The following is a 144,179-nucleotide window of genomic DNA, read 5'->3' on the forward strand; positions in this document are numbered from 1 at the left end:
CCCTGGAGAAAGGTTTTTACCACCTGCCCCGATGAGCCCCTTCCCCAGGAGCAGCAGGAAGCCCGAAAGAGCAGAAAAAAACCTCGATTTCTCCCTCCAAAAGGGAGATCCGAACGGCAGCTCCATGACGGAGCCCGGGATGCCGGGAGGAGCTGGGAGGATGCTACCACCTAGTGGGTACCAGGGAGGAGGCCATCGGTATAAAACCTCAGCCAGGAGGGAAAAAACACCACAAAAATCAAAACCAAACGGGCTACAGGACGGCATTCTCCCCGTATCTGCTCTTTTCCCCAGTAAGATTTCAGGGAAAACGTTTTCTTTGAGCAAAAAGCAGGTCAGGGCTAATTTAAAAGCAGGCAGGGTTCTCAGCTGCACTGCTAGCAAAGGATGGGCTGCTGAGAAACAGCCTCAAATCTGGAAATTAATATTCAGTATTTCTTAGTGTTGAAGCTGCCACTAAAATTTAGAAACGTTTTTGCTGTGATTGAGAGTATAAATTCAACTTGCTGCCTTGAAATCTGATTTTAAAATAAATAAACAAATAATGTTTGTGTGTGTATATATATATAAATATATGTATTTAAATCCTGACCTTCAGGAGTAATAGTGTTCTGGAAGAAATATCTTCAGTCTTCCCAGTCCCTCACAACACTGGGATTTAGCACAAGGGGGAGAAGATATTTTTAGGAGCAAAAAATGCACACACAATATTTCACTGATGGGGACCTTCTTCCTCAGAAACATCTGTCTAAAGTGGCCACTCCAAGCTATAAATGCAGAAAGATGTCACTGCTCCTCACAGTGGTGTATAATGAAAGCATTGAAACTAGAGAAAAATGATACAGGTATATAAGGGAAGATATAAACCACTCACTCTTTTTACTACCAATGCTACACAATGCCCACAACTTTTTTTTACCTGTTTTTCCTCAGTTTTTCTTTATATATAATGGAAACAGAAATTTCTTGTAGGTAGTAGTATTCAGTTATGTAGTATTGGTAGCCTGAATACTCTGATTTTATTTCTCCTTCAAGGGAACTGATTTTTTAAAATCCAGACTTTGGCACACGTGTATAATAAGTTCATATTCCTTTGAATAAATAAAAACCCCAAAAAGTAAACTAACTACCTATTAAAATGATTTCTCATTAAAATGATTAAAAATCTCATTAAAATGATTAAAAGGATTTCTCTCTGACAGGATGAAAACTCTTCCAAGGAACTCAGCTCTTCACACATACAGGAATTTTGCAGCTGGTATGACACACATTCAACAATTTAAGTGGAAAAACCACTGCAAAAACCAAAGGCCAAAGAATTATTTTGTGTATATCTGTGTATCAGAGTCCTCAAATCTTTTTGCATCTTTTGTGCTGTTGCCTCGTCTTTTCTTCTGGCTGTTTGTTTGGGTTTTGTTATTATTTCTGTATTTATTGTCACACAAGTGTATCATGTTTATTACCCAGAGCTGTATTTTCAGCCCACAATAATATATCCAACTTGTATTTAGATCTTTTGATACAGACTCTTGCTTTTTTGTTGTTGTTTTTGTTGTGTTACTTCCACAATGTCTTCTTTACACCATTAGGCTTAAAAAGAAGCCACCATCTCACTTTTAGAAATACATAATCTTTACATTTTGATGGGTGCATGAGCCCCATAGAATATTCTTCTTCCATTCCAGGAGTGCTAAGAAGCCTGTGGTTTGCTTTCTCAGAGTTTTATGCAAAGTATTCCTTCAGCCCTAATGTGAATGGATGGGACATATTTGAATTTTACTGTTCCCTATATATACTATATATACTATTTATATATATAATATATATATTATATATAAATATACATATATTTATATATAATATATGTATTTTTATATATAATATATATTTTATATACACTATTTACATAAGGGATCTGATCCTAAGTGAAATTCTACCTGAACTTGAGCTTAATCTGAATTCCCATCACCCTTATCCAAGCTCCTTTTATTTTTTTTTTCTTTCAGATATAACAGTCCAAATTTTAAACAAGTCAAACTCAGCTCCCACCCAACCTAACAAAGTAGTTCCCAGTAATCTGAAGTGTTTTTAAAGTCCTTCTAGGTGTGAAACAAGCACAGCCGTGTGAAACAAGCACAGCCTCCCTGATACCTATGAACTGTATGACCTGACCAGTATAAGGCCCATTCCTCTGGGCCTTATTTACTCCCCAAAACTGAACCACCACTGCAATCTGCAGCTTTCCATCTGGTTGCAAATCCATCACATCACTTTTTTATTAAAGCAACCCAGGTGTGTGAACACAAACATGGCAACTTGAAGGGCCTGGAATCCCTGCTTGTGAAAATCACTCGATGCCGATGGGATGGGTTAATTTTCACTGTTTAACCATCTGTCCCTCTGGCATTTTCTATCAAATCCAGTTAGAGTAACAGCTGAATAGCTCAGCACAAATTAGCAGAGAGTGAACGTATGCAAAACTGTTGTCCAATTTGTAATTGGAAAGGAAGAATGAGATTTTGCAGATGAGACTTAGCTCTGTCTGGCACTGGAGGTGCCTTCACCTGAAACTGAGATGCTGAAAATACTGAGCTGTAATCTGCCCATGGCAATAGAACTGTTGCAGCTGGACACACACAGACCACCCAGCATCTCTGCTGTGCCAGACCCCTGGAGCACTGGCCAGGGACCTTTCCCTGCCTTTCTCCTTCTGATGTGCCTCTGCTTGGAAAAGCTGATTCCATACTGAAGTAATGAGGAACCCCAGCCCTGCACTCAGGGAGTTGGCATCTCTCTTTGGAGTGGTAGAAACCAAAATCCTTTTGAGCCCTTGGAAAGCTTGGAGTAACATGTTGGACTTCCATGTTCATTGGATTTTTCTGTTCCTTTTGTTTGTTTGGAGTTTCTGAGGAAACATCTAAAGCCTTCTCCTTGCTGCTGCCTTTCAACAGGTCCCTACTCACCATGCTGCCCTTTACAAACCCTCAGTTTAGTACTTTAAGATGTAATTATGAAGCTGGGCTTATTTACCTCTTGATGTGGCAGTAGGAAAACTGCAATTTTTGCTCTCTTTTGGGGATCTGAATCCAGACATAAAACCCTTCCTCATCCTTCTACCACCCCCTAAAAATCTCTTCCCTGTGTTTGCTGCAGCTGTGGCTGCTTCAGCAATCACACCAAAATAACACAGGTTTTGCCCAAATTCCAGCTTCTGCCACCTTCTCAGTAAGAAAAAAAAAAAAAAAAAAAGGATCTTTGATCTGAGCTGGTTATTCATCCTGCCCCACACCTACTTATAGTGTTACAAACATAGCCCACTGGAGGGAGATTGTGCTGTATTGCATGAACATTCATTGCTGGCACTAAGGGACATACCCATCTGTTATTTGCTCTCAGCTTTGCTTACTGATAAAACAGGAAAGACAGCTTGCTGATGGGTTTTTTGAAGCAAAAGGCTTCTCAGTTTTTTTACAATTAAGGTCTATAAATTATTTTTTCAGTAGATGGTATGCAGCCTGCCTCCAATCAAAATAACTTCTGCTAAATAAAGATCCTTTACATTTTTTATTTTTTTTTTTTAAACCGTGTGATTTTGAGTGATGAAGCCTTACAGCACTGTGACTCCCTTTAAAATATGTTGAATTGGACTTCTTCCCAGCACAATCTGGCTTTCTGTTAGCTGAGTTTCAAACATGCACTCCTCTGGTGTGGTTTTCAGCTCTGCTGTTACATATAAAAATGTGATGGAATCAGAGTGTTCTGGCTCAGGAACCTGAGAGAGAATTTAAGAGCAGAGGGCAAGAGGGAGGATGTGGTTTCCTGGAGGGAAGAGGCTATGGCAGGTAGTGGGCTGTGCCTTTTTAGGGGTTCTCTCTGCTCATTTTTATGCCCACCACAGATCCAAGAAATCCCAATACTGAAGACTGGCTGCTAGCACCCTGGGGGCAATCTTAGCCATGAAACGTGCCCCACAAATCCCCTCCAATGGTTACTCCAATGGTTACTCCATCCAGCAGAAGGGTTGGAAGTCATCCACCAATTTGGGGCTCACTCAGTGCAACTGGGGGCACCAGAACAGAGAAAATCCTATTAATCAGAGCACAGGAGTCCTGTCTACACAGGGACTTCAGTCTTCCTGGGATGAGCTGATACTCCTATACTCCTATCAGTTAATTTCTAGGCATTTTTCTGACCTTTTCCACATTAGGTTTTCTGCTCTAGAGAGAACACGTCCACTGTGCAAAGAACAAATAAAAAGGGAGAAAGTTGATGCCAGGAATAGACCTACCAAAAAAAACCAAATAAAAACCACCCTTGTTTTTGTTGTGCTTCTACTCTGCATGGGTTCAGACACTTCAGTTACCTCACACTTTTTTCAAAAAGGCAATATCTGGAAAAAAACAACATCTACACAAGGATGGTTTTCACCTCCAGGAACATGTCATCAGGGATCAAGCAGGACTTGTGTTTCCAGAGGGAGAAGTGTTTCCTCCTTTTTGTTACTCAGAATAATCAGTGCATTGCCAACCACCTCCAATCAGTGCATCAGCTCAGATCTAACACCAAAAAATATTAAAAGCCCCCTAGAAAGATTTCAGTGTTGCCAAACAAACCTGTAACCTGGCAGCAACCCACCTATGGTTGTGTCTGTGCCACCTTCAGGCTCCATCAGTGGATCTCCGACCAGGGATTTGGATTCCTCTTCATTCAGCACAGGAACAGGAGCATAAGCAGCAATTCTGAGGAATGGGAGGAATTCAATGCAAAGGGACACCAGTGACAGATGATACACCATTTCTTTTGATATACAGTTCAGAGCAACATTTAAAGTTTTGTGATGGAAAGTGAATTTTCTGACATGGTAATGCCAGGAATGTGTTACACCACCAGGAAAGCATAGGAAGAGTGATCCTCTGGGATTCACAGCCCATGAGTTCTGAGCTTTCCAGATTCAGCTGCACTATCTAATGAAGTGCAACAGTGAGCAAGATCCTCTGTGCACTTCTCAAGGTATTTGAGAACAGCTCCTCATTATGGAAAGGTCATTTCTGCTACTTGGACCAATTAAACTTCTCAAAGAAAAAAAAAATTAGATTGCCTCTTAGGACAGAAGGTTCAGCTGTAGATTCAAGATACTTCAAAGTGCCTTGTAATACTGGAACAAGTGTGCTAACACAAACATCTTTGCACAATTATTTTCATTTTGCTAAATATGATTGCTACACAGAAAGCCTAGAGTGGAATCCTAGGGGTTTGCAACCTCTATGTACAGGATATCCAAAGAACTAGACCAGCAATCTTTCCCAACTCTTCTTATCCATGTATCCCCCACTGTTCACAGCCACAGGGACTGGAGAGAAGCTGGGTCAGCATTCCATAGGTGTTGTCTTAAAATACCCTATGAAAACATTCAGGGAAGGGCATCAAGGTCTCTGGTTGTATTATTTATTTTTTTTTCCTGCAGTGACAGGCCCTCAGAGAAGGCTGATGAATACTATTTTACTAACACCTAATTTTTTTTAAGATTCTCAATGCATTGCAGAAGTGCAATTCTCACAAGTGGTCAAGAGGTTTGAGCCATTAGAAGTTGCCCACCAAAGCAGTGGCTCCATGGAGGAGTCACAGCTGCAGCCTGAAGGTTCAGCTGATGCTTCAAAACTGATTTAAGATGGAAAGCAAATGCAGAAAAATGCCTTTTGAGGTGCAATCACCTCCTTGTGCTAAAGAAATTGGTCGTTCTGGTGCATCACCTGGGCTCAAGCAGGCTGCAGAGCAAGGCATCTGGAGGTACAAAGTCAGGGCCACCTCACAGTGGAAAAATCTCACCTGGGCTACTGCTTTGCCTGCAGCAATCATTGTTATCTCTCCTCTAAGCAGATCTGTCACTGCTGCAGCTGAACATAATTGCAGCAAACTTGTCTGCACTTTGAAAACAAAAATATGTGTAGTTTGCACATGGTGTGACCTTGCTGTCACAGTCTGCCTTGGTGCCTTTGTTGTCCTCCATGCAGTATGCTTGCCACATATTCATCTTGGGTTTTTTTTCCCTCTTGGGCAGAATAAACAAAAAAAAACACATAGCAAAACCTCTGCCAGTTCTGAGGCCATTAATCTTTACCCAGGCAAACATGAGATTAAAGTTCAACTGATACCTACCTGGGTTCAGAGGGACTGGACCCAAATGGGCAGGTCTGGTTTCTTTCCATGGACTTCCCCATTCAGGCCAGCCCTGGACACTGGCTTCACCTTGGAGCACTGGAAAAAAGAAATACAGGCAGAACTTCTCATGAAGAAGACTGTAACCACTGAGCAGGAGATGTCCCTTCCTGCTCCCTTTGTCTGGAGAACTTCTGGGGCCACTTCTCTCTTGCAGTCCTGCAGCACTTCCAAGGCACCAAAACAGAAAAAAGCCTTAGGTTACATCTGGTCATGAAACCTCGTGTCATGTGGAAAGGGCAATATCCTGTGCCTTTTTTCCTTGCTTAAGAGAATTAAAGAAGGAAAAAGTAAAGAAGATACGTGCATGCACAACAGAAATGGAAAAATGTGGATAGAACTTAGGCAAAAGTACCCATGCTTGTGCATTAATAATGTAAGGATATATTAACAAATCATCTCAGGTCATCTAATACATCCAGTCCTTGAAATATACTTACATGTGTATAAATACATATTTATATTTATTGCTATCATCGGTTCATTTATTAGCCTGGTTTTATGATGCTGAGAACCTGGGAGAGATACCAGGGGTTCCATGGATAGTCTGAACTTCCGATTCCTTCCTTTCAAATGAGGTCTATGGGTTATTTATCTGTTCTCTTCAAGTGTGAACACATTCTGTCAAACATTATTACATCAACCTCCTTAGGGACTACACAGTGCAATTAGATCCCCTTCTGTCACCTTCTTTCTAGGCCTGGAGATATTGTGCTCTCTAAGCCTCTTGTCATACATAACACATTCATTCAATTCCCCACAGGACACTTTTTGCCCTTCTCTCCATTTCCTCCAGTATTTAAGTACCAAATTCAATTTTTTTTTTTTTTTTTTTGTGATGAGATGAGCCCACAAAACAGCACACAGGAATTACTCCAATTTTTTGAGATGTTGTAGAGATGTTTTCTTTTCTTTGACTCCCAGCAGTACATTTCCTGGTCTTCTGGCAGCTGAGTCCTTTGAGAAAAGGAGCCTCAAAAGCAAAAAAGAGAAGCTTGTTGCTTTCTCTGGTGCACTTCAGTCATTTTCAGGGCTGTACTGAGTGTATCCTGGGTTATCTGGATTTCCTTTTGCTCAGGAATATCATCAGCATCTCCATTCTGTTCTGCTGGTGTTACTGGCAGCACACAAACAGGGCAAGCAATGAATTTCAGAAGAGCTGTGCTGGGAGCTAAAGGGCATTTTCTTCAAAGTGGTGCCACAAAGTGCTAAAACCTTGAATATCTATCCAAAAGATTGAAACATCTGCTTAGGAAAGGAAGGTTATAATTTGTAACAGCATGGGTTTCTAGTCTAAAAATAAATAGAAAAATAAAAGAAAACTGAAGGAACAAAATACCAGCCCCTCATCCAGCAACCCTCTGGAGAAATCAGCTCTCTCCTTACAGGCAATATCACTTACAAGTGATGCATTCTCCACTTCTCTTTCTCAAATGAATTTTCTGCTCAATAAAAGCATGGATGTGTGATGACATTATGCTCCTTACACCTCCCAGTGCCAAACTAGATTTCAGTCCACTTCCAGACCTTGTCAAGTTTAGCAGTAGGGAAAATGTAAATAGATTATTTTGTGCAGTTTGTTTCTTCTGCACAATATTAGAGCAGACTGGGGGGTGTCACTCCTGCACTGGCATTAACAGTGGACTGGAAGGAGGCCATGGAGCAAAGCCAGAGCAGAGAAGTGTCTTTAAAAATGGCAAAGTTTGTCTGAGAGGATACCCCAAACAGTGAGCCAAAACGTTTCCAGCAAAATCAGCTCTCACTGGAATGCATCAGAAACCACTATTGAGGAACAGTGAGAAGAGCCCTCGGAGGTGTGATTGCTTTCCAGCCAGGAGGAACAACCCTCAGGAACCCAGAGTTTGTCCGAACAATTGTTCCCTGATTCCCAGCCCAGGGGCAGATCTCAGCACAGGCTGCCCCAGGCAAAGGCTCCATCAATTTCCTAAGGAGTTTTCTTCCCTAGCTTTTTCATCGGAAGTTTCACACACATTCTTGCCCCCAAACTTAGTATAAAATAGTAATAATAATAATAATAATAATAGTAATAATAATAATAATGAAAATATATACCAAGTTCTAAATTCCTCCAGACTGTGAAAATAGATCATTGCTTTCCATCAGCCCTCTTCTCCAATATATAGACTTCTCCAGAGAGCTCATAGGAAGTTTGAAATGCAACACTTGGGATGAGCCTATGCTTTAAAATGCATTTCCTTTGCTTTCCCTACAGGTGGGGGGAAACCACACCAATATTTCTCATATTTCCTTCTCTTTGGGTGAAATACACTATATTTCACTTTTCCCTCTGGAGTCACCAGCATCACTGGACAGCCTTTTACTACAGGAATTAGACTCCCTGAGGAATTAGTTGGGATTTAATCATGGGTTTAATGGTCTAGCTAGTGTGCTTCTCCTCTTAAACAGTGTCACTGCAGCTCACTGTGTGAAATGCCACAAAGATCCCAACCAGATGGATGAGTACAGCTGCAAAATGAGCACAGGGCTGAACTCCATCTCCTCACAGCACAACTGTAGAGATGACTTATGAGGCAATCCCTCCACAGTATTTTAGATGACATGCTCACCCCCTACAAAATAACTCAGGCATTCTGCTGCCCATGCCACGAGCACATTCTGCTGAGTCAGCCTTTAGCAAACTCTTTATTTCAGTGCCAGAAATTTCAACAACTAGTGATAAATTATACACCTTTTCTTCCTTAGGAGGGAGCACCAGAAGTTTAAGGTCTCCATTTTTTCTACCCCCAGAGCTGGGTTAGGTTCTTACAGTGATGCCTTGGGGTAAAAGGAATTCCTTCTTCCTGACCAACACTTCTCCATACAAACAATTCACATTTGTATACATAAGCATCCATGTGTCTGGGTTGGAAAACAAGCTCTTAAATGAACAAAAAAATTCAAGGGATGTGAAAATTTCCCAAAAAGTTGGGGGCAGAAGGCTGAGAGCTGTATTTACAAATGAAATCCCATTCTCTTTCAGTTTCAAGAGCCAGACTTGCCTTAAGTATTCCATCAGCAGTAGCACCCAGGAGGGGAGCCAAAGAGTGGAGCAGGTTGACCAGAAAGGTTTTGCCATTTCCACCCTTAGAGGCATTCAAACCTTCACTGGGCATGGCCCTGAGCAGCCTGGTCCAGAGAAGTTTCCTGACTTAGATAAGGAGGCTGAACCAAACCATCACTGCAAAAGTCCCTTCCAGCACAAATTTTGCTATAAATCTAAAAGGAGTGGAGCAACATGTGAATCAACAGGCAGAGTTATAGAGAAAGGGAAGAAACCAAGGGAATTGTAATCCTGAGGTGAAATCCTCTGCCTTTGGAGATGGTGAATTATTTCATAAGCAGAACTAGGAAAATGTCCAGCTCCTGAGGCCCATTTATAAAACCCACTGACATTGAAAGAAGTCTTCCAGAACAGCATCCTTCAGCCTCTCACAAAATGTGCTGGGTTTTTTATGACATTTCACAGAGGGACAAGGCAGCCTGGAGAGAGTTGATTAATTCCTCTCCCTATTCAGCAGGGGTAGGTTAAAAGCTGGAATGCAGGCATCTAGCCTAGCAATACCAATTATGATAGTAAGATGACTAATGAGATGAGTAATGGAGGATATCAAGGCTTAAAATTTCACCTTTCCCAGAGATGAAAGGTTGAGGGAGATAGTTGCATTTATACTCTAATTCCTCCCATATAGGGACCAGATGGCTTTTAGAATTGATTCCATTGATTTTCTTTCTTTTTTTTTTTTTTTTTTTTTTTTAATTTATTTGACATTCCAGCAAGAGAGCTCCTATTTCATAGCAGCTGTGTGCCTTCTCTTTGCATAGCCTGAAAAAGGTTCTTTCTTCCCTTTCCTTTTCCTAACCTGTGCTTTTTTCTTTGGAAAACCAAAAAGCCAGTTTTGTAAAGCTTAAGTAGCATCAGTGCCAGATGGAACCATTATTCTTTTGCTTGTTATTCACCTGGTTGGTCACTTATGCTAAACAAAAAATTCTGCCCACAAAAAATGAGGTTCCACAGAAGAGAGAGAAATGATGGCTAACTGTACAGCATGCTAAAATGTTTTGCCTTCTCATAGAATCATAGATTTGGCTGGGTTGGAAGGGACCTCAGAGATCATCGAGTCCAACCCTTTTACCACCATTGCGGTTCCCAGCCCATGGCACTGAGTGCCACCTCCAGTCTCTTTTGAAATATCTCCAGACACGGAGAATCCACTACTTCCCTGGGCAGCCCATTCCAATGCCTGATCACTCTCTCCGTAAAGAAATTCTTTCTAATATCCAACCTAAACCTCCCCTGGCACAACTTGAGACCCTGCCCTCTTGTCTTGTTGAAAGTCGTCTGGCAAAAGAGACCAACGTCCACCCGGTTACAACCTCCTTTCAGGGAGTTGTAGAGAGCGATGAGGTCTCCCCTGAGCCTCCTCTTCTCCAGGCTGAACAGCCCCAGCTCTCTCAGCCTCTCCTCATAGGGTCTGTGCTCGAGTCCCTTCACCAGCCTGGTTGCCCTTCTCTGGACCTGCTCCAGCACCTCAATCTCCTTCCTGAACTGGGGGGCCCAGAACTGGACACAGGACTCAAGCTGTGGCCTCACCAGGGCTGAGCACAGGGGCATGCTATGCCCACCCTCTCCAACATTCTATGCCTAAGTCACACTTGGAAAAGCACTCAAGCACATACCTGGTAAGAGGTGATAGAAGTAGCCTGCTAACTAGGAATGGGCTACCCAGCTGAGGACTGCTTTGCCATTTGCACATTTAACAGCAAATCTGAGTAGGTATTATAAGAGGAATTATCTGGATAGCACATGCATGATGCACCAGAAAGGAAATATACAGTGTGGTAGTGATAGTTACTACTACAGGTATTTTAATCAATGGAAATGATGAGTAACTTAGTGATAACTTTCCCAGTGTTTTGATTTGAAAGGGTTTTTTCTGAGATGAGAAGTTTCAGCAAAGTTTGCTCTCTAAAGAGCAATATTTCAAGAAAGAAGAGAGGCTTATGCTGTGTTCTAAAGCTTTCTGAACATCATGCTAAATCAGTGGCTCCAAGCCTGATTTTTCAGGGTGTCATGAGATGGCACCATCAGATTCCATGTCAGGAGGATTCCTGCTCCCTCTGAATCCCTGACTAGTCCTTGTACCAGTGCTAATGGTGCTCAGGTTTGTACTAAGGGTCTGTCCAAATGGGATGAGGGTGTTGGAAACACAAGATAGCTCATGCTCTGTCTTAGACTCTTCATCTATTGACAGCTATTGAGGTGAATAAGAAGCTTCCAAAGAATTCAGCATCTTTTCAGGCACTCCTGAAAAGGAAGGTTTCTGTACTCTGTTTTACAAGCTTTGCAGCAGAAACATTAGCAGTAAACAAGTCTGTTTCACAAGAAATCTCTGGCCTTTTTATCCCAAACAATTCCCCTCTGATGAGAAGACAGCTTGCAATATGGTAACATCTGTTGCCTCTTAGAAACAGGTCAATAGTATCAGCTCAGCTGGATTGCAGGATTCCTGCAGCCATGGAAATGTTGAGATCTGACCATGGGGAGGACACTGATCTCCCAAGTCACATAAAAACATTTAAGAGTTTTGCACATCAGGTCAGATCCTCCCTTCCTTCCAGTCTTCTTTTGCATCAGTAGAAACCATGTCAAATATTTTCACTATTTTTACTTCACAGTGCATGCAGAGTTCTGGTTGTCTTGGCTTGGTGAGTGAAAGTCTTCAAAATCTCTGGTCAAGAGGAGTTCCAACCAGTTTGGAATGGTTTTATTATGGTTTCCACTTACTACCCTGAGTTACATTTGGTTGAATGGGAGTTACTGAGTTTAATGAGTTGAATTTATAGGCCTTCTGGTAATAACTTCATCTGACTATGGAGTGCAAACAACAATGGTGAAGATGTAAATTACAGCAGAATAGCTTTTGAAAAATTGAAGTTGAATTTATGTTAATACAGCTATAAATAAATGGAACAAGTATATGACATGTCTATAGAGAAAATAAAGCAGCAGGGATACTTCTTACAGCTTCTCTTGCACCTCTTTTTCTTTTAATTATTCAATGACTTCAACTTCATAAGCTTCAGAGAAAAGCCAAGTTGCCACAGAAGTACTAAGAAACTGTTTCAAACCCACCATGAGTGTACATTTTTTTTTTCCTCTGGTACTGGTGGCCACAAGAGGCACAGTCCTGATCCATGCATTCCAATGGGAAGTGGGGAGTATTTGCCCTGCTTGAGTGCAGGACTTCAGCCCTCATATGGGCCAAGATTTCTATTCTGTACCTTCAAGAGACATTTGTATCCACTGGTGTAAGGCAGATTGAAAAGCACCAGCAGATACCTTGGAAAAAGATTTTCTCTCTGCTCACCTCTACTGGTGGACATTGCTGAACATACCTGATAAAAATAGAATCACAGAATGGTTTGGGTTGGAAGGAACGTTTAAAAGTCACCAAGTCCAACCTTCCAGCAATAATCAGGGACATATCTAACAAGATCCAGTTGCTCAGAGCCCCTTCCAACCTGACTTGAATGTTTCCAAGGAGGGGGTTCCTACCACCTCTCAGGGCATCCTCTGCCAGTGTTTAACCACCCTCATTGTAAAACATGTCTTCCTTGTATCCAGTCTAAAGCTACCCTCATTTTTTAAAGAACCATTACCCCTTGTCCTGTTGCAACAGGCCTTGCTAAAAAGTCCATCCTCATCTTTCTTCTATGCCCCTTCAGGAAATGGAAGGCCACAATAAAGTGTCTCTCAAGCTTCATCCAGGCTGAACAACCCCAACTCTCTCAGCCTTTCCTCATAAGAGAGGTGCTCCAGCCCTCTGATTTTTTTTATTTTATTTTATTTTTTTTTTTGTATAGAGAAGAAAGCATCCTCCTTCCTGACAGCACCAACTTTATTTGCAGTTGACACTTATCCAGGGTTTTGGCATCACACCAACCTGTCTCTTTTGAGAACATAAAACCTCTCCCTTGTACTGCCCTTTCTAGATGGGGTTTTGACTTTAAAAATCCTGTGTTACCTGTTACCCATTAACTTTTTCTTTCCACAGCTGTATCACAGTCCAGCCACCAAAGTCTGGTCCAACTACAGCATCAGAAGCTCGAGAAGCAGGAGGGCAATTTTCAAGGTTCTGCTACATAATCTTGTGTGTGTGTGAGCCTGTGTGTGCACAGGAGAGAATCCATACACACACTGACTGCTAAATTACACTTTTTTCATAACTTCAGTCTCAGACACATGAAATTGCAACCCCTCCCCCTGAAAAAAATAATGAAAGTCAAATTGATCTCCTAAGTGGATCAATAGGAGCCTAACTGAAATAGATAGGGGAGTTTATCAGACCTGATGTAGTAAAACACTAATAAGATCACTTCCAATTCACACATATAGGACTAAATTTTCAACACAAATTGATTTTATTGCCAAGGATGAATGGGAACCCTTAGCAATGGATTAGGGCTGTAAAGAATTTTTTTTCCCTGTACAAACAGTAGATTTGCCTCTTATCCTCACTGATTACATGTTTTTAGTGCTGCCTTTCTTCTGCTCAAAACACAAGATTTCTCTCTGAAGTTCTGATTTGTTTCAGAAAACAAAACACTGGGTCATCAGCTGCACCATTTTGCACTGAGTGGTACCTGAGAGAAAAACATATGGGAGCAAAAGTCACTTAATGCTCCTGAATGTCAAAGAATTCCTCCCAAAACCCCAATTGCTACCCCTGCCTGCAGGGACCAGCTCAGGGCAAGCAGAGCAGCCTCAGGAGAAGGGATGGAGAAGGTCCCCAGAAGCACTGGGGAAAGAAAAGAAAAGGAAAGAACTGAACTGGAGGCTCCTGATCCTGACCACTGGATATCTGGGACAGTTTCTTTGAAAATTTTTGGGTTTGAGGTTGTTGTCAAGAAAGAAAAAACTACTTCTCCTATAACTGTTTGAGTAAGAAGTCTGCAAAAGGCAGGGCACTCTCTGCCCTGGGGACAGGCATGGAGTCACCTTTGGGAGTGAGGCTAAAGCTTCTCTTCCTCTGGATTTCCTCCCTCAGGACATTATCCTGGCTGTTTACATCCAACACTGCTAGCTGGATAGATAATCTCACTGGCTTTACCATTACTACTTCAAAGTGGGGGATTTACCTCATCTGCTTTCAGCTGCCCTAAAGCCCAAGGTGTAGCTTATGTTCTTCTATAGCCTCAGCTTACTCTCCATGGTCAGTGGTGAAAACCAGATTTTCTCCAGAAAACCCCCCAGGATTCAAATGTCTGTGAGCTGGGATGCTGCAAAGATCATTGGTGTGAAAAGCAGCAAAGTCCAGCAGTACCAGGCACCCAAGAAAGTAAAACTCCACTAAAAGCAGGAGGCAGCCAGATAGAAATTCATCCCTCACACACCAGAATAGCTCCCAGTGCCTGCTGGAAGGACCAGTTCCTCTCCAGCAGCTACAGAGATGCTGCACTAGGTGCTCAGTTTTCAGATAGCTGGAGGCAAGTGAAATGAATACAGACACAGCTGTGAAGTTAGCTCTTAATCTGATCCTATTTTTTTTTTTTTCTGGAAGGCTGTTCATGCAGCTGAAATGTAACTGCTCTGCTGCAGGGTGATCCTTTTAAAGGAAAAAAAAAAAAGGGCAAGACTAGGTACTCCCCTTCCCATTTTTAGTTATATTCACATGCACATATGTTTTCAAAGGGGAGACAGGGAGACTTTTCTCTGACTCCTAAAATATAAAGAGAGAAAACCAAATGGAACAGTCAAGAGAAATCTTGTCCTGAAGGACATGGGAAAAAAACCCAACCAACCAACCAAACCCAATAAAGTATCTAGATGAAAAAACAAACCTGAGTTTTGACTCAGTTTTGGTAACGACAGGAGGTGCTCTATGTACCCAGCAGTTTTGAACCCATTGCTCAAGAGATGCAGAGTTTTGCAGTGCCCCAGTCTGAAGGTCTTGTGATGCCAGGGAAGTGATACTCATCAGGTGGTTACAGAGATGCTCAGCTCTGGGATAAGAGGATCCAGGTGTCTTCCAGCATCACAGAGGAAAGGTGGATAAATATTTATATCCCCAGGTATCACATTTAGAACAACTTACAGGAAAAATAGGAATAACATAGCATAAAAACAGGACTTTGGGTTGTTTGGTTTTTTTTTTAAAGAGATATTAAACAGCTTCATTTGTGTTTTGTAATTGTAGAACCAGCTATATATAATTAAGAAATCAGAATAATAGATAAATATTTTTATAAAATGTTCTACTGAGGTAATAATCTCTTTTAAAGAAAATCCTGGAGCACAAGAACAACCAATATCCAGTAAGAAAAGCAGAATGATACTGGAGAGTTCTGACAGTAAGACAACTGAAGAACCATTGCAGAACTCAGCATCACCAATTATTGCAAATAAACTTAATGAAAACCAGACAGAACTGGAGAAAAATAAGATTTCCTGGACCAGAACTTCTGCAAGTGAATTGCTGCCTAAAAGAAGTGTGTTGAATATGGCATCTCATAATGAATGGGAAAACCAACTGAAGTGGAGCTACAATCAATTCCTGAAATAACAGAAACATAAATAAAAGAGCAGCAGTATCATGATAGCCATCAGACCTGTATTTTGTTAATGAGGAGTAAAGGATTTCTGCAAAATAGGCTGCTAATGCAAAATCCATAACTGTGCCTAGACTTCAGATACTGTCTCTGGAATGATAGCTCCTGCTCTGCTCCTAGCATTGCCAAGAATACAAGATCATAAAATCTATCCAGAGTGCAGACAATATAAACAAAGCATGCTTTTTTTTTTTTCTTTCTTTCTTTTTTTTGTTTTTTTTTTCTTGAATTGCAGGCTTTGCAAGCAAAAATTTCCAGGTACTTTTGGAACACGAGTGATACACACACAGTTCAGATATATATAGAAATAAATTTACTGCTCCAAACAGTATGCAACTTCTAAATTAAAGCTCTGGAAGTTCCTCTTAAGTCTGAAAATTAAGCTAAAAATATATCAAGTTAGATGCTACAAAGCACAGACAACCAAGACCTGTTGCTGTCTTTTGATGCATTTATCTTATTACTGAAGCATTTTGTGTGTGTGTGCCCTCTCCATGATCATTTGAACTGAAATGTTTGGAATAGGTGCCCCAGCAGATCAGCAACAATATTATGTGCCTGTCATCAACCAACTGCAGTTTGTTTATGGATAGAATTCCTCAATTGTAGACTAAAGAATTAAAACCAAATATTTCTCAAATCTGCTTGAATTTTGAGCAGGTTATCCAGGGTTATGACATATGTGCTGCAATTAAGCAAGCTAAAAGGTTGAAACCTCTGTGGTGTGAAGGGAGTTGGTCAAAATATAGGTATGGGGAGGCCTGGCAAGTTGACTACATCACACTGCCTCAAACCCGCCTGGGTAAGTGCTATGTGCTTACAATGGTGGAGGCAAGTACAGGATGGCTGGAAACGTATCCTGTGCCTCATGCCACAGCCCAGAACACTATTCTGGGCCTAGAGAAACAAGTCTTGTGGAGACATGGTACACCAGAGAGAATTGAGTCAGGTAATGGAACTCATTTCAAAAATAGTCTCATAAATAACTGGGCCAAAGAACATGGTATTGAGTGGATATACCATATCCCCTATCATGCACCAGCCTCAGGTAAAATGGAAAGGTACAATGGAGTGTTAAAAACTACCTTAAAGGCAATGGGTGGTGGAACTTTCAAAAAATGGGACAAGCACTTGGCAAAAGCTACCTGGTTAGAATCATAGAATTGGCTGGGTTGGAAGGGACCTCAGAGATCATCAAGTCCAACCCTTGATCCACCATTGCGGTTGCTAGACCATGGCACTGAGTGCCACATCCAGGCTCTTTTCAAATATCTCCAGACACGGAGAATCCACTACTTCCCTGGGCAGCCCATTCCAATGGCTGATCACCCTCTCCAGAAAGAAATTCTTTCTAATCTCCAACCTAAACCTCCCCTGGCACAACTTGAGACCCTGCCCTCTTGTCTTGCTGAGAGGTGCCTGGGAAAAGAGCCCAACCCCCCCTGGCTCCAACCTCCTTTCAGGGAGTTGTAGAGAGTGATGAGGTCTCCCCTGAGCCTCCTCTTCTCCAGCCTCAACACCCCCAGCTCCCTCAGCCTCTCCTCATAGGGTCTGTGCTCGAGTCCCTTCACCAGCCTGGTTGCCCTCCTTTGGGCCTGCTCCAGGACCTCGATATCCTTCCAAAACTGAGGGGCCCAGTTAGTTAACACCAGGGGTTCCATCAATCGAGCTGGTCCTGCTCAGTCAGATCTTCTACACACAGTAGATGGGGACAAAGTGCCTGTGGTGCATGAAAAGAATCTGCTAGGGAAAACAGTTTGGGTTTATCCTGCCTCGGGCAAAGGCAAACCCATTCGTGGGGTTGCTTTTGCTCAAGGGCCTGGACACACTTGGTGGGTGATGATGAAAGATGGAGAAGTACAATGTGTACCACAAGGGAATCTAACACTAGGTGAGAATTCCTAATTTCTGCTTGTCTAACTTAATCAGTAATGCATGGACTCTTTGGGAGTCATGAACTTGTATCCCACATAACAGTAGTTAATGTGGGATAAAGACTTTCAGGGAAGCAAAAGATGTTAATTGATACAATACTAGCAAAAAAGGGAGATGCAGCTATCAGAACAATCATTACAATAAAAAATGTCATGTATGAGGAACAGACTACATCAAGAAATTAATTTGTATAAATAGATGCATGGTCCCACCTGTGAGGATGCTGCTTCTTTCTTCCTCTTGTCTGAATGTTCCCCACGTGAGCAGCTCTGGTCAGGAGGGACCTGCTGTGGACAGGTATCTTGTGAAGTTCAGCTCAGGCATTTTGTAATCTGAAGAGGAACCTTATGGTGGGAATTTTTCAGTGGGAACTGATTAATGCTCAGGTATTTCTTTAAAGCACTTTGCATACAGCTCAGTTCCATGTCTTTCCCTCAGACAGGGCCAAAATAACACTTGTTACACAACTTGTTAAAAAGCACCACTGTCTTTCATGAAACTTGGAAGTTTTTGTGGTTTGTCCTACTGATTAGTTCAGATCTGGAAGGAAATTAAAGTAAAAGAAGCCAAAAGGGGGGAAAAACCAACCCAAACTTCCAGCCTACTATTCTTTAAGCTCTACAGTACCAGTACAAACAAAAAAAAAGCCCAGATTTCTGCCTAGATAGTTTAAAAAAGGGATAGAGAGCACATTTTTGAGGATGTGTTCCTCACAGATGTGGTCCAGATGTGGTCCCTAGCCCAGGGAAATCTTTTTCCCCCTTGTCCCTAGGAGGTACACAGGGAACTGAGCCCTTCTGCCTCCACCTGCAATGCTTTATTCTCCTCCTCACACCCCCCTATCCACTTGCATTAGAAGCAAAAGGTTTTATAGCAGTCTGGAGGATTGGGTTTTATTTTGAAAATGTTTGTGGTAGTACTTCTGAAGCATCCCTATCATCTGGCAAAAAAAGGGAATTTAATGCAAAGCCATATTTCAGTCACCTTCCCAGCACAGAAATGGTTTTATTGAATCTGATTTTTTTGGAAATTAATTTGGGATTCATGAAAAAGCTCAGACTCTTGAAAAGTGATGGCCAGATTTTCATGCAGAACCCGGGGAGCAAAACTTGATTTCAGACCTGCTGCAACAGCTGCCTGAAGCAGCTCAGTTTTGGGAAGGGAGTTCAGCTGGAATTTGTGGTTCTAATCCACAGGGAAATATTTTTCCTGTGTGCACAAAGCCCTGAAGGGCAGCTCCCACTGTCACCCAGGCTGATTTTAAGGGCTGGGTGCCTGCTCTGGGTGCTGTCAGGAGGCAGGTTCTGCAAGCTGTGCCTCCAGGAGGCAGTGCAGTACCAGGCATTGGGCAATAATGTGGCCACCCAGTGATTCAAACAACTGATTCAACATCAAAAAGCTGATGTATTACCTGACAGGTTCAATCTCCCTTTTCATCAGTTCGCTTAAAAAGAAAGGAAATGGTTGGGGTTTAAGAGCAATGTTGAAAATATGGCAGGGATGACATACAAAAGAGAAACCTTTTTCTTTCTTAGAATATCATAAAAGATTACCTGGAACTATAGACTAATGGTTACATTCTCCAAAGGACTTCAAAGTCTGCAGCAGCATTTGTAGATCTCCAAAAGCTGTGTTCACACGACCCTGTATGCACAGACTTTGATATGAGGAAACACAGGTGCAGATTTGCATCAATAAAAAAAAAATATGTAAAACTGGGTTATACTTCTCCAGTAGCTCCCTTTTATTATTTTTTTTCCCTTTCTGTCCAGCTTTGTTCCAAGTTCAAAATAACAAGCCTTTGCTTCATGCATAGTGGTAGTGTTTGGTAAATCAGGGATTATACCTTACCAAAAAAGCTGTTCCCATTTACTATGCATAGGGAAAAGAGAGTCCACCATATTTTGCCTCATTTATATTGGGGAAAAATGGGTTCTGAAGTACTTTGGATTCATCAGAGAGCTTGAAAGAACCTCCTAATTATTCTTCACTGCTTTATAGATCATTGTTAAAAGTGTTAATTTCAATTATCTAAATGTTTTTCTGGCCTGTATGTCATTTGCAATGAAATTACCAGGGCCAGATTTACTGGTGTACACCGTTTGCTGGGTGAAATTCCAGCCTTGGCTTTGTGACTGCTTTGTGTTGCTGGAGTGGAGCACTGAGCTTTCTAATGATTCTGGGCTACTGCCTTTTCCCCACTCATTCTATATCAGTTTATCATTCCACAGTGGATGGCTATAGGATTTCTGCAATTTACTTTAGAAGTAGTATTAAAAATGGGGTTGCCATGCATTAATACTTCATTTTCTTAAACTGGAATGCACCTCTGCATTGCTAACCCTACAGCATACATACCTATATTTATATACTGAAAGCTATATGTATAATCTAAGAAAGAGACTGGATGTGGCACTCAGTGCCATGGGCTGGGAACTGCAGCGGGAGTGGATCAAGGGTTGGACTCGATGATCTCTGAGGTCCCTTCCAACCCAGCCAATTCTATGATTCTATGAAAGCCAGACAAAATTGCACATGAAATACATCCAAAACTGCACATTAAATACACCTTGAAAAACTGCCCTTGCACTGCACCACTCTGTGTTTTGGACACAGGCACATTCACAAGAGGGGTACAACACATTTTCTCCAGGAACACAGCTCCCAGGTGATCCCTCCCCTTTTTTCCAGCACCAAGACATCTTGCCCCCCAAGAAGCTCAGGAAGAGAAGAAGGGAACCTCCTGCTCCCCCCCTTGCCCTCTCTCTGTGCCACTGGACATCATGGAGTTTCAGATCCTATTTCAAGCAGAGAGCTCTGGTCCTGACATCCATTATCAAGATCCAAACAGCAACAAATCAGCCCCTGATCTGCAGGACTAGATTGTTCCTGATTCCCCATCACACAGCAGGGAGGAGGAGGGGAGTGTTGGGGAGGGCACCTAAACCTTTTGGCTAACATATAATGATTTCATTCCTAAGTGAGCAGAGAGATGAGGTATTTTACTACCCACATGTGTCTGCTTTAGATAAAGGCTTCACACAGCCACTTTGGAAAGGATTTGGAAAACAATTTTGGTTTAAAACACGGGGGAAGGAATAAAAAAGGGGCAAGGTGTATTCAACAGAGGAGATAATTATTAGCACCAGCTCCAGCCTGAGACATTTTAGAGTACACATGCCACTAGATAAACATGACACTGATGCAGCTCTCTATGCTGTCTTCTAAGCTAGGATGCTTTTCATCAGCCAGATGCCTTTATATGATCTAAAGTAGGGCTGCATGAGACTTGCAGTCAAATGCAGTGCTGTCAGAAGGATCTGATCAATCATCTCTGCCAGGCTGACAGCCCAGGAGCTGATTTACCCTGCCTCTGACTCATATATTTATTATAAAATCAAAGCTAGCTGGGGCTGAACATCAGTACAAAGTGCTGGAGTTTTGTTCACTAGTGAGCTGCTGCTTGTGGAACAAGTAGCAAATCTCCTGGCATTTAATGATTCATTGTAAATAGAGCTGGCACATGAATTAGCAAACAGAGCTGAGAAATACTAAACAGCAGCCAAAAGTAATTTATGAATATTGGATTGCACTGTGCAGTATGTCAAGTAAAAATACAGCAAGAACTCCTTTGAAAGCTTCTTTACCCGTCCCAGCTTTCTGAGAATCAGAGCACCTGAGAGAACTGCAATGAATGTAATGCTCCAAATGAAAGAAAAAAAAAAAAAAAACCAAGAAAAAACCCCAAACCTGAAATGGTCCCCTTAGAAATGGATAACAGATATATTTTTTAATGAAGCTGTTGGTAATTGAAAATATGCAAGTAATTAAATATACATAGTTGGTTGAAATTAAAATTCACTGCTGTGCAGAGGCTTTCAGTTTTTCCAAATCTGTTGATATCCCCACAGAGTTTTCACAACCTCTAACAGGGTTTGCCTTGGGTTCAAATTTTCTAATGCAAGTTGGCCATGGCAGGATCTCAAATGGGGGTGTTGGAGTGCAAGGATTTTATTAAAACACTGCAGTACATCTGAAATACCCAAGAGGAGCTGAGTATTTGCTGTGATAAGCTTCAAGATCCTCCAGTTGCAATCTGCAAACAAAACTGTATAAGCTTGGAAAGGTTTTAGACCCTTATGTGGCCATAACTTGTGATCATGTTGCTTTTAAAAAGCACTGTTATAGCCTGGAAAACTGGTTCTCTGTGACATGACAGTTTTCAGATGAGGAAAAATATGAGGTTTAAAAAAAAAAAATCGAAAGTGGATGAGCAAGAAGAGCAACCAGCCAGAAATTAAATACAGATGTCTCAAAAAGTTGCCTTGCAGAGGAGACATTGAAAGGAAATGCTTTCAATGAAAAGTTATTTGTAACCTTCAGTCAGGGTGAATGCAGGAGAAAGCATGAGGGAAACAGTGAGAAGAATCATCTGCCTTGGAGTTCATATTTATACCTCTACCATTTTCCTCATTTTCTCCCAGAAATTTTTCCAAGTGCAGCAAAACCCATACATATCCACAGCTTAAAACACCTCGGGCTTTGCACAGGCTGTGACACAAGCCCTTTGGACACTTAAAACCAGAAATCCTGCCTTGATGATATTAAACAGCTCAATCCCCAGGTACCATGAAACCTCAAGTTCTCTTGACAACTCTTGGCTATGCTGGTTGTCACAATTAAGAGAAGCCAGCAATGCTAGCAGGACATTATATGGGTACCTTTAGATCCAAGAACACTCTAATGACAGTGGCAGAGAGCTGGAAATGAGATCCTCACCAATACCTTGCTTGGAGCAGAGCCAACAGCATGGGAGCAAATTAGGAAGCTGCCCCATAACACTGAAACTGCTCATAACAACCAGGGGAGGAGAGCAAAACAAAAAACCAAATCCCTGAAATGCCTAGGTAAAAAATTTATAAAACACTAAGTACAAATACAAGTGGTGATGGCAAAAACTACTTTTAAAACCCCAGGACTCCAGCCCCCCTGAAACAGAACCAGCTCCAAGCTCAGCATCTCTGTGGCCTTGCTCACTCTTTAGCATCCAAAGCACTGAGTCTGGGTACTGGGGAGCATCCCAAAGGAAGAGATGGAATTTCCCTTTCAAAGGAGACACAGCTGAATGGCTGGGAGCAGAAGGTGGTCTGCAGAAAAGCTTAGCAGTGGGTCAGGTTTGTAGCTTTATATTGTGAGGAGAGAATGAAGCAGCAAACTGCAGCCACTGCTCTTTTACAACCACATTGGATCACCATCAATATGATATTTAGAAAGTATCAAAGCATTTTTGTGTTTAGATCACAACAGGGTGGGTGTTCTTGTTATAGGGAATGTAAAGAGGATCCAAACTCTCTCTTGACAAAGTCAAGGCTTTTGTTGAAAAAGGTGTTTTATCCATTTGGATCTTTACACTTCAAGGGGAAAAAAAAAAAAAAAGTATTTCAGAAGTTTCTTTGATTAAAAAGGAAACAAGAAAGCAAATGTAAACAGAATTGGTGTTTCAATTGTTCCTCAGCAGTTCCTTGGGAAAAAAATAACAGAAATTAAATTAAACATGGGCTAACACACAAGAAAAATTCATAGGTTTCTGAAGGCAAACAGAAAAGACAACATTTATTTGCCAAGTCTCAGCGAGCCACCAGCAGCTGTTTAAAGCCAGGAGACTTTCTAGAGCTACTCCAGACTCCTCACCACACAGAAGTGGATAAAATAGTCTGGGGGGAGAGCTGAGGAGACACAAAACACAGCTGCCACCTTCTGCAGACAAAAGCTCCTCTGTGGTCCCAGGGATATCTCAACCCTGGCATCTCCCTTTGGCAGCCCAAACCTTTCCTGAGGACTGATCCTGTAGGGACAGAAGCTGGCATGGGCACAAGCAGACTTTCTTAGGATGGTTGTCCTCACTTGCACAAAAATCACCTTTACAGAGTGTAAATTTAAGAGTAGGAGTCAGTTTGAGGATCTGAAGGTTTAGTTGTGTGCCTGACCCAATGTTTGGTACTGGATTTCCCTGTCCCAGCAGCTGTAAGGACCCTGCAGAAGGGACCTCAGCCTAACAGGAGTTATCACACATGGTCCTGCATGGACCACTGCTTCTTGATTCAAAATGATGGACTTTTCCATTCACATCCATCCCAAAGTTTTTACACTGAACTTCCCTAGGCTCCCTGCTATACAAACCACCTGTGCTCTGCTGGTCATTAAAACAATGTTTGGTAGGTGTGGTGGAAATACCTACTTTCTCCTGAAGAAAACACTGATTTCTAAAACCTATACAGATTAAAAACTACCTGGATCCTGACATATGTCTAATGCTTGAACCAAAAATACTGGAGGTCCTGGTCATTATGGGAGGGAAGTCCTTTTAATCTTGTTGCATCAACACCATTAGCTACCCACCTTGTGAGTACAGGTAATTCCTTCTATTTTATGTACAATGTCTGAAAAATATCCTTCCATTGAAGGCTTATTTTCCTTTGAAAATAAAAAAGCAAGAGCATGAACATTCAGCCACAGAGTTACATTGATATATACATAGTCAAAAGCAGATTAACTAATTGCCAGCAAAGTTTTTTTTTTTTTTGGTTGGTTTTAATTTGAATAGGAAAATCTGGACAATGCATTGCATTCCAGTCAAAAGAAACTCCTTTTGCAGTCTACTGCAATTTTAATTGAAAATAAGTAATTCTTACGAGGTAATTGTGACCCTTAGTATGAATCAGTTTACAACATAAGGGCTTTTAGTAATTTTATTATCCTGGTTGCAGTATTTTAGTGTTCCCTGCACAACCACTCAGCTATCTGATCTGTTAAGCATGCCTGAGCCAGTCATGCTGTCTCCTCCTTCAAGAAATACAGAGCTGTGAGCAATTCAAGATAAGAGTTGATCTCACCTGCCTTAGATGCCTGTCTTAGCATGGGATGCTAAGGGCAGCTTAGTTTTCTCAGGTTTGTTTTTCCCTGAGCCCCCTTTGGTCCTCAGGTTGTGATGCTGCTCATAACAAATCAGGTTAAGTGCCTTTTTTTATGCTACACAAGCATTAAAAGACAACTTTTGAAACACAAACATGAGAGTAAAAAAATAAACCATTTCTGCATAATGTGAAAAACGGAACAAAAATTTTAAAATGGAGTCTAAAACTTAGGATAGCTGCTTCTGCTAACATCACTTTAAATGGCTTTTCCAAAGCTACTCAAAAGTTTTCTCAGAAAAAATATTACTTGAATACACATTATGGCAATATCATAGAATCATAGAATTGGCTGGGTTGGAAGGGACCTCAGAGATCATCAAGTCCAACCCTTGATCCACCGTTGCGGTTGCTAGACCATGGCACTGAGTGCCACATCCAGGCTCTTTTGAAATATCTCCAGACACGGAGAATCCACTACTTCCCTGGGCAGCCCATTCCAAGGTCTGATCACCCTCTCCAGAAAGAAATTCTTTCTAATCTCCAACCTAAACCTCCCCTGGCACAACTTGAGACCCTGCCCTCTTGTCTTGCTGAGAGTTGCCTGGGAAAAGAGCCCAACCCCCCCCTGGCTCCAACCTCCTTTCAGGGAGTTGGAGAGAGTGATGAGGTCTCCCCTGAGCCTCCTCTTCTCCAGCCTCAACACCCCCAGCTCCCTCAGCCCTTCCTCACAGCACTTGTGCTGGATCCCTTCACAGCCCAGTTGGTCTCCTTTGGACCCACTCCAGCACCTCAATCTCCTTCCTGAGCTGAGGGGCCCAGAACTGGACACAGGACTCAAGCTGTGGCCTCACCAGGGCTGAGCACAGGGGCAGAATCCCTTCCCTGGACCTGCTGGCCACGCTGTTCCTGAGCCAGGCCAGGATGCCATTGGCCTTCTTGGCCACCTGGGCACACTGCTGGCTCCTCTTCAGCTTCCTGGCAATCCAGACTCCCAGGTCCCTTTCTGCCACTCTGTCCCCAGCCTGTAGCACTGCATGGGGTTGTTGTAGCCAAAGTGCAGGACCCGGCACTTGGTTGTGTTGAACCTCATCCCGCTGGGATCAGCCCAACTCTCCAGTCTGTCCAGGTCCCTCTGCAGAGCCCTCCTGCCTTCCAGCTGATCCACACTCCCCCCCAGCTTAGTGTCATCTGCAAATTTGCTGATGATGGACTCAATCCCTTCATCTAAATCATCAATAAAGATATTAAACAGAACCAGGCCCAACACTGATCCCTGGGGGACACCACAGCCGCCATTTTGATGCAGCCCCGTTCAGCACCACTCTCTGGGCCCGGCCCTCCAGCCAGTTCCTAACCCAGCACAGAGTGCCCCTGTCCAAGCTGTGGGCTGACAGCTTTTCCAGGAGAATGCTGTGGGAGACGGTGTCAAACTTTTCAAATAGAAATCTATGGAATATATAGAACATATAGAATATATAGAATACACATTATGGCAATATATATATATTTATACACACACATATACACACACTCTTATGAGATATTAAATGTTTAGCTGCTGAAGCCCCAGCTCTGAGCTACTTACACCTCTGAGGCTCCAGAGCCAGCTCCTAAACCCCAGTGCTGGATGGTGCAGTAGTTTAAGGCAGCCCCAAATCAATGCAGGTGAACTTCAAACCCTCCCTGGCAACTGCAGCAGCCTGGGAGCTGCTTGGCAAGACAAGGAGCTGGGGACAGAACTCATGCTGAAGCATCTTTGCTCCTCAGGCAGAGGCAAAAGCTGGGGTGTCCCTGGCTAACCCCACACCATGGGGACAAAAAAAGCACCCCTAAAATTCTGCTGCTGCCATCAAAGGTTCACAGCATCACATCCATGGCATTTTGCCCTGTACCAAAAGATCCATTTAGGATGATGCAAAAAAAAAAAAAAGGGCAGAACAACTATGGAAAGCTCTGGAAGCATTTCACACAACATACACAATTCAGATTTTACCAGACCACAGGCACCTCATTAAAAAAATTAGATTCTCTCTCACCACCTTGGATTCCTGGACATCAAGGAAGAGAAGGAAGGAAGAGAATGATGCAAACCCTTTGTCCAGACACAGGGTGTGTTGATCAGGTAGGGAAGGCAGAGGGGACCCTCCAGCTCCCATCTGACATCCCCTGGAAAGCCAAGGCAGATTCCTGGGATGGGAGGGGAGGGCAGGGACAGATCTGCAGCATGAGACACCAGAGAAAAGGTCAATAACACTGTGCCATACAGAGCTGAGAGGAGGATCTAGAAATCCAAGTGTCCCTCTCTGATAAAATTATGTCTTAGGCCACAGAGCAGTCCAGAGCAGCACAGAGATAGCTCTTTGGAAGCTCCAGGCATTAAATTGTTTCTCTAACTGTTGTACTAAACCTCATCAATCTTTGCTACCCACATAAAATCTTAATTCTTGTTGCCTTTGTTGACATTTTTCCCTGTCTCCCTGAAAAGCCCCAGTTCACAGAAGGAAAAAGCAGCACCCACCTAAACACAAAGAAAGAAATGTTTTGAGAGTCCAGCTGAGAAAAAGAAGCAAAGTGCAAGAAAACAAAGTAAAAAGAAAAATTATTAAGGATCACTAAACTTCTACACATAAGTAACCTCACTGGCTCACAGCACTACTAAGAAAAATCATATATAAAATTTATCATTTATTCTAGAAAAATTACATGACTCTGAAGACAGTACTTTTAAAAAGCCTTGAAAAGTGACCCAATGCTTTCAAAAATATTCTGTAACCTGCTTATCCTCAGTTTGTGAGGATGTACATTACTTCCAGGTGTAAAAAAAAAATTCTCAGTACTGACTTTTCTAACACAGGGGGAACCCGAGTACAATATTTTGTATTGAGATTGTATATGCTAAAGAAACTAAACCTGAAATTAGATTCCCTGGGCATTTTTTAAAAAAATAGATTGCATTATTTTGTATTTTTCAAAAAAATAACTTCACAAACAATAAGCCATAGGATTTCCATTGGGACAAATTAACCCCTTACATGAAATAAGATATGGTCATTGAAACCTTCAGAACCATTTCTTAGCTTTAAAGTCCAAGGCCAGGCAAATGAAGCAATAGCCACAATTGTATTTATAGAGCCCATTTATTTCTATAAGTTAACACTGCCTAAATTTCAACTTTCAAGTATTATGGCACAACAGGAGTGAATCCATGGAATGAAACAGTTGATGCTGGAAACCTGGCATCCACACCACCACCAGTTTTCTTCTGACAAGGTCTGGTGGAATCCCACACACTCAGCACCCATCACTGGAGGAGCTCCTGGAGGGCATCAAGGAGCTCAGTTTTTCCAGAGAAAAATGCTGGTTGTGTGTTTTGAAGATGCTCCATGACAACACAAGCCCAAGTGGGATGGCAGGAGACAAAAAGCAGGCTACTGACCCCAATGTAAATACTAATTAAAGGCATGCACTCTCAACATAAAAATCTCTCTCAAAATGTTTGCCTACAAAAGGTTCAAAGAACACCTTAAGCTAATGTAAACAGAAAACATCCAAAGGAAAAAAAAAAAAACCAAAACAAAACACTTGCAAAATGTTTTCTGTCTTAAATTACTGCTTTTCTACATAACCTGTTACTCCCATTTCCCTACTTCTGTGAAACTCCATCATAGAAATACAAGAACGAAAACCATGTAAAATTTAAGACATTTTACTGTACACCCTTAAAATGGTAAATATTCTGGAAATATACAACACAATATACAGTCTCCCTTTACTGTAGTGGTCTGTCTACGAGTTGTGCTTCTCTCCCTGTTCAGGAAGTTTAATGCTGCTTAGTTCCATGAAAATTTCCATGAAACATATGACTTGCAAACCCCTAAAAAAGTAGTGCATTCAACATTTAAGCATTATATTCTTAACAGAGTGTTATCAAACCTTACACTTAAGGTTGAGTAGTCTTCGATTAACAGTATAAAACTGAATTTCTAACCATTAAAATTTTTATCTACAAAAAAAAAAAAAAAAGTGAGAAACTTCAGCTCATATTTGAGCCACATCTCAGCTCACACATCATTCTGAAGATGAATTTTGTTTGATTTTTTTCAGTTTTCATGGCCTTTCCTCATTTCTGCTGAGATAAAATGGGGAAGACAAGCTTGGCAGAGCTCCTTGGTGTTGCAGAGCTCCATTAACTGGAGTGTGCTTGAATGAAATGCCCACACAATAGGCAGAGATCCTACTTAAATCAACAAACCTGTTGTATCTTGCCTTATACCTTATTCATAAAAAGGTATTGCATTTATTGCCATGGCTGTATAGCATTTCCACCAGTGACTATTATTCATTTTTTGCCCACCAACTATGATATAAAACTTTAAAATCAGGCTTGCCTGCCTGATAACTACAGGTCTATATACTTCCAGATAGAAAATATTAATGCAGCAAGAGAGGTTGCAGTCAAATGTTTTGATTTATCTGAAGGTGATCACTCAGATGCTGCATTTCCTCTTAAAAAAAAAAAAAAAAAAAAAAGAAAAAAGTATTGGAAAAACAGTAACAATTTCCAGACTGGTAGAAACTTTAAGACATATGAAATTGCTACCCCCAGGCTAAAATCTTCCTGCCTCACTGGCAGTAATCTTAATTCTCTGAAGATGCTCCCCCATCCACAACTTTTGTGTAACAACTCTGGAATGAGGAAACCTGCTAATTGCCACCACAAAGGGGAAGAAATGGCTGTGCTTCTGCATCAGGGTGCTCCACATGAGCCAAACAAAGTCAAACCAGGCTGCCAAGTGAAGAGTATTAGTGTGTGAAACTCAGCAGCTTTGTCTCATCCTTTTCTCTGGTGAGAGCTTTAGGGACAGCAAGAAGGACACATGCTTCACAGTACACCTGCCCATTCCTTACACATTTTTTAAACCTATTCTCAGTGACAACTTCACCAAAATTCTACTCTGATGAATCTACAGCTTGTTAGAACATTGTAAAAAAAAGAAATAGTGAACGGATGCATTACGTCATAGCACAAGTCCTTGCTTTCTACATATAAACCAACCTCATTATAAAAATATTTTGCAACACCTTAAAATACAGTTCTAGGAAGTGACTTGCTTGGCATCCATCTCAGCTGTGACTTGTTGCTCCATGTTACAGAACATTTTGTAGGGGGAGAAATCTCCCTCCTCTCTTCCCCGGGTTGAAATGAAACACCAAGTCAAAAGCTGGACATGAAGATCATGATTTCTGGTCTTCCTCTGATGGGATGACTTCCAGGAGGATTTGCAATGTTAGAGTCACCTTGTCTGCAAAGATAAAAGCATAGCCATGAGAAATTAGGGAAGGAGAAGGTAGAAACCACCAGGAAAATTATTTTAGTTGCTATACAGCTTCCTTGCAGGTATGGCTCACAAAAGTCATATATGCAAGTTCCACCTACCGGTGTCTGATTCCATTTTTTTCTTTTTAATTATGTTTCTTTGCCTCTGATCCAAGGCAATGCATATGCAATAATAATAGAAGGGTTTGTAGGTATAAACTGATTCAATAAAGGTCTGCACTCATTTAAAGGCTATCTTAAAGCATAACTACTTTGCACAACTGCTTGGTTTTAATAAAGCTGCAATTTGGAAATAAAAAACTGAAAGAGTTCAAACAAGATAATTCAGCTGTGCCAAGATGTGCCTACACAGCAACAACAACAAAATGTCAGTCTGGGAATTTATTTCCTTCTGGTGTTTTTCTTTTTAGGGTACAGATTCGAAATGGCACAGTTACTTTCCATACAGAATGGTAAAAGAGCATCCTCTTAGCACTCCTCTTACTTGTCTTATTTTTTTTTTTATATAACACCCATTTTGAGCACGCAGGACTTGTTTTTAGGCAAAGTTGTGATTTTCCTTGTCTAGCACAACACGTTGGCATTTACCCTGGTGTAAAACAGGGAGGATGTACCAGCCCAACTCACAGCAGATACAAACCAAAACCTTCCCTGCTCTCCTACCTAGGGCAGACTCTACTTTTCTTTCAGGAGGTCACCAGTTCAGTGCAAGGCCAGGTTGCTCTTAGACTCTAAACTGATGGGGTCAGAGAGGCTGAGAGTCAGCAAGGGCTGCATTTTCCTCCTGTCTCCCCCCCTCACCTGCAGTTGGGTCTTCAGAGATGGGCTGAGCAGAGCCAGGGTAAAGGGCAGGAGGAAAAGCAGCAGCAAGGAGCCAGCAGGGTTTGACCCCTGCCATCCCACCCCTTCCCACTTTGTGGCTGAGCAAAGCAAGAAGAAGAAAAATAGACTTTCTGTCAAGCTGAACTACAGAGTAACAGCTCTTGGAAAAGGGCACAGCAGCCCAGGGAAATGCTGGGATTTAAATATCTTGTTGGACAAAGTGGACTCGGCCACGTGGGGCCAGCTCATGCTCCACAAAGGAGCAAAATGACAAAGGAGCAAAATGACAAGTTTTGGGGGCTAGGATGCTTTTTTTTTTTTTTTTCTTGTTGTCATATATTGAGAATAAGACAGGAGTATTTTCCCCCCAAAAATGTTCCCATCTTTTTCCTGCCAGAGTAGCTACACATCTGCTTTGAGCAGTACCTGGAGTTACAGGACTAACATAAGACAATAAAGATGACTCCCCCACCCCGCAATTTTCCTTTTCAAGAGGAGGATTCCCTGTAAGTGTGTCCCAGAGGAAAACTTTTATAAAAACCCCAGACCTAGCCTCTATATAAGCACCACATAAAAGCTTGGGTGATGAAAGCAAGCAGCAATTTACTGTGTAAGACTTGACATGAAATCTGCAAAGTGCTGAGATGATTTCCCCTGGATCCCAGCATCACCAACTTGACAAAGAGAAGCAAACTGAGCATATAACACTATAACCTGAGTGTGCAAGTGACAATAACCCTGAAACAGACTTTTTTTTATTTAAACAGATCTCTTTGCCAGCACAGACTCAGGCTATGAAGAAAGCAGGGTTCACTTTTTAAGCTCCTCACAGTTCTATCCACTGTAAAGAAATAAAAAATGTTTTAAATATGACTCCAAGGTTGAGTTTTCACCTGAGGAAGTCCAATAAAAGCATTCTTGTGTTGGTGCTGTTTCCTTTTACATACTAATCTAGTTCACGGGATTTGCTATGCTTGACGTTTGGCATTTTCACATTAGTTCTTCAAACAGCAAGAAAGCAGAGGTTAAATGAAACCTGTACTAGCTGGAAATTATTTGTGCCAGCACATCAGGTGCTACAGCTAAATTTCTCTGAAAGAGCAGAGGAAAAAAATGTTATTTTCACTACAAAATATCACCCAGATCCTATTACACCCACGAACTGTGAAGTTACCTTTTGTTCAATACAATTTGGTAAGGAGAATGGGCAATGGAAATGCCATTAAGGGCACTCAAAATATCTGCAACAAAGATGTGCAGCCTTGGAGAAGATTCCTTGAGTAATCCATTTCAGGGCTCTGCTACTGGAACCAGCCTGAAACTTCTCACATAGACATCCTCATCTTCAGGATGGGTCTTTTATCCTGCTACTCATCTTGGCTGTTCAACATCCTTCTCCCTCTGGTCCTTAAAAAAACCTATTCTGAAGACTAACCCCACATAGGGCTGCTCTGTCCCCATGTGTTTTTGCACCAGAGCAAAAAAAAGTCTCCAAAACACATCTGGGCAGCTGAAGAAGTCAAGGTCTCCACCAAGGTGACTTTAAAAATGGACAAAGAGAGCCCCCAGCACCCTGTTCATGCAGTGAGCTGGGCAGGTGGAGCAGCCTGGGAGCATCCTTGTTATAAGGATGCTGTGTTCAGACTAAGAGGCTTTGAGTCCTCTGGTGCTACCAGAAAAATCAGGTATCTTCTTAAAGCAAGTTAAGCAGTTAATCTATAAAAATCTACCTCTTGAAAAATAATCCTTTTTTTTTTTTATGCTTTTACCTTGTGCCTGGAGTTCTTCTTTCATGTCCATCTCCACCCACTACATATTGCTTTGAGGTTAGAACAGCAGGCCCGCAGCTGCCCAAAGACTTTGCTTTTCCAGATCCCACAGAGGTTCCTTAAATTAATTTATCCTCATTTAATGCCTTTGAAAAATGCTCTCAGGCTATACAACAGAGCTCCCTTAACACTCACAAAATAATGCCACTTTAATGACTACACACACAAGGTTGTTGCTTCTTCTGAGGAAAATAAAACCAAACTTTTCAATCAATAAGCAAATCTCCATCCTAACCAACCCCAGAACTGTCAGCATCACTTTTCTGTCATTAATGTTGTTATTTGGGGAAAAGTAATGACATAGCAAAGAAGCTGTTGCACCTCCTGACTGATGTCTGCTGCTTTCCCCACCAAGCCCAGCCAGAGGTATTACACAGGCACCAGCCTTGCTTTCTAGGAGGTGAATTTTGTGTTATCTGAAAAACTAGAAGATTCACCTTCATTGCCCCAGCTGGCAGGAAAAGCTTCACATCTCCTCAGTCTACCTTAAACAGAACATTTTTTTCCTCTCACCCGAGTAATGCAGTTCAACACTGGCATCCTGTGGCCAGAGATTCAAGTGACTGCATTCCAAAACCTCTGAGACTTCACAGAAAATGCCAAAAATCTCCTGGCTTTGATAAGGGAAAATTTCCTACTCCCTAAATGTCACGGCTGAGGAATTATAGACAAAATCCCAATTATTTAATTGAATGTCCTTCTGCCTACAGCTGTTTTCCTTTCTCTGGAGCTTTTTTCCTACCCATTCCTAAAACACTGCAAATAATTTATACCTGTATGGATATAAAACGAAGATGACCAGAGTGTGGTAGCCTCACACTAATATTTTTCTGCAAATAAGGCAAATAAGGCAAATATTTTCTGCCTTATTGTCTGATAGACCTCCCAGCATGAACTGAGAAATTCAATCATCCAACTATAGGCTATAACTATATAACCTGTATTTCTATAGATAAAATATGCATATGTGTGTAGAATAGAAACATACATAACCTCCTCCTATTCTTTCACTATGAGTAGCTCACTTTACATCACCTATTAAGACTTCTGCACAGAAGACAATATCAATTTTTGATTCAGCACCTATACAAATAATTTATATTTTTCACTGAAAACTTTAATGGATTTAGTTTTGCTTTTGCAGCAGAAGACATTTTCCTTCAGTTTGTTTAATAAGCTATCCATCATTCCTTAAACATTTTGCCTATATTCTTGTTTCACGTTTTGAAAATTACCTCTATTTTGGAAACCTGTCATGCTGAATAACAAAAAAGAGAAGAATGGGGAGCTCTGATACTGACTTTTTTCCAGTTGAAATGCTCCAACTAACCCTTCTTCAACGTATCAGAACTCCCACAAATGTTTTTAAAAACTTTCAGAATGGTATAAAAAGGATTCTCAGTGTATTTTGGGTGTGAAATAGCCACACAGGTTTTCAGGAAGCACAAAACCAAATTCAACAGAGTCAGTATATTTTGCTGCCATTTTAGTGAGTCCACACTAAAGATGATAACCCTATACTAAGGTCAGTGGAGCCTATCACATCCCAAACACTCCAGAGATGCCAAGCAGGGAGCACTGAGCCCTTCCTGTCATCACAGCTGGGATGTGGAAGTTCCCAAACCAATTCTCCCTCTATCAGTGAGGGGGATGGGTGATACGAAGAGATGTTTGTGGCAAGGGGAGGGGGGAAAAGGGGAGGCAGAGAAGCATCCAGTCCTTTCAAGTTGCTGACAAGCTGGAGAACAGGCTTGCTGGGAATCTTCCTCATTAGTTCCCAGACACTGATTGCAGCTGGCAGAGAAATTCTATGGTGTGTGCTGAAAAGAAACTTGCATTGTCATCCCCAGCTCAGAGCAGCTGAGAGGATTGACTGGAAGGATTTCATCATATGGGGAGCCCTGAGAAATTCCTGGAAGCAGCTGGAGTCCCACCCAGGACTTACCTAGGAGCCTTCTGAACCACTTTGGCTTCTTGTCCCATACAATGAAGAGGTAGTAGGCAGGAACACCAGTCAAGGTTATTGCAAACCCAATCCCTGTGTTCACTGGGTCAGAATAAAGTGACAGTGCAACCATGAAGAGGCAGGTGAAGGAAAACAATGCTGGAATAAATAGAGGCACCTGAAACAGAATTGCAGAGGGAACCATTACTTCACATTGACCTTGTTACTGAGCATTTAATGTTCCATGAAATGTAAATTGAACAGAACCCAGCAGGATGGGAGAGTTCTGGAGAAAGACAGATGCCTGGAACATGCACACAAAATAGCAATGCAGAAGCCAAGCTAGGTGGAGGGCTATGCAGTGAGTCCCATGCAAGTCTCTTAATTACATACTAAAACACCTCAGTGTTTTATGTCCCTTAAAACTTAAGGTTTATAAATAAGTTACACTGTGAAAGTCCTTTCTCTAATCCTCTGCTCGAGAAGTAAGCAGCACTAACTGTGCTAAAGATTTCCTCTTTGATAATTGCCTATTAGAAAGCATTTTAAAACCCAACCAGGAGCTCAAGTCACCTTTTAAAACTATTAAGAACTTATTGATTTTCTTCCTAAGGTAAAAATCAAAATCTAGCAGGAAGAGAACAAATTAAACAGCAATTTGACTAGTGATAAAGATATTTGGTAGCATTATGCAACTGATAGCTACTGAAAAAAGCACTTTCTGACTCTGTGACTGATAGCATTATCAGTGTCAGTGTTGAAAGTACAAATAAATAACAACATCAAATTAATTCTCTCCATTTTCAGGAGCAGCTCTACAATTACTATGTTGGGGCCTCTCTGGAGGAAGTGCCTGCAGGCATGGCTTGTTCAGTGATGTTTGATGTAACAGAGAATTGGAGTATTCCTTGGGGATTCTTCTCTTCCTTTCACATTTTGAAGCATTTCTGTGCAAGCATTTTTATTTTTTTTAATCAAAGCAAAAGGGGTTATGCTGGTAACCTTCTGATTTGCAGATACAGCTACAAGAATGCAACAGGCCACTTTCTTAGCTCTTCACAAAGTGGGCTTCTTGGCAACATATCAATAGGGATGGATTCCTCCATATTTTTTCATGGTGGATGTCATCTTTTTAGATACACAATGGAATAAATTACAAGATGTTACTTCAAATAAGCATGACTGGCAGAACCAAGGCCAAAACAGCTGGTGTTCAATGGGCCAGACTATCAGCATTTTCTTTCTGGCTTCACAATAACTGTGTCTGCAAATCCACTGCAAGTCCCAGCTATCATAATAACAGCACTAACAACTTCTTTGCACATCAAATTGGCACATCCAGTATTGGTTAGGCAATGAAAGAAATATTTAATATTAATGCTTAGGCCAGACGTGAATTCTAGTGGCAAAATTATCCAGGGCTTTATCAAAGAAACATTAAATAGAAGACTGGTGGCAAGCCAGGTTGCCACAGGTAACCCCAATATTTGCAGTCTGAGCCCTGTGTGAGGACTAGAGGCATTTTCACACAGCTTGCATCACACTGCCTCAACACAGCAGAGAGGGAAAAGCCAGCAAACACCTTCCCTTTGGCACAGCAGCTTCAGTTGCTGACCCCCAGCACCAGGGAACAGGAAAGAAATATCTTTCAGAAAGGAAAGCAGCCAAGGCAGTATGGGGGTGCTTGCAGGAAAACACAAGGAGAGCCTTCACTGAGCTATTAACTCTGTTTTTCTTGAAAAAGAGGTGAGCTTGCTACATCAGAAAATGCTCCTTTGCTGTCTGGCTACACAGGAGGGAGATAGGATTCATGTAAAGCAGTAGAAAGCAGAGGTTACCTTGAAAGGACGAGGCATATCAGGACGTTTATATCTGAGATAAATCAACCCAGCAACTACCAGTCCAATAAAAAGCCACCTGGCAAAACTGAGGAAATTCAGGAGGCTGTAGAGATCCCCATTGAATAACATTATCATTGTCAGAGGATGCTGCAAAAGAAATTCAGAGCATGAGAGCAGTTGAATGGATTGATCTCTATTATTTTACAGCACCCATGTCCAATTTTTCCATGGAGACAAACAGCCCAGAGACACCTGAGGGCCACCAACACTGTCCTGCAGTCAGGGGTGTGACTGATACCTGGCTGTACCCTGAGGTGACATTTGGTCAATAGAGATCTGTCCCAGCTGGCCACCCATCATCAATATATATATCAATATATATCAATATATATCTGTCCCCTGTGGCCCACCCAAACACACAGACACAGAGACCACTGTGTCACCAAAATGCTTGAGCATCCTGGGTGTTCTCATGAGACCTGGCAACTGAAAAGCAAGGAGAGGAGCCCCTGGAATAAACACATTTCCTCATTAAAAAGCTGCTCTGAAACAGGAGAATTCTGTGGGGCAGGGGGAAGCTTCTCTATAAACCAGATTGTTGTGCCTTGGGTTAGGTGATTAGTGGAGGCTCCAGGGATCTATTTCAGGGAATTCTCTGGACCAAAGCAGAATATTTGGGGCTTGGATCAGCTCTGCAGGGTGGTCAGCACTTTCTGCATGAGAACTTTATATGCATGAGAGCTCTCTATGCCCACAACTTGCATTTGGGGATGGAGGAAAGAGTCATCTTCACTGTAACCCTCATTGCTCAGCCAGAGGGAAGATCCTGGCAGTGACAGCATCATCAGGTTTATAATGAGGCAAGAGGGGAAATCAGGTGCAGATGCAGTAAAACATTGGGCTAAATCTTTATGTAAGGAAAACTAACTTGCATTAGTTAGCTAGAGTCACAGCTTCTCTGTCTTTTCCCTTTCTTTCTCTTTTTTTTTTTCTTTTTTGTAAACATGGATTTGAACCAGAAAGATCAATATTTCAAATATAGGTCTCTGGCATCCAACCTCTAATGACTTACAAAGGGCTTGGTTCTTTACACACAGATATTAAGCAAACTCCTCTGTAAAGGTCAAAGGAAATTTTACTACTGAATTATATTGGACACGATTTCTTCTATATAGAGTGATCCCCTAAAGTTTAAAAACTCAAGTTATAAGAATGATGATGCAAGAAAGGTCCCTGAAGGAGAGCTATCAAGAAAAAAAATAGTTATAATCAAGTTGCATCATTTCTTGGGGTTGCTGCACATCCATCCGTCACATACCAGCACATGTTCATAAACATATTTCTTAATTCCTAAAAGTACTTGATTTATTTATTTCTCAAACCTCTAGCACTGAACACTTTTAGTTTCTCTCTAAGAATCCTTTCCTTTCTCACAGTGAGTAGACCTTGGCAGCAGAAAGAAGACAAGGAAATGGTAAAATGCAGACTGATGATGCAGAACCCATCCTTCAACTGCTCTAGTTGCAATCAGGTAAGAAAAAAATTACAATCACTGAAGTAAAGCCATCTTCATATGAGAGTCTGGATTTTTCAAAGGAAATCAGTGCATTGGTGTAACAGGACTAGATGCAATAGCAGAAAACATCTTTCAGGAAAAAATGTTAAATTAATCTATTTTGTGCATTTCATTTCACAGAAAGCAGACAATGCAATTTACCCAAAATATGTAACTACTTCAGCCCAAAGAAATAAAAGGCAAAATAAATGCTGGTGGAAAATGAAATGTAGAATGGTAAACCCTTTCACCATAATCACACTGCCTGATTTTCAAATTTGAATGCCATTAAAATTCAACGTTTTGGCTGAAATTCCAGAAGAGAACTTAAAGGTATCTATAGCAAAAACTGATCTAAATTCCATCTCAAACACCTAATCTTACCAGGGTACACTTGTGGGTGCACAGATGTCTTCTGCTGTGGTTAAAACTCCCCACAGATGCAGAGCTCTGCCCAGATACATTAAAGTTATTGGTCCCAAAAGAAGAGCTGAACACCACAGTTGGGAAGATTGCAAATTAAGTGGAAATCTTGACACTATGCAAACTGAGGTTTGAGGTCAGTGTTTTGTCACTCTTGTCCTAACATTTTACCATACAAATTAGTCTGCAATGCAAACACATGGTCAACATTTAGCTCTGCCTCTATCTGGGAAGTTAGTAATAGGATTTCCACTCTAATACTGGTGGTTTTCCTTAACCAATTCACTGACTACTGCCCAAGCATACATTCATTTTTTAATCAGTGTTACACTGCACTGCTGAGGGTTCCCCTTCCATTATCTTAGTGCATAATTGTTTGCATTTTTCACTATAAGGTGGTATAATGAGCCTTCAGGGTGATCCCAGATGCTGGTGTTTAGCTGCACTTTCAGTTAAATGAATCCCTTTTTTGTTTGTTTAGCTGGAATTTGTTTCTCTGAAAGGGAACTGGCTCATCACTCAAAGGTCCTTAGAAATAATGGGCAATGAGACATGAATTAAGCTGCAGCCACAGGTAGCCAAGTGCTGCTGACAAGAGAGCAAGAAGATGACAGAATAAAACCAACTCCAAATCTCATTCCTCTCTTCACCATCCTCTGCCCTGCCCCAAGCCCAGGTACACATTAACAAACGAGACTCAAACAGTGCCCACGTTCTCTTGGCATCCTCCAGAGCAAGCCTGGAATAGGAATTCTTGTGCAGGACCATTTGTTTGTATGATTTACCAAAACAATGACAGCTGGCAGAGGAGTGTGCTTGCGGACATGAATCATGGAGAGAATCTCCGGAAGGTGACCCTCGCGGGATGCGACGAAGAACATCCTGGGGGGGAAATAAATGTGGACAGACTTGAAATGTGCTCATTACTGGCACTAAGCAAAGCTGCTCAAGAAAGTCCCAGAGCACAGCAACACTTCTGAGGCTCCTTTGAGGTATTCTGAATGAAAGGGCTGCCAGGAGAAGCCCGGATGCAGAAATCAAAGTCAGCTTGGAACGTGCCCCTCTTGTCTTCCACTATGATCAGCATTCAGGATTACTGTTTTCTCTCTAATTTCCCTCCTTCACATGAAACAAAGCAACCATTAATTAAGTGCTGTGCTCAGAGGGATCCGTTTCCAAAGCATTCAAAGCGTTTTAACAATAACATACTAAATTCAACAGGAAAAAAGTGAGAAAAAGCCCCACACCTGGTAAAGATTTCAGCGATTTCTCATTTCCTGCCAACAGGATGGATTCCACTCTCCCTTCCCCTTTCTCCTCACTTTCAGTGTATATCCCATGCCTTTCTTTCCCAGTAATATCAACAATGCTCACCTGGAGACTGCAAAAATGCCACCATTCATAGATCCAAAGCAGGAGAGAGCAACAAACACTGGCACAGCTAAAGAAAAGCTTCCCATTAGTCGTTCAGCAAAGGTCTGTTAGAGAAGAGAGAAACCTGGTGATTTTTTTTTCATAAAACATTAAAGTAAATTTACCCTTCTAACAAATCAGTAATAAGCATGGTAAGTTTTATTGATACCCCTTTTTTGCATCTCTCACTGTAAGTTATACCTTATATAAAGTTATATTTCTTGCCTCCTGTTTTGTCACACCAAGGGTACCGTGGACGAGGCCTCCCACCCACACTCCTGGCTGTGCATGGGGTTGAGGCAGTGCAGTAGAGGTAGGATTGGGCCCTGATTTATGTCAGTTTAGACCCTTGTGCCTCCAAAAATTAAGACTTAGGTTGAATTCATCAAGGTCTGATCTGCATACCTCATGCAGGCTTTCCACAGTCCCCATTTGAATTGGATGATGCCCACCCATTGACAGTTCATTGCTCTAGATTACCAGAACAGCCTTACTTGGTATTTTGGGACCACAGGATACATGTGTAATTTTTCTTCAATTTTGCAATATGTTTTGGTTTTAAATCTCCCATGAGCTACAGAATTTTATCATTTTTTAAAAGCAACATCAGTTGAAATGGCCACAGGTAGTGGCAGTACTGGGAAGCAAAAGGAAATTATTAATTCCGCATTGTGAGTCAGGTATCATAAATATAAAATATAAATATATATATAAATATAATATATATATATAAATATAATATATATATAAATATAAAAATCAGTACCATCATCTCAATTCAGAAAGAACAATCACAGTGGTATTTCCAAGCCAGATTGCCTTGCAACTTCTTCCCAAATGAAGTCCAGCATTCACAACAACCCCCTTCCTAAAAACTCAGGACACACATGGTTGCAGAGACAGAATTACTGCTTCCTGCTACAAAAAAATAGTTCAGAGCTCCCACTTCCTTGAGTATCTGTGCTTCTGGCTTCCCAGGATTTTGCCCTACAATTTAGCAAAGAATTTTTCAAGCAGCCTTGGCTTTAAAATTGAGGTCCTATTGACCTGGTCGATCAAGTCAATAACTACAGTCCAATATTACATTCTAAATGCTATCAAAGGCCATGAGTGCAACCCCACAGAACAAGCTAAGGTCACCAGGATGCTCTGATGTGGTGGAAAAGAGGAGCCAGAGAAAAGCCTGACTGGATGTGTCTTTTTTCCTCCCCTTACCCCCCATCTCTCACCCTCCACTTTTTTCCTCTAGAAATAAGAATTTATCAGCCAACCCCACTGCTGTGGGGATATAACTTGGTGTTTTGCTTCTGTAACTTACCACTGCTACAGCTTTTGAGAGCAGCAATTCCCCAGCACTGATGGTAGTGAAATAAGCCACGTTTGTTAGGACATAGCCAACTGTGACGATAATCATTGAAATGCATATTGCCAGGGGGATGGTTCTGAAATACACAAGGCAGCTCATTATTCTGCAGGCTGGTTGCTGTTCCCTCAACATCAAATAAACAACATGAGGAGAAGCCACTAGTGATGGTGAAGGCACATTTGGTGATCCCCAAACATCAGAATTGGAAACTCTCATTAAAAAAGAACAAATGTCTAAATAAAACCACCTAGACAAAGCTATCAGGTTTGTAATGAAGAGGTGAGAAACCATCTAAAGGAGGAGCCTTGGGGATGCCAAGAGGTCCTCCTGTGCTCCCCATACAAGAAATAAGATCCATTTGAACTGCCCACACTGACTTCTAAGCTGAGCCCAAGAGGGAGGCAGCAGGACAGAGCTTGAACCAGCAATAGGGCAGATGAGAGATGCAGGGGATTCAGCTCTCCATCAGGAGAGCACTCACATTGGCATCTGCAACACCCCCTGGCACTTCACAACTGCCCACCTGGAGCTGGTTTGACATTTTTTGCTTGATGCCAAAATATCTGTTGACTTATTCATGTGAAATTCTGCCATCTCCTCCTCAGTTGGAATCTTCCCTTGCACATCTTACCATAACCCAATCACCTCACTTACTATTCAGGGATACATGAGGGCAGAACATGACAGGGAAATAGGTACAGCACAAATATGTTCTGTTAGCACAGCACAAATGGTACTGAAGAGTGCAACCCCCCTGACACCTTAGCTAAAAGACAGAACAATAACACACAAATAAATAAGAACTCTAAACTTTTACAAAGCATGTCCCCCCAGTCAGCAGAATTATTTCTATTTTAAAGATGAACAAAAGTACAGTGAATTTGTCTGAAGTCGTACTGAGGGAAATATTCAAGTAAGAAAAAAAAACCACAAATGTTTCAGGTGTTCCTCTTTCCACTTGATATCATGGCTTGATACCATGGCATCACACCCAGAGGAAACTCAGATCTGAAAACAACATTTGGTCCTTCAATTCCAAGGCAGAGAGTTGCAGATGGAAAGATGCAATATGAGCTTTCCCTCTGCAGAGAGCCCAGGGTTCCTGCTTCATGGCTGCCTGTATTAGGATTGCTTTGAAGAGATGCAAAGGTCTCCTCATTTAGAGACTTCATTTTGAAGGTCACCCCATCAGGTGGGAGAAGGGGGAGACAAACTCTGGTGTCCCAAAAGAGACCACAAGCCAAGTCCTAAAGAACCACTGTGATTACCTCAAAGTATAAGGTGTTTGAAAATCAACACGAAGATTCATTGTTTTCTGATTTTTTTTTCTCAAAGAAGCACAGCTGGGTCAGAATTTAAGGATTCTCTTTGTCAACAAAATCCTTGGCACCTTTATGACTATACAGAGCTGAAAAGAAGCTCTAAACTGAGAGGCCATAAATAAAGCAGCACAATTTCACTGCTGCACATCAACACCTCAGAACCCAGGTTACCAAATACCATCATTAACCCAGACAGACAGATAGGGAAGAGGATCATGCCCTGTTACAACATCAAATCTGGGTAAACAGGATGATATTTCATTAAATCCCTGCCTCCTCATGCACACATCCTAGGTGAGGAAGCTGGAAGGATGCGAGTCAGGCAGCCAGCTTGGTGATGGAGAAAGCAATGGCAAGGAGCAGAGCAAACAGCCCAGAAAGCCCCGTGCTGCACTGGTAGAAACCCAGTTTCTGTAACTGGTAGAAAGTTACTGACTCAGGAAATCCTGCAGAATTGCAGTGGGTTTGTAGGTCAGTTGCCAGATAATTTGCCACTAGTTTGGTTAAGCTCCTTACCTGACCTGTGTGTAAATGCTATTCAATCCTCTTAGCATCTGATCCAGGTAGGTATACATGGCTTCAAAGCCTCTCAGAACAGATTTTAATTATAACTTCTGCATCAGATTAATGCTTCCAGCACTAAGCTATTGGATAAATCAGCACTTACCCCAATCTCAGAAAAAGACAGTACAAATTTCCTATCTTTGGATAGGATTTCCTATTTCCACAAGTCTCATCTGAACCACTGAAACCACATTGTTAAATTTAAATAACCTTCATCCATTCTGACTCTTATCAAATACCTATTTGATGTACTCACTTCTAATTTAAATCCCAGCCTGATTTCCTCTAAAACAAAATGGCAGTTCAAAACCCAGGAAGGAAAAAACCCAAAACAAACCACCATGTTTCAAGCATGACCATTTTCTTCCTGCCCTGCCTTGCTGTGCTGAAGAGCACTATCCCCTTTGGACAGTAATACCAACAACAACAACAAAATCTCAGGAGAAGAATGAAAACCAAGGCAGAACTCATTTTTTTGTTAAAAAACCTGCAGATCATAACTCCTGCCTGAAGCAGCACAAGGGATGCTGGAATTTCCAGGCTCCTGAGTCCTCATCTTCTGAGGCTGCACCTCCTTTTGCCTCCTGGCAGGAGCAGATTTCAGAGGCTGTTGTAGCCTCCAAGTGATGCTAATATCTAAAGGCACTGCTTTGGGTGAAAGATTTACATAAAAATGAAATGCTGCTTACAAGGTTTCAGGCATGAGTAACACAGCACAGTTCAGATTTACACTTGGTCTTCAAATCATGTGGAAGTGCAGACAAAAAGTATGTAAAAGCACTAAGTGAGAACTTTAATTGTGTCTTTTCTACCCATCCAATTTAAGAAGCAGTTCTCAATTTGCAACAGGATACAATTAGCAAAATCTTTGCTATAAACTGCAGTGACTGCATTGGAATAAAAACTGTAATGTCATTAGCATTACCTCCTTTCCTTGGAGTAGCACTGGAGCAATTTTCTTGTATTTCAGATCCTATCCTAGACTAGGAAAAATTATACCTAAATTCTTCTCTATGAGTAGAATGAGTAGAATTTTTAAGCATCTGAATGCTCATGAAAACTGAATTGAATCTCAGCACGTTTTATGATTTACCTATCCCTAGCTACTATTCAAAGCCAAATCTTCCTTTTCTGCCCTATACACAAAACAACTATAATGATAAATCACAACAGCTTAAAGAAAGAGCTTCACAGCAAAAAGAAATCTACTATCCCAGAGAAATTCAGCCTTAGAACTATAGCCAGTCCATCCTGGGGCTGTACAGGGCTGGCAGGCAGTGCCCTGTATGTGGCTTGAAAGCAAATTTCCTTCCTCTAAAGCCCATAAAGGGCCCCAGAGGCAGGGCACAGAGCTGAGTTAATCAGGATATCTGCTGGGATTGGGGATTTGACCTTCAGTGTTGCAGAATCATAGATCATCTGATAATCTGTTCTGGTATTGCACTGCTTCCTGCAAGTATTTCTGAGAGAAAAAAACCCAAAACCCACAGAGCAGACTGAGAAAGAGGTGATGGTGATAAAAGAATAAAAGGGGAAAAGAAAAAGAAAGCTCGAGTGAAAACCTGGGAATAAATACAATAATGTCAAATCAGCTGAGGAAGATTCCCAGAAGTCTCTAGCTCATATCCCAGTTTTATGACAACTTTTATAAGAGCAAACAGTGAGTGCTAAGAGCTGGAACCCCTGTGGGTTCTTTTTCTGAAATGACAAGAGCCCAGCCCAGTATGTCCCACTGAGTCAGCGAAGTTCCTAAGAATGAAACAATTGTCACCACGTTTAGAGGTTTAGAGGCTCTGCCAAAATCATTTCCATTTCAAATCCAGGTTTTACAAATGCTCCTTCTGAGCTGACTGCCCTGGAAAAAAAGGTTGTGGCAGTGGGAGCCCAGTGTTGGTAAACATCAAGAAAATCTAAATAGATCTATTAAGTACTGGGAAAGTTAGGTGGCATAAAGCACAGCTTTCCTGTGCTATGGAATTGTGAAAGATACTTCCCATAACCTTAAAAAACAAACAAACAAAAAAACCCAAAGAAAAGATAAAGAAAACCCCAAAGAAAAAATAAAAATAAACAAAAATAAAGAAAAGAAAGAGAAAAGAAGAAAAAAAAAAAGAAGAAAAGAAAAAAAAAGGAAAAAAAGAAAGGAAAAAAGAAAGGAAAAAAAAAGAAAGGAAAAAAAGAAAGGAAAAAAAAGAAAGGAAAAAGAAAGAAAGAAAAAAGAAAGGAAAAAAAGAAAGGAAAAAAAAGAAAGGAAAAAAAAGGAAAAAAAGGAAAAAAAGAAAAGGAAAAAAAGAAAGGAAAAAGAAAGGAAAAAAAAAAAGAAAAAAGAAAGGAAAAAAAAAAGAAAGGAAAAAAAAAAGAAAGGAAAAAAAAAGAAAGGAAAAAAAAAGAAGGAAAAAAAAGAAAGAGAAAAGAAGAAAAAAAAGAAAGGGAAAAAAGAAAGAGAAGAGAAAAAAAGAAAGAGAAAAAAAGAAAGGGAGAAAAAAAGAAAGAGAAAAAGAAAGGGGAAAAAAGAAAGAGAAAGAGAAAAAAGAAAGAGAAAAAAAGAAAGAGAAAAAAAGAAAGGGGAAAAAAAGAAAAGGAAAAAAGAAAGAGAAAAAAGAAAGGAAAAGAAAGAAAGAAGAAAAACGAGAAAAGAAAAAAGAAAAGAAAAAGAAAAAATAAGAAAAGAAAAAGAAAAGGAAAATAAAGAAAAGAAAGGGAAAAGAAGAAAAAAGAAAAGAAAAAAGAAGAAAAGCAAGAGAAAAAAAGAAGAACAAATAAAGAAAAGAAAAAGAAAAAAATAAAGAAAAGAAAAAGGAAAAAAAGAGTGAGAGAGAAAGGAATTTCCTAATTTCCTAATTCCTTCACATGGTTTCCGGGCAAGGATTTACTTGGGTTTTGTAAGCAAAAAGCCTTTATATACTGTATTTCTTTAGGTGAAGCTCTACTATCACAGGAATTTCAGGATGCTTTTCAGTAGTTCCCTTGTGCAATAACTGTTTTCAGGTTCTGGTACACCTAAAAAAAAAATACTCATTCCTTGCAGTGTCCATAAGGCCAAAGCTCAGCAGAAAGAAGCCACAATGCAGTTTTATCCAAATAATATGAACTGGAAAAAAATAACCATCCACGATGCAGGAAGCAGCAAGGGAACTCTGTAAATTTACTATTCCCAGGACTTTAGGGCAAAACCAGAAGATGTGTGGGCTTGGCTTAGTAAGTTCCAGAGCATCTTCCAGGGCCTGACCTTCATCTTTTGCCATTCCAAGGTTGTCCTTCTGTAAGCTTGGAGAGCAAAGCAATGTGCTTTGATATAAACTTACTGATTTCTGATGCATTCTGATGTTTTTCGTGTGAAAAGCAGCCTACAAGACTGAAAGGATCAAATGGTTCTCACCATGTCAACGTGTGAAAAAAAATTACAATCTCCCCCATCTGTTGGGAGAAAAGGGGAGAGGGAAACTTCAAAAGAGGCCACCTCCTAGGACAAAATCAAAGCTAGGAAGAGAGAGGCAAAAGGGGTGGGAATCAGCACAGCACCTCTTGAATCCACAAATATTAGTAAATGCTTCTAAAGGTCTCAGCAAGCTATTATAATTATTATTTTGTTTATTGTACCAAAGATTCTCAGCATCTCCTCCTTCACTGCCTCCCAATATGTCCCAGCCTTATGTTCCAGACCAGAGGTGTTGTTTGGGAGCTTGCAGCTCAAACACTATTAAATGATGTGATTTCTCTTCATCTTCCCTTGATTGTGATTTCCCAGGGAGGCAGGAAAAAAAGGCTAGACTAGCTAATAGCTGTGCTCTCGTTTACACCACCATAAGCTCCACGGATGGCACTGCTGGAGTGAGCATTAAAGGGCTCCCTTCCCATTTTTTTGTGTGGATTCTGTGCCCCTGACATCTGCAGAGACACAACAGGATGGCACTGGGATAACAGAGTGATGAATTGGGCCACAGTCTACATTTAAAAACATTCTTGCTTTCTAACTCCTAACAAAAGAATAAAAGAGCTTCTGCTGTGCTTAATGACTTGATTTCTTTCCTGTTTTCTGGCTCCACGGTTTGGGACTATGGTTGTTGACAGTTTTATGAAGGGGTCTTTGAGCAACAGACTTTAAAGGGTCAAACTACACTACAAGTGTGCTGGGAAAGGCAGGAGGTTTTATTAATTTTTCCAATATTTTCCATACCCCTCCTGGCTGGCTTCTCTCAAAAACAAATTAGCAAAAACACCCCTTGGCTAAAAATTTAGAAAGGTACCAATTGCCCAGGGTAATGCTGTTCTCCATAACATCTCCTTCCAGGCAAACCCTCCCAGATGATGTCCCAGACAGAAGCATTTTTGCCAAGAGACCTGGAGAGACTCAGGATAGGAACTGTCATTCCCTTTATTTCATAGAGTCATAGAATCACAGAATTATCAAGGTTGGAAGGGACCTCAGAGATCATCAAGTCCAACCCTTGATCCACTCCCCCCGTGGTTCCCAGCCCATGGCACTGAGTGCCACATCCAGGCTCTTTTGAAATATCTTCCAGACACGGAGAATCCACTACTTCCCTGGGCAGCCCATTCCAATGCCTGATCACCCTCTCCCAGAAAGAAATTCCTTCTAATCTCCAACCTAAACCTCCCCTGGCACAACTTGAGACCCTTGTGCCCTCTTGTCTTGCTGAGAGTTGCCTGGGAAAAGAGCCCAACCCCCCCCTGGCTCCAACCTCCTTTCAGGGAGTTGGAGAGAGTGATGAGGTCTCCCCTGAGCCTCCTCTTCTCCAGCCTCAACACCCCCAGCTTCCCTCAGCCCTTCCTCACAGCACTTGTGCTGGATCCCTTCACAGCCTCCTTGCTCTTCTCTGGACCTGCTTCAGCACCTCAATCTCCTTCCTGAGCTGAGGGGCCCAGAACTGGACACAGGACTCAAGCTGTGGCCTCCCCAGGGCTGAGCACAGGGGCAGAATCCCTTCCCTGGACCTGCTGGCCACGCTGTTCCTGATCCAGCCCAGGATGCCATTGGCCTTGTTTTTCTTGACAGAGCTTGGAAAGGAAGAAGGATTTGAACAGATTTGAACCTCTTTGTGGCCACACATGCACCTACCTCAGTCTAAGAAGCCAAAGCTCACAGGGTACTGCATTTATTCATGTCACAGCCCAAACCCTAACCTGTCAAGGCAATGTTTTTCATGGAACACCTTTCTCTGAATTTCTCTGGATTTCTCTGAAATTGGGACTGCCAGAGAGTCCCTCTCACCTCCACACAGGATCCTGAATCTTTTTTGTACGGAGAGGATGGTGTCCTCAAACACAGACAGCAAATACTAAAGGTGACAGCTAAATCCACAAAGGACTTTTGATGTTACAATACTAAATATTAAGTCACATTGGCTCTGCTTAGCCACACGTCTGGTCCAGTAAGCACATGAGCACTATTAGCAGCCAGAAAGTGGGCACAAGAGGCAAAACACACAGTGGTGAAATAATATGATATGCAGATATAATGGAGGCTGAATTTTTAACAATATCTATTTAAAAAATGGACTTTAAAGGTATAAATCATCCCTTCTTAGTCAGCTCTTTGATAAACCATTTCCACATGTTCATCAAGTGCCAGCATCCAACATCTTCATATCACCTCATTTTCAAATCTATCATACAAAAGTTTATGACTGCTTCCAAGAGAATGGATGAATAAGCAGACCTGGCTTTTATTTTGCACTGTAACTTGACCCCAAATCACACCCTCCCAAGGAGCTAAGTTGGCTTTTCTTTGCCTTGGTAATAGTCAGGCTGAGCCTCCCCTGCAGGGAGCTGGGCTTGGCCTGGAAACTCAGGGGTGTTTGTCCTCAGAGAGCCCTGGGGGCTGAACAGGTGCCTGGAAATGTGGGCTTCAGACCCTAAAATGCCAGCAAAGATGAGTTGATGAAGATGCTTTTTTCTCTAGGATAATGCAACTAAGGGGTGCTTTAGGTTGGACCTGTAATTAAAACAGTGTGGATCACAAAAGCTTGCCTTTCAAAAAGCAAATTAGCCTAAATTTGGAGGATTCAAATACAAATATTTTCTCATTCTTGGGTTTGATGAACGACTTCCTTGCTTCTCCCTAACACCAGCTTTTTGACAGCTGGTCCCTTTATTTAAACTTTCATGTACTCCAGGAAGTTTGCCACCTTTTCCATCAGACACACTAAAACTTAGATTTGACTTTTACTGCCAGGGAGCACCTCTTGCACTTTCACAAGCTCCAGCATTTTATTTCCTTTCAAGGCCTTGGAGTGGGGAGTGCTTACAGAGAAGCAAGAGTAAATCACTCTGCTTGCTTGGAGGCAAGGAAGCTATAACCACAAACCTGACACAGGGTTGTAAAAACAAACCACCTGACTGCACCAAGCTGATGTATGGAAATGAAGGGGAGGAGGGCAAAGGTGTGTTTCAAAATGCTTCCTCCTTATCTGGCATAGGATTGCAGCTCTAACTCCTTCTTAACAGCTCCACATGGCTGTACCTCACTACAGACTTAAAGTAAATGTAAAAAGTAGGGTGTGATGTAATTCCACATTAAAATAGTCTTATTTCTTACAGGAGTCCCACATGAGAATTTAGGATTATTAATTCCTTGAGCACCTGATTTATCAACAGGGGCTCCTGTGCCCAGGCAGTCACTTTCTGTAGAAAGGATGGAGCCTCCAGCAGTTCCCTGCAGACTTACAGACTTGTCACCTACACAGCCACTTTGTCACAAAGCCTAAAGGCAGAAGTTCATAGAATCACAGAATCATCTAGGTTGGAAGGGAACTCAGAGATCATCAAGTCCAACCCTTGATCCACTCCCCCCATGGTTCCCAGCCCATGGCACTGAGTGCCACATCCAGGCTCTTTTGAAATATCTCCAGACACAGAGAATCCACTACTTCCCTGGGCAGCCCATTCCAATGGCTGATCACCCTCTCCAGAAAGAAATTCTTTCTCATCTCCAACCTAAACCTCCCCTGGCACAACTTGAGACCCTGCCCTCTTGTCTTGCTGAGAGTTGCCTGGGAAAAGAGCCCAACCCCCCCCTGGCTCCAACCTCCTTTCAGGGAGTTGGAGAGAGTGATGAGGTCTCCCCTGAGCCTCCTCTTCTCCAGCCTCAACACCCCCAGCTCCCTCAGCCCTTCCTCACAGGACTTGTGCTGGATCCCTTCACAGCCTCCTTGCTCTTCTCTGGACCTGCTCCAGCACCTCAATCTCCTTCCTGAGCTGAGGGGCCCAGAACTGGACACAGGACTCAAGCTGTGGCCTCCCCAGGGCTGAGCACAGGGGCAGAATCCCTTCCCTGGACCTGCTGGCCACGCTGTTCCTGTTGGCAGAGCACTGGCAGTAGCTGGGGAGAATTTCCAGCAGTATAAACAAGGGGAGCTGAGGTGGGAAAGGATCAGCCCTTAGGGAAACCTAAGCCATCAGCTGTCACCTAAACCCAGCATCATGGCCAGGGAAAGAGATTATGGTGGTTACAAAAGGGATCCCACTGAAAACCATGCTGCTTGTCCATACAGGGGCAGGGGCAGGAACCATTACTGGCAGCAGAGCTGGGGTGGGACCAGAGGTGCCTTGACCTGTATGTGTTTCTAGTGTCCCCACTGAGGACATGTATCTGATTTACTGCATGGCAGATGGCAGTGCAACACTTGGAGTAACAGAGAGAGCAGGCTGGTGAGCTGCTCTCATTCCCCAAAAAAGCTGCTCAGGTTCAGAGCCTGGGAACAAGCAGGCTGAATACAAAACAGCTCACTTGGCTCTGGCAGAGGTTACAGAAGGGAACTCAGCCCCCTCAGCCCTGCAGCTGAACTGCTGAGGAAGCATCAGTGGTAGCATGCTAATGACTTTTGGTAATGAGAGGAGAGGGATGCTTGGGTGCAGAGAGGGATGGATGGGAGGAGCATGAATCTGTATGTGTGTGCATGAAATGATTCAGACTTTTCATACTTGTTAAATTCACTGACATTTAATTTGGAGCCAGAATTTTCAGGGTCAGAAGAGACCTTTAAGATCATCTAGGTCCAACCCCCCTGCCCTTAAACTTCCAGGGATGGGGCTTCCACCACCTCTCTGGGCAATCTGTGCCAGGGTCTCACCACCCTTCTTCCTAACATCCCATCTAAATCTCCCCTCCTCTAGTCTGAATCCACTCCCCCTAGTCCTTTCACTACCTGACATCCTAAAAATTCCCTCACCACCTTTTCTGTAGAAAAGAGAGGAGGAGAAAGAGAGGAAATGAGTGTTTCCATAGTACCAATATAGGAACAATTTGCTGTTGTGTGTTACCATTGATATTTCAGCATGAATGAAAATAGCACCATTTGGTAATGAAAAGAGCAGCTGCTTGTCATCAGGAGTATCATGGGAATTGAAATATCAGTTACCAAGAAAGGTGCTGCTTCTGACACAAATAAAATGAGAAAAATGGTAACTATGAGTGTCTTGAAACATTAGCATTTAAAAGATATAAAAGGGTTAAATGAAATTAAAAATTTCTTATCCATACTGCACGGCCATGAAGGGGTTTCACTCCCAGATAAATTGCTTTATCTGCCACCAGCAAGGAAATAAGGCTCTTGCCTGCAAACTGGCTTCATATGTGGGGCAGCACACTGTAAAAAATGACCAAGTCTCAACACAGAAAACAAATCCAGAAAACTTGAAGTGTGAGCTGAAATATGCTGTTGCAGCACACAGTAACTGGAGGTGCTTGAATAGAGCTCAAATGGGAATATCAGCTTTTTCTATTATATGACCTTCAATGAAATGAAATATGAGTAAACTGAAATCCTCTCGCTGAAACTTCATAATACTTGAACTACAATCACATACATAGGAATTTTTTTTAAAGATATGATGACATGAAGAGAAATAAATAGAGTTTCTAAAATCCCCACTAAGGCTGGATTTTCCTTTTTCTGTGTCCAAGGTGAAACACCTTAAACATCTTAAACTCCTTTGGGAGATAGCACTCAAACCTTTGTGCAAATCAAGTTCCTTCCAGTTTGCATGAAATAGCCAGAATTCTTCATCTTCTCCAATGATCTTGGGCAGTATGGTCACTGAGACTCAGGATTTTAGATGTGACTCAATTTGTAATTGTGAACTCTGTCAGGGATGCACTGCTTTTTCATGCTCAAATCTTAACAAAGGGATAGCAATGGTTTATATAGCACTTATTGCACTCTCATTGGTTTATATAGCACTTATTGCACTCTCATTCTGATGCAAAATCAACCTATTAAAACACATATCCTAGAGCCATCAAAAATCCCCACATCCCAAACTCCATAGCACATAGTCCAGTACCAACCTCCCTGACATCTGCACCTGGAATTAAGCCTGAAGAAAACACCAGCTCTGAGCAACATGACAACTTCATGTGTTAGTTTAGTGCTTCTAAATTCTGCTTATTTTTCACATCTATGGAAAGATTTTGTCCTTAGACTCACAAGAAGCTCATTTTCTATCAAAGTTTTGCCCAAGGAGAGTGAATTTCATGTTCGTTATGGATAAGCCTTTACTTTTATCTCGTTCCACTTATTAGATGTTTGTTTTTTTTCCCTGTGATACACAAATATGAAAAAACAGAAGGATCTGTCATTCCTTCACTGTAGGATGAACCTAATTCTTCTTTTCTCTAAAATAACCCCTGCAGAAGTTAAACCTCTTGTCATACTAGAGTGCTCCTATTCTCTCTGTGTTCTCATGATCCGTGGAGAAGGTCTCTCCCTTGCTATTAGATCCTTTCAAATGATTATATCAAAACTACTCTTCTAAGAGACATTTTGTTCCAGCGTACTTGAAAAAATTAAATATTGTCATTATATAATCCAATTCTTTTGCAATGAACAGAACATAATGACAAGGTGAGGATGCAAATAACAGTACTTGCTCAGCACCAAGTGTTACAAGTGACTGAGGATTGACACAGTAGACTGCAGCAGTGCAACTTGTAAAATTCAGATTATTCACCTCCTAGCTCCTCTAGAGCCATTATATTCTTATATAAATCCTCTTAGTTTACACTTCGTGGGCTGTACAGTGATTTGAATGACTGAAAATCCTTATAGCTTGTTAGATAACAATATTATTTTGTCACATAAAATATCAGCATCACCATGTACTTAAAATTCAAACATCCTCACAGCCAAATATCGAAGTACAAGTTGCACTGTAGAGCAACCTGCTTCCAGAACATCAGTTCCCCCCTAAACACACAGATAAACCAAGGAAGAAAGGATATACCATGGAAAGCTGAGCACTCCCTGGGTAAGAACCTGCAGCTTCCTCTGCTGGCAATGCTGAGATCAATGCTGAGAAAGGGATCAGCTACAGAAGAGGTGCCCAAAGCCATAGGATCTTGTTTTGCTACCACTATTACATACCTTAAATGCTATTATTTATTTAATAAATAGTGAAATTTAATAATTTTCACTATTTATTAAAGTTAAACAATCAAATAAGACAGCCCCACTGAATGTCTCATCTAGGAAGATGGTGTAAAAAAATAAGATACTCTGCTAGCTGAACCAAGTGGAATATATTGATGATATTTGGCCCATGCTGTTGTAAAGCATAAGTACTCCTGATGACATGGCACAGTTTAAAACTCCAGCCTGACACGAGTACAATAAACCAATACTACCCTTACCATTTTCGTAGTCCATTCCTTTAGTTGCATTTTAGTCTCCCAGTTTGTATTTTATACCAGTAAAAAATGCTGTCTCCCTTTCTCTGTAGTTAGTTGCCAGCATGAACCTAGATGAAGTTTTAGGTGGTGCTCCAGTGAAAGGTTACTGTTAATAAAATGCAAGATGCTTCTGGCAGAGCACCATGGTCACCTAACACTGGCTCAGCACTCTGTGCTTGGGCATTTTGGAGGCTCAGCATTGAAGGGAAGAGGAAACCAATGGGGCACAAAGAGGCCTGAGCTCCTCTACAGAAAGGGGATTCTCTGGTCCAGATCAGAACATCACACTGTGCACTAAACTAGCAGTCTCTGCCATATACAACTCATAGGTAGTGAGTGTGCCTTGCTTTACAAATAACAGGAAAAATGTCTGTGAGACTCCTATTTTTTTTCTATATGCAAGACAGAGCCTCCACACTGGCAGGACCCACAAGCAAAAACTGATCTACATTTACACCATCTCATAAAGAATGCATTGGCCACAGACCTGAGCCACTAGACCTGAGTGCTCTTTGAAACTTGGGTTTAAATTGCAGACCAAAACAGAATCTCCTCCGCCGTGACTAATGCCATGGGTAAATAGGGAAATAAATGCCCCAGTTTCAGAGGAAACCAGGCTACTCCTTTGAAGTGAGAAGGGGAAAACCCAGGAGAGGTCAGCCTGTGCTGCAGAGAGCAGCATCAAGCCCAGAAGCTGGATAAACCACAATTGTTTTCTTTCCCAAAGAGAATGAAAGCCCCATGGGGTCCAAGGGAGGCCACAGGGGTGTAAGTGTAAGCAGTGGCTGTGCTCAGAACCACCTCCCCAGGACACACAACTTGTCACGTTGCCAGCTCTCAGTCCAAAGCCCAGCCTGATAGCACTTATCAGCAATCAGGGGTTTCAGGCATGGCATTAGCATACAAAGAGGCTACACATCATCCTGAAATGAAAAACTGCTTCTCAAGCCTCTAACCCCAAGTAGACAAAACATTTACTGGTTTGGCCATGTCCATTTGTCACAAAGGACCCTGTGCCATGGCTGGTGGTGTGCAGACAGAGCTTTAGCTGATCTGATACTTGGGCAATTTTTATTTTTGCTTTTATCTGATTATAACTGATTTGGTGACTTCACTCTCTCTCCTGCCAACCATAAATGTGCTGCTGTCTCACTTCTTTTCAAGTTAATTCAGTCAGACCACCTGCTTCTGAACCACCAAAAAGAAATGAAAATATCTAATGGGAGCCTAAGACTTTCACTCCAGTCAAGCTTAGCCCTGAGAGACCCCTGAGCACTCCAATAAAACCCAGTGTTTTACAGCTCTGGACTTTCAGCAGTACATCAGTCTTGTAAGAGATTTTTATTCCAGCAATGAATATTCTGCCAAGCAGCTTGGGGTGCCCATAAAGAGGATACCAGCATCCTTCTGTACAGAAACTCCTCTTTCTGTGCAAGGGAAATGCATGTTCATAGTCTCACAAGTATATTAGGTGGTGAAAATGAAGGAAAAGGAAGGGCACTGGAAACTTCAAAGGTGAAATTGTTTTGTTGTTATATTACATTAGCCTGCTGGTAAAGCAGATGAGGGTTTTGCTGACTACTCAGGAAGACTGTGAATAAACATTTTACTTCCTTAGCAGGGCTGATTCATAGTGACAATGGATTCACTTCCAGAGGGGGAAAAAAAAAAAAAAAATTAAAAAAAAAGAAGGCAAACACACCTTGCACTCAGCAGGCTGTCCCTTCAGCAAGCAAACTGGGCCATGAGGAGTGACCCACTCAGCAGGGAAGTGATGCTGCAAAAGGCAAGTGAAACAGCTCTGGCAATGATGACAGCCTGGCAGTCATCACCCTGGGGCTGAAGCCAGCATAAAGCTTTATCATAGAATCACAGAATGGTCTGGGCTCAAAGTCACCATAAAGATAATCTAGAGCCACCCAACAATACCTAGGACACTACCAGAGATGAGACATCCACAGCTTCCCTGGACAACCTGTCCTCTACCCCAGGAAAGAATTTCTTCCTAATATCTAATCTAAGATTTTATTGCACCTTTATGCTTCAGAGACACCAAACCTCTGGGAAAATTAGAGCCAGAAGTGCTGCAAAACTCTCTGCCCATCCCAACGTGCTGGGCACCCTAGGGTCACCTCCACTTCTGGAGGGAGGGCAAGAAGCTCCAGCTGGGTTCCCTCAACTTTGCTTGCTTGGAAGAGGTGCCATGGGCTTGGCAGAGGATGAGAAACCTTGTTAAGGTTTTAACTCTTAAGTGACAGCTTCTGTGTAGATGTTCAGCTCTTGGGTGGATGCTCCAGGCAGTAATTTCAAGTGTACACAGTCGCAGATACCTTGCATCATCAGTGTTAAATTAAGAATGGCAGTCACTTGTAAAAATCAAACTGGTGGATTATCCTACCACCTGCAGAAGAGATCAGCCCAGACCCCCCTTTGGATGACATCAGCCCATGGGGGGCCTGCTTGTCCCCTCAGCCCCACACTGAGCTCTCAGAAACCTTCCCCCTGCAGCAGAGCCCTCTCCTTCAGAGGCAGTCTGACCCAGGGATGCATTTTCAGAACTTCAAAAAGTTTCAAGGGTTCCCAAAATCCTGAGATACTCCATTCCATCATTTTCCTATCTAGTTGGGCTTTTTACCTTAAACCAGAGGGTCTACATAAACAAATATATCATAACCATGGCCTTAGTGCAGACACTGCTGTGGCAGGGAGAGCATCACCAGGCAGCCTGCTCACCCATCTGGCCTCATCCTCCTCCCTCCTAACATCCCCCCCAAGAGCAGAACCTCTGCTAACCCAGGCATCCAGGTGGTATTACAGACTCTGCCTTTGCAATTATCTTTTCCCCTTTCTTTTTCTTTCCATCCTTCAGCTGCATTTGGTGAGTATCTTTGATGTTCAGGTAGCTGACTACCTTCCTGATTTCTGTGTTAATGTACTTATTACAAGATAAAGAAGGGAATGAAGATATCGTAATATCCTTATTACATTCTTCACTATTACTTTCTTGAGACAAAAAAGGAATTGGAATTAGATCCTATATCATAAAGTTAAAAGAAAAAGAATAGTTAATAGCACTATTAATTTCAATACACACATCCAGAGCTAAAACCTAGCACAGCAATATTGATCTAACCTCCCACCTACAGCACCTGTTTTCATTCTTCCATTTTTCCACTGCTTTTCCTTAAAAACCTATGTCAAGCATGTGCTGAAAGTTAATTTTGACTGCAGGAGATGTCACAGTTTTAGACAGTTAATAAGGGAATATGGAGAAGGGAATGAAAGGGAGACTTGAAGATTGAAAGAAAAAAAATGGGATAGGTTTAATGAAATAGTAATAATGATTAACAAAGGTATATAAAATATGGAACTCAGCCTCCTCAGTTGGTAACTACAGAAAAGTCCCCCAAAAGTGGACTAAGCAGCAGATGGGGGTGCACAATTCCAGGGTCTCAGTGTCAGTCTGCAACAGCCTTGGAACAACCAGGTTGGTCCTACCTGAGGTTGCATCCTGGTGAATGATGCTCTGCTCTGGTGAGGAAATGAGGGGAAGCAGCAGGAACAGCAAAAAACAAACAGTGGCCAAAACAGATATCACACCAGCCAAAGAAGACCCCAGAGGGCTCTCTTGGGAGCCATTTTATAGGGAGCACCATGGGAAGGAATACTGGGATTGGCTCATTTGGGTCATCTCACCCATCCTCTCCTCCTTAGGCTCAGGTGCTGCCCATTATCACCGCCACATCCACAGCCTGCCAGCTGCTGGTGCTGTCCCAGGCAGGTTTGTCTCTTGGGTTTTGGGTTTGTTTTTTTGTTTTTTTTCCTATCCTGGCCATCTCAAACTGGGTCAGAGATAATAAATCACACTACAAAAATTTATGTACGAAAACCCTATTTCCTAGTCCTGAATATTTCCATGGCCATCAGCTTGACTTTTGTATGAGTAGAAGCATTTAATACAAGAAATATCAGTGTTAGAAAAGGCAACTATACAAGTGACCTTGCTTTTCTTCATTTGATAGTGAATTATTAGTCTCCTCAACTGTAATTTTATGAGACATCCTTATTGTCTTAATTAAGGATCAAGGTACATCTTGAAAACCTTTACAGACACTATAGATTCCATCAGTCTCTTTTCTAATTTATGTATATTGACTGGCATATCAGTTTAAACCCTGTCAGAGGTAGCTCTTCACTGCAGTCAATTCCTAAACAAAACATCACTTTTTTTTTTCTCTTTTCACTTTAAAATAGATAACAAAGTTGAAGCAGGGGATAGAAAGGCTGGAAGTCAACTGAGCCAATTCAAATGCTAAATTGGTGTTTCAAAAGCAGCTGCTAATGACAAAGATACTGGTGCCTGAGAACTGCATCTAAGGATCATCTCCCTCTTGCATGGGCTGGAATTGCACCACAGGACTCAGCACCAATAGAAGTCCTAAAAACCATGGGGTGGGGAGGAGAAAAAGAAAGAAGGGACGAGGGAAGAAGAAGAAAAAATAAAATATATTGAGTGTATGTCACATGCACACTCCTGACCCTTATAGATTGTGATAGTATCCATTAGATAAGTCCCTGATGTGTCCAAGAATTAGTGCCTATGTTGAGCTTTCAGGAATTTGAACCCATCAGCTCCCCTATGAGCTAGTAAGTGTGTTTGAGAAGGAGAAACAGGCACAGAAATACTACTGAATTGCACTCTCAATTACCTCTTTTTTTCAGACCATTTACAAATAGCACACCCCATGTTTGGTTTTCTGCAAGCATGTTTATCCAGGGAAGTGATTTGCTGCTTTGATTTGGCAGAGTCATCTCCCTGTTAAAAGATTTTATAATTCTGAAGGTGTGATTATGAAGCTCTCATTTCATCCCTTACAGTGCACAATTAAACTGTGGAAAGGGACTTGGGATTCACCAGTGTCTGGACACCTTGTCTTCTGAGATGCTTAGCAGATAACTGAGGGAATTCAGGTAGCCTGCTCTGCTGTCAGATACAGGAAAATAAGATTTCTATTCAAGTGATACAGAAAAATAGCATGGAGAGGGGGGGGTGAGCAGAACGTCCCAATTCTATAATGCAAAGTAAGTATCTGAATGGAAAAATAACCCAAGACACACAAAATACATTGAAGAAAAAATGCAAATCCCCACTTAAGTGACCTGATTTTCCCTGAAAGGTAAATCTGATGAATTCACATGACCACATGGGCTTTGTCAAATATTTGAAAGATTAGCATTTGTCTCTTTTGATTACCTTCAGATAAAACATCACAATCTAATCCTGTAATTTCTGCACTGAATATCTGGCATTGTAGCCTGACACAAAGAAAATTAATTAGAGCCCAAAGTATCTTTTATGATGAAGTGTCAGAGAATAACACAAGAAAGATTGCAAATCCCAGGTCCCCAAACTATTCTGCTTATTTCTAGGCAGGATATCTGCAGCCATTCTCAGACCTGAAAGGAAAATGATGTATTTCTGGCCAGCTACTTTGTGAGAAAGGCTTGTCCAAAGTTTATTTAAAAATCACACTATATCCTCCTAGGAAACACACCCAGGTCCTTACTCACGTAGGGATTTACGTAGGCTTCTGTGTTTTAGTGATATCATGTGAGCTTTTACAGGACTGGACATACAGAAGCCACACCCAGGGCTTAATAAAAACCTGCTAAAACCTTCAATGCAGGGAGAAAATGCTTAGATTTTTAAATACAACTTTTTTTTTTTAATCCTCAAACCTGGAAAGGTACAAATACTCCACAAACGAAGCCAAGAAGAGACATCCCACTCCATAGGCTGGATAGAGGAAAGAAAGGGAGGAGAGAAAGGAGAGAAAGAGGAGGAGAAGTGATGAAATAACCCAGTCTCCATTTGCACAGCAAGTTTGTGCCCGAGCCAGATCTGAGTCTGAGATTAATTCTTCAACTCCATCATCTGCCTTTCCTCAATAAAAAGCAGCAATGAGGTGGTTTTGAAATGACTGACAGCATAGCTGAAGGGAGGTAAAGTTCTGACATTATTAATTTTCTGGTGTCTAAAGGAACCAACATCAATATTAATATTCCTCTGCAGAGTTTGTCATTAAATCAAAACAACAAAAATTAACAAAGCAGAGAGGTGGAAATGGCAAAGGCTTGCACCCTAGCCATTAATGTTAAATCTATTTTCCATTGTTACAATTCCTGGGAATAATTGCTCAGGGTTTAAGTTAGTGGTGAGGAACAGTGCAATTCAGGTTTCTGGTTGATTTTGGAAGGAGGCTGCATCCTAAATGTGAAGTGCAAAAGATCAGATGGCTACAAAGAGAGATGGGGGATTTTTAGTGTCTTAGGCACCCTGAATCCTATTCATCTGTACTTCTGGGATGCTCAGGCACCCTGAAAAAACCTCTAATACCACATTTCTCTTGCTCAGTCCTCAGAGATGCAAAGTGGGACTTTAAACATTAGTTAATACAAATGGGGGATATGTAGTAGATTAATCAGACATGACATTAATGTTATTTAAACCCCCCAAAAAAACAGATTATATCTAACATTTTGATATCCTGATCTTAGAAAATGCCTGATGACATCAAGCCTTGGAGACTTGTTATACATCTACTGCTTCTTGGTTCCTTAGCAAAGAAGGAGACTTGTTATACATCTACTGCTTCTTGGTTCCTTAGCAAAGAAGGAATAAATGAAGTGAGAAGAACACTGGAAAAATCTAATAGACAAACTGACTAATCTCAGACCCCAAGGTCAGAGCAAAGCAATTCATTTCTTGGCTTTTGAACAGCACAAGACATGATTTATCAGTCTGGGAGCAGACTTATAAACACTATACATCTCAATAATATGTTCTTTGCACTGTGTAACTTTTTAAACAATGATAGATTGCCTGGGCTGGAACAAAGTTATTTTACAAACAGAAACAGAATATTTGCAAATGAAATGGCCCAATAAAGGAAGGCAGGGAAAAAAAAAAGGAAAAAAAAAAAAAAAGAAAAGAAGAAAAAAAGAAAGAAAAAAGGGAAAAAAAGGGAAAAAATAAAAAGGAGAAAAGAAGAAAAAAGAAAGGATGATGACAAACAGCAGCTCCACTTAACTGCAAAGGAATCTAACTTTTTGCTGCAGAATATTCAGAATTCACATCCTTTAAAAATTTATCATTTTGTACACCTGAAATTGAAGACCACTAATGGAAAAATATTTCCTCAGTGCAACAACACATTAAAAAGACTTCCACTGCCAAAGAAATATTATTTTGAGTTAAAGGAAGACTGTGAATCAATACCTCTAATTACATTTTTGATCAGAGACTTCCTCAAAGTCATTAAAAAATTCAGGTCTTAAGTTCCCTCCCTATATATTGAAATAATATTTATTTTCTCTTCTATCAGGAGCCAAATCTTTATAATGGGCAGAATTTGGGTTCATCACCTGCTCAGATTGCGGACAAAGAAGATAAATTTTTAAATCAGGAATCTGGCCCTGATTTGGTGAGGCCCTGAGGACATTTCTATAGGGTAAAAATGCTCCTGGAGGCCATTTGGAGGCTGTCAAAATTCCTGACAAACCAGAATGCTGATCCTGGACCCTGCCTGAGATGGGAGGAAGGAATCTGGGCACAGGCTGCTCTTGTGGTCTTGGTCTGTTTCTTGGGAGTAGAGAGTGGATGCTCAAGAATACAGATGAGCTGAAAAACTCTCTCTATGAAATGAGTTGGAAAGTTCAACATGCTTAATTTCCAGTCCTCTAAATTTACTGCTCCAGGCAACACAGCTCCTGGCAATTTCCAGGTGACAAATTCTCTCTGGGAGACTGGGATGTTTCTTTATCCAGTTATTATTTAGACAATACAATATGACCTCAGTTGGAGTAGGGCTGGTCCTTCTAATGTAAGAAAATCAAGAAGATCAAAGCTGCCTGTGACGTGGCTGCAGGAGGTTATTTTAAGTGAAGTTCTGCTTCAAGGATTATTCAGGTATTTCAGTTCAAACAGCAATTGCTATGGACTTTCAGCACACATATGCCAAGCATAATTTTCAAAAGGAAAAGGAAATTATTATTACACTTCAGTTTTGTTCCACAGATTATTGACAATAAAATTATTTTAGGCTCCCATTAAAAAAAAAATTGTAGATTAAAGCAGCTGAACACTGCAAACACAGCTCCTTGTACAACAAACACCAACTTTATGTTGCTTCAGGTCCTACTGATGCTGTATGAGGGAACCACTTGAACAAAGAAGAATAAAGATATGAGTCCAGGCGTGAAAATAAGACATCAAAAGGGGACATAGCAGGAGGCAGAAACAGTTACTTTTACATCTTATCATAACTGAGGCTATAATAATGTTCTTTTGCTTATACAAAAGAAGGGACTGTGACATTTCCAAAATGAGAATTCAGCACTACTTCAAAAAAGTCTGTTCAGGAAGTAACAGCATTCACCTTCAGATTTCATTTTTTTCCTTTTTCCATTCTCCCTTCTGTAATTTCAAGGGTGCTTCCTCTCCACTTGGCTCCTTTCCACTGCTCCTGTGTCTGGGATTTCACATCCCCCGGCTACCTCAGTGCCTCAGACCCACAGTAGTTACTCTGCTCTCTACATAAACCCATCCTATAGACCTAAATCTGCAATTTATTGCACTTTTGCAGACTGCTGCACCTACACAGACCTCCAGGATCCCCAGGAGCACCAAGGCAGCTTTCAGCTGGGCAAGGCATTGAGCATCTCCCCCTCCTTCCCATTCCTCCTTCCTGTATTTCCAGTGGATCTCCCTGTGCTCCAGCAAGCTTCCTGGGGCCACACACAATAGGAGACAAAACAATCTCTGTGTGGAATATTTTAAAGTCTAAAAGCTGATGTTTCCACCTTCCTGGGCATTTCAGGATATATTCCAGGGCCTTAACCCATCTCCCTCACCCTCCAGAATACAAGAACAGAGGGAAATGCAGGTCTTAGCAGGCAAAAAGGGGCTCAAAGCCAGGGCTCCCCAAAGCTGGAGACCTTTGCCCATCTCAGCACCAGCTCTCTGTTACTTTAAAAGCTGCCAAACATCTGGAAATGCACAACTGGGGCTGAGTCCCAGACACAGATTTTACCCTGGCATGCAGAGTGCAGGATGCATCATCCTGCTCACCTCTGTCACTGGAAATAATTTGCATCCCTAACCACTGACAAACACTGCAAATTGCCTGCCTGGAGCTGTTGCAGATTCTGAAGTGGTTCAGTCCTCTACTTCCCTCTTTGCTTTTAAAAACCCCTGTGTAACCTCTGCACTATATGCAACCTTTAACACACAGCAAGCATGGAAGGGAAGACAGCACTTTAGGTAAAAAAAGAAATATAATAATAAAAATTGTCTACAATAGCAGCATGATCAGTGGTTCATCAAACACCTCCAATGGGTTTGAGACAGTTACCACACCAGTCCCTTGCCCTGGATCTTTGGGAACACTGGTGGAGCAAGTCCCTTCAGCAGGATCTTTCCAACAGAGCCATCCACAGGTGGCACCGGATAAAAAAATATCCCAGCTGTGTTGTTTAATTACTCATTTCAAGTTAATGGAGTCATGAATCCCCATTTCCAGGTGATGCAGAGGTCTCCAGCAGCACAGCCAGGGCTGTGACAGTGATCCACTTCCCCTGCCATCACCTGCCCCTTATTTAACAATGTTTAAAATCCCAATCTCTCCTACTTGCACATAGAGGTTGTGATCTCCAGCATCCCTGGGCACCCTACTGGGCCCCTTTTCCCTTCTCTTCCTCTCAGAGTGCAACCCAAAGAAGACAAGTGATGAAGAAAAGCTTTCACATCTTGGCCACAGCATTGCAGATGTCACTGGGATGGTTATCCCACAGCCATCCTGGAATCTAGGGAGCCAGACAGGCTGGGTGGCTTCCATCCCCTCCAACAGCATAATTACCTTCACCAGCTCTCCAAGGAGAACCTGAAGAAAAGAGAAGCTCTCCCAAGCTGGGGGAGAAAAGAAAGTGCCTCCCTCCCTCCCATCCCAGCAGCAATGAAGAAAATCCTGAGCTCTGACCACATCACTTCTCTCAGCCGTGCTGCAACATGCTTCAAATCAGCAACCACTTAAAAAATAAAGCTGGAGCTTTGCCTTTCTGTCCTATGCAGCAGAGGGCAACATGTCAAAAATACACAGACCTTTGACTCAAACCACAAAGAAAAAAATCAACGTAAGCTGAAATATCTGTAATCAACATTAGCAAGAATTTCAGGTAATCCCCATGCAGCTGAGAAGACTGCAGGAGGCAGATACATATGAAAAGTCCCAAAGGATGGCAGGCATGTGCATGTTTAACAACATCACACAGCTTTAATGGTAACCACATGATAATTTTACAAATTATATTACTTCTACCAAATGCTTTTGATCACATCACAAAGACTGTGGCTTCTAACCCATCTCCCAGAATTTCTTCAAGCAGCAGAAGCCTTGGACCAGAATCACTTCAATCCTTTCTATAATTTCATAGTTCTTTTCAAGTCAGTCTGCTGTACAATGATTTTTTCAACAGTGAAAAAAAAAAAAAAAAAAGTGGGGTTTTATTTTTTTTTTAAAGGTTTGCAGCCCCTGACTTTATAAAGCATAGAGATCCTTGGGTAGTTAAACCCAGATTTGTTACTGCTTCACCTGGCCTGAGCTCCTGATCTCCAGCAAGCCAAGTAACTTGTGACTTATTAAAGCACAGCTTCTAAAAAGGTGTTCTGTCTTAAATGAAGATTAGCAATGAAAAACCCAGTTGTATGTAGATATCTGTGCTAATGATTAGTCAGCCACTTTGTTAAATATTAATTCTATAGGGTTCTACTTGTATTTTTCTGGTTTCAGCTTCAAGTCACACATTCTTCAGTATACAAATCCTGATCTCATTAAAGAGCCTGATAACACCCAAGACTCCTCAAAGGCACCAAAATAATATAAACCTGTCAGTCCTTTGGCCATCTTCATGTTTTATCATCAGTTTCTTTATAATTTTCAGGGCTCTGAAGAAAATATTGAACAGCACCAGATTTGGTTCAGACTTTGAAGAAAACAACCTAAACTCTTTTGCATACTCCCCATCAATGGCTCTTTGGGTTTATTTTTGCTTTTCTCTACATGTCTCAGATCTATAGCTTCATCTTCTTGGAGTGTAGAGTTCTGGGAGGTCTTTTTAAACCTACCCAGCCAGGTATCTTACTTTAAAAACCTAAGAAAATTAGATCTCCTCATTAATTTTTAATCAAACTATTAATTTCCTCAAAGAACACTATTTGATTTGGCAAGGCCTTTTTTTCTTTAATTTTGAGAAAAGGTTAATATTCTTTCATTACTGGCAGCAGGCACCAAAACATATTTACCAAAATAGATCTGCCAAATCAAATTCTCTTTATCAGGACACTTTTTCTTCCCATATTCCACAGACAGGCACCATCAGAGGATTCAGGACTGAAAGAAACTCCCACCCAAAATACCCTGTTAGGCTTAATTGGCTGGGATGCTGTGCTCTGAGTGTTCAAGATCCTCCAACTCAGACATTGAAAACAAGTAGAAATAAGTATTTGATTAATATTTAAACACAGCAAAACTGCCAAATATTGCAGCAGATAAGTTTCTTGGGCAAGATTTTCCTGACAGGATACCAGTAGCTTCCCCTGAAAGGAGCCACTGATATTTCCTTGTATCCTGAGGGGGAGAATTGGAGCCCTGGAGATCTACTTAGTTTTCTGCTTTCTGTGCACATAAAAGCAGAATGCAGAACAAGGTCACGACAGGCCAAAAATAGCAAATCTTCAAGCAACTGCAATTCAAATAGATACCAGATCTGCTGGAAAGCAAGCAACTTGACCAGCATGCAGAGTTTCTGAAGATCACTACTTTTACAGCACTTTACATTTTATGAGCATTGTTCACAAGTCAAAAACCCCCATTAGGTACATACTTTTCAGGGTTCTCCACTTCTTCAGTAACAAAATTGAGGTAAAACCTAGAAGAGAGGTACAAAATGTATTAGAAAGGTTTGGGAGGTTTTGATTCTGTTGTTCTTCCCCAAAGAATCAAGATGGTTTTAGTTAAGCACTGGTGTTTAACTATAGTAGACTGTGTAGACCCGTTTTAAGGAGAATGTGAGATTTAACTTTCCCTCATCCTCACACAAATGGGATTTCTCAGAAAAAACACATACACAAAAAAGGAAAGGAAAAGGGAAAAGGGAAAAAAGGGGGAAAAGGGAAAAAAGGGGGAAAGGGGAAAGGGGAAAGGGGAAAGGGGAAAGGGGAAAGGGAAAGGGGAAAGGGGAAAGGGAAAGGGGAAAGGGAAAGGGGAAAGGGGAAAGGGGAAAGGGGAAAGGGGAAAGGGGAAAGGGGAAGGGGAAAGGGGAAAGGGGAAAGGGGAAAGGGGAAAGGGGAAGGAAGGAAGGGAAGGGAAGGGAAGGGAAGGGAAGGGAAGGGAAGGGAAGGGAAGGGAAGGGAAGGGAAGGGAAGGGAAGGGAAGGGAAGGGAAGGGAAGGGAAGGGAAGGGAAGGGAAGGGAAGGGAAGGGAAGGAAGGGAAGGGAAGGGAAGGGAAGGGAAGGGAAGGGAAGGGAAGGAAAGGAAGGAAAGGAAGGAAGGAAAGGAAAGGAAAGGAAAGGAAAGGAAAGGAAAGGAAAGGAAAGGAAAGGAAAGGAAAGGAAAGGAAGGAAAGGAAAGGAAAGGAAAGGAAAGGAAAGGAAAAAGAAAAAACAACTAAAGCTATGGAATGTTGGTGTGGAATTAAATTGAGGTTTTTTTTTCCCCCAGCATACCAGGATAATTATGGATTCTCCTACTCCTTTCTACAAGGACACATGCACCCTTAAACCTCATATTCCATTTGTTGCTATTACCTTTCACACATTCAGATTGTATTAGCAAAAAACTGGTATCAGGGTTCCTCAGCAAGGACTTCCTAACAATAAAAAAGCCTCAAAAAAACCCTCCTAAACCCAGAATTTTGACACTAGTGTGTTGTATACAATCACAAACCCAGATGCTAACCCTGCTCAGCCTCTCACAGAGGTTGCTCTCAGTATTCCAGCAGCAGGCAGCTATGGATGGGAATTTTTAGGAACTACTCACTGGGCACAGCCCTGCATCCAGAGCCACCAGGAGCCTCAAGGTCACTGAACCCTCTGTTCTGCATTTATTTGCACTCCAGCTACACATCCCTGGATCCCACCAGCACCAGTTCCCAGCCTGGCTAATTTAGCAGGTCTGTCAATCCAGTGTTTGTGCTGGATTTCTACTTTTAGGAGAGATAGAGGGATGATATCTGACCTGACCATGCTACAGTGAACAAACAAATGGACCAGGAGCTGGCAGGAAGTCTGGGAATTTTACTCCATCACAAGCCTTGGATCAGATCTGGGTTAGCAGAACAAGTTAATGCTGGCTCACATTTCTTAAAAATATGATTTTGTGACCAAGCATGATATCTGGTAAAACTAGATTTGCCCTGTTATACAACAGCCTCAGTATTTCTTTTTAAAATTGCTAACATAGAGAGCACAGAAGGGGAGGGGATAGTTCAAAGGAGAGATGGCTCCTGCCATTCAGCTGCTTTCTTTCTTCTCTGCTTCTAGACAAGTAATTTAACAGCTTGACTTCTGTCCTTTTACTGATGCAAAACCATGCTTTCTTGCCTTCTTTTTGCTACTTCTTTTTACACCAACTTTTTATATACCCAATAGTCTACACTTGCTCTCTGCAGGACGAACCCACCCCTATAAAGGATTCTACTGGTGTTTTTTTATTAAAGTTGTATCACTCCAAGTTAATAGTCTCATAGGCTATGCATAAAATTCTGCCTGAGACCTGGGACACACCACTTGCAACACTCCTTCACATTCAGCTTCTTGGATTGATTTAGCCCCATGCAAGTGATAGTGCAAGGGTATTGACACTCCACTTAATAGTCTGTTCTCCTGTGCTCCCAGGCAATCAATTGGGGCTGGTGACAAAGACAAATAGGCAGCTGGGAAGAAGCACTAGCCAAATCAGGTCTTTTCTTGCTAATTTCTTTTATAAGTGACAAATAAAGACCTTGAGATAAAAGTCAGAAGGTGTAAAGGAAAAACAGATTGGTTTTATTTAAGGCTTTAGAGTGCTGGGTGGAAAATGGAAAAAAATGGCAAAGAAGGAACAGAATAATTGTATTTTTGAGGTAGCATTTTACAGTTAACAAACTGTCTCAGCAATGAATAATATTATAGAGCCTTTAAAATTGCCACCATACAAAAAACATACAGTTAGGGTAATATTTAAAAAGTGAGAAATTATCATATGTATGGACATGAGAGACAGAGGTGATTCTATGAGAGAGAGAGAGAGAGAGATGAGGAGGTAGAGACTGTTCACATAATGGGTTGAATTTCTTTCAGAGTTTCAAAATGCCAGGCTCTTTTCTTATATATCTATTACAGATAGGGGCTTGGGACTCTCTTGGGTTTCCTCTCCCCCACCATTTCATATAAAAGTTCTGTTCAGTATTTCAGTGTCCATGTTTATAATGCTCCTGCAACCAGGGAGTTACAGATCTGCAGAGAACTCAAAATGCTCTCAGAATAAAATAAATAAACCCTTTATCTTGCAGCCTTCGCCTTTTGTACCAGGTAAAGAACCTGGCTGCCTGTGAGGTTCTGGGAAGGAAAGGGGAGCCCTGCAGACAAAACTATCTCAAAATAAGCCCCCTCTGGGCTTATTTTAGCCTCTCTCCTGCCCTCCTCACACTGCAGTCTTTGCAGAGCTGTGTCTGGCACTGCCCAGTCCTAACAGGAATAAATCCTAAGGCAGATTTGAAGAGGGGCAGCAGGTCTCAACCCAGCTGCTTTGGAGTGGGAGAAGGAAAAAAACCTGAAAATTCTGAGCAGGATACTTGAGGGCAGACTTTGCTCACAGTCACTAGCACTTGCATGGAAGCCAGTTGCAGTTCTTGTTAAGGGAGGTCCATTTCTTTTGGAGCAGAAAGCATAAGAACCCAGTTTTTAACTCCTTTGTGGTCTGTACTGATGTTATCCCAGTTTACTCCTCATTCTTCAAATACTGCTTTTGCAAGGGAAAGGTTGAGGTCTATACAGGTGGAATGGAAAGCCACAACTTTGGAAGAGCTCATGGTAATTCGTGTAATTTTCATGTAATTACTGACTTGTCCAGCAAAAATTAAAACTCCATTATCCCTTTGATCAGCATACCTAATAAAAACTTTAAAACATTCCTTTCTTGTAGCCTTTATTTCTAAGGAACAGAAATAAAAGCTTGTTTTTTCTTAGTATTCAGTGCATGTTTATATACTGTACACTGTAAAAGAAAAACCTTTCTTTTGCAGAGCTGCTTGCAGAATAACTACTGAGCAGATGGTGAGCTGTATCCTTACTACATGCTGCAGTCTGGCAAAGCATGTAGAATGTGCTACTTTTTTCCTTATATAAATACATGTCTTTGTTAGGGCATATCAGTGGCTGTTTTCAGGGCAAATCCTTACAGGTTATAACAACTTACCAGCCCGAGTAGGCATACATTCCTGAATAAAAAGCAAGTGGTAATCCCATAACACTGGCATCATTCCCTGCAAAGGCATTTTGAAAGTGTTGTGTTTCTCCTGCAACAGCAACAAAAAAAGCAATATTGAAAAATAAGTTCTCCGGTCACCTACTACTTTAAAACAAATAAATATATCACACCAGGGAATATTTATTCACCCAACAGTTTGCTGACTTCAAGTTCTGCCCTTGACCTTCGTTTCTGACCCAGCCCTTGCAGCTTTACTCTGCCAGCACTTGTAAAAGGTTTTGTGGCATCCCTAGTCATGCAGTGGCAGAATTTGACCTCTTAGGTTGTTTTTTCAAAGCATTCTAAGCCTGATGACACCTGCTGCACTGTCACCTCCAGTGGTGACTTAAATCAACATGCAAGAGCAGAATGAGCTCTGTCATTTCTGCTGTGGAAAATTTCACTTATGTAACATTTGAATCAGAAGGAACACTGCTCTCATGTCACTCACAAGCATCATTTTTCAGGTAAACAAACCCCAAAACTTAACATTTGTACATCAAAAAATGCAGTAACTCCCTCCCACATCGTATAATAAATATATAATATATATAATATTACACTAAGAATGACATATCTATAAATGCACGAGTTGTGTTAGGCTCTTATTTCTTTACAAGGCGTTTGTAAGATCTCCCTACAATATCCCAGATTTCCTGAGAAGCAATTTATCCTCCACGTGTAAGGAGCAGCAATAAGCAGAATTAATTCAGGTTTAAATTAGCAATGGGTCAAATCCTCCACCCTTTGCTTGGTTTTTACTGTGCCCTCAGGCAAAATTCCCACTGAAACTGAGGCTTTTTGCATAAGGGAAGAGCTGTGGCCACAGGAAAGTCATATCAGGGAGTCAGGGACAGTGTCTGAGCTACTTCAGGGTACCAAACCCATCCAAACCTAGCTCTGGCCTGCTCCAAAGGTCGAGGAAAAATGAGATGGATGGCAATAGCAAGACATTTTTGTACAGGAAACGAGGTGAGGGAAGAGGCACTGCAACTGCCAGCAAGGAAATGAAACACAGGAAAACAGAAATAGTGAATCAGCAGAATGATACACAGGAAAACTTTTCTTTCAGAGTCTGTTGCTAACCACAGAGGGCTGCCTGTCCCTGAGAAACTGAGCTCACTGCAGAGCCTGACCCCGTGCTATGAACTCAGGTGGGAGGCTTTGTGCAGCATCACAAAAAAAGCATCCCCCAGGGACAAAGCCAACAACTGTGATAATTTTTGTGAGAGAAAATCTGCCACCAGCTCATTACAAAGTACTCCCTGTTCTGACCCTCAGTGCTGGGCAGCTCCTTGTGCTCTGGGCTGTTATTGTCTGGCTTTGCTGGTAGAACAGAGAGCTGGGGCTTGTCACCATCTTAGGGCCATCATGGAAAAGCCTCTTCAGGCAGCTAAGCATATATCAGTGAAAAGAGGTTTTGTGCCAGCATGGCTTTACCCAGACAACTTCCAGAGAGCCCAGGAAAAGCCTGCACAGCCAGGTCTGGGCTGGGTGCTGCTGAGGAGAAAACAAAGATGTTTTCACACTCCTTGCTTATGCAGCAACACTGATAAAGTCTGTGAAGTAATTCTGGCTTCCAAACACTTCTGCTTTCCTTTTCTACTTATTGCTTAGGCCCAGATTATTGACTTACACTGCATGCTTTAGTCTTTCACTTGGAAGAAGCATACACATAGCACCAGCATCCAGTACTTGCAGGCAGGAAGCCCATGAAAGCAATATCCTAATACAGCTCCTCCTGCCAGTACAGCACATCTAACTTGACAACTGGCATGGGCCCAGTGGTAGATCAGCATGCAGGAGACAGCATCACTGATATATACCCCAGTTCTGAACCCATTTCATCATCCCATACCCAGTACCACACAGGATTAGGCACTACCCCAGTTAAAGGAGAGAGATTCTGCCTGGACCAGGGATGTGCTCTGGAGGAGGGGTATTCCCATCTGTGATTCCCATCCTACCCCTCTCACAAAGTCCATGCCAAAGGCAAATGACAGAGAAGAGCAACCCTGTAGCCATGTGAAAACTGAGTCTCATCTGACTGGGCTCATTGGCATGCTGAGGGAAATACCAGTTCATCCCAGTGTAGTTCCTCTTCTAATCAATTACATGGGAGTACAGAGCTTCACTTAAACAAGCACATCCTAATTAAGAGATTTTGCTGTTATAAGCATTATTTGGTGGAAGCAGGTGGGGCAAGACTGGGGTAGGTAAAGATAAAAGCACTTTTAAAGCATTTACTTCTCATTTCATACCTTTAATTAGCTGAATAACTCCAGGGACTATAATTATCAGAATTGCTACAAGCTTGCAAAAGGTAAGGAAAATCTGAATGCGGGCACTCCAGCTGACACTCATGCTATTCAGGACCATCACCAGTGCTGCAAGGAGAAAAAAAAAAAGTCAGAAAGGAATACTCATGGTGCTGAAATTGCTACAAAACTCTGCCAGCAGAGAGGCCACAGACACAATAGATCCTGATGCATTCAAGGAAATACACCCTGATAACCTCCCTCTTCTCACATTCCCCTTCCAGACAGCACAGGAAACATTTCAGTCGAGCCCCTCTGACCCACACCACAGGGCCCACCCCTCTCCTATGTCTGGGATGAGACCCAAATGACTTCTTCATTTACCCAGAAGCTGCTGGGGGTACTTATGATGGTGCTGATGGGTTGCTGGGACCTGCCTTGGATGAGAGAAATTACTTGCCCAATCCCTGTCCCTCCAGATTTCTGTATCTGTGGTGGTTTGAGCAGATTGGCATTTTCAGAAGACAACAACCATTAATAACCATACTCAACTTTCTCACCCTCATTTAGACTACTCATAAATTTGTCATTCACTATTTTATTTTTCCCTTTTCCTCTCATTCTCCTCCCTTATTGCTACACAACCAGAGATGCAGGAGGACCAGAGTGCAAGCAACATGCCTGTCCCTGGGGGGAATGGGTGAAGAGCTAGAGACCTTTCCCTTCTTGAAAATAAAGCCCAGGTTTTCACCTTACAAATGTGTAAAGAGATAAGAGAGAGGGGGTTTGAAGTCTGCCTGCTTGGCTCACAACTCTTGGCAGGCCAGGGAGGGCATCTTTTGGCCTGGACTTCAGCTGTTCTGGCTGACAGGAGGATGGTGGGTCTGATCATCTGAGTGCCAGGTATATAGAGCTACTTTTATTTAAGCAGTTATCCTGGCAGAACAGATCCAGTACAGGAGTATAGATATTAAAAAAAAAATAATAAAATCTCACAAAAAATACAAAAAATAAAACAAAAAGAAAAAAGAAAAAAGAAAAAAAGAAAAAAGAAAAAAAAGAAAAAAGGAAAAAGAAAAAAGAAAAAAGAAAAAAGACTACCACCCCCCAAAACCGAAACAAAAAACCTACAAACCAAAAAACTACCTAAAAAATTAAAACTGGGATTCAGCTCACTACATAAAATGTCCCTTTCCCCCTCTGCTGTAGGGAAAGGCAAATATAGTCAATCAAGCATGCCCACCCATCTTCTCTCTTATCATCATATACACCTAAGGAATTAGCTCCTCATCACACTCCTCCCATACTTCAAACTCTCTCAAGAGCACCAGTTTGACTTTATCATTGGCCACATCACACATCTTGGGACAGATAAAAGCACAAAGTGTTTTCTGTCTCCCTCCAGGATCTGGGAGCCAGAAGTTTGTATGAGCTAGCACTGTAAAGCTGGCAGGGTACAAGCTTTCTGGCAGCAAACCCCACTGATTTATCCCCAGACTTTTATGCAGATTTTGTTCATTGGCAATGCCAAAAAATACATCATAAAAAAAGAGTAGTTTCAGATTAATGGAAAAGGGAGAAAACTCCAGATAATCTACATTCAAATATATTTTAAGGTATTTTTAATAAAATGCAAATTCCAGGAAAAAATATGTAAGAAGAATTTCCAGGAATTTTTATTTTTATTCAGCCCTTCTCTCAAATGAATAACTTGCCAAAAGTCAACATAATCTCACATCACTTAATATGAATATTTCACTAAAAGAAGATCTTAAAGGTCAAAATGTTTTTCCAGTTCTGTATTTGACCACATTTCAGAACTGAGGAATTCTTTTCTAAGTCACAAAGAAATCCCTTGGACTTTTCTAAGTATCACTTGAGATCCAAATCATTTTTTTTCTCTATTACTTCTGTGTATACCTCTACTTGGCAGGGAACAGAAAATCCCAGGGGCTGGATTCATTACTCTTTTGTCCCAATGCCATCTGACACATCTTCACTAATTTAAGGATTGAAAGATTACTTGAAGTTGCTGCTGAATATTAGTAGTGATTGAAGATGCTCTTCTTTTCCTAGGGCTTGATTACCAGGAAGGTTAACAACTCCCATTTAAGCAAAATACATTTAAAATACTAATTTGTCCAACAACATTGAAGTTGTAAAGAAAATCCAGTGCCATAAACAAGCACTGTCTTATTTCCAATTTCCTAGAAAGTTGAGGATATTGTACTTTTCTTTCCCAGAAGATGAAGCTGATGCAGGGACCAAGCCACATGAAAATGTCAAGGAAGAGTGTTATGTGGAAGAAAGTACCTGTAACTTGCCATCCAGCTTATTCAGAGTTCAGGCTGACTGCAATCACCAGTCTGTCACCTGACAGGGGTCAGAATGGGTAATGGAAGAGCCCTCCCTGAGGTTTTCTGATGCAGAAGTTCCACCTTCCTGATACATATATGGGAATGTCAGTGAATGAAAAACTTGTACTAATGCTAACATCAGCTCTCATGGAAACTCAGAACCTTCTTTTCTGGGCAGCCACAGACAAACCACAAGTCCCAGACCTGTATAAGAGCTACACTTGCTGGAAAGAAAAAAAAAATAATAAACAAACTACAGGGTAATATTATCATGAAGGCAGCTTGCTTGTGAGCAGACTGTGTGAAAAACTTCTCCATCCCCAACTGTGAGCTCAGTCCAGCCAAATGATTTATCTGAGGCTTTCTAATGAAATACCCAAAGTGAAATGGACACTTCAAGGACCTTCTTTTAATGGGAAAGCTGAAGAGATGCTACACCTGCAGTCATGTGCTGGTACTTGTGATGGTCCTCAGTGGGATTAAGTCCCTTAAGGAGTTGTACAACCACAGAAATAGTGTGGTTCAGGTTGTCAGACTGAAGTTTGTAGAATACTGGAGGCCTATTTGGTATTCTTTAGAATTTCATCTTATGAATTTAGTCTTCTTACAGTAGTTCTATGGGCACACAACAGACTTTTGGTGATATGGGACTCATACAAATCAGCCCCAGAGGGATTGTGTTAGCAGCTGGGTAGTTAAAGGCATCAGAGGAGTCATGAGTAAAGTTGCTAAAGAGCCAGAAAAAAATATGCCAGCTGTGCCAGGATTCAGGAGGGAAATTCTATCTCAAGACTATGGTCATTATTCAACACCTTTCTGCTGTGAACAGGGTCTTATGGAGATACTTGAGGAAATTGATTGGAGAAACTTTGATACAGGATCACAGAAAAGATCAGAAGAAAGAAGCAAGTCCCCAGAAAAAAAGGACAGTCAAAGGAGGACTCATCTCCAGCTTTGCTAAGTAGAAGTCAGGCACCAAGTGTGGCTGCATCCTCAGTGAAGAGAGAGTTCCCATCAGAGGATGAATAATGAGATGTTTCACATGGGTATCTCAGATGAGATGAGTTCCCTTCAGGAAGTGTCTCCTTCCCTCTTTCTCCACTAACTCCATGGGCAGCATCAAGAATCACCTGAAATAAAACACCTGACTTAAAGCAATATGAACCCTAAGTGAGGGGAGGGAGAAAAAAATAAAGTTCAGGAACAAACAAGATGGCAACACCTTTGGCTTTCACACTCTCTTTCCTTCACACAGACACAGCTATAGTTGGATAACAAAACCTAGTGGGAGAAGCAGCAGGAAGCATTACATCCTATTTTTCAAGAATATGTGCATCATTGCCTCTGTAGGAAACTAAGGACACTGCCCACCCCTAACCTGTCAGGCTTTTAGGGTCAGGTAAAATGAAGTCACAGGAGGCACAAAACCACTAATCAGAGCAGCTTTCTCTATCCATCTCTATCTATTAAGAGATTTCTTAATATAATTTGCTTGTCTGAGAACTGTCAGCAGTACAGGGTGACATCTGTAACATCTGTCATGATGGGGGGGAAGGAAAACTCAACTACAGACTTATATACACATCAAATCTATGGCAATAAAGCTTTGGGCTGGAGCATTTGCCAGCAAGCACTGATAGATCTACAGAACTAACCTTGGTTTTCAAGTGAAATATTGTCTCTACCAGCCATAGTTTGTAATTTTTTTGGCAGACCTCCAAAAAAAAAAGGAGAGAAATTATTTATTCTTGTGGCATAAAATGCCCCATGAATGAGTGTAAAGCTTAAAAACGTGTGAATTGGTAACCTGCTTTCAAGTCTCACAGTTTTTAATTGCTGAAACCTGTTTATCTGCTTTCTGGTTTGGGAGCCAAGTAAAAAAAGATTAGAACAGGCTCAGTTAAGATTGCAGATCTGTTCAGATCAGATAGTACAGTACAATTCAATACCTCTGCATAGGATATTTTATCCTTTCCTATTAAAAATACTTTTAAGCTTACCATTACAAGAAGAATTAAAAGATATAAATAAAGCAGTGTAGGAATACATGGGCTTTTGCACTATCACCATGCTCTGTAATGGTGATTGGCATGGTGAGAGGATTTTGCTTCATTTGGAAGAAACAATAAATACAGAGGAGTCTACTCCTCCTGTGCTGGAGCTGTCATTTAAAGAGAGAAATTATTTTTTAACTTTTTCTCCTAAAATAATCTCCAGACCCAGAACAAAAGTAAGCTGCACCCCTTCTAATTTGTCTAGGGGGCTATTTTGCCCAGCTCAAGCAAAGCTGGGCATTCACAAGTCCTTGTCTCCTGTTGGCATTTTCTGCATCTTCTTCTTTCCTTCCTTATGCAGGGACAGATCCTCCTCTACCTGGCCACTTATTTTCACAAGAAATTGTAGTAATTAGATAACTTTCAGGTGCCTACTCTTTGGTGTAGATAAATTAACAGAGTTAAAAAAAATTTATGGTAGACTGACAGACAGACCCAGTATTCACTGAGGGTTTTGTCCTTGCAGAGTTAAATTGGAGAAATACCAAGTGAATTAAAGTGATTTCTAAGGTTGAAAAGAATAAGCAGCCTTTGCTTCAGAGGTTCAGGAAGCTGGGGTATCTGAAGAGAACCTCCACACCCGCATCCTTCTTTCTACTGGGCCATTGAAGTGTTTGGACTTGTGGGGTTTTTAGTTAAAAATATTAAAATAATAATAATAGAAAAAAATGAAAGCACCAAGAAAAATTGCTTCTACAGATGGTTAAAAATTCCTCAGAACAGTTGTAATTTTCAGGGGAATTTTGTGCCCAACACATGCTTTTATTCCTATAAATAACAAACCAAGAATAAGGGGGTTTTCTTAAAGGTCACTATCTCCTGTAGTTCCATTTTAGCTCTCATCTGATCTACATCATCTCTGCTGCTGCAGAGTCCCTATTTCAGCATGAAGGAACTGAGGTGGAATAGTGGGGAGCAGAATGGGCTGGAGCTCTTCTACAAGAAGCACTTTTTGCAGCTAGGAGAGGAGGAAGAGTATTTGCCAGTCCTCATCATAACCCTGGGTGCATCCATCTCAGGCAGGCTCTTAATAATTGCCTTAAATTGCATAAAAGGAGGTTTAGGTGGGGAAAAAAAAAAGGAGAAAAGCTGTCTTGTGACAAGGAAACTGGGGTAGAGTGTTAGGTGAGGCTTTAGAAACACCCTCACTGAAGGTTTTAAGACCAGTTAAACAAACATCTGTCAGAAGTTGTTTAGATATGCTGATTGTGTTTGGGGGCAGGGCATCACCTGGAGCTTTTTCAGAATCTCTTCCTGCCCTTTCTAGTCTGATCAGAAATGACAAGGTAAAACCAAAGAACAAAGCCTGACCTAAGGACAGGGTTTAATGGTGCCCAATAAAGAGAGATAGGCAGTGAGCACTCTGTCAGCAGGCACAGGAGGGAGAAGGACCAGGAGCAGATAAGAAGACAAAAGGAACTTCACCTCACTTTCTGATTCACTTAAAAATTTCCCTGGAAGCAAACACCACCTTTGGCACCATTACATTGGATTAAAGGAGATCTGCAGGACTCCAGCATGTCTGTTGAGCTCTACAAGACCCTTAATCTTACCTATCACTCTGTCTACATGCACAAGACAAAACTTTTTTAACATTTACCCCCATAACAGTTTATTCTCCCCAAACAAGAGTCAGGCACTCTGGGATAACAGCGCTTTAGTGCAGCACAGGGTCAAAACCTACCAAAAATGAAACCCAGCTGTACATCAGACCACAAAGAATAAAGATAAAGCCTCTGTCTGACAGGGCACTATTTTCCCCAGCATTGTCCCATTCATCATTATAAAGTTTTTATAAGAATCCCTTCTTTCAGTGAAATGACAGCTCATCCTGCTCTTTCTTTAGGCTGTAATTATTTCAGCATAACTCCACACATCCCCCCCCTGCAATGCAACTCCTTTGTTTAATTGCTTTGTGAAGCCCTGGCTTATCACACTGATTTTAAACTAAAAGTAATAAAAACCTTTTTTCAAATTGTTCACTTATTGTGCTTGAATCTCACACGTTTAACAAAACCCTTTGATGGACTCCTCACTTAACATTCCTTCTGTCTCAGTGACCTTGAAGTTACTGAACATCTGTTTCCCCCTTATCTTGCTCTGAAATATTTTAGACAGATGTAGCTATAAAAAGTCATTGACCTCAAAATCCAAGTCCTTAATTAAATTATTCCTATGAAACCTATAAGTTGTGCATAATGAAGAAAGAATGAAATATGGTTACATACTGATTTTTTTTAACACTCTGGGCAAAAGAGAGCTCTTATCAGGAGAGCTCCTACAAAAGCCACAGTAACCTGGAGATGGGAATTTTCAATGTCAATTAAATTCCACGTGCCAAAGAAGAAACCATCTGAGTCTATTACTGTCCCATACTGAAGGGGTATCCTGGGTGCTTTTGATAATTTTCCATGTCTAAATTCCTTTTCCCAGTTCTTTTTGCTTCTGATATGTGCACTGACCAAACTTAGAGGAGCAATCTGTTAGCAATTACTCAGCTCTCATCTGAACCCTCCTCCCAGCACAGCCACATGTGAATGTGTCTGCAAGACGCATCATCCCCAGTGGCCAGAAAGAGCTGGAGAGAAGCCCCTGGTGCTCCATGGCTCCCAAGCCCCATTCCCATCACAATTTGTGCTCTCCTGCTTCAGACACAGCAGCTCAGGTACAGCACAAAGCTCTGGGGCTCAGGGTAGCCCTCCTCCTTTTCCTGGCAGTTTTTGGTTCTCTGTAGCCCAAAATGGTCTCTTTTATACTAATTGTGAAGTTAGCAAGAGCAGGACAAGCCATGCATTTTCACTAAGCTGTACACCCTGCTCCCAAAGTCATCAGCTGGGTTCCTGTTTCCTGAACCACAAGTGCCTCAATAATTTTTATTGCTAAGAAGGACAGAGTGGGACCAGGGAAAATGATCTAATGTTGCCTGTGCTCCACTACGTTACTTCATGGCATCATACTTGGCACTCAATTGCCTCCTAAAACAGAGGTAGAGCAAAGCACTTAAAATCAGGTAATCATTCTTCCATATCTCTGGCACTGGCTCACCATCTCCTAGAGACTGAAATTGCTTTCTCAAAAGTAATGAGAGTCCTGCCATTAATTTAAGTGGCAACAGAATTGGCCTTGGCAATAGATTTCCCTGCCATTAATAAAGTCTGCTATTCTTTTTACTACTGCACATGTTTACCAACACACAGACCCAGGCAAAAAGTCATGCTGATGCCCTCAGCATTGGATGCATTTTTGTAAAGATTCACATCAAAAAATGACCTGTTCAGTGTGCAATTACTTTTTTTTTTTTTTAATTTACATCAGACTTACCCTTCCCTGAAACCAAAAATTGGATACTTACTGATGCCAACAGCTGTAATAAGTTTAATGGCAAGTTCTGGGATTTCACACTGCATAAAGAAAGGTTCCAAAATGTAACGTCCAAATGCCAGTGATATCACTGCTGTGGCAGCAGGGCTAGAGTAAAAACAGAAAAAAATAAATCACAAAATTAATCTGCAATAGTCCATACATAATATTCTTATGGGATCAAGCAGTAACCTGACTATTACAGAAAGGTGAATGGTACTTAATTTTGGTGCCAGCTTGTAACTATGTACCTGGATTTCTGAAAGCAGCAGGAAACCAGGAGCATTTTAGCTTTGCTCAGTGGTTCTGACCTTGACAGCAACATTTCTGACCATGATGGCTCTCACATGGTGTGAAACAGCCATAAACAGAAAGGAAAATATCAATAGAAATCTTCATTCACATGCTTGGAGTGGTGAGAATTAGATGACATGAGCAAAATCCTGGGGAAAAGTCATTCAGAACTTAATTATAGTGGCCCAGGTATATCTCACCCCTCAGAGATACATGAAAATAAATTATAAACAAGCTGAGAATTTTGTCCACTAAATATCCCAAACCCACTGAGGTCTGTTAATAAAATCTGAGACAATGCAAGAAATGACTGACTGGAAATGAGATTTCCCAATATGCAAACAGAATGTGTTACTCTATTGACTAACAGCTTCCTAGCACTGCAAGTGTGAGCAAAAAATCTCAAAATACAGAAAATACACCATGAAACAGGAATGTGAAGAAACACAGGCATGCCATGGTTGTGTTTATAAATCTGAAATACTCATAGTATTCATACAGTCTTTATTCTTGAGGCAAGGTAAATGTTTGTAAGAAGCCTTAGGACTGATATAGTAACAGCAAATTACCCTGTGCCTTGAATCAGACACTGTCTGCATATTACAGGTTTAGTAGTCTGTAAGTATTTGGTTTGGGAGGACACTTTTGCCCTTTGTAGGACAACTGGGGACGTCTGGGCTTCATCACACACACAATGAAAACCAAAGAACATAGGATTCTCCCTCAAAGGATTATTGAGTTAACAAGAGTCAATGCAAATTTCTTGTGAAAACATCTAAAGTATTAAAAAAAAATGGCTTGTCTTACAGAATTTTATGAAAAATTTGTTTTTTTTTTTTTTAAAGCTGCTAAAAATGCTATGGTACAGTGTAAATACTCTGCAGAAAGTTGTTACTTGCCATTGAATGATAAATGAATTCAAGTTTTGCTGCTGAGACAAAACCCACTTTCTTAGCAAAACGTCACATATTGCATTGGCCCAAACTACAGCAAAGAACAAATTATCTTCCTCAGAAAGTTCCTGTGTGGACAAGTGAGGATGGGTGCTTGTGCATCCCCCAGGCACAAGGATTCTTCCTCACTGGCCAAGGGCTGGCTTGGCACCTTTTGCCTTCACTCAGGGACACAGCGTCCCCAGTGCTGGATTTTCACACTACCTACTGACTGCCTCAGTCCAATATTTCTGATTGCCCTAAGAAGATCACCAGGCTTCTGGCTTTTAAATACAGCAGCCTGCCAAAAGTAGTCTGGAGTGTGCTAGATCAGATAAAAGAAGAGATCTTAGGAGCTTGCCCAGACTGTTGTCCTCACTCTTGGCTTCTTTTGCCAGAACTTGGATTTTTCCCTCTTGTTTTAAGACAGGCAGTCACAGCTACCCACACCACTAGATTTATAAAAATATAACTCCTAAATTGTACCTCTAATAACTAGCTGTGTCTCTCCCATTCCCACATTTGGGAGCAGATGCTTCTGGCAGCGTAGTTAGTCAGTGGAGGGGAAAGTCAAAATAAATGGGAGATTTATTGCAGTTAATTCTTTCTGACAGCAATCCTAAAGACAGGCTGGCAGCACTCTGATGGCTGTGTTGGGAGAGGACAGAAAGCACATGGGGAGCTTTCCTTCAAGGGCAAGAAGCACACAAAGCCTGTAGGAAAGGAGCAGGGGTAGTGGTGGCCCAGCCCATCCCATCCCACAGGTGAGGGACCCATTTGGTAAAGCACTTGCACCCATCCCTTGGTTGGCACCATCATGTGTGAGCACTACAGACAGCACATTCACACACTCAGCACTGGATGCTTTGGGTTGGAAAGGACCTTAAAGATCATCTTGTTCCAACTAAACCAGGTTGCTCTAAGTCTCATCCAACCTGCCCTTGAACACTTCCAGGGAAGGGGCATCCATGGTTTCTCTGAGGAAGCTGTGCCAGTGTCTCACCACCATCCCACTAAAGAACTTCTTCCCAATGTCTACCCTAGATCTACCTCTTCCAGTTTAAAACAATTCCCCCTCATCCTATCAATACATGGCCTTGCAGAAAGTCCCTCCCCAGCTTTCTTGTAGCCACTTCAGATACTGGAAGGTCACTCTAAGTCTCCCTGGTGCCTTCTATATGAATAATCCCACTTGTTTGAGAGGGGGTTTTTGTTTGTTTGGTGTTTTTTATATTTGCAGCCTGATTTTGTGGGAGAAAAAGTTCCAACCCTTTCTGGATGAGGAGCAGGAGTGTAATTCACATCCAAATAGCAAGTGATGCTGGCACAGTTTAATCAAGGCAGAGTTTAAGTGTGTCCTAGACCGAGAAATAGTGACTGAAAAGGTACACAAGAGCAGGAAATGTTTATTTTGGTTGTGGCTGCTCCACAAGCCCGTGGGTGTGATAATCCTGCATCCTCTCAGAGGGAAAAATGGCTTAGAAGTGTGTATGTAACTTCATCTTCTGAAAAAACCCTAGATCCCTATTAGGTCTCAGCTTCTTTGATAGCAGAAGCCAATTAGTTTACTGATGCAGGAGTCAGATAAAAAGCTCTACACAGAGTTTCAGCAGCAGGGCTCTGATCATCACAAGTTATAACAAGTATGCCTCCCTCACTGCCTCTCAGATTTGATGATTAAAGAATCCACTGATGTTCCTTCCCATGCAAGATGATTATTTTCTGGGTGTGGGGAAGCTCATGATGACTAAGAATGTTTTCGTGACAACTCCTGGGACACTGTCATATGTAAAAAAAAATAAAAAATAACAGTTTTACAAGGAGAGGGATATATGAAGCCTGGTCTCTTGTGGATAGATAGGTGCAGATTAAGAGGGGAATTTCTAACACTACTGTCTTCTGTTGATTCCTTGATGTGCAATGGTATAGATACATCTACAGCCCTGTGTTTCTCCCACTGAAAGCACAGGTCTGCTTCCTCTGGCTTGGTTTCCTTTTCAGCAAGAAGTTAGTAGTATTAAGACATTCTCTTTCATCACGTTTGGTGGATATTGTGCAGTTAATTCAAAGGTTACATATGGGTGGAGAGGATGTAAGGGACCATCTGACATACACAATGATTTCCTCCGGAAACAAAGTCAGGATTTATGGATTCATAATGACTCAGCACTGTGAATGCTTTTAAACTCAACAGTCTGTGCTAGAACTTGTCAATATTATATGTAAATATAGCTGTGATTCCAAGTGAGGCTTGTGCTTTGGTGACTAATCTGCTGATTGCAGAAGAGAGGGGAAAGGAGTGCTCACTAGCCTGGGGCAGAAATAGAGCATTCCCAAGTCATTTTGCATGAGTTGCCCAGCTCTACAAGTAAACTCTCCAGCCCCAGCAAGACTTTAAAAAAGAAAGACTTGAGCTTTATACAAAGATCCATTCACAGTATGAAAAGGTATTTGATATTATTTGATTATGCAGCATCGTTATATTGTAATTCATCTCTACAATATCAAGGGCTCCATGAGTCACAGGCTTACACACCAAAACAATACTTTGAATATTTTTGATATATATCAGGACTTAATGTTACTTTATTTGGCCAGTTAGTGCTTTTGATAGTCATCAAGAGATCAGCTCTCCACAAAGGCCCACACAAACAGAAAATGGGAACCTGAATTGACATATAAAGAACACATGGTGCCCCTGAACCTAAAAAATTAGTGGCAGTACCAGATGTATCCACAGATGACAGCAACTGCTCAAAAAGCTACTACTTCTGTCTTCCACTATACTGTATATGAGCATAACTAGAAGAATTATTAATTACATTAATGTATACATTAAGCTCAGCAGAATTAAAGCAAGTAGCTACGTTTCTGTGACAGGCAGTTTTGTCAGAACTGTTTTTATCCCCCACATATGAATATCTTCATGAATGTTTTGGTGCTAACAAACAAAATCCCATTCCCTGAAGCAAACACAGCTGATTTATCAGGATATATTTATTCTGGTTTGCCCACCATGTATTAGAGATTTTTTTATTCCTGGAAAGTCTATTGCCAGGAGAGGGGAAACACAGAAAAGCCTCCATACACTTACCGAATGATGAGCAATTCAACCCAGACTCTCACAAAAGCAGGTAAAGGGCCAAAAGCCTCCAGGATATATGTGTAGTGACCACCAGATTTCTTAATGCATGTTCCCAGCTCAGCATAGCAGAGGGCACCTGTGAGAATGAAACCAGCATCAGAAGAGATAGCCAAAAGTACTTAAAATATTTACAAGCTAGAAAGTGGAGCTGCCATGGCATCACGACTACTTTTGCTACATTTTAATAATTTTTTTTTTCAAGTGACTAGGTTCTAATTCATTCAGCTAGACCTGCAGTTAACCAAACTGTCCATGCACTCAGTTACATTTATATGTAAGCCACTAAACAAACTATTTGCTATCAATGCGTTTCATTGCTCATCTGTATCCCATGAAGATGGACACCAAAATATCCCCCTGACTGCACCAAGTGAAAACCTTCTGACACCTTGGCTGGTGAGCAGCTCCTTTCAGCCTCAGAGGTGCCTGGCTCAGCCTGGGAAGAGCCTGAAAACTGCATTCCCCCTCCTCAGCCATTGGGGAGGAAAGCTCCTGCCTGCAATACAGGAGCAGGAGTTGCAGATGAAGAATTTTCCTCAGTGGTATTCCCAGTGTCTCACATCCACAACTTCTAGGATGGCTCAGCCCTGGCTTTTTAACACTGGTGCAGTGTTGTGTGTCACCAATGCAATGACAACTTCACATTTGTATAGTAGGATGCTCAGACCATATCGTGGTGCATTTTTTAATCTGTGTAAAAAGAACCACAACTTGTCAGGATATTACTTCACAAGAAGGGGTTCAGGTCTCTTTGGAACCAGTGGCAACCCCAGAGAGCAGCAGCTCTCAGAGAGCTCCTCAGACCTTCTCCTGGCACAACACCTGTGGCCTCTGGCTTTACAGAGCAGGTACCAGATCATCTGAGAGGCTGTGTGTGTGAAGCCTTCCTCACCCATCAACCATCAGCTCCTGCCATCACCCAGTCCCAAAGCCAGGGGATTCTCAGCTCCACAGGTGGACCACATCACTAGAGAAGTCTCCCATATTTCTGACACATGTAGCAGCCCTTTTAGGACAGTCTGAGGGGCCTTTTCTAGTAGTAAAGTTTGTAAACACCTCATCACATAGGGTTAAGATCAATGATAAGTATGAGCTCATTTCCACTCTGGTCCCTGAATGCTTTTTACACTGCAACACTTTAAGATGAAAACTGCAGTTCTCAAAACCACATAACATGTGTAAGTCCATCAAAGCTGCACCTTGTTATGACATTTTTCATCATTATTCATTATCTTGGTTTCAGGCTTTGTAAAAATGCAACTACTTTCATCTGTTATTCTTCAGCTTACCAGAAAATGTACCTAAAGCTACTCTTGCAATCAGTCTGAAAAAACCTCAGAGCTATTGATGGGTTTTCTCTTGCCAGATTCTTCTATTGAGGTTCAGGATGAAACAAAATTTTATTTCAATACATGTTATATGCACAGCCTCATCAAGACCTTAAATGATCTTTGCATGTGATTTTATTAAAATTAGATCATGCGGGGAATTAAAATTTTCATTAAAAATATGAAAAAATAACTGGAATAGGTCGATTAAGGGGGAAAGATAGTGACACTTGCTGGTCCAAATTACACAGCTTTTCATATCTTGAAATCTGGAAAATGGCCTAGAAAATCCAGCTGATAAAAAAATTAAAAAAAATGTTTTTTTATTTGTTTACAGACTTTACTTCATAGCCAGAAAATTACTATTATTAAAGTTAATGCCAAAAACACGATGCTTAAGAAAATTCTGTTATGACTAAAAATGAAGACCAAGGTCTTTTGACAGGGTTACAAATTGTACTTGAGGTCTTTAGGGCAATTTTAGTTGCAGGCAGTACTACACCATTTATACAACAAATTATGCTGCACATTGTACTAAAGCATTTAATGTTTGACCAAAATGGGTCTTAACTTTCTTCCATTGTCTGTTTGGCTTCGCCCATAAACACCCCGGGTTTCTTTTAAGCTCAGAGCCAATTTACACAGGGTGGCATTTGCATGTTCCACCTATTAAACAGACACATGTTAGCCTGGGTTTGTCCTCTTTACCTCCTGCCAGAAAACAAGTGGTTTCTGTTTCAAATAAAGCCAATCCTCATGTTAGTTCTTGGGCTTCTTGGAGATTAACTCATTAAGTAGGTCAATGGACCCTCTGTCACACAGAGGCAGGGTGAGGTTTTCCCACTCTAAATGGGGCTTTGTGTACAGAACAAATAAACTGGCAGTAATCAAAACTACACAAAATTAGCAAAAGCTGTCACGATATGCAGGCCAGCCATAAAACCTGCATTTGTTTCTCTCCCCCTGGTTTTTGCAGGACAATCATTCCAACTAACGTGGTGAGCAGGGGATAAATTGAAGTAATGTGATTGAGAGGGATTATTAGTGTTATTATTTTGCTCCCTTTCATGCCAGTAAAGCTTATGTCTAGTGGGAATTATTCCTCTCAGACCTTGCTGTAGCCTCAAAGGAACTAAGCTGAGCTGCCAAAACATTTCCCCAAGTGTTCAAGCAGGGGGACTCTCATCCCCAGCTGCTGGGGGCCTTCCCAGCAAACTGTACACAGCCTCTTACATCCAGAAAACAAACATACATCACACTGTGTGGTATAACACAGACATTTAGTTCTGCTGTTCCTTTAGGGACCCATAAGAAACAATTATTTAGGCTCCCAATCTCTCTTGCCCAGGCACAGGGGGACAAGGGCTGCACAACTCTGCACACAACCTGTCAAAAAACCATCCTGCAGCCCTATTGGTCCTCCAGCTCCTCGCTGTGCCTTGCCATCCAATGACAAAATCAGACCCAAAAATTGTAAAATAATCTACCAGCTGCCCCTTAGGACCAATTAGAAACTTTTAAGGGACTTACCAAAGAGGGAGAGAATACCACACACCGTCCAGACAGTCAAGGACATGCCTACACTGCCCGTGTTCTTCAGGATGCCTTTGGGAGAGATGAAGATGCCAGCTCCAATGATAGTGCCAATGATGATGGATATCCCCCTCAAAAGTGTCACTTTTTTCTTCAGCACAACTTTTTCCTTCTGGGCTGGTTGCCCACTGTCCAGAGAGGGCAACCTGCCATTAGTTTGCCCCTGCAAGTAGCTTCCATTAGAGAGGGTGCTCACAGCAGCTTTCCTGACCATGCTCCAGTGCCACCAGCACACCCACGGCAAGCACAAGCAAGAAAAGTTCTCAGCAGGAACTCAAGTGGTTGGGGTTTTTTTGTTTTTTTTTTCCTTCTCTCTGCAGCCAACTACTCAGTCTCTTCGTCTGCCTTTCCTCTTATCTTCCCAGCTGCTCTTACACACAGGTAGCAAAAGCTCCTGGAGTTTTTCCTGGGACTGGAGCAGGAACACCTGCACGCTCACCCTCGGAGCTGGTCCTGCCCTAGCATTGGAAACCAGCTCTGCTTCCGCGTGGACTTGTATTTAAGCTCTTGTCATACCAAGTTACTCCAGCTGAATGATGATGCAAATTCTCCAGGTTTGCATCAGCCATCTGAGAAACCTCTGGCATTACTCAGCATTTCTTTTTTTTTTTTTTTTTTTTTTTTCTTTTTAAGCAGTAAAGACATGTTGCACAACAGACCTGAGGCTGGTGGGAAGAGCAAAGCACCCACAAAGCAACCCGAGCCAATCAGGCTGAGCACATCACCCTCAACACCCCGAGACACACTCCCAAATTTTTTTTTTAAAGCAACTCAAAGCCAGAAACAAAAGCCTGCCTAAACACAAAGCTCGTCAGAGCACAAGGGGAAAAGAAATCAAACAGGATACGTCATCCCTGGGTCTAATCCAATTTCTTTCTTGAAAAAAAAAGTCCCCTTAATGAAAGTGAAGTTTGCAGGGTTTAACTTCTTGTTGTGCTGCAGTCTCTCTCACATCTATGCCACTCACCTGGAACTCTCTACAGAGACCTGTACCTACCTAAAAAACATATATACAACCTCCTCGTCACCCCGAGTTGCTTAGCAACCCAGCCAAATCAGCCTCATGAACACCCAGGGTTATTTCCACAGTACAGTAATTTTCATATGTCCTTCTGGGATGTTGGTAAGCAAGGCTGCAACAACACCTCCCCTTCAGAAAGACATTAATTTTTACAGCCACCTCCTGTCTGTGATCTGGCAGGAGAAGAACAACACCCTGGAGCACAGGATCTCCAGCTGCTCAGCAATGAGGTTTGGTCTTATTGGAGAGTTTTCTTCACCAGGTAAACAGGTAATCAGATGCAGACATGTTTTTCTTTCACAACTTGATCATTCAAATTCAAATCTGATAAATTAAATTGTTAAGAAGAGGAGTGTTCTTAGAAAACAGAATAAAAATCAATAGCCTTCCAGGACTTGTAACCTAATCAAGGGCCAGCCTGTGCAATATATGCCAAAGGGGAAAAATCCTTTGTAGCATAACCACTGCTTGTGGCTTCAGATTAGATCAGTGCAAAGAGAAATGATTACTGGAGTTACTGCTATTGCTTCATTAGGACCTCGAATTTGAGGGAGGGAAAAAAAAAAAAAAGTAATGAAAACATTTTATCACTTGAAAAGCAGGCACTGAGCTCAGAACACTACTGTGCTTTCAAATTTATTTGAGAAACAGGAGATCCTGGAGCATCACATGCTGCAGCTGTAAAAGTTCAGTGTTTTTAAAGCCTCGTATCTTCAGTTATAGCTCACCTATAATAATTTGCAACGAGATAAAAGAAAGCATAAAAGAGGTTTATCTGGTTTAAATTCACACAGGTAAAAACATAAGTACTCGTAGTTTTGAGTACACACTTGTCTGTTTTGAGAACACATCCTGCTTTTCCCTCCATCTGCTGATGTCTCCTGATCCCTCATACTGCTCTTGTCACTCTCCCATGTGCCTGACCCTTCAGGGAAGTCACTGTCCCCTCCAGCATAGGACACACCATGGGCAGGACCTCCCTGGCTATCACACAGGCCAAAGCAAGACAATTTTCATGGCAGCATTTACGTGAAAAGCAAGGAGTAGGTGGCATGCTATGCAGAGTTCTTTTCCCCTGCTGTATATTTCATAAACTGCCCTCAATAAGATTATAAATGCCTGAAGTAACTAACGAGATCAAATCAAACCAGCAAAAAGCAATAAGCACAGAAGTGGGTTGGGCTGATGAGTTTTATTTTATTAAAGGCTGTTTAATTTAAATTGACTTGACACCTTAAATAATCTAATACCTTAAGATAGTAATTCTCAGCTAATCCTTACCTTTCATTTACACAGGAAGATGGTTCCAAGACTAAACCAAAAACTTGGTAGCCACCTCAATCCAGCTGTCTGCATCAGCTATAAACACTGGCCAGTCTAGCAGCTTTCAGATTTCATTTCACCACTTGCCAGAAGAACACATGTTTGCCCCTTGGACATAGCTATTAAAGCTCCCACACACAGGGAAAAAGGTTCTCCCTTCATCTGTGGGGTAGGGATAACACACATGCAAAGCTCAAGACTAATTGAAATTCTAAGGTGGGGACTAAGGAAGGCTGGCTGCAGAAAACCCTTTTCCCTAAATTCTGGCAGCTTGCTGGTGATCACACTGTTTGCAACCTTCCCAGTTGTGTATGCTGCTCCTTGTTCAGTGCTAGCCACTAAACATAAAGTTCCACCCAGGATAGGGAATACTTATATGGTGTGGGAGGATTGTTACATTCTGGATATTTCCTGAGACTTCTCCATCATCTAAGCCCAGTCCCAAAAAGGTCCCCAGACTGGAAAAAGCCCATTAATGTCTGTTGCCCCCTATTATATGGCATATTCACAAAATCTGTTCTGATTATGCACAGCTCACCAGCCACTTTCATGTGAATTATTCATGACAGAGCAAGGCCTGTGGCATCACTGTGCAACCACAACACACAACACTCAGGATCTTTTCAGAAAGCTCTTCTGAAAGCACAGGGCTTAACTTGTCCAGCACTTAGAACAGCCCTGTTCTTTCCCCAGAATCCAATCTGAGCAAATAGGTATAAACTGCAATTTTCTTTACATGAGTGAAATTATTTGTAGCAATGTTTCTAAAACCAACTCTCTGAAAATAAATCTCCAGCTTCTAATGGCAGCTGATGCTGTGCACAACCCTCTAGTGTTTCTCTCTGCTTTTTTTCCCCCTCCTCTCCTGAAAAACATGTTAAAGCAGAACTGACATCAACCCTGTGAAATGGTCTCTTTTTGAAGTTCACCATCAGCCCTGAACTACCCACCCACTATTTCAAAGAGAAATCCTTCCTGGCCAAGCAAGGAGTCCTCCTATGCCTCCACCTTGACAAAGAGCTAAACCAGGAGCCAAAGGAGCCAGGTCCTTGAGCTCTTGCCTTCTGCCTTTGGTGGGTTCCAGTGACCAGGATCAGCTGCATTGCTGGGACCTTTCCCAGGGTTTATATCATACCCTGCCAGCTGCACCGCACTGCCCCAGCAAATTAAATACTCCAGCATGACAGGGAGTAATGATGCTATGGAGTTTCACAGGCTGAACATGCCTGACAGGGTGGCACACCCAGATTTCCTACTAGGAAAGTTGGTGCCAAATACCTGAACACAGCTGTATCTCCCATTCCAAGAAACTACAGTGCTGGTATTTCCCTTGGGGAATGCTGTGAAAGACACAGACCCAGAGCATTCCCCTTGGTGGGAATGCTCCAGCACACGTACAGCAAAGCAAAGGAGCTAAAATTCAAGCCTGGACTTGAGTTCCCATTTCTCAAGCCCACAAAAGCTCCTTAATTTCTAGGTGCAGTGAGCATACCTTAACAATCCTTCCGAGCATCTGAACGTCAGCTTATTGCATCAAGAAAATCCAAAGAGTCACAAGCCAAGCCTCCAGGCCACACATAGCCACACTGACGTGAGACAGGGGAATAAAAAAGGAAGTTAATCGAGACTGAAGAGGCGAGGAAAGCCCCAAAGTTTTTTGTGTGGGTGGCATGGCATGAAGAAGTTGTTTGGAAAACCGAGCCGAATCTTCTCTGCATAATGCCGGGTTGTTTGTGAGCAGCCCTGTAGGAAGGCAGCAGTGTGATTTCAAATGCCAAATGAGGGCAAAATACCTAAAAGTATTTGTTTTATGGGGATAATCTAGCATTGAAAAGTTTTGACCAAGGATTTTCTGCTCCTTTCTGCAATAAATCAGCTCACTCTGGGGGGAGTAATCTGTAAACTATTTGAGAAGAAAGATGTCACTGAGAATTGAAAATAGGATCGTGAAGTGCCCAAGAATTTCAGTAGCTGGGACAAGTTTTTAAGTCATAATGCAACCCTCAAACTGTGAGAAAAACAGTTCCTTATTGTCTCTTCTACAGGCCAAAGCTATTACTAGAAGTGGAATTACTGAGAATGTTGGGGGAAGTGTTATTTTATAGTCTGAGTCTCACAAATTACTTACTCCATTATTTTGCATTCCACTTCGTGCCAGATACAAAGAAGATATTTAGAGGACAAACAAAAAATGAGAAGGAATGAAATACACATCCAGCTTCAAGGCTTTAAAAACAAAAAGACTAAATCCTATAAGAAAACCAAAAGCAATTCAAATGTTATTTCCTTTATTTTCAGTAAAAATTTTCATTAAAAAGCTTCCAGGCCTATGCAGTCAGCAAATAGAAATCTGGTTCCAAGATAACTCCAGACAACTATAGCAGTTCCAAAGGCAAACATTTAAATGTTACCCTGTCTCCAATCTGCTGATAGCTGCCAGTCAATTCTCAGCTGGAAAAGAAAAAAACTGAGGGGGGATTTCAGAATTCCTACCTCTTTTTAGCACTATGGAAGTTTTATTTCCAAAGGCATGATGATGATTTCAGCTGAACAGTTTGACTTTTTTTTTTATTTTCAAGCAGACAAGAATCCTTGGTGATTGGTACCAAGAAAGAAATCTCTACAAGGGAGAAAACCAGTTCTTAGTGAAGCCCTGTGCATGCAAAAGCTTGATTGTGTTTTTTACCATCTCAGTTTTCATATTCATGATATATGGAATCATAACCTAAGCAAAGCTGTACATAAATATTATCCTTGAATTTTCTGTGTTTGCATTTCTCACCAGGAGAATGAGACAACAATTTTTAGAGTCACTATGTTATTGCTTCTCAGCTTTTGGATGGAAACACTGAGACACCTCATGACTTATTAAAAAAATCAAGACCTTGGGGTAAATTTCCATCAAAAGTGCATGTGCCAAATACCTGGCCCAATGGCAAGACTGCTGTTGGCTTCAGGGAGTCAGGATTTTACTTGAGATGTCTCAAGTTAGGCTGGGCATGTGAACAGAATCAATCACCATTTCTGGAAAAAAAAAAAGAATTAGGATTTTTAAAAATATAGAGAGACAGAATTATCACCAAGAACACTTGCTTCCATAGATCATTTCTCTGTTTCATGATGGGAATTCTTCCCACGAGACAAAAAGTTTAAACTGGGAAGAAATCCTACAACAAATGCCTCAGTCACTAAATTTTGGCTTGGCTATTTATTCCCTAATCACTGATACTGCATTTCCTATGGAACTTATACAGGATCCCATCTACAAGAAACAGGATCCTAGGGCATTTCCTGTGCCCCTCTAATTACCCAGATACTGTGTTTGATGTGAATCATGTTTTTCCAGTATGAATCAAATCTTTTCTTTTTTTAAAACTATTAATGATAATTATCCATTCGTAGTCATGACAGAGAGATCCAGACACTGAATTCTGTTATCAAAAGAGTCATAGAATGGCTTGGCTTGGAAGGGACCTTAAAGCCATCTAGTTCAAGCACCCCTGTATAGGCAGAGACACCTCCCAGCTTGCTCCAAGCCCCATCAACCCTGGTACTGAATATTTCCAGGGATGGGGCATCCACTACTCCTCTGGGAACCTGTGCCAGTGCCTCACCACCTTCACAGGAATTCTTTTTTCCTATTATCTTGCCTAAATCTCCCCTCTTACAGTTTAAATCTATTACCCCTCATTCCATCACTACATGCCCTTGTCACAAGTCCCTCCCTAGCTTTGCTGTAGGCACACTTTGGGTACTGAAAGGATGCTATAATCTATCCAAAATCACAGCAAGGGGGATTTCCAGAATTTAAGCAAAGTTTTAATTTACTGACCACTCCATGGGGAAATCTTTATGATCATTTATCTTCATCTGAACTCCACTTCCTTATTCTCACCCTTAACAAAAACTCACCCTTCTTTCCTGTCAGGTTTAGCAAGCTCATTCCCCTCCCAATGCACACAGCTTGGTCTGGATGGAGCAGACATCTGAAGTTATCAGATTTTTCTGAAACAGAAAACCACACTCTTACCCAAGAGTAATCATAATTTTTAGTTCCCTTCTCATTCCTCTCTCAGTTACCAGATGCAGCAACATGTGCATCTATGGACTTCTCTTTTTGTTCAGTTAATGAAAATTTTTATCTGGAGACCAAAGCAGCCTTGGCTGCAGCTTTTTTGGAGGTTTTGAAGGCTCCAGTCACTAAGCTACCAGGTAGTTAGGGTTTCTTTGGCATCAGCAGCAATGGCACAACACATTCATTGAGAAAGATGGACTGAAGAATCTCAAATAAGCACTGAAGTGGTCACAGAGTTGATGACAAGAAAGGATTAGACTGCAGAAAACCAGAAGCACATGGGTGTGCAGAAAAAACTTCACTGGTGATTCTGGTGAATCACTCACATTGTCATTGGAATTCAGCACTGAAATGCAGCCTGTGGACCCTACAGGGAATCATTCTATTGGCATTTAAATGTGCATACTATGTCTTCTTGAAGTATTAAAAACTCCATCAGAAAGGGCACTCGTTTGGAGCACTGCCAAGGCGTTTCAGCAGTTTGCACCAGTACAGCTCCATGTATTATTCCCACATCTCAATGGAGAGGAGCATCTCAGTGCTGAGGTCAGCTTCTCTTTCTTCTTTGAAAGTGAAGTTCCTCTTTTCCCCATTCACATTGTATTCCTCAGAGGTAACACCTATCCAAATGTAGTTATTTTATCATGCTGCATGACATTTACCAAGGAAATTACCAAGCCAATGTACAGCAGATGCATGCAGTGCATGGCCATGATGAGGGTATCACTGTCTTGACTACTCTAGACTTAAAAATTTTGTCCATGTCAGAAATCCACCCTCTTTGCCCTCACCACATTTGGGAGGAGGTCCAGGTTATCCAGAGCCTCAGAATTCAAGTCTCCAGGACCCTAAAAAAAAAGTGACATTGATTTCTAGTCCATTTCAAATTCATGCTTCACACATAAGCTCACAAACAGCCAACAGCTCAACCCTCTCTGTGTATAATACACACAGCTGAGCCTTTTATCATCCCTCCTACATTTAACACTGACTACAGTGGGTTGTATTCTTTGTTAGTATTTTGCTTGCACTTCAAGGATGAGAGTGGAGAGGACTAAGAGCCCAGTTTGAGAAATCCTGCCTTAAAATAAACTGATATAATCAGTATTATTCAACATTTTCCAGAGGGACCAGGCCCCCTCACTGTATGGAATTCAATGGGCCAAAAGACTCCAAACTCCTCTCTCTCACACACAAAATCTGCTGAAATTTGGAGGTAATACATCAAGTAGAAAACACACAGAGTCTGCCACGTCTATAGCAAAAATGAACTCCTGTTGACTGCACAACCTGTCACCCACAAAAAGGACCTTCCCCTTACATATACAATCCTGAGTATACAGATAACTCCATTACAGGCTACCCCATCAGCTTTAAGATTCAAAGCACAAATTTTACTTGAGCAAAACCAGCTCATGAAGCTGACTATGGTCATTTCCCATGGAAGAGACTCCTTCTGCATACAGAAAGCTCAAAGAGAGAGTACAGAAAGATGCTGCACTCTGTACACTTACCAGAAATAGGTCAAAGTATCACAGGAATTTAAGTCAGGGAAAACTTGACCTGCTCCTGTATCTATTTCTATTCAGGTTATACAGTGTAGGCTTTTAATTATTTTTATTTTTTTAAAAAATAGAATAATTATTTATTTGGACAAGAGATCACACTAATCATCTATGGTTTTTTTATTAATAATTATTAACTTCAATTTATTAAACTCTTTCAGAGAAACTGGGGAGCATAACCCAATTCAGTTTTCTGATAACAACACAGATTTCAAGGCACCTCCTCAGACATGACAGAAATGAGTTTGGTACATGAGGGCTATACCTTCCTACTGGGTGCATGTTTATTTTAATTTTTCATCATTTCACTTTTTCTCCCACTTGAGCACACTCCAAATTCTGAGCTGAAATAGGTGACATTCAGAATTTCCTTATTTTCCCATGGAGCAACGAATGGCCAAGTCTCAGTGAACCTGCATTAATAATGCAGAATTCCCTCTCCCATCCAGGTCTTTATCCCAGAGGGCTCAGGGAAGCCTGCACCCAAGCAAAGCTGTTTAATCCAGAGCTTTTTATTGTCCTGCCTGTCCCTTGGGCAATGCCAGCTTTGCACATTGGAGCAGGACCTGACCAGCCAGCTGAGCCACACAAGTGCACAACCAAGCAGAAAACCTCAGGGAGGAAAATGCAGCTACCACTTTGGCTTTTGGCACTGGTGCCATTTCTTAAGCTAATCTGAAGGCTGCTACATGTGCTTCCCTCCAGTGCAGAGTCAGCTCAGCTCAAGACAGGAATTTCTGGTTTTCCTCTGGCAGCAGAGCAGCAATGAAAAATATCATTAGAATAGGAACTCCTCTATTACAGGTATTCTCCCTTCCACTGGTCCCCAGCTTCCAAATGGAAAAGACTTCCTTGCTCCTTTATCATCAAGGAAAACCAGAAGAGGCACTACTAATTAAAATACCAAAGAATGCCAAGATTAACTAAAGCAGAGAGTTTTTTGCTGGGCTCTCCTCTTTGTACAGCCAGCCTTGCTAATCTGCACAGAATGGAGGCATCATCATGCAGCACAGTGCGAAGGACTGAAAGGTCAAAAGAGTCAAGAATTTTACTTCATAGAATGTATTTCACATTATATTTCTCATATTGCTTCTCCTGACAAAAGCTATTCTGGGCACACCAGGCAACAAAATAGAAATTGAACCTCCTGACAATTACTCTATCAGAGAACTGGAAATGAGAAATGAAGCTCTGAGCCACTGTCCATCTTCCTGACTCTCTGTTCATTTCCCCAAGAAGAGTACAAAATCCAGTTTTCCTGAAAAAAATTCCTTTCCTCCTCATGTATGGCACATGCTTGCAGCCATGTGTTGGGGAAGCACCAATGTAGTGGATGTGGGAGAGATTTTTCACCTACTCTGTTTGGATTTTATCTTGTGAGCTTATCCTACCTCAGCCTTATCTATCCAGACACAAACCAAAAATTTACTCATTTAAGTTCTGGATCTCCTAATCAGTGAATTTCTCCTGGTCACTTTGAAAATAAAGTAATTTTCCCACTTCATCTGCTTAGTCAAAACATTTTCTTTTCATTTAAACAAAAAATACAAATAGAACTTTCAATCACTTAGGCTGAAGACTGCAACTAAAACTTCTCATCTCACAGACACCAGGGGCAAAACTTCATCCACAACCTCTTGTCCATGAACTCAAATGACCCGAAATCCCAAAGTGACAAAAGTCTTGTTAGAAAGCAAGCTGGAACTCCCTGAGCTACAAGACCTGGACATTTTTTTTTTTTCTCTTGCATGGCCTTGTATTTACTTCCACTTCTGATAAATACTGACTTGGGAGGGTAGAGAGCACAGAAAAAAGTGGGGAGAAAAGCCAGGAATTTTGCCAGTCCTGGTTTCAAAAGTTTTCTTCTCTATTTTGGCAGGAAATTTTTTCATGTTTTTTTGCATTCTGTAACTGTAGCCATCACTGACTTAGTTTATAAGGGGAAATTATCAAGAGTATGCAAAAGTAATTTCAAAGCTAAAAAGCAGGGATGCTTCAGCCTCTATATTCTGGATTTTCATGTGACTGTTGGCAGTTTCTGTGATTGAAACAGCAGATTCAAAACTCAGCACCAAATATATATATATATATAATGAGGTATAACAGTATAAAAGTTTACTGGGTTAAAAGGAAACCTGATAACTATTTTGTTCAGCAAATAAAGCTTGAAAGTAAATTTAAAAATTCTAGAAACAAAACCAAATATGCACCAGTTTTTTTTTCCTTGAAAACAAATACCCAGGTGCTCAGCTAACCAAAAGGTGAGCATTTTGGTATACCAGGGAGTCTGCAAATATCAACGAAGGGATTTTTGTCTCCTTTCCCTACAATCAGTTTACAGACTACTCTCTGGGCATATTGTACCAGAGCCTTGGCATATTATATGCCTTTATCCTGGTCAGATATGAAAAGACACAGCCATAGCTGAACTATTTGCTATCAAGGAGTGCAAAACATCACCACATCAGTGCAGAGGTAAAAATCCCTCTATTTCAGTGATCACCTTATAGTGTACCTTACCATTTTTAGGTTCAGAATGTGCCCCTACCTAGACATTAAATCATTTGGCCTGGTAGCCTTATAACACCAAGTTCAATACCTCATCTCTGGTATTTGAAATTAAGATTCTGCTTACAGTTGTGCTCAGTATTTAACTTTATCTGCATAGCTTTTCTGCTTCCATACCCAGTTTCTGATCAGGAATAACAGAAATTTATTCTCATTTGGAGCTCCTTTTGGCTCTTTTTCCTGCTCATGGGAAGGACATTCTCATCTTCAAGTGGCTGACACCACTCTGAAGAGCAAAACATTATGAAAAGGTTACAAGGAGTGTGCATTCCAATAAATCATAGGTTTAAATGCATCAGTTAAATTACCCTGCTCAATTAGACAGCTAATTATGGTGAAAATGCAGTTGTGTGCCTAAATTGATGGCCACTCCCTCAGTCTGCCTGGCTGCTCCTATTCATGTAGTGTCCCTTTCTAAGTTTCATCTTCCAAATATCACCTGGCAGAAGGTTTATTTAAGTGCAGTCATACACAGTTTTACTGCTACTTCATTTAAAAAACATCATTTCAAATACAATTCCACCTTCACATTGGGTTTTGCTACCTGCACCAGCAGCTTAGTGGCAGTAGAATTTGTGGACAGGGTTCCCACATTCTCCAAAGGTTTTTCTTCTGTTTATGATGTCTCACTTTCCAGCTTTTTAATCCTTCTCACTGCATCATTTCACGAGGAAAAAATAAATTTCTTTACATTTCCATGCATGTGTGAATTTTACAGGTGAGCTTTTGAGTTAACAAAGGAGCTGTGCATGAAACCAGAACTGACACACTTGCATTTGTAAAAGATTGTATTAAAATTTCCAGTGCACTCATTAAGACTAGGTAAGACCTGGGAATGAAGCAAGAAGAAGAATCTGTCAGCACCAATTAATCAAAATCAGATTTAAGGATAATACTTTGGTATGACAAAAGACATCCTCATACATATTCATGCCAAACTACAATGCAAAATAGATCTTTCAGATCTATACTCCATGTTTCACCTTTCATTCAGTTGCTATACATTTATAATGTTTATTGGCAACCAACCTAACTGAAGCATTTATACACAAATAATCCAAGTTCTCATAATTTATTTCTGCAAAGAGCTGAGTGACATGTGTGGTGCTTGCAGAGGAATACATCTCTCACTGCTTAAAATATCAAAGGAAGTATCAGTAAAAGTCACCATGGATCACTGGTTAAATAATTTTGGTAAAATAAAGACAGTAGAGTACCACCAAAGAGATAAAAATAAAGTCCAGTCAAGCTCATCATGTACCAGCATTTCAGCAGTCAGCTCTTCCTTTCAGTTCTTATGATTAGAAAAATTAGTGGTGCTGGGAAGAAAACCCCAAACCTGATCATTTTCTTTCTTTCCTAGCTTTCTGGTCTTTCTTCTGAATTGTCAAAGGTAAAATTTTTATTTTAAGCTCTAAAAGCACTGTCATACTCCATACTATCAGACCCTATGAGGCACAATTGTCTGTGAAAGTGTCCTCAGTCAGCCCATATTCCCTGATAACCCATTTAAGTTACAAACCAGTATAGAAATAACATCAGAAATGACCTCATGTCTGTAGCTCTGGGCATATACAGTAGTTAGACCCAGCTCCTTGAGACATCTAAAATTAATCTGGATAAATACTGCAAATGACAATGGATGAACCTATTCCAAAACCTTAACAGTACAAGAGAGAAAATTATCTATTGTACCCCTTTCTTTAATTATTAATGTATTACCTCTAATGTCATCATGTGGGAAAGCCTTCAGAATTATGCTTTTTGTCTTTTCAGGACTTGTAGAAGCTCCTCTGAAATATCTTGACAAAGGAAATCAGGGAATTCCAGAGTATGTTTCTTTTGTATGGCACATGCTACAAATTATTAAATTCCTTTTAGCAACTAAAAATTCTGTTTAATTCTCTTTTCAAAAATGGCATTAAAATCCACAAATCCATTTCTAACATGTCACTTTGAGCCACTACTCATGGTACAACAGACTATTGGGAATATATAGAAGCAGGGTGAGTTATTACTTGGGACTCTGAGCAGTGCCAGTCTGTCAGGCTACAGACTCAGAGAGACACTCAGAGGGGTTGGAAACTGATTAGAGGTTTTCAAAGGTTCTCATGACTGCCACTAAGCTTGCTTCTCCTCAACAGATGGAAAAACGCAAGAGGTTTTCCAGCTGGAGTCACGTATGTATTAAAGAGGATTAACATGAACAGCCAACTAGCAAAAGCCAGTTTCTTGAATTTTTTTTTTTTTAATCCTCCTTTCTTCCTATCCTGCAATAAAAACTTTTTTTTCCCTTTTTTTTTTTTCCCCAGCCTCTTATTCTATATATTTTCCCCTTTTTGAAATAACACATAAAGGGAGCTAGAAGTCATTTAACAGATGCATCTAGCACAAAAAAATTCTGCCCTGCAGACTCTGAGTCTATGAAATAAATATCACTGAAAAAAAAAAAAAAAGAGAGCATTAAATCACAGAACCACTGGAACAACTCAGAGTAATGACTGTTCATTTACACAACTCAGTTCTTCCATGCTTATCTCTGCATTCTCTCCTATCCTCAGCAGGTACAGCAACAATACCTGTCTGGTCAGAAAAACTCTGGGTTAGCATCCAAAGCCACTGCAGACAGCAATAAAATAGAATTGCTTTGGGTAAATCACACTAAATGGCAGACTCCAGAGGAACATCACCAAAGCAGAAGTCAGCACTGCTGATTTGGGACATTTTGCTGTCTTGTCCCCCCTGAACCTTCAGCTACATCTCCAAAAACATTAATGACATCAGAGCTTGGCCCAGCTCTAGAATTGGCATTCACAGCCAGTAGGTTGGATGCACGTGGCAAAACAATTGAAGAAACAAACATAATAACACAGATCTCACCATTTTCCCAGCTTTGAATAGTTTAATCAGTTTGTTTTATACTCCTTCATGTTGCAGCCTTTCCATGATGTGTTTCCTTGGTGCACTCACAACTAAAAGTTAAGGGTAAGAAAAAGTACAAAAGCTTTTCTCTAGCAGAGAGAAGTGAGGCCAGAGGTCTGGGATTATAGCTGACCCTGTATTATTCACCTTTCTCTTCTAGGAATGTTCCTTTCCAAAACAAAGAAGTGAGTTCAAGGCTTGGCAAATTGGGTTCCCCAACAAACACCCTTCACCTGCAGGCCAGGAAGAGTTCACCACAGTTCCAAGATCCCTTTAACAAATAGGTTACATCTGAATTCTCATTATTTCAATTGCAAAAATACATTCCTATCTTAGATTTGCATAAGGCCTTTTCAGACATATTTAAGGTCTGGAGGAAAAAAAATAAGCTTTATTATTTTTGCTTGATTTTTTTTCTTTTTTTCTAGAGTCTTTTAAAAAAGAAAAACCACCCCACACTGAGCTCTTTAAATGTCAAGCTTACAGTTTGAAGCAAAGTTTTTAAAGATGTATTTTTCAACAATTCAATAGGAACAGATGAAAACAAGAAAAAAATTCTTGATCTTCAGTAATGTCTATTATAGGATTTTTTTTTCCCTATTAACATTGTGAATATAATTCAAACAGCAAGTTGACATCTGCATGTACTTAAATCCCAAACACCTCAACATTTCCTTTTGAAATTCCTCAGGAAGTAGTGGTCAGATTTAAATGCCAGAGCTGAGGAAGAATAAATTTCAGAATGGGGCTTCTGAGACACAGATTAGAGCACATTGCAACTATTACATTCAGTTTTCCCCAGGTGGAAAGAAGCCAAAGGTAAAAGCTACACCTGGGCCTTTTATACTTCATAGTGCTGCAGTGCTGAAGTATTTCAAAAGAATTCCTGCAGAAATAGCTCAAACATGTTGAATTTCACTTTTTTAGTAAAACTCTCTCAAAGTTGGCAGAGCCAACCTGAGCTGCAGATAGGAAGGTTTGCTGGTTCAGTCTCACTGCAGTCTAAGCAGATTGATTAATTCTTTAATGCAAGATGTTCCTCTCAAGTCATTGCGTGAGTGAACTTGTTTGGGGCCAACTGTGATCTCAGATACGACTCCCAAAATGGGGTAATTTGGATTTCAGAATAAAAACAGCATATTTTTTTTTCCACTGTAGTTGTTTCTTAAAATTCATCTATTCTTTACTCAATTACATTACACCAGGGTCTATCCTTCAGACCTTAATAAGCTCATAACACCCTTCAAGAGATCCCTGTTTGCTCTGTTTAAGGAACTAATGATTTTAATGCTATTCCCTTCTAAACTGCCACTTACTCCAGTTTTCTAGACATAAAAAGACACACAACTTTGGTAGATCTTGAACTGTTTCAATAGCAAATTAAACAAAAAAACCAAACAAAAGAAGACAAAATTCAAACAGATTTCAGAGATCACAGTAGATTTGAAAGATCCTCATTTTGAAGCAAGTAACATAGGTACATTGAAACTGGTAACTCTGCTCTTACTCTCAGCACATTTTTTACATGTGAAAAATAGAAACTAAATTAAAAAGGAAGAAAAATTCAGCTTCATATTCTCTTGGGAGGAGAAGGGAGTGAAGGTCCATAACCACTTTCTAGCATCCAGCTGTTCAAAGAAATACATCTTGGCTGCACAACACCCTGTGCCATGAACCATCAAGAAAATGCTGAACTTTCTATCAAAAGTCACTGTCAAAGTAACTCTACCAGCTGGCAGTATCAATCAAGAACACAGTAAATATATTTATCATACTACACAAGCTGCATAAAAGGGAAGCAATTGTTACATTTCCCTTCTGCACAGAAAGAAATGCATGGCCAAATCTATCTGATTTAACTATGCTTATTGCAGAATCTCACCCAAAGAAATAATCACTGAAAATAGAGATACTGAGAGTATTGATAGTTTTATTTTTACATAGCTACCAAGAAATTTGTTTTCAATAGAAAGCAGTGCACTCCCCTTTGTCTGTTTGGTTCAGTTTACATTAGCAACATGTAATTTGCTTCTATTACTTTTTTCATAACTTTCATCATAATCTTGTGCTTGTGGCATCATTTGCTGTGAAAATCATTCCAGATGAGTGCATTATAAACAGCAAAATGGATCTATTTTAGTAGACATGTCAGGTTTTCTAATGTAAAATTTTGTTAATTTTCTGAATGTGAATAAATTTTCCCCATGTGAATAAAAAACAAAAAGGAATTTTTCATTTTGCTTTGAAAATAAGGAGAACAGCACATATCCTTCCAGACAACTATAAACCATGGGAGAATCCTGGGACTTCTTTTTTCACCATGACTTCCCCTTCTTTGTGTCACATTAATTACAACTCCCACTGCCTACTCACTGATTCCTATTTTTAACTTCAATCTGCTAACAAGTGCCATGTATTACAGTAGGATCTAGGGTGCAAACCCTTTAAAGTAGGGATTGGGTATTTAATTTATAAATGTAAACCAACCTACAGAGAAGAAATTCCTCAGACCTCTCTGTACACAGAGGAATCCTCTCATCCCAGTTCTCATGGTGCTGTGGTTGCTCTGAGGTCACTGTCCCCCTCACTGATTCCCTGATGGGATGGGCATCTCTCCCACCTGAAACACACCAAGAGAAAGTCAGTTTTCAAAACTCAGCTGGTTTTGCTGTGCAAAATAAAGCCACATGGTACAATATGGTTTCTTGTCCAGCTCTACTGATAGACCATAAGCAAAGAGTTCTTTTTTTGGGGAAGCTGAACAAGATCATCATTGCTTCACTAAAATTGTTGCCATCAGGTATCAGGTGATGACTAAAGCCATGTCAGCCTCTATCTCTTCCACAAATATTGTTAGATGCATAAAAGGGGCTCTTCAGACTGCTGTAATTCCCATACTTGTGAAAGGAATTCCTATTCCTTTGAGAGGACATTGTCCATACAACAAGGATTGTCACTACAGTTACACCCGGTGGCAGTGGAGATGAGAAAAAAACTTTGACAACCCAAATACAGAAAGCAAAATCCTTGATTTAGAAACAGATTCACAAACATCTGAGTACTTTTGCATGCTTAGGTTATGTCACTTACCATTTTTTACCAGTTTTTCTATTCTATTCTAGTACTATTCTAATCCTCTGCACCTCTGCTAGACCATGTCCCCGCCTTCACCATGTTAACATCATGACACATGCTTAGGTTACCATAGGCATCACAGTTTTGGGTTTTTTTCCATTTGTATCTTCTTTACTAGGAATAGAAATCCTGCCTGGAGATTGATTACAATATTTCTCCTTTCCTTCTCTCAGGTATGGGTCAGCAGAGGCAGACAGAGGTGAGAACGGGCTGATAAAAAGACAAAGAACATGCAGAGTGTGCTGCAAGAACCACCTGGCTCTCACCCCTTGCCCTGTTCTCAGTTAATATGAAAACTGTGCATGATTAATTTTTTTTTGATTGGAAAAGATGTTGCCTAAGGCATCTCTAATCAACTTGCTGGTGAGATACATACTATTCCACTGCAGTCCTGCATGGCAAATAAGCTCCACGGAATTTTAATACAGCAATTACTGCCTGCTACTTGAAGATGATTGCCTACCAACCCATTGAAGATGGGTGTTTATGTGCATCAACAAAAGGAATAAATTGCAAGCTCCTTCAGAAAAGGAAGTGGCAGAATGAGATTTTTACACGAACTACCCCATAATACTCAAGAAGGCTAAAAGGAGTCACCCAGCTCAGGGTAAATGTGCAGCAGAACATCTCTACTACAAGAAAATCTCTTTTACAAGGCTCTAGGGTCAGACAGTGGTGGCATAATAAAAACAAGGAACAGGAGCAGTCATCCATGTAACAACACCTACTATCAAAGTAAAGCCAAATACACTGTAATGGACACATCTTTGGGCAGAGAAAATGTTGATAACTAATGGAACAACCCTGGAAAAAGTGGCAAAGAGGGTTTTGGAGGGCACACCTATTAGAACAAAAAGAGGAACATGAAAAAAAAAAAACCTGTATCATTTCCCCCTCCTGTGCTTGGCTTGCTGACCTGTTCCTGAGCTCCACTGCTTTGCAGACACATCCATATAATCCTCCTGGTCCATAAAAGGCTTTTACAACCAAAAGTGGTGTAGTTCCTCTGCTTATGTAGCATTACACAGCCCAGCTTTATCCCGAGTGCAGCCAGATGAAGAGTCAGAGGTGAATGGTTATTTTTAAGCTCCATCTCTCTAGGAAAAGCTTTTCTCCTGGATGTTAACTATCAGTTGAATTAATTGTACTCTAGGTTATGTTGAGACATTACTAATGCTAGATCCAATCTATAGTGATCTTCTCTCTAGCTACACAAATAACACTCTGTATTATTATGACACAGCATCACTGTATGTATATATGTATGTATGCATGTTGTATGCATTATTATAGACAAAATTTGGCAGAAAATCTTGTTTAAGGCAGAGGAAGACAAGCAGCTGACCTCGGATGGCAAAAAATATATCATTACCCACATAAGCAGGGCTTGGCACAGTTTGCTCACACTTTTGACAAGCAGACCCTGGGAACATAAAAGGAAGGACAGAAGAAACAACTTATTGCTTAATGCATCCACCTAAGCTTTGAAAAGCAGCCCAGCTTTCCATCAAGTTTCACAATAGTGAAAAGATGTGTTCAGAAAAACAAGAGGTGACAATAAGAAACACTGTAAAGCATCAGAAAACAGCAGGGTTTTGACCCTGGTGGGTAGATGTTGAGATAATAAATCTGGAACTGTTGTTCTCCTCTCTGTTTTGTTTTCAGAGTATGAGCCCAGCAACACGTGCATAAAATTCTACCAAAATGTCCATTCTTGGTCCTGTATATAGGATATATATAAACACATACACAAGCACGGAATTCTACACTACTTAAAATTAGGAGGATGACAACCATTTGAGTTGTAGACAGCATGAAAATGCCTACACAATTTGAGGTCCATGAGGAAGCATTTCTATGTGTTCTGACTTTCCTGCTAGCCACTTTCCTGTGTTTTTTTTCCTTATTTTTATGTCAACTTCATATGAAGATGATTTTATTTTCATAGAATCATCTTCATTAATTTATAGTATAGCAGAAAGAAATCTTAAGAACATTGAATTGTTCCCAGCTCTTCATCTTTTGGTACTTTTGGTACAGAGCTTAGGCTGCAACTGAGGCCAAGCCATTCAGCAACTCTAAAACTGTAATAACTGCAGTGAGAAAAGATATGGAAAAATCCATCAGGGAATCTTTAGCCACAGATGAATGATGACAGCAAAAGTAACTCTGCAGTCACCACGCTGCTGTGGCAGGGGACACCAATGTTTTGTGGGGTTTCTTTTTGCTAAATAGAAAATTCCTAAAGCACAACCTTTGTGATAAGGACACAGTAACAAGTATGTCTTGTCTTGGCTTGTGGATAACTTCTGACAATGAAATCTCTAATACAGTTACTTTTATAAAAATTATTATTACTATGGGAGGCAGCAATTATTTTATTTTAATTAACTCTAGCACCAAACTTCTAGACTGTAAAGCCATCTACATTCTGCTTCAATGTAGTGTTGAGATCAGTGTTAGGCAGCTGACACCAGCAGCATCTTTATCAAATACAAATAATTATGCAGTTACCTTTCCTCTAGAAGACATCCCATAGCTTCTATAACCTCTTAATAACTTTCTGCAATGTGTGAAGTATCTCTGAAAGTCACATGCTAGCAAAATATGTCTGGTCTCCCTTCAATCCCACTGATAAGTTTCCAAACCAATGTTATAGTTAAATTACATTATTCTTCTGGTTATATGACAGGAGATGAGGGTGGGTATTAAGTCATTACTCAGTTCTGCAGTTGCACCTCAGTTCTAAGCTGCCTTTTCAGCACAGGAAGGATAGTGACACTTAAAATCCAACAGAGGAAGATGGAAAACTTCCAGTTATTCCCAAATGCACAAAAATAGAGGTTGAACAGCAGCTCTGAAGTTTCTATGAGTGGGCTTACAATAAGAGACAAAAGGTATCAAAAACTATGGTCTAAATGGCTGCACTAGTCTCATATCTACAGAAAGGAAAAAAAAATAAGATTCTCCATGTATATTCATCAAAGAGTTGACTGAACAAGTAAATTCCCTAGTTTTCATTCTGCAAGGCTGCAAACATGCTGACTTCAGCACAGGAGCAATTTTTGAAAAAAACCCCAGTGTCTGCATACCTGTGGGATGTAGTGAGCCAAGAGATAACCTTCCTCTGTTCCACCAACCTGTTGTAGAGTTATCAACACCATCTCTTCACTGTCACAGAGGCAACTTTCTACCATGAAACAAGAGATAAGGCAGGGTCTTATCAAGAGAGAAAACTGAAGCTGTCTCCTGACAACACAAATAATTCAAATTATCCAATTATTCATCATATTCTTTAGGAGCATTGCCCCATCTCACAGCCACTACCTGGGATTATTCCCAACAGCACATGCCAGGCATTACCTAAAATACCTGTTTTTTCAAAGAAACAAGAAATTCAGAGTCCACTGAAGATCAGGCAGCAGCTTGATAAAACCAACTGTGTTAGTAGTGATGCCCTAATTAAATATCTGCTCAGGTAATTGCAGTTCAATGCTCTTGCAGGCTCCCTGCTCCCTTCCTACTTTCTCTGTTTCCTCTGTGCAACTTGGCAACCCAGTTTCATTCTCTAAAGAGATTTCTGCCTTCCGGGGGGGGTCACAGTTACCTTTGCATTGAGCTCCATCTTTCTATATGCTGTGAAGACAGGGTCAGTTAATACAAGGACACCAATATAAGGTTTTTCTCTCAGAAGGCATCTTAAATACTTGAAGGAATGACTTTATTATCTTTACACTATCCTGGGGACAAATCTCTTTCTAAATTCCAAACTTCTCAATAAAAGAAGAAAAATTCCCACTAGGATAACTTGCATCAGATTTTACTACATGTTTTACTTATTATTGCCTATTTTACTTTACAAATAGCCTTTCTTGGGCCCCAGGCAGGACAGTTTACAAGCTCCCAGCACATCCCAGTTCCAGTGGGCTTCACAGATTATTCATGTCTACACACACCACCCATCTCAGCACTAAACATCCCCACAGACATATTAAAGAAAGGTTCACAAAGTGAAGATGTTTAATTGCAGCACGTAAAATCCAGGCTCCCTGATACCCTCTTGTTTTGCAGCTGCATTCTTTCAACTGCTGCTTTCTTTGTGTTATATTTGTTTTGGCCTAAACAAGAGTCAAAAGGCATTTTCTACATCAAAGTTATTCTGAAGTAAATCCATAGAAACTTGTGTGGACATAGAACCTCCTGATCTGAAATCAGTTAGCCCCAAAGTCAAAATGTATAAACCTGGGAGTAAAATTTATGGCAGCACTTAAAAATTACACAATTTAATTAAAATGAGAGATGCTAGGGTGGATTTTAATTTTTTCCTTTTTATAGTTTTGTGGCCAGACTGCTGTGGTAATTGAGGACTCATTATTATGTTCTTCATCATAATTATTTTTCTTTGTTTAATGTTCAAACAAAGTTTTTTTTCCATCTTCCTTTCATTTTACAGATTTTGATCTTACCAGCAGCTTTGGAGAGCCTTGTTTCATTCTCTTACATGTTAGGACTAAAGAAGAGAACTAATTAAAAAGAAAAACTGGGAAGTACAAAGAAGGTTCAGAGGGAAGGAAGCAGCACAACAACAGTTGCCAATAAATCCACACCTAATCACCAAGCAGAATTCTTGAGGTATTATGCCGAACAGGATTCTCCTACCCGAGTAACTCTGCCTTTCCTTACTAGAAGTGTCTTTCTAACTGTATTTTCAGGAGGCCCTCACACATCTGAATTTCCTGCATCCCACATCTATCAAAAGGAAATCCAGGCACCTGGATAATCCAGAAGCTTGGGCACATCCCTCCAGGCACCTCAACATGGAATTGTGACTCCAGGACACACCAGGTCATTCCTCTGCAAGCCACCTAGATATATCACTGCTTAAAACATTCAGATTGAATTTCCTCTCTAGCATTAACCCTGATTCCCATGGGCAGAATGAATAAGGAGAAAAAAAGATTAAAACTTAGAAAATAAACAGAATTATTCTCCCTAACTGTTGGGGTTCCAGAAGACTGGCAAAAATTACCTGCAATGACACCTGCTTTGAATTACAAAGAGCAACACAGAGACAGACTTGTTAAGCTCTCAAAATTGCTTTCATTCCATTTACAGCAAAGAAATCACACAGTGCTCAACACTTCTAATTTTCAATCACAGCTAGCCAACTTTGATCCCATGTCTCTTATTAATTTTTCCTTCTCAGAGTCCCAAGCAGCTGTATTAGTTCATCGTTTTTATGTGCTTTCATCCTCTGTGATTTAGATTCCAATGGCCAAACTGAGAACTTCTATTATAAACATCACTTAAATTGGATGAAGGGCTTTAGACTGCTTCTGTTAACATTTGATTGTTTATTAAGGAGATGATTTTCACTTTTACTTGAGGCACTGCTGCTGTTTTGCATCTAAGGGGTAAATCAGAATTTTTAACATTGCCTACAGTCAGTATGTAAGACCTGAATTACAATGAAAATAGCACACAGATGTAAATCTTATTTCACAGATTCATCCTGGAAATGCATCCCTTCAGCCTTCTTCTTCAGGTGAAGCTATTTATGACCAGTTCCATGGTCTTGACAGTGAGAGAGGTACCAAATATTCTTTTTATGGAATGAGGGTACATTCAGAAATAGCTATCACAGTAATTAAAACCTGTCCTGTAGGTATATTTATACTTAGATATATATATAATTTATACCTATACCTGTCCTGTGGGTAGATGGAAATATACATAAAAATAAGGATAAATGCATCAGGTTTTGTAGGAAGTTATCTTTAAAGGCCAGCACAAAGGGAGGAAGACTTGCCATGCCCTTATCACCTATTTCTTATATGATTTTGGCTGTAGGCCTGGTTTTCCCTATGGAGAGCACAAAATCATTTGTAATTAAAAAGCAGTATTATTGTACTTTAACAAGAAAAATAAACATTTTCCAGCAAGCCATTTTAGGCATTTGTAGAGGATGGCTGTCTGACCAGTTCCACATATCTGCCTTCAGAAGGAGATCAGTGATGCACCAGATATTCATCCTTTTTTCCCCTGGCTGCAAACAGGCTCTAGAAGCTTCCTCAGATGATGCCACAGAATGGAGATCTGAATTTGAGCAAATAAATCCCAGCCAAAGAGGAAAAGGGCAAATTCCCACTGCCCAGGGGGAGATCCCTGAGCTGGTTAATGAACAGACAGCAGCAAGGAACCACACAACAAAATCAGTCTGGGACCCAAGAGCAGCACAGTGCTGTACCCAGGAAAATTCTGCTTTCCAGACAGCTCAGCTTGCAAAGCCACATCCCAAGGAATGGTCCTCTACACCAGGACCTACATCTTATTCCTACTTGTTGAAACAATCCAGTACTATTGAAGCTCACTGGTGCACTATTTATAATGATTACTTGCTGTCAGAATGCTTTCAGGGAGCTATTCAAGGTCCAATATATATATTACAAGTCTGGAAATAAGATATTATTCATAATACTAAAAACTGTGACAAGAAAATGTAAATGGATGCCCCTTGTACTGCAGAACTGGACCTATAAAAAATGGGTGCAAAGTCTGTATTTCAATATCTCTGAATAATTAAGGCTAAGCAAAAGTCTTGTTTTTTTAATGCTTAATGCTTGAGAGCTTTTTAAGCACATAGCTCTGAGGTCCCTTCCAACCCAGCCAATTCTATGATTCTATGATCATTATAATTAACCTTTTAAAAAAGAGGTCTGCAATCCTTTGTATGGAAATAGAGGTTTACAAGACTTCACATGTACAGTACTCCAGAAGTGAATTTAAAAAAAAATCCTACCAAGAAACCCCAAACAACTATAAACTTCCCTGCAATGAAAGTTCCTATAAATATTGAAAATCTTATCAATATTTTATATTTATATATTTTTATATTATTAATAAATATTGGGAAATGGCAAATCACTCGCCAACAGCACACAATTAAATAAAGTCTCTCAAATTAAAAAAAAAGTAATTACTTCACCTATTGAGAAAGAGACTGCTGTTATACTTGGATGTACTTTAACAGGGAAACATTTTGTAACCAGTGACTCCAACATAATCTTATCTTCCCACTCTAGAACTTCTAAGCTCCATTTCTATCCACTTTTGGTGCCAATGGGGGTAGGAACCATTGCTATTAAGGAAGACTTAAATGAAGATCTTTACTGAAGAAGCACAAGTGTGGTTTTTTTTTAAAGAACTTTAGTTTTTAATTTAAAGTTATTAATAACTGATGAACAAAAGGTCCATTCTATCTATTTGTTTCCTCTAGATAGAGTGTGCCCATTTTCAGGGAATATGTTTTGGATAGGACATAATGTAAAATCTAGATTTGGTAACAAATTAATGACATGTTAAACTATCTGTGGAAATTACTCACTAGTTCTAGCAGTTAGGTTGAGACTTTACTCAGAAAATTCCCTTCAGAAACTTTTGAGCCAGAGATCCATCCCTGTCAGCAGTTTCCAGAGCAGGTCTGATCACTCCACAAACAGCATGACATCTATAGCAACTCTCACTCCTAGAAATTTAGCCTTGGGCATTAGAACTCAAACATAAATGCCATGTATTTTGTTCCCAGCACAACACAAAAAAGGATTGCATCTGTCTGTTTTCTCCCTGGGAAGGACAGAATCAGAGTCCCAGTTTATCCCCTCAAGGACTGTCACCACCCGTTGGCTCTATGATGCTTCACCCTTTGGATGTCCAACAGGATTAACCACTCATATGTCTGAGGATTAAATTTCAAGAAGTAATGAGAAACAAGACTGAGAATAATGGGATGAAGTGGAGAAGAGGAAAATAAATTAAATTTCCCAGGTGCTCAAGAGGGGCTGGTTGGTTGAGCTCCTTTTCATGAGCTGGTTTCACAGAAAGCTGGGGGGGACCACAGGTACAGACCTGGATGCTCTTCTGGAAGTTTGAACTCTTAAGAATATTAAATACCATAACAAAGTGCAACAACTGTTCTGGAAACAAACCTCACCTGCCAGCAGGAGTAACCTGACTGCTTTGTAGACTTCTTGCCCTCATAATTACTGGGGTTATAGTAAATTAAGACCTACAACAAGTTACTCAACATAGAATTATAGAACATGTCAGTGCTTAGCAAAACCCTTTGGACTAGGGGCATTATAAACAAATAAATACCTAGTCCTAGAGCAGCTTTATCTCAGCTGCTTTAGAATTAATCAGACATTAGTAATTTGTTTTGTTGAGTGCTCAGTTCTGGCCTTCTCAGGCCCGAGGAATTCAGTGTTGCCTACGTTTCTAGGAGCATCACAAGGAGAGGAATTGGAGGAATATCTTCCACAGAAAAATTAAGTTCATTTAAAACCTGATTATTCTCTTAGATGAGAAATTTCCCTGATTTGCAGTTGTTTCACACTTAAGGTTTTCTGTCTTACATGAACAATGTACAATAGAATACTTTCCTAAAAATTAATCCAATAGACACTCTTGCCTACACTTCTATGCCCTTCTCCATTACTTTGAAATGTGGATGATCAACTAGGACTTAGCTAAAAATGTACATCATGTGGACCATATTTTATAAGGGGATCCGTTCAGACCACGTAAAACTTTAAAAAAAAAAAAAAAAACAACAAACAAAAAACCCAACCACAAATATTGATCCTCTTCGTTGCTTTATGCAAGAAATACACCAAGTACACAATTGGAATTTTTCTTTGTTGTAATAGGAAATATGCCACAGCAAGTCAAACATTAAGCACTTTCTGGATTTTCTTTTTTCCTTTGCTCTAGAACGCATGAAGGCTTTTAGTTTGCTTTTATCTAAAAAGGAGTAGTGATTTCTGCTGTTTAGATCACTGAGGACATATTACTGAAATTGATGATTTTGTTATTAGTTATGTCTGTTATTTGTCCATGACTGTCTTCATACAGAGTTTAAATACTTTGACATTTTATCTTTATGAAGGAGGGGGGGAGGTGGTTGTCCAATGAGGATTACACAGATACAAACATCTCAGGGAAAAATTTCCAAGTTTCCAAAACCAGGTTACCCTAGTTTAGAGGGTTATGAGAGTTTTGATTCTCTGACCTTCTCCTTTTACCAATTTGATCACAATAAAGCATTCATCAAGACTTTCACCTGAACAACACATTTTTGAGCTGGGCATGAGATCTACATGCAGGGAAAGTTCTCAGTCACTGAGTGACAGTAACTATAGCAGCCACTCATCCCTAAAGAAAATATATTTTCTCTTAACACCTGCAAGTGCTCTACTAATAGGGATTTCCAAAATCTGGATTATAATGGCTCCAACATGCTTTATTGATCTATTTTGTTTCTTTCTTGGAGTGTGTCTAGAAGCAAGATGATCTGTCCTGACTTCCCCCTAAGCTTGGCAAAATCAAAGTATGGATGTCATGGAAAAAAATAAGTTTTGAAAAGGCTTTTGGAAAATCATTCTCCAGCTAAAGGTCACTGAACAGTAGTTAGATTATATAAGGGGACTGGGAATTAAGATTATGCACCTTTGGCTCCACAGAAATGGAGAACAATTAATAATGCAAAGAGATGGAGAATGCTTCGCAGAAATACCCACATTGAGCAAAGACTGAGCCATGCTTGGCTGCATCCTGTTCCTTTGTGATTCCTGAAAGCTCTAACCCCACTCCCAACTTCTTTCCTGAAGAAGACAAGCAAAATCAAAATTCTTCCTGCATAACTAACTTAGAGCCATAGAATTGTTTGGGTTAGAGGGGACCTTTAAAGGTCATCAACCCTCCTGCCATGATCAGGGACATCTTCACTTAGATCAGGTTTCCCAAAGCCCAGTCCCACCTGACATTGAATGGGACTTCTACCACCTCTCTGGGCAACCTATTCCTGTGTTTCACTCTCTTCACTGTAAATAATTTCTTCCTTACCTCTAGTATAAATTTTCTTGTCCTATTGCTACAGGTCCTGCTAAGAAGTTTGTCCCCATCTTTCTTATGGTTCCTCTTTAAGTATTGAAAAGCTGCAATAAGCAGCCTGCTGGACCTGGAGCCTTGCCTTTTCCAGACTCCACAGGCTTCCCAATTCAGCCTTTCCTCCCAGCAGAGGTGCTGTAACTCTCTGATTATTTTTGTGGCCCTCCTCTGAGCACAAAGGTTTACATTTTGTCCTAAAACTACAGTTACATCAAAACTTCCAGTTAACTTCAAAAAAAGCACCCAGGAGAGAAGGGAAGATCCTTTCCTGAATCAGTTAAAGGATTTGAAAAGAAAGGGAGAGGTTTTGCATCAGAGGGAAGCTACCAGCAGGGGCTGGGCTACACTGCACCCTGCATCCCCAGCATCTGCATCAATCAGTAATCTGAAAAGACAGAAGAGAGTGAAGTGCCAGACTTGGTTCATGACAAAAAAAAACATTCAAGTGAATCAAACCTAGTATGGCTACAAAGACTGGTAAAAAATTGCATGTTAACATATAACCCCTTTGCTTGATAAGCACTACTTTGATCAGTGCTTCATGGTACACATGGAAACAACAACCCTCAACATATGTGCAGAGTTGTTGCTCTTCACTAAGTACAACCATTAGGATGTCCTGAAGTTACCATAGAAAACACTAGCTCAGCATCCCAATATAGAGAAACGTTTGAAACCAAGAATTATTTGGAAGGAAGGTGGTAACATGATGGAAAAGGTCACCTAAGGATGCGAGGCAGAGGTGTGAGTAGCCACCCAGCACTGCCCATGCCCTGGGCACTGGCAAGATTGAGCCCTAGAAGAAGCTGTAGAAGAAGCTGATTAAAAGTCAGAGGGGAATCCAGCTCAACAGGCATCAGAGGGATAGCTCTGTGCACACTGCCTGGGTCTCAAACTCATATACATGATTATTGGAGAGAGAAGAGAGGTAGGAGCTGCAGAAGTCAATGTGTTATTTTGAGCTCATGCTTAGAATAAGAGGTCTGAATGAGATAAGTGCTAGCATGTAAGAAATAGTAAAGCTTCAAAGTGATAACCAAAACATTTGGTTGACAGCTTCACCTGCATCCTCTCAGTAGCAGTTCTTACAGTGGAAGATCAACAAAAATATAAAACTGAATGTGCAAAAACAAGAGTTAAAGACTGGCTAGGAGAAAAATCAAACACCAGATACTTTGGGATTTGGGAAACACCTTAGCTCTTTATCCTTTCCCCAAGGCAGTTGATTTTTATGGATTTTAAGCCCTTATTACAGTGCAGTTAAATGCATTGGGACACAGGGTAGCAGGAAAAGAGTTTGAGTCTGCTAGGAGTTTTGTGCAAATCTGTCCATGGCTGGCATGGATTTTTCCAATTTAATACCATAGGCCACCCCCAAAGATACATATATATTTTAAATCATCTTCATCTACTAATCCAAGGCAGAACAAGAGACAGAGACCTTGATGGAAAGCAATAAGGAAAACAAGGGAAGGAGAAAGGAAAGCAATAGCAAATGTAAGAACACACCCAACATCAGACCTGACTCGTACAATACTGGCATTCACTTCAGAGAGATAGAATCAGCTTGCCTTTTGTACTCAAAAAAAAAAACCTAAATAAAATTTGGCACAAACCCATGCCAGCTCCCACATTAAAGAGTTACTTCCCTGACCTATACAGAATTTACCTCATCAAATCTTTCTTACTCACTCCAGAAGCACTGTGATTCAATAAATTTGGGATAATGAGATAATGCAGTTAATAGCTTTAATTAAATGAAAATAAACAATCCATCATTCAGTTAGGGGTTCTGCAAAAGGAAGGAAATAAAGGAAGCAGATGAACGTGTAGAAGGAGAACATTATTTCAGAGAACTCGCAACTTCTTTAGGGGAGTCTTGCACAGATTGTTCCTAACTATCATGCAAGTTTATTTAGTGTATAAGTAACCTGAATCTAGCCAGCAGCAGCAGAATAACTGTTCACTAATATGTACAATTCAGAGGCAACAACTATAAAACCTTTTTTTAAGAAAACTATCAAGAGAACCAAGAAGAAAAAAAAAAAAAATCAGTTTCCAGTGAAGCCTTTCATGGTTGCCCTGCTAACCTATATATCCTCTGCTTGCTGATGTTCTCCCTCCTTATTGGTTTCTGCTGAGTAAGAATTCCATGAACATCCTACACTGAGGTTCCTTCTCTCCAATGCAACCAGTTCCTTTGGCATAAAAGGCAAGAACAAGTTTCTGTCTTTTCTTTTTTAATGCCTTTCATGTCCAGAAGAAAGGCAGTACTATTTAGCAATGCTATTTTTGTCATCTTAAGCCAAAATAATGAGATGTATCTCTGTACTACCAGGCTTGACATGCTCTCCATTCCAAGGCAGGAGTGGATACCCTCTTCCCAGCTCTGCAGGCATTCCAAGCCATCTTCTGAAATCCAGATTCTCTACAGAGAACACCTGGATACTACATATTGACCCCAGGATATGGTCTGAGTGTAGCTTAGGTATAGTCCCATAGAATGCCACCAGATAAATTTAATAAGACAAAAAAACATCTTCCATCCTACTTGAATTTGGCCAAGAAACTACAAGCATAACTAACAATTTCAGCAATTCTTTACTCAAAAAGACTTTGTGCAAGTGTCGACGACTAAAGTAAGGTGGAGAAGATGTCAGAAAAACTGAAAAATGAGAAGGAAAATGTAGGTGTTGGATTTTCTAACTCTGGTACTCCCTCTCCTTGTGCTAAGGGCTGAAGAAAGCATTGCCCAGCTCAGATTCCTGGGGCAGAAGTTTGCTTTTGCAATAGGCCCCTGGCCAAAATCTTTGATCCTGGAAACCTCAATCCCATTAAGAACCACGAGCAGCAGCTCTCAGCCTGGCAAGGACATTTTAATCAAGAGCAACTTGTGACCTCAGGGCTCCCCTAGACATGCTGCAGACATCCTGAAGCCCCTTCCATTCCTCCCCACCTGCCCAACAGGTGCTGCTGCCCCCAAGGCAGGGATGTCTGATTCATCAGGAATCAACTTCTGACTCACTCCACTTTGCAGCCTGGTATTTATTTGGAAGCAATCTGAGATCAAAGTTGGTTTACCACTGGAAGGGTGGGGTAGAGACCTACCAGCAGCAGCAGCCTTAGTTATCTGATGTTAATCCAAAGTTGCATTCCTGGCAGAGCCAATGTCCCTGCTAAGTGGGCAGCAATGCCAGAGGACCAGGGTGGTGGCGGCCCCTCCTGGGAGCAAGTTTTGGCAGAAGGAGGTGAGGTTCAGCTCTCTCTGCCCAAGGAACAACTTTTCTTTATCAGCAAATCTCCTCCAGGTTTCAAAAAAAAGGAGAGCAATCTGGGGAAGAATTCACAGGGACAAAGAGGCTTCAGATCTATATAGGTGCTGAGCCCTTGCTTTAAGCACAAACTCAACCCTATATGTGTGTCCTTTTATGCTATAATTCAGCATTCTGGTGGGTTTCTAAGACTTTAAGTAGAAATAAATATAATGCTTACTGATCTACAAATTAATTGAGGCCCAATAAACATCTTCTAATGATGCATTTTTTTGAATAACATTTCTACTCTAATTTCACAGGTTATTTAAATTATTATTAGGCTATTTACAATAACTACTTCAGTAGGGTATTTTTTTCCAGTTTACATTTTACATGTGTATGCATAAAACATCTTCTTTAGATGTGTGAGCTGTTGGGCAGATTTTGCATGGTATTATGCCAGACAAAAAACATCTTGAGCCTTTTCTCTGCCTGTATTGACCACTCTTTCTTCAGCACAGACCCTGCATTCAGAGTCTTTTCTCTCTAATCCTTGCACTTGGAGCTATGCTTCTATCTCCCTTCAGAAGCCAACCAGTTAGAGATAGGATACTGCCAGGAAAATAGTAATAAAATGTCATTAAATGGCTCATTAGGACACTTTATTTAAATCTGGTTGACAAACTAGAAACACAAAAATGAAGGTTTGGGGATGTGGATCTAATGGTGTCCATCTAAATCCCAAAGAGAACCTTCAAATGTGAATATATAGCAAATAGGAAATATTGTATAGAAAACAACTAATGAGAAGTTGGGCTTTGTCTCTGGAAAACTTATCCAGGGTGGGTTTTGCAGGGTCTTCTCTGAGCCCTCTGGCACTGGTAGCTCCTGGGACAGCACCCTGGGTTAGGCTGAAACAAATCAGTGCCTGAAATAGGGTTTTAGTGGGGACAAGCAACAACTTCTTCCCTTCCATCCTGCCTGGAAACTGCCCAGTGCTCCTAAGCAGGCAGACTGGTGCCACTGGTACAGAGTGTGCTGAGACACAAACTTCCCACTTGCAAATTGTACACAACCTGAACAAAAAGTTGCTGCAAAAGCTCTCCCTTTCTATACTCCTTATGGAATTTCCAACCTGTTTGCCTGAGGACACAATACTAAGGACAATATTATTTATAGCCTATCATAAAAGCACAACTTGAGGTCCTTTTAAAAAGTTAGTGATATTGATCTTAGGTTCTTTATACAAGACAATACCTGTTACTTTCCTAAACATTTACTGGATTGCAGCTAAATTTATTTTTTCATATAAAATGAAAGTGTGTCTGCACAATTTACCTTTTTTTTATATAATGCCATATTAAATCAGTGCAGAGACATTGACAAGATAGCAGTAAATATTTAAGATTACATCTTCTTTCTTACAACATTATTCTTTTTCCTTCTCCATCACATCTACTGTCCAATAACTCAGTTCCTCCTTTTATTCTCATTGTTCAACCACTCTCAGCATCTCAGTTACACTAAAATAATCAGATTTCATCAGAAAGATGAGAAGACATCAAAAATCTGAGAGAGCATTTAGGACAGAGATCCAAAGTTACTACTGAAGTAACCAAGAAACAGTTTTCTGCTAGACTGGCTCAATATTAAGCTCCAAATACTCATTGACACTTCAAGTGATCATATGAGCCTTCAATAATATTCATTGCAATGAAGGATTTATTGGAAAATGGCAACAGTAAATGACTGAGAATACATCTAGAGAGAAAACTTAATATTTATAACCCTTCTCCTATCCAGGGATTACTAGAAGAGCAAAACAGGTATTTTCTTCCATTCCTCCATCTAAGAAAAACACTTGCAAAATAAAAAAAGATTTCTAAGAAAGCTCAGGGGAAGCATTAGGAAAGTCCAGAGAGGTAGGATAATCCTGCAATTATTATTCTGCTCTGGAATTCCCAGCAGGTTGGCAGCTACCTTGCAAGAAACACTGGTGAACATCAGGCAATCAGGCACTTCCCATCGAAAAAAAAAACAAAAACAAACCTCATTTAACCAGTTAAACTTTGATCCCATGGGCACAAGAGAAATCCTGGCTGCCATGCAGAAAGAAAGCTTCTGTGTTTGGATCTGTCTGACCACGCGTTGGGTCAAGCAGAGGTTTGTGCTGGTCAGTTAGTTGGTTACCTGGGTCTGGGCTCCTGCTGCAGTTTTGCTTCATCTAAATGATGGACTTGTCTTGTTTGAAATGCTGATGCAAACCCCTCTGCTAAGGCAAAGTTCAGCATTTCAGAGATCTGCCTTTAGCCATAATTATAGGCTCACCTTTGTGCTCTGCACTTTCAAGGATGGCAGCTGCTATAAATTACCACAGGTAGAAAAACAAAACAAAACAAAACAAAAACCTTCACAAAACAGCTGCAGCATTCTTGGAGGGCCACAAAACAAGCTTCAGGTTTGTCCAACAACATTTTCCTCCTGGATAACTCAGGCCAGGAGGTCAAAACAATGGCTGACTAACAAGGCAGCATGCAGAGAAAAGGTTACCATTAATAATGCAAGAGAAGAGCACTGTGGAGACAAATAATGTAGGAAAAACATACCTCAACCACCAGTAGTATACAGGGGTCATGCAAGAGATTACTAGATTCCAGTCAGAGAACCAATTTTCTGAAAAGGATTTAATGCTGTTAGCTAAATGTCCTTCCAAGAGTTCAGTAAATTCTGCTCCCTGTGTCTACTTCAGAGACAGAAAATACCTGTCTTTTGATTCTCTGACTTTATTATTAACATGTCAGAGATTTGATCATCTTGCTAGGTGGCTGTCCTTAAGGCCCCCTGATTTGCACAGACAAAACAGGCAGCTCAAGGAAAATGGAAAAGGAAGGGAAGCACATAAATAGTGCTGGTCTGGTTGATCCAGAGGATTCCCTGCCCATGGTAAAAAGAGCCCAAGTGGTTCAGTCAGTAGTCCCACCCATCTCAGGCAGTCATTCCTTACAGTTTCTCCAGTAGACACACTGATAGAATCCTCTGTCAGAAAAGGTACTGAGAGTATTAAAAGATTCATGAAGGATTAAAAGGAAGCTAATGCTGACTAACCAAGCCAGCTTTAGAGATAGCTGATGAAAGGCTTCATATGCCACCCTTTCTTATGTACCTAAGTTCTTCCTATGAAGACCCAAGTCCTGTACAAAACACATGGAGTATCTCAGCAACATTCTCACAGGCAAGCTCATAACAACTTTGCATCTCATTAGATACAGCCTGCAAGCTTTGCTTCCTTTCTAGGAACAGCAGGGTGCAAACCTTGGTAGAAAATCCAGAAGCTCCAAAGACAAGCAGTAAAGGCTGAAAAAAACAAATGTGGTCTTGTCCAGACATCACTGCACTTCAAATTCAATGTGTCAGAGACTTGAAAGCTTACTATTTGAATGGTGTAGACTCCTGATTTCCAAAATAAATTCCATTAGCAGCATTCTGACAAAGAAAATGCTTTCCTAAAAGACACATGTAATATCAGAGTTCTAGGAATGCATAATGCCAGGTATTGGTGAACTCCAAACATGTTCCATTTTCTTGAAGCTATTGCCTGGTGCTTCTCTTACAGTACTCTAAACCAGGAATAACTGAAATGAATTTCTGTGAGTTACAGCTAAGGTTTATGTAAGTGATGCTGTCTCTGCTTTATAAACTATGAGCAGGGTCAAGAGTTTACATAAAGGGTTTATAACCAAAAGTCCCTTGTATCTACAATCCATGACCAGAAAATTCATCTGTCCTGCATAAAAAAGGAAAGATGACCCATGTTATAACCCCTCCTATAAATAATCACCATGAGGGGCCAGGCAGTGATTGATAGGAAGGAATTGCAATGTAAAGTGTGGACAATGCTTTCTTTTCTTACAACAGCTTTGGAAGTAGTTTTGCAGTTCATTTGTATACAGTTCTTATGGACGAGATGATTTGTGTCTGAGAGTAATTGGAGGGAGAAGATGGAGACACAGTGTGTAGCTAAGTTCCCTGTTTAGTCATCTTTATTACTAAATTACTCTGTCTCCTACCAATATAAAAATGGAAAACAGTTTTAGAGTGTCCTTGCATTGTCTTCTGCCTGCTTAATAAAATACACCTCCTAAGAGGCTTTTCATTATTGTCTTCAAGTGCAACAAGATAAAGATTATTTTAGTTTTGATGGGGTAAGTAGGAAAAGCAGCCTCAGCATGGGACCCTTTCCTAGGGAGCTCTGTAGGAGTGAGGGAGATGACAGAAATTTCTGTTTCCTAATACTCTAAATCTGATCCCAGTCTTGTGATTTCAGCTGATCCTCATTACAAGCTACTGAACCAAAGACTTACTGAGACTATGAGTGGGTCTTACTGAAAACAACTAAGGGTTACTTACCTATTTCATTAAGAACTAGCATTTTGTCTGTATTAGGTCAGGATCCTGTCCTGGTTGTACTTCATGTCTGGAAGAACAAACCATGCTTCTTGGCTGCACTGTCTGAGGTGTAAGCATGAAAGCTGAACACAGAAACTGAACAAAGCTTTTTTAAAATAAACCAAATAGAAACAACTATACTTATTTTAAGGATGGTGCCACTTTAAAATTATAATTAACATGAACATGATGCCAAGCACAGTTTACAAACCAGTAAATTGTGTTGCTGCTTTATCTGTAGTATCCTCCAGTCTATACGAAGAGCTTTCTTGCATTTTGTATTACTTCTTCTCTGAAATGTAAAACATTTTCCTCAGAAACACAAATACCATACTACAGAGACCAATAAGAAGACAGACTTGCACTTGTATCCCAGCTGATTCATTTCTACAGTGATTAAAACCCATCCTGAGACCTTCAGAACCTCTTATGTTCTATGTGCTTCATTGGTTTTATACATAGCCCTAAAAGGGCTGAGCCACAAAAATCTAAATTATCTGGATTCAGTGCTCTCAACAACTGACATTTCCATTGCACTCCCTCCTCCAAGAGTGAAATATCTGATAAAAAAAGGTGGAGAAAGAAATGGTACCAGCCAAGAAGCTGGAAAACACCAATCCACCACCCTTCAAAAAGATGGGATAGTTGTGCCTAAAAGCTGAGCCTTTTTCTAATACTGTGAATATTTCATCTCTACCATTTCAGAGAAATATTGAGAACAAATTGAGGGCACAAAGAGTTTTGCTAGACTTTGAGTGTACATGTTCCAACTTCCTAACTTCTAACCAACAGGTTAGAAACACAAAGCAATGGGGAAGCCAAGATGTGAGCAAGTAAAAGTGGTTTTCCTGGGATTTAAAGACTCACTAAAAAGCACACAGAAACAGAGGCATCCAAGTCACTGCAATCATGACAATCTGATTTTGGACTGGAATGCTCTTTTCATCCTTTATTTAACTAACCAGTGAAATCAAGCTAGTGCTAAAGCATGCTATTTGTGTCTCAGGTGCTCTGTTACACTGTCAGGTTTTATTTGCACTATCTGAATGGTAAAACTGACAGAAATCAAAGTTTATTTGAGCATAAACAAGGAAACTACATGGTGCCAATTTGTGCAGCAATTGTAATGGGGCCACTTGTCCATTTAACTTCTAACACCAGCTGATGCCCTAAACAAAGAAAATAAACAAGTAAATAAACAAAAACAGATGCAAAGAGTGTGTGAGCTAGTGAATGAATACTGAAACACCTAATACAGACAAATAGTGTACAAAGGAGGCTTGAACTCTTTCACAAGCACAGATCTGTGCAAGCCAACGTGAGCAGCTGTTCTGTGCTGGGGAGCAGGGGGGCAATTGGGGAAGGGTTTGGTTGACATGGCAGCACTTTGGGAAGGAGGAAGGCAGGCCACAAACAGCCTCAGATCCAATCCTGAAATATATCTCTATGAGGATGAAGCCTCCATCTGGACATTAATGCCACTAGCACCTGCCTTTCTAAAACTTCCAGCAGTGCCAGCAGTTGGTGATAGTGCCAGGACAACCCTCAGCAGTGTTGCACAACTGCCAGCCTGGTCCTTCCTCCCTGACACCTCCTCTTTGCCCACCAACAACCAAACTAAACCAAAACTCTTCTAAAATGATGGACACGGTGAGAAGGAGGCAACTGAAGTGACAAAGAGGATGGCAAAGGAAATAGAAGTTTATTCAGAGGGAGTTATCTCCTTTGTCAAAAGGGACAAGATGCTGTTCATTTGGAAGTCATCCCAAGAGGGACAAACAGGCACTGGAGAGATTCTGTCTCCCACCCCTTCCAGCCCCCTCCTCCTATCTACAAAGGGACACAAGAGATGTATGGACCAGAAGAGACGCTGGTCATGCCCAGTGCTGTTTTACACAATAACCAAGTCTGAATCAGCCAAGATTCCTGCATCTTGTGCTTCAGCAGGAATGTGCTTTGGAAGGGAAGTAACTTTGCAGAAAGTGACTGATCAAAGAGACCTAATGACTTATTGTCCAAGTGACACCTCTTTTGTTAAGGTGACCTCCAGCTGGAACAGGGGTGAGCAGAACACCCAGCACACTCCTGAGCATCAAATTATCCAGAATGTAAAGGCATCTGTTTAATATCTGAATGGTTATCTTGCTTTCTAACACACAAACAATTGGAGGATCAGGGTGATTGTTTGGCAAGCACAGGTGCTTTTTGTCCCTGGAATCCACTACCCAGGACAAGCAATTTGACCTGCACAGACAGAGCAGATGAAAATTGTTACCTGTCAAGATAAAAGGGAGAAGTCATTCCTGGGCCTCTAGTTGCACAGCCTGAATTCTGTTCCAGAACACACCCGGTCTTGCCAGTTCCTGGCATTATAAATTCATCAGCCAGACATTACCACTCCTCAAACAATCCCCTTCCTCCAACACCTTTTAAAAATCTCTCTCTCGTGATGGATCCCTTTGTCTTATGGTGTCTGGATCATATTCTTTTCAGACTTTTCCCTGCAGAACAGCTGAGCTGAGATCTAAATCACATTTTCCTGTTTTCTGATAAAATTGAGGGTCTCTCCTCCAGAATTCGGGGCTTTCAGAGAACTGAAAAGGTTTCTGATGAAATGCTGGCTACAACAGCTCGTATGCTCCTCTTCTGTGGTGGAGAGAAACCAGTGGTGAAGCTCATTTTGACACAAGAGTTTCACTGTGACATTTACAATAAGCATTAAATTAGTTTATATTTTTTAAAAGTTTTTTCTGTGAATCCACGATGCAATTAAAACACAAGAAATTGATTTTCATGTATGACAGAGAAATGCAGAGAATTTTGTGCCACACCAAGTGCCTCTAATTCAAGCATAAACTATTTGTCTCTAGACTCAAAAGATAAACCTTTGCAGCTGGAAATATCAGTTTAATAACCACAAAAATACTGATTATTGTTTTCCATTTAGATTAACTCAGTAAGTTACAGCACTGAGACGATATTTCATCGATTATCTGATTTACCTTTAATAATAGAAGTAATTTTATGGTTTACAAATTAACAGACAAGGAAGTTTTTATTATCCTTAACTGAAACTAGAGGTACAGAGCACATCTCTTCATCTCTGCTCACTAGGAAATTTCAGTCATCTGTAATCCCAACTCAGTGCCCTGTTTTGTGGCTATGCTTCATACCTGTAGGGTAATCTGAATTTAGAAACTTCTCTGACCTGCAATTTGCAGCTGAGAAAACCCTAAATAACCTAGAAATCTGGCCCACACAAACACATGAAGTTGTAGAACAAACTTACAGGATTTCATTTGGGCCTCGGCCATTATTTATTTATTATTTTGTACCTGTGCCCAGAAGCAGCACAGTACTGAGAAACAGGAGGTAGTTCTGCTTGAAAATTTTCATTTTACATTAAATTCTAGGTGTAGCTATCTGTTTACCCACCTATTTAGTTGATTTATTTCCCTCCAAAGTCAGCAAGATAACAGGGGGGACTTACAAGCTGGAAAAGGACTATTTACAGGAACATGCAGTCATAGTAAGAGGGGTAATGGCTTGAAATTGTAAGAGAGTAGATTTAGGTCATATAGTAGGAAAAAAATTCTTTAGTGGGAGGGTGGTGAGACCCTGGCACAGGTTTCCCAGGGAAACTGTGGCTGCTCCCTCTCTGGAAGTGTTCAAGGTCAGGTTGGATGGGGCTTGGAGCAACCTGGGCTGGTGGGAGGTGTCCCTGGCCATGCAGGGGGGTTGGAACTGGATGAGCTTTAAGGTCCCTTCCAACCCAAACCATTCTATGATTCTATGACAAGATCTCTCCTCTGTTATGCTCTCCTAGGAAAAGGGCTCATGAAATAAGTGTGAGCAGCACCCACTAAGCTCAGTTACTCTCCAGAAATGCATCTTCACAGAAAGTGCCTACATCTGGTATCCCGTATCCTCCTGGATTTATGTTCCCATGAATGGAAAGAAACAAACCAGAGGTGAGAAGGAACTGAAAATATTAAGGGGGAATGGCATACTAAAAATCCATGTTCCTATCTTTTGATTACACAGCAAGTTCAGGGTGAAGTCAGGTGAGATGAATCCCAGCAGGAGCAGACCCCTGACAGAACCTGGATGCAGTCCCTAAGTACTGACCTCATCTGATCAAGAGGAGGGATGGAGAAGCAGCTGAAGGAGAACCTTGCCAGAAAATGTTGTGGAATTTAGGATTTCTCTGATACAATCATAAATATACACATGGAGAATAAAAAAAAAAAAAAAATTAAAAAATCAGAATAACTTGGCTGAGACCCCCTTGCCTTTTCAGCTACCATTTGACTAGAAAGGTCTTCCCCATATTTTCCACAAATGCTGCATTATATGAAAACTATAATTGGATTTTGGAGGGACAGGTTCCATTTCTAAGTTTGTTTCAACTGCTTTCCAGCTAAGATGCCTTTCTTCCATAAAACTATGTTTGTTATTTATCTCTATTTTTCTATGCAAAGTCAGTCCAAACACTCCACTGAAATTCCATGTTCTTATTTTAAATGAAGCATATGTGCTATATATATATATTTCTGATGAGACTGGTACTAAACTGTATTTATAGATTAATTTCACATAACCAGATATCCAGCCAGCAATCTAGAGGACATCTCTAAAAATGCACTACCAGCATAAAAGGGTAAATTGTTCCTAAATTGTGAGTAGCCACTAAAATGTGATGCAAATGTCTTTGCAGAATGGGGATTTCAGACTATAAAGAGAGCTACGAGTCTATTCTTCTAGGGATTTGTGCAAAAAAACCCAAATGCAGACCCCACATATATAATTAGATAATATTCAAGAACTGTGAATTATCCGAAGCCATTCAGCACCAAGATATCTGTGAGAATAAAAAAAAATAAATCAAAAAACAAAAAAAAAAACCTTCATATTTGTTTAATCACCACTACAGATTCTACTTCCCCATAATTTACCATGAAGAAATGGAGAGTAATTAAAGACAACCTTTAATACTGGGAGAGAAAAGAAGAAAATGTAACAAAAGGCAAGCAGTCCGAATGAGCACTAAAAAGGGAAGAACAAAATTTATTCTATTTTCATTGAAAAGGTTGTGCTTTTCCTTAAAAAATGGAAGAAGAATACTTTGAAAAATTATTGTTCCAGCTAGAGCTACTTATAATTAAAATCCATCCAAAATCACAATAGAGTATTTAGCAAACTCCATTGCAGGGAGTGACTGTTCAGATAGAAATTCATCAGACATAAAATTAAGCCCCTCAAAATTAACAATAGGATGGATTTTACTGATTTGCCCAGAAGGGAAGTTATTAGCTCCAGCCCATTCTTTGATGTAATCTTAATATAAATACCAGAAAGAAAAATGTACCTGTTCAATGGACTCTTCCCTGTCTTAGGACATTCACCTCCTGGGGATGCTCCTGCTGTTACTCACTGGAATGTTTTTCACACATGGGATAAATTTATCACCACACAGAGCAATATGACATGCAGGGTACCTATTTCCTCTACCTCTCTTCCTTCTTTATGAAAGATTTCTTCTCATACTATAAATTAAGTGATCTACAAAGCCAAGAATCATTGAACAAGTTTGACAGCAGGTTTAGGATGGCACTAAGTCATTTTTTGAAAGAAAATCTCAATTTTAAAAGGCTACTCATGGCACTGTCCTGCTTCCTTTTCCAATCTCATGAAATTCCCATTTCTGGGGAAATGGGCTGTACCCCCTCCCAGCAACACATCCTCCCCATCTCAGGAGGGAGGAAATGGGAAGACATACATCTCATCTTAGCACATTCAATCTTCCAGCTATTTTACCTCCACCAGGACCTGACTCTGTTCTCAGTCATTCAGAACACATTTTTCCTAATGAAGCCTCAGTCCTCTGGGAAATGAGACCCAAATTTGCCCATCAGAGCTGTCATTCTCTCTGGTCCTCAGCACATCCCATCACCTGAGACAGGTCCAGGTCATGAATGAAAAGCACAAGAGCAGCCTTGGAGTGCCAATTAGTGCTTAGATTCAAGCTGACTCAGCTTCAGTCCAAGTTTCTTGTGTACCAGCAATTTTCAGCTTTCTTGTGCCCATCCTCTATCACCCTGCTTGAGTATGAAGATCTTTTATTCTTCCTCAACTCCAAATATAGCTCCTGCTTCCTTAGGCTCCTGGCTTCTCTTACCTTTTGTATTACAGGCTAATGAACTGACAACTAATATTAAATTATTTGCTCTCCTAATTGCCTATTCTCAAATAATAGATTGTGGAGTAAGGTGGCTAGCTCAGCACTTTTCCCTGTATATTACAAAGAAAAAAGAATTGATACATCAGAAATAAAAGGCTCCTACCACATTACTCACCAAAAAAGTTCATTCCCAACATTAAAATACTTTCCAAAATTTCTGCAGTATTTAATTTTTATCCCCTTCTAATATCAGTTACTTTCGTTTTGAGGCCTCTGAAGTTTCTCATTTTCAGATCAAACACTCAAAGAATCCTGAAAATTTAATACCACCCTGTCAAGTAATTGCTAGAAACAACCAAGACTGCATTTGTAGGTACAGCATTTGGAGCCAGTGCTCAGTGTACCATGACTACCAGAGATGTGGCCCTATCAGGGTTACTCAGTGTGCTAACTTCAAGAGAATTAGGAGAGAAGTGGATATCAGGGTTAGTCAGTGTGCTAACTTCAAGAGAATTAGGAGAGAAGTGGAGACACCATAAATTTGATGCCATATTTTAAAACAAATAGAGCAAAATACAACACATCCATTGGTGTTTCTTCCACTTTTATGGGAAATTCTTGTATGCCAATATAAAATAATCCAAACCACAGCTGATGTGCTGCTGTATGAAACAAGAGCCACACAAATAATACACTTCAGAACTTTCCAGAATTTAAATAGCTTCAGCTGCTGAGCCTCTCCCTTTATAGTAAGGGAATACAGAAAGCAGAGGTGCCAGTGAAACACACACGTAGAGGAAAGAAGGTTCCCTGCCTGTCTCATCCAAATCCAGTCATTATTTTTCTTGGATGGATTTTTGCATCTATTTTCCTCAGCTTTTCCTGGATTCTACAATGAATCAATGACACCAGTGGAGCACTCTTGTTGCCCTGAACCTCTGAACAAACTGAGAGTGGAAAAAGATGTGGAAAAACACTGTCTGCAGATCTGCCAGCAACTCAAGAGTGAGACATTGGAGGGAGCCAAGTAAACCTCCTCTCTTTCAGACTCACTAAATAAATTTGCTCCAAAACTCCACTGAGAGCTTCATTCTCATTTAATGAATGCACTGCAGCCTGACAAAAAAGACTGTGAGGATTTGTAGGGTAGGGAAATGAAACTTCCCATCATCACAGGGCACTTGGAGATGCAACGAGACAATGGGAGAACATCAATTATGGTGAAGTTGTGGCATCAAAACCATTCACAGCTGTATTTCTTCCCTTTTGCTCAGCCTGTAACTCTGAATTCATGTGCTTTATCAAGTCAGGTATCTCAACAGAGATGAAAAATCAAGACTGGATGACAATGTATGATCAAAAGTAAAAAAAAAATTAATAAATTTAAAAATCACATTATTCATGCAGAGATTGTCCTATCAGAATTATCTTCTGGTAAAAAATAGAACTCAATTTAAAAGCTGATATAACAGATGGATTAATGCAGAACATTGCTTTGCTTTCAACCATCTGTTTTACTCTTAAAAACTCAGTAGTGATTCAAAGAATCCTCAGAGTTCCCAGTGACGTGTGATATTCAAGACAGAAATTCAAAGAAGATTTCAGCTATGCCTAATATTTATTTCTCAAGATAGGCAGAAAAACTGAATACAAAATAACCAGTTAGACCTTTACCTAAAACCTTAAATGACTAAAAAAAAGCCCTAAAACAATTTACACATTAGAAAAAGCTAACTTTAAGACAACTTTAAATTACCTTTTGAATGATAGTTAATTACTAACAAAAATACCTGCATCTGCCAATAACTAACAGTAAATGAATATAACATAATCACAAGGTATTTACTGAAAAATAAGCCCATGTTATCAGACAATGCCTTACTCACATGTTTAGGCTCCCATTTCCTAAGCTCCTAACATTAAGATTTAAAATGTTCCCTATTAAACTCTGAAAAGCACTTCCCATTCTGCTGGAAACCCCAAATCTGCCACAGGAACAGGGAGGTCCCAATTTCAGATGTGCCATTGGGAAAAGAGGTTCCCTGACCACCTCCTCCAGGGGTTTGGATTTTTTTTGATAGTTTTTTTTTTTCCTCCACACAAAAATTCTATCCATATTCTGTAGAGTTTTTTGGGATCACCCTTTTAGGGCCCATTTCCTTTTAAGAAGGGGGGAAACCATTAGTTCTTCAGAACAGAGGCAGGTGCTGCACAAACACAATGGTTAAAATTTAATTTAAAAATTAATTCCAGTCCAGCCTCTTGGAATTTCACTAGGAATTTAGTGGCTAGAATGGGAATTTGAGGTTTTGTGTTATTTGTAAAATGGGATGCCCAGTCTGCTCATGCCAAGAGAGCTGAGCAGAGCACCAGGTACCCAGGAACATCCCTCTCAGCCTCTAGGTTTTTGCAATGTTTTTCCAAGTCACTTTATCCTTTCCCTGCAAGGCAAAGCCAGATGTAAGACAGATTTTACTGCCATGGAGAATAATAAAATAGATGTCGTTAGTCTTTCATTTAAGGTTTATGACACAGAAAATTTTAATGGGGGTTTAATTAACTATTGACATATATCATAATTATTTGTTCTGTAGCCTCTGACCTGCAAGATGATAACAGGGTAATAAAGGTTTTGGGACATGACTGAGCTGGGAGAAGAAATTGTCACTTATCAGATGCAAGAAAGCAACCTGCCAAATGGGAACTTTCTTGGTTTACTGAAAAAGAAAATCCAGTGGTGACTCTATTACACCTTTGTGGTATCTTTGCACACAAGCAACTGCATCAGTTTTCATATCCATTCATTTCACAACTAGATGCAAAATGAGGTCCTAAAAGTTGTTTTAGGGGAAGAAAGCTAAATTGCATAGAAAAGAGCCATGGCACCCTCTGTCCATTTCTCCATCCATTTCTCTTTCAAGAGCAAGATGCTTAAAAGCTTTAAAGATGACTTACAGATGTAAGGCTCACTTCAAAAATACCATATAAAGCAATTGCATGTTGAACAAATTTTAGGCAGGCTAATGTAAAGGAGATCTGAGACAATAAAAAACAGGTTTTTTTGATTTAAGGCCTTATTCCAATCATATTGTGAAGAACTGTAGTATGGTAGCTTCCCTTTCAAAAATATTTTTAATATTAGCTATTAATACATTGCAGGCAGATTCATCCACTGGATTTCACATCACGGGTAGGTAATTGTAAAAGCATTTTTGCAGAGGAATGAAAGGATAAAATAAAGCACATCTCTGCAAAAAGCCTCCATTCTGGAATTTTCTAATTAAAATGTTGGTATCATATCAACAGGACAGAGCTTGTGCAGCCCAGAAGCTAAAATATGCCTTTAAATATTCTCTTACCATGCAACCCTCTGGCTTTGCATTCCTGCAGGAAGCCTCAGCTGTTCTCATGACTCTCACTAGGACTTTGTACCCAGATCTGGTCTGTAAAAACAGTAAAATAGTAAAACTATGGTCCCATCAAGGCTATTAGCACAAACCAGCTTTAAAGTCACAGGGTAACACAACTGTGTTACCTCAAGTCAAGTGACTGACTTTTTCACAAGGTCTTCTTTTTCACCAGACCATTTTCCCAAAGAGCAGAAGCAAAAGAAACAGATTTTTACTCCTAAATCCTGTGTTTAGCCACAGGGAGCTGTTTGGTTAAATATTTTTCCTAATTATACAGTCATGTGGGGAGAATGCTACGATTAAGCCAAACATTACACCAAATTCTACTGAATTTAAGAGAAATTTTACCTCGTTAATAACTCAAGGCTCCAATAGTTCTTCCTGCACCATCATTATTTTTCCCTTGAAGCCTGATTAATTGTTCATAATAAAGTAACTTTCTTCCTGGCTTGTGTAACTCAACTCCTTTTCATGTGTGTCTCCTCGGTTTTATTACCTGAGCAATTGGCAACAGCATCATTCTGCCTCAGCAATTTCTCTAAGATGAAATAAATGTTGCATGAAAATGTGTTTCTCTTTATCTGTTTTAAATTTGCTGCCTTTTAATTTCAATATCCCTTTGTTCTCTTGCTATAAGAGTAAAAGCTGAAATGCTCCACACCAGTTCATAGTTCATACACCCCTAACATCCTTTCCTGTGTCCTCCTTCCTTAACTGGGTCAGGCAAGCCTTATAAATATCTCTTTGTTTGGAAGCCCCTCTGCCTCTAATAATTTCCATTGCCCTCTGAATCTCTTTTATTTTTGCCCTGTCCTTCTGCTGCACTGCAGCAGAACGTAGTGTTCAAAGTTAGGAGAAAGCTCTATTTCTCTGGCCATAATGTCAATTAAATATTTCCTCTATGTCACTGCCTAACATCTCCCATTACTTCACTTGCCCTGATTGCCACCACAATCCCTGTTTTTCCACTCCTAAACTGACCCACGGGGCCCCATCACTCAACTTTACACTTCCACAGGTCAACTTATTTTAAGTGGATTCAGCCAAGAGATGAAAACTTCACAAGACTCCAGCTCATGCTGTATTCTCCAGCTCAGGTTTTCCCACCCCACTCCCAGAGAGCCCATGGCTCTGGCTCTGGTCCCTCAGCATCATAAAAAGCACAGAAATTATTTCACCCTCCAGGCACTGCCAACCCTGCCCAGGCAAGCATTCCTATACACACATATTCCCCCCAAAATTAAGCTACACCTGTGTCCAGAAACCTGCAGGGTGATTTTCATATCTTTTCATATCTGAGCCAGCAGTGTGCCCAGGTGGCCAAGAAGGCCAATGGCATCCTGGGCTGGATCAGGAACAGCGTGGCCAGCAGGTCCAGGGAAGGGATTCTGCCCCTGTGCTCAGCCCTGGTGAGGCCACAGCTTGAGTCCTGTGTCCAGTTCTGGGCCCCTCAGCTCAGGAAGGAGATTGAGGTGCTGGAGCAGGTCCAGAGAAGAGCAAGGAGGCTGTGAAGGGATCCAGCACAAGTGCTGTGAGGAAGGGCTGAGGGAGCTGGGGGTGTTGAGGCTGGAGAAGAGGAGGCTCAGGGGAGACCTCATCACTCTCTACAACTCCCTGAAAGGAGGTTGGAGCCAGGGGGGGGTTGGGCTCTTTTCCCAGGCAACTCTCAGCAAGACAAGAGGGCAGGGTCTCAAGTTGTGCCAGGGGAGGTTTAGGTTGGAGATGAGAAAGAATTTCTTTATGGAGAGGGTGATCAGGCATTGGAATGGGCTGCCCAGGGAAGGAGTGGATTCTCCGTGTCTGGAGATATTTCAAAAGAGCCTGGATGTGGCACTCAGTGCCATGGGCTGGGAACTCCAGCGGGAGTGGATCAAGGGTTGGACTTGATGATCTCTGAGGTCCCTTCCAACCCAGATGATTCTATGAAGGCTTTTAGCTATTTAAGGCCATTATTTCTGCGCCACAACTTTAAATACCTATTGCTCTCCTTCGTTCATGGCATCTGGTCTTTTTGCATCACTTCCTAAGTGACTTTCCATTAGGTAGGGGTCTATTTCTCTTAACATACAGGTTACTTTTTTTTTTTACACTAACAAGGCAAAAATGTTGCCTATAGCTACAGCTTCTCTACCAGAAATCATGTATCCCTCTCAAGAGCCCTGTTAGTTTTGGGGTTAGGGAAGAAATGTTGTTACCCAAGGAAGGAGCAGCCTAGGATTATTTCAGGAGTTTGCAACACAGATTTATCATTATAAAATTCCAACACTCTGTAAGACTATAGGAAAACACAGAAGTATTCATAGTTTTTTTCCTCCTCTCTTAGGTTACTTACAGTTTTGTTTTAGCCTGTTTTAGTACTTGGAAGGCAGAGTTAGAATGCATCCAAGGCTTGAGTTCACCAGGAGCTAAAGGTTGAACAATTCTATAAGCAGCAGCTCAAAGTAAAGACCAGGGTAAAGAGGAACCTCAGAAACCTCAGAAGGTGTGTATAGGGCCACTTTCTTTAGAGAGAAAGAACCACACTGAACAGCAGCATTTTTGGCCTTCAAAAGTAGTGAAAGTGTGAAACTACACCAAAAATAAAGGAACTTGTGAAATTCTTAAATTTTTTTTCATTGCTTTAGTTACACTTGTTTTATGCAGCAAACAGTACCTGTTCTGGAAAAAAACCCTTAGATATTTTTATTTTTTATATATATATGCCTTTGTTTTAAAATGCAAGAGAAACTTTCTGAACTCACAGAATCCTTTTTTTCTTTTGGAATAAAAAGACATAAGTGTGTTGACCAGACAGGAATGAAAGAGAAGTCTTTTTGTGGTTCTCTACCTGCTGACTGTTGCTGCCTTTCTTTCATAAATATTCACAATCAACTGAAGTCCTCTTTGTAGATCTAGGAGGAATTCTGGGGGTTGTGTATAAAAAAAAAATAGATTTGGATTCTACTGAGAAGAGAAAAAGCATATCAGAGGTGCTGTCTATGGCAGCTGTCATCATCATTTTTGTTTCTGGGAAAGAAAATAAGACATTTGCTTTCTGTGAAAACAAGTATTACAGTTTCCACCCAGAAACAAACAGGTATTGATTAAACCTGGATTTCTGGGCAAGTTCACACTGCATTGCATTACAGACATCCAGGCAGGCAGCAAGTAACTTAGTGCACCAAATGTTACAGCAAGAGACATACAGAGGATTCCTTAAAAATCCACTTCCCAGACAAGAGGTTGTGGGAGCAGCTGTAGGATTTAACCAGGCAGGTTGACTGTTCCCACTGGGAGTTTCAGGACTGGAGTCAGTGGGAGCTGATTTACAGCAAGACTTCCAGTTTTTCATCAGACACAACCAGTTAGGAGCAAACACTCTCAGCATAAGCAAATAAAAATTTTAAAAAGAAAAATAAAAAACCAATAAAACCAACAAAAAAATGACCAACAACAAAAAAAACCCAAAAACCAACAAAAAAACCCCCAAACAAACAAAACCCCAAAAAAAAACTGATGAAAAGGATGGCCCCAATCTACAGGTAACAACATCCAACAAGGATATTTATTTGAACAAACAATTGCAGTACTCTGAAAGATGAAATTTCCTGCTGGCTGTCAGGTTGGTAATCTCCTCTATAGAGCAGGCATTGGGAATACCCTCAATTTCTTTATTCACCACCAAAGAAAGAAACCTTCACTCCCTGCCCCTGGGCTAGTTGCCACTTAAGTGATGCTGAGCAGGGTGACCAAAAATGAGAAGTGAAGATACACAGAGGGACAAGTCAGCAAAATCAAGAGAAAAAGCCAGCTCAAGAACACTGAAGAGAGAGAATCCACTAAACTTTCTCTGATCCTCAGATGCCTCAAGATAAAATGAGAATATATTTCTTAACACAGCCTTATGGGGATGTAGCCTCATGTGATGAATGACACAGCGGAAACAGGGCCTCTACCTGTCCAAACCCAAACCTTTCAGTCTATTTTATAGCTCAAAGAGAACACAAACACTAATTGTGCAGTAATCACTTCTTCACAAACATCCCCTAACCAAGTGGATAAGGCTGAAGCATTCATTTCAAACAGCAGAAATGAAGAAATCTTACAACCTCATTGCAAGAGCCCTCCTGTCATACAATCCATCACCCCTGCTTTGCAGTCATAACATTGTTCTGCTTTTTTTTTTATGAACTGGGGGAAGACCATGCTCTTGTACCAACATCCTTCCATTTACATCTCACCTCTTTAGAAACTCTAGAAACACTCCCTTGGCCAGATTGTACTGGGAAATATTGATTGAGGAGGAAAAAATGAAATCCCAATAACCATCAGCATTTAAGCTGACTTGATGCTTCTGGAAAGAGACTTTTTTAATGAAGACCAGTATGAGAGAGAGAGAAAAAAAAAAACCTCTTTGACAAGAGTTAAAGCATGCATGCTGCTAAATAGACTCTTTGTATAATTAGGATTTGCAAAGTGGCAAAACACAATCCAATTAAGTAAGTTAGGTTCATGTGATTAACATCAGCCTGGCAGTATTGCTCTCATAGCTCCCCAATAGCTTTACTAATTAGGACATTGCTAAGCACAGACATCTGACCTTGCCTCAGCCACTTCAGATTATGGTTTACTCTTCCAAATCCTGCAGCAGCCTCACCACTTGCTTCTTTCCTTTCTTTCTCTACTGATGAGAATGTTCCTGGGATATTCTGCCCCTTTGGAAAGTCTTCACTTCCAAATAATTGGTGCCCCTCTGCTCACTGACTGAAGAACCAAAAAAAAAAAACCTGAAAAAAAAATTAAAAAGCTTTCAATGTTTTTCTCTGAATTTGGTACCATACTAAAAGCAGTGCAGGCTAAGTAGAAAAGTGGCCAGGAAGTGATTTGAAGTTTCAAGTAGCAAAAAAAAAATAGAATTATCTTTACTTGCCAAACAGTAATCTCAAGTGGAAATGGTGTCAAGTGGAAATGGTCTCACAAATATTGCTCAACAGCAACACAGTAATCCAAGCACAGAGGTTATCACGAGGGAAAACAGTATCTGGGATTTCAGTCTTGGCAGCATCCCTGACCCATGACAGAAGGATGAACCAGAACTGGTTATTTTGCTTCCTCTCCTGGGCTGCTGTGGGTGGGACAGCAGCACTTGTTATGAAGGCACAGTTATTTCTGCTAACAAGAAAAAAAGTCTTTCTAGGTACTTACACATTATGGGTTTATGGCTAAGTGCCCTTAAAATGACAGCCAACAGAATAAAAGAGTTGGGAAAATACAACTAACTTTGGGAGGGTGATGAAGCACTAATGGTAAACATTATATAGAAGCTTTAACTCTCAGGAGAAAGTATTATAAATTTAAATTTTCTTTAAAGCAGGTGACCACATCATATAGTAGGTGTCATAAACAGAATTGCTTCATAATATATAGAATTTACAACCTACAGAGCACAAAGAAGTCATATTTCAGTTTTTCCATTTGACATCTAAATTCTTCTCTATATACTTCCTAGCAAGGACTCTTATACCATAGAAATAAAAATCCTGAATAAAAACTAACTTGTATAGTAATAAGAAGAAATATAAACATAAACATATTAATTTATATATAAATAAAATATAAATAGGTATAAATAAATATAAAATAAATAAGAATAAAAAGTAATCTTCAAGGGTAAACCCCAGCAGCCCAGTGCCAGTTACCACCAAAATGTACCTATAATATTAAGAAGAAGTAGGAAATGTGTTGAGAACAGGGAGATAAACAATGAATTAGGCAAATTAGTGGAAAAATGGGACCTCTAAATACAAAAGGAAACTAATTATGGGATTAGAAAGGATTAAGTGACAGAGCCTATGACGAGAGGGAACTTTACTTGATAGTCCTTGAGATCCCCTTTTCTCCTCTGTTCCCAATCTTTCCAAGAACAAGCCCAGTGATTTTCACTGGTTTCTCACCAAACCAAGCTGAGAACTGATGCAAAGCTTTCCCAAGAAGCAGCAGCAGTGATCTCCATCCCTTCCCTGCTTTATCTATATCCCTTCAGCTACCAGAAATACAAATGCTAAGGTTGCTAATCCTTGCATGGACCTTGTAGCTTAGTTCCTGACTAACCTGATGCCAGTCATTTAATCTTCATTTTTTTCCTAGCCCAAGGGATATTCTCAGATACCAAGGCAGTGCCTCAGAATATTGCTGCACTGGTGAAGCTCATCAGAAGACTTCTGTGAAAATCTCCACAGAAAAAACAGATTTATAAAAAAAAAAAAAAGAATTAAATCATTCCCCAGGCTCTCCACTAATACCAAAACACCCCCATAAAGGCTAATTCTAGTTAACACCTGGATGCAGAATTCAAGAGCAAAAAGTTGTACTTTGTTCACACTTTTTTGACAAAGAAATTGCTTAAGTTTCAATGCCTCACCTGCAGTCTCTGAATTTATTTATTAAGCAAATCAAAACAAAGCACTCTGCTTTTCAGACACTCGACTACACAGTTTGAAAGTATTCAGTAGTTTCATTTCCAGTGAGGGAAAATATTTTCTTAAACTGTGTGGCCACATACCTAAATATATATCCCCAAAATAAAACTTGAGATGAGTTTGAAAAGAAAATTAATTTAAGGATGGTGAACAGAGCAAGAGATAGAGATAGGTAACATGATGTATGGAATTACTGACTATTTTAATGTGTTAGGAGCTGAGCCAGTCTAAGCATTTTCAACCCAAATCATTTGCAAGAGGCTTTAGATCAGGTTTACAGTTGTCAGGACTTCCAAAGACAACTCAGGAAAGAAGGGATTTGCCAGGGATCTATTATGGCTTAGGTGACTTGATAGAAAAATGCAGGCCAGATACTGATCAGGTGTTTTCATTAAAGAGAAGGTAGAAACCTACTTTTCTCTGTGCTCACATTATCTGTGACTTTCTGCCCAAGATCACAGTTGTAATATTTTTTTTTTCCTCTTCTTTGAAGAGTAGGATTTTGAATGTTTAATGAAAACATCCTTGTCCCTCTTTGTCCCCTACTGTCCCACTGCCACCTGTAACTATTGCCACAATCCACCCCACCTCACCATCTTCCTCCTCCTACCAGGACATGGGGAGAGATGGATGGCCTGGAGTCAGAACATGCTGGGGACACTGGTCATAATTATGGTTCCCAAGACCAAATGTATGAAACCCAGCATTGCTTCACCTGAGAAAGGAAATTTAAAGAATTTAAAGAACAAAAGAATACACATCTCCCCCTCACATTGGGTACCACAGCCCAACAAGTCTTTATTTAACAAGAAATGTAAAATACACAATTGCACCAAATCTCCCGAAATCTGTTTGAGCATAGATCCAGAGGGGAAGGAAAAAAAAAATAGAAGCAAAAAGCATTTGGCCAGAAAAGAAACAAAAGCAACCAAGTGCTAGTAACCCTAACCACGTACAGTTTCCTGCCCAGGGAGCCACTGCTAAAGGAGGATTTGCATCTGAGGAGGAATTGTTGAATTAATTTTCATGAAATACAGTCCCTAGAGTGACACCAGTGACCTTTCACCTGGATATTAACTTCAAGGAGAAATACTCCTTTGATACCATGCCTTGAGATAACCACTAAAAGCTCAGCTTTTCTTGTTATATTTTCACTTTGTGTTTTCTGCCCACAAATGCAGCTGGCATCTATAGATCTTGGGGGAAATTTCCTGCCCACAATTGCAACTCATATCTATAGATCTTGCAGGAAATGAAGGAATGTGCCTTTATTGCATTGTCAGAAAACAGCCATTTAAAGATGTGCTAAGAGCTGAGTGGTTTCTATGGATGACAATCAATAATTTATTGTATTCTTGAAATTCAGAGGACACAACAAGAAATCTTTCCTTAATTAAAATCAGCTCACTGAAAACATTGCAAGAGAAGATGATGGCCTAGAATAAATCTTTAATTTTATGTAGTGACACTACATTACTTCTACATTCCACTGCATGCATATAAACTTAATATATGGTACTTTACACTGTGCACATTAAACACACTAGGGAATTATTTTAAGATACTTTCTGTGTTATTATGGAAGAGAGATTCCATTGTAATTGATGGGATATAAACCAATAGTTATAAGGTAAAGCATTAAGAATTTTGGATGAACATTTGTTATAACGTTTTCCCAAAGAAAATTATATATATACAAATCCATTTTATAGGGAGCAATTAGTAGCAGAAATCTTCAACATTTTGCAAGTTAAAAATACTCTTCCTTAGAGAAATATGATTCTGTGCAGTGTTTAGAATGAACTTAACCAGTGTGTGGGATTCAGCAGCAGCTCATCCTACACAACCCTCATTTTCTTCTCTTTTTTGGCCCAAATTGGTGCATAATCTTTACTTCTTTATAGAGCTTCATTTTGCAAAAAAACTTAAGTATTAACAGCAAAAAGGAGCTGAAAATGTTGAGGTCTTTGCCTTCCCTTCCCCTTTCTTTGCTCATTTTATACACAATTCTGATGATATCTTGAAAAATTTAAGACTCACTTAATGTTTTTTTTAATGAAGCCCAGGACAGAACACATTCATGTTTTCAGCTTTGGGATAAGTATTTTACACAGCAGTCATAATTTGTTTAGCATCTATTTATCTTATATTGATCTTTCTGAAAGAAATTACAGCTTGCTTATTTTTTTTTTTCATTCCACAACAGCAAATAATCATTATTAATGGGGTTAGATAAGAGGATCATAGTGGTCCCTTTTGGTCCTAAATTGTGTCCCAGGTATGAACAAAACATTCCTGTCTTTGGTTACTGTTTGAAAGGACAACATTTTAATAACTTTATTTAAGAATATCAGCTGAAAAGCAGCAATAGTCTGCTTCCCCAATACATTCTGGAATCCTTCACAAGAAAAATAAGAATAAATGCAAGGAGACTCCTTATTAGCACTATGCAAGTCTGTCCTCACAAGTTTTCCATCATGCCAACATCATCTATTCCCAAAATTTCATCCCTTGTAAAGAGCAAGTACAGCAAAGACTTTCAAATTGTGGGGGTGGGGAATCAGTTCTGAGTTCTAATATCATTTTTTCAATTTCAGATAAGTAGCTTTACTAAATAGAAATTACTCCTCCCCTAGGCACAGTAGTCCTTAAGACACAAATATTTTTAATTTTATTTTAAATATACTTTAAAGCTGGTTTAATAAATATCCTTCCTGCTCTCTGCTCCTCCAAAGAAGGGGTTAATCACAGTAAATAGAAAATCTAACATGCTTACAGTCTCCATTAACAAAGTCCCAGGTTATAAAGCAGAGTGAGGAACCTCAACCTTAAGACCTGGAACACCAAAACTGCAAATTGTCATCATCATGATGCACATATTTGCAATTTTGCACATATGCAAATAAATACTTCCCACTGTATTTTTACATATCCCTGTATGCATGTCCCATTCTATTTTTTTAACATATATGAAATTAATTCAAGTGGAGCTCCCTGTATTGAAGCAAACATAAAGAGCTCCTTGTGCTTTATTCCTCCACTTGCAGAATAATGCAATTTAAGATATTGTCATGTCATGGATTAGTTAGCCATATCTTGGAAACGTGCCAGAGGTAGATCACATCTGTTACTAACAGGAGCAATCTGGATTTTATAATGCCTTTCATAGAAGAAACCTAAAAGTAATCAGCCAAAAACCTGTAAGAAGCAACCAAGCCTGTTGGTCTCGCTCTGTGCACAGTTGAAATGTGAGAAAGCAAAAGCATTAGCAGTGCAAAACGACCTCACACAACCAAAGCATACCTCACCCAACTGGGATAGTATACACAGTCCTGTCCAGGGAGTAAGAACAAATCATTCTTTCATCTCTGAATAATTTTTCTGCAACGGCAGGATTAGCTTTAACGAAGGAGGTTTTGCTTACAATGCACTTGAAAAGGCAGGAAAAACTCATGCAGTGACCCAAACTAAATGCCAGCTCCATCATTATCTGTTGATGTCACCCCCTCTGTCAGCAGCAAAGCTTTTGTAATGAGCAGGGTTTGCTCTCCAGACAAAAGATTCAGGATGTGCCCATGTGGAAAACGCTGAAGAGGGCTCATCCTGCATGCATTTAGGTGAATGACCAGTTCTAGAAAACGTGCACACCACACATCTCTGTCCTGTGTCTGGGAGCAAGAACAAAACCTCAAAGCAGCTCAGAAGGAAAAATATTAACTCTACAGCCAGGACTTTTATTATAGGCATAACCAGGCACTAAGGACACCCAGTGACTCTGAGGAGGATGCACCAGCCAACATGACAGATTTCTTTCCCACTCTTTCTTGCTTTCATCACTCCATTGAAACTACTTCAAGTACTCAGAAGGCCCCTTCTAATTTCCTAACCTTATCAAGCTAAGATTTTGTGCCAAGGAATGAGTTTTGGCCCATCTCTCCCACATCTTTAGGACCTGTTGAGTCCCACTGCTAGGGTGAGGCAGCATTCCCACTGCTCCCTTAGGCACTGAAATAGCCAAGGCTCTGATGTGTGGGGAGGCTGATGTGTTTCATCTTCCTAACAGATCAACCTGACCAGATGAAACACCTTCAAGGAGACAGGCCTTAAAGACCAGCTGCTGAAAAGTGATAGGAAAAATGTGCTTTTAGGTATATGCACAGATTGTAGCCAGCTGGGAAATAATCGTGTGGTCACCAACCCCGTGAGCTACCAGGATCCAGAGCAGACAGATAGAGGCTGGAGCTGCACACAGCTTTTCCAGGCTCCCACTTCTGAGTAGATCTGAACTCTTGAGACAATCTTAACCACCCCCCTCTCCATCTCCTATATTTATGAACATCTGTCCATGATACTCAAGTTTTTAGTATGTATTTTTTCCTACCATTTTCTGATTCCTGACGTACTTGTTTAGCATCCACAGTGAGGAGCTTATCTGAAAGAGAAGAAAACCAATGCAGATAAAAGTTCAAATGCAGCCACATGCACTACAAGATAAGCTGGGAAAACTCAAGACAACATGAATTACCATTCTGAAGTTTTCCCTAATTCCACTGATGACCAGAACATCATAAGCTATAACATCAGCATAACCCTTGCTTTACAAAGACTGAGCTCAACCACTTGAAAAATCCCATTGGTTTTTGAGTGGATGTATCACTTACTTTAAATTATCAGGGATACAATACTAATCCCCAGAAAATAATAAATGGAGCTATCCTGTCAAATTTTGATTTAGGCAGCCAGCAGCACTGTGCCATAAGATCTTAACAGGATTTGAAAGTGTCCCCTCAGCAGGCTGCCATAAACATTTTGCTTCATTTTGAGAAAGCTGACTAGTACAGTTTATACCAGATAAGTCACACCACCCCATTCAAGGACACTTATGTTCAGGCATTGGAACTGCAGCTCTACCAACTTCAATACTATTTAAAAAAAAAAAACAAAAAACCAAAAAAACACAATGAACAAATGAAAAAACAGCCCACAACTTAGCATTTTGCTTTCTTCTATCAAGTGCTCGAAGTGTTGATTTAGTACTTTCAACAATTCTTTTGATCAGTGACCCAAAAAGCACCCTAAAAACCAAGCAGTTGCTAAAAAATAGTCACAGGACAGAGGTCTTGAAAGTATTAGGCAAATATCCCTCTATATAAGCCATATTTTTCCACTGAAATGAAATAATGTAATCTGAAATGCTGCAGTCAGCACAACACAACTATTTGCTAAATCTCAAAGAACAACATCAGCACTCCAGCCCCCCAAAAAATAAAATGAACACATCATCATCTAGTTCTACAGAAATAGGGATATGGGGAAAGCAGGAGGGGGAAAAGGGGACAAGGATGTATTCAGAAATAACAGAAAAGATTAATAGCCATCCCCAGCTTTCCAAGTTCTCTATCTTCTAAGAACAAGCAGTAGAAAAAAATATTTTGCTATTTAATAGCTGTGTAACTTAAAAAACAGGGTCACTGTAACTTTGCTCCTAATTAACAACAAGCAAGAGAGGTTCTTATGAGGCACCATTAGTGTCTTGATATATATACATGTATATATACACATATACATATTAAAAGAAAAAAGACATATTTGTTTCCAGATATTAGGAAACTTGAAAAATATTACAATGATCATAAGAGAGAGAATGTCATGCACTGAAGCTGTTCTGCACAAGTTTTTACAACAATAAACATTTCATCATGTACCCTTTTGGCAGCCTAATTTTCCCAACTTAACACAGGGCAAGCTCCAGTCTCCAAGCACTTTCAATGAGGTTTTCCTTGGAGAAAGTACAGTCAGCATTGTCCTCTCTGGAGTCTCCTTTTGCACAACACCACAGTCAATATTCCTGAACCACTGTTGTGGCTTCCAGGACCTCCATGACTTAGGGATATTGGGAAACAATCAGCTCAACAGGAGATGGGTACCCTGGTATCCAGGGATACCAATATGTGAGGATGTCCAATGTCATTTTAAGCACATATATTTTGGGAATACTGAGATTGCAAAGGAATAATATTATATTTACATTCAATACTGGAACAATGGCTCCTGAGCTGGTATATATCAGAAAACTCAATCTGCAGAGCAAGTTTACAGACTAAAGAGGGTAATGATTTTTTTCATAATAAAAGCAAATCCAAATTTTATCAAAAGTTTCAGATTTTACCACTTGAAATTAGGCCCAGGTTTGCATTGTTTAAAAGATGTAACTAGGATTTGTATGCACAAGTATAATATGATCTGGCTTTCCTAGTGCAATACAATATTTGTATAAAACCAGAGTAACAGCTACTAAATCTGTTCCCTTCCACTGCATTTCAGCATCTACTTAGGAACCAGTGTTCTCTAACCCTTCCACTAAAAGACATAATTTTAATAAACAATTCTTATGGAAAAATGTGAGGCTAGCCAATTTGTCTGCTCTCAGTGGAATTGGCAAAAATTGAGATTCTACTTGCCCAGACACTATCAGGATGTATCTGCCAGGCAGGTCCCACACAGGGGGTATCCAAGCCTTTCCTTTGGAAAGCCTGCATTGCTCCCAGGATAACCTACAGGAAGCACTCAGACCACATAACATGGCTGGCAGCAACCACCATACAAAACACAACTAAAGACACCCAGATGCATCTCTGGACAGCAGAAGTTCCTAAATATGTTAAATACTTCATGTAGAAGTCTGATAGGCAATGCTGTTGTCAAGCTATGACAAGGTAGCATCTAAATCCTAAGAAACAGAGTTGGTTTGCTTCTTAACATCCCTGTTAGCATCCCTTTAAATTATTTATTCTTCCTTTTAATATTTTTCTTTTTCTCTTTGGGGTAGAGGGCAGGCTGGAGAAGGCTTTCATTGAATCATAGAATTGGCTGGGTTGGAAGGGACCTCAGAGATCATCGAGTCCAACCCATGAACCACCGTTGCAGTTGCTAGACTATGCAACTGTAAGCTGCTTTAACTTTAAGCTTTAGCTGCTTTAAGATGTGCAGCTCCTCAAATGCACCAAAAGATCAAACAGTAATTTTCAAAAACTTCTGTCATCAAAAGAGATTTTTTTTTTACACTTTGAAGGTTTACCCTGACACACAAACCACAGGATATGTTTATGGTTCAGCTTTCCTTCTCTCTCTAAAACATACTCATGACTGTGAATCACTCTGTAAAATCCTCATGATTCCACACCATTAT

At 40.6% G+C, this 144,179-nt stretch overlaps 1 protein-coding gene across 1 annotated transcript; it reads right to left on the reverse strand.

Annotated features, from left to right (window-relative positions):
• Positions 1-29,905: 29,905 nt before the first annotated feature.
• Positions 29,906-87,696, reverse strand: SLC7A11 (solute carrier family 7 member 11). The gene is made up of 12 exons (XM_008490297.2): positions 86,625-87,696; positions 83,716-83,842; positions 79,388-79,503; positions 71,628-71,753; positions 69,316-69,415; positions 65,744-65,788; positions 41,180-41,303; positions 39,823-39,926; positions 39,234-39,330; positions 36,468-36,617; positions 34,630-34,807; positions 29,906-29,998 (listed from the first exon to the last, which is right to left on the reverse strand). Exons 1-12 carry the CDS (start codon positions 86,899-86,901, stop codon positions 29,931-29,933), a joined length of 1,512 nt encoding a protein of 503 aa, XP_008488519.1. The 5' UTR covers positions 86,902-87,696; the 3' UTR covers positions 29,906-29,930.
• Between the last annotated feature and the right edge of the window lie 56,483 nt (positions 87,697-144,179).

The sequence above is a fragment of the Calypte anna genome, chromosome 4B (assembly GCF_003957555.1).
Source record: "Calypte anna isolate BGI_N300 chromosome 4B, bCalAnn1_v1.p, whole genome shotgun sequence".
In the NCBI taxonomy this organism is placed as follows: domain Eukaryota; kingdom Metazoa; phylum Chordata; class Aves; order Apodiformes; family Trochilidae; genus Calypte; species Calypte anna.

Bases quoted from the DNA above. Each gene is read 5' to 3' on its own strand.
- SLC7A11 (XM_008490297.2), bottom strand. From the start codon at position 86,901: ATGGTCAGGAAAGCTGCTGTGAGCACCCTCTCTAATGGAAGCTACTTG. The intron at 79,504-83,715 runs GTAAGTGTATGG...TTTTTACTCTAG, and splicing joins GTTGAATTGCTCATCATTCG to CCCTGCTGCCACAGCAGTGA. The intron at 39,927-41,179 runs GTAAGTTACAGA...CTTCTCTAACAG, and splicing joins TCTCAAAAGCTGTAGCAGTG to ACCTTTGCTGAACGACTAAT.